Source organism: Diuraphis noxia, unplaced genomic scaffold, assembly GCF_037042655.1.
Source record: "Diuraphis noxia isolate RWA-SAM2 unplaced genomic scaffold, SU_Dnox_SAM2 contig0001, whole genome shotgun sequence".
Lineage (NCBI taxonomy): Eukaryota > Metazoa > Arthropoda > Insecta > Hemiptera > Aphididae > Diuraphis > Diuraphis noxia.
Genome location: NW_028301711.1, coordinates 106,132,546 through 106,276,724, shown reverse-complemented (window position 1 = coordinate 106,276,724; position 144,179 = coordinate 106,132,546). Strand labels below are relative to the sequence as shown.

The 144,179-nt window shown below is 30.5% G+C and overlaps 8 protein-coding genes and 1 long non-coding RNA gene across 9 annotated transcripts; 3 read left to right on the top strand and 6 right to left on the bottom strand.

Moving 5' to 3' along the window:
- Positions 1-14,008: 14,008 nt before the first annotated feature.
- On the bottom strand, positions 14,009-15,517 carry LOC149063173 (uncharacterized). Its single transcript, XM_089215551.1, has one exon. It carries the CDS (start codon positions 15,515-15,517, stop codon positions 14,009-14,011), a length of 1,509 nt encoding a protein of 502 aa, XP_089071677.1.
- Positions 15,518-39,148: 23,631 nt separating this feature from the next.
- Positions 39,149-40,389, top strand: LOC107171287 (zinc finger protein 862-like). The gene is made up of 3 exons (XM_089215550.1): positions 39,149-39,215; positions 39,290-39,475; positions 39,536-40,389. Exons 1-3 carry the CDS (start codon positions 39,149-39,151, stop codon positions 40,387-40,389), a joined length of 1,107 nt encoding a protein of 368 aa, XP_089071676.1.
- A 12,431-nt stretch (positions 40,390-52,820) lies between these two features.
- LOC149063172 (uncharacterized) lies at positions 52,821-56,046 on the bottom strand. The gene is made up of 3 exons (XM_089217876.1): positions 55,905-56,046; positions 53,611-54,201; positions 52,821-53,509 (listed from the first exon to the last, which is right to left on the bottom strand). Exons 1-3 carry the CDS (start codon positions 56,044-56,046, stop codon positions 52,821-52,823), a joined length of 1,422 nt encoding a protein of 473 aa, XP_089074002.1.
- Positions 56,047-61,795: 5,749 nt separating this feature from the next.
- Positions 61,796-62,698, bottom strand: LOC149063171 (THAP domain-containing protein 1-like). Its single transcript, XM_089215549.1, has 5 exons — positions 62,594-62,698; positions 62,312-62,507; positions 62,144-62,239; positions 61,939-62,025; positions 61,796-61,855 (listed from the first exon to the last, which is right to left on the bottom strand). The coding sequence occupies exons 1-5, from the start codon at positions 62,662-62,664 to the stop codon at positions 61,796-61,798; spliced, it is 510 nt and encodes a 169-aa protein (XP_089071675.1). The 5' UTR covers positions 62,665-62,698.
- Positions 62,699-81,450: 18,752 nt separating this feature from the next.
- Positions 81,451-86,666, bottom strand: LOC149063170 (uncharacterized). Its single transcript, XM_089216548.1, has 7 exons — positions 86,574-86,666; positions 83,266-83,504; positions 82,978-83,202; positions 82,464-82,880; positions 82,047-82,375; positions 81,724-81,883; positions 81,451-81,658 (listed from the first exon to the last, which is right to left on the bottom strand). Coding segments are annotated over exons 1-7 (1,479 nt in total). The 5' UTR covers positions 86,576-86,666; the 3' UTR covers positions 81,451-81,551.
- Positions 86,667-91,372: 4,706 nt separating this feature from the next.
- Positions 91,373-91,958, bottom strand: LOC149063169 (uncharacterized). Its single transcript, XR_016189969.1, has 3 exons — positions 91,860-91,958; positions 91,645-91,792; positions 91,373-91,578 (listed from the first exon to the last, which is right to left on the bottom strand). It is a non-coding gene; the product is annotated as an uncharacterized LOC149063169 (long non-coding RNA).
- Positions 91,959-94,618: 2,660 nt separating this feature from the next.
- On the bottom strand, positions 94,619-100,960 carry LOC107171754 (zinc finger MYM-type protein 1-like). The gene is made up of 6 exons (XM_089215547.1): positions 100,790-100,960; positions 97,744-97,939; positions 97,528-97,665; positions 96,706-96,858; positions 95,231-96,540; positions 94,619-95,041 (listed from the first exon to the last, which is right to left on the bottom strand). The coding sequence occupies exons 1-6, from the start codon at positions 100,958-100,960 to the stop codon at positions 94,619-94,621; spliced, it is 2,391 nt and encodes a 796-aa protein (XP_089071673.1).
- A 26,137-nt stretch (positions 100,961-127,097) lies between these two features.
- LOC149063168 (E3 SUMO-protein ligase ZBED1-like) lies at positions 127,098-128,423 on the top strand. The gene is made up of 2 exons (XM_089215546.1): positions 127,098-128,190; positions 128,332-128,423. Exons 1-2 carry the CDS (start codon positions 127,098-127,100, stop codon positions 128,421-128,423), a joined length of 1,185 nt encoding a protein of 394 aa, XP_089071672.1.
- An 86-nt stretch (positions 128,424-128,509) lies between these two features.
- On the top strand, positions 128,510-129,001 carry LOC149063167 (zinc finger BED domain-containing protein 4-like). Its single transcript, XM_089215544.1, has 2 exons — positions 128,510-128,731; positions 128,813-129,001. Exons 1-2 carry the CDS (start codon positions 128,510-128,512, stop codon positions 128,999-129,001), a joined length of 411 nt encoding a protein of 136 aa, XP_089071670.1.
- Positions 129,002-144,179: the final 15,178 nt, after the last annotated feature.

Sequence of the window (144,179 nt, the reverse complement as noted above, 5' to 3'; positions counted from 1 at the left end):
AACAAAATATTTACTTTCTTGACATGAAAGTTTTAAGAGTAATTTATTTGTGTAGTCAATAGCATTTAATATCGTATTATATTATATTTACAAACAATAAATTATTACATTTTCGTTAAAAATGCCTATGACGTGTAGTGTTAAAAACTGCTCTAGTCGTGGTAATCGAAAAGCCAATAGTCCAGGAAAATTGCATTTTTTTGGGTAATTAAAAAAAAAATATATATTATATATATCATTTATTAAATGAATGAAAATATAATTTAAGAAAATAATTTTTATAAAATAGATTTCCTTCTGATGAGACGAGAAAGCAAATGTGGGTTAAAGCTATACAAAGAGAAAACTTTGCTCCTACTCGATATAGCAAAATTTGCAGTAAAAACTTTACAAATAATGACTTTTATCATGGATACTTTAGAAAGTTATTGAAAGAAACGTCGGTACCAAGTATCTTCAATAGAGATCCTGTGAGTAAAAAAAAGTTGACATATGGTGATCACACTTATATTGGTACAAAATCACCTTCTCCAAAATTAATAGATCAGACCACTGAAAATAGTAAGTCATGTACTAAATTATTAGGTTGATAATAATAATAATAATTTTTTTTTACATATATTGCTGACATAGTGTCAACAATAAGTAGTTTACAATGTTCTAGTCCGATAAGTTCAGAAAACTATGATATTTTGGATTTGTCATTAAAAAATAAAAAATTCTTTGATCAGAAATCACCACCTCCAAATCGTATTATGGAAACGCTAGATACAAGTACAATTTATTTTTAATTTTTTCCTTTATTGCCATCTTGATTACTAATTAATACTCGTGTTCAATGATATTATGAACTTTGAAATTAGTGTGATTATTTTTAAAATTGATAATTTAGATTGTACACCAATAAAGAAATTTAAGAGGAAACGTCTACAAAAAAAAGTTGAAACTCCTATAAAATTTTAATCCATTTTTTAGATTTTTGAACTTCAAAATATATTCTCATTTTTCCGTTTAATGTTCTATTAAATCGTTCAATAATTGAAGATTTTTCTTCGTTTTGTGTATGATACATATGAATATTATATTTGTCCAAAGTTTGTTTAAAATGTTTATTTACAAACTCCAAACCTTTATCAACGTGTAGTAATTTTGGCGGTTGATGTTTTTGTGATTTAGCTTGTTTTATTATTTATTCAAATGTTTTTGAAACACTAATACCATCTTTATTTTTGAGTGGTAATGCCCATGCAAATTTTGAAAAAGTATCTATAACAGTAATTATATAACAATAACCTTCATTTTCATTTGAATAATTTCTCATTATAACTAAATCAGCGGCCCATAAATCATCAATACCTTTAGTGATAATCCTTCTTTTAGGAAATCTTAATCTGGCTGGTTTATGAAGTTCTTTAGCTAATAAAAATTTGTCTGTATTATTTGAAATATTTTGATTTATAGATTTATTGGTGACGGGTTGTTCAATTTCAGGTGATTTTGTAAATTTACTTTTATTTGTTTTACAATCCAAACATTTTGTTGAAATTCTCCATCGACCATTAACTGTTTGAATTTTAATAGGATTAAAATTTTTTGTTCTTTTTTTACATTTAACGCAATGTATAGTTTGTAATAATTCATCACTCATTTTATATTGCAAAATTTTTTTTTTTTGATTTTTCCAAAAATCTTTGGAAATGGTTTTAGACTATCAGACTATGAGGGGGACTTATAGAGAATTAAAATTAAAAATGTTTAATCAAAACATGAACATTCTAACATAAATAGCATCGGAGTTATACTTAAATCAAAAACATGAAGTGGAGGGTAAACTTTTAATATGTAGTGTAGATAAGTATATAAAACACGTATGTGCTGTTCCGACTTGATAATATCAAATATTAAATGAATTATCAGACTTTGAAAATATTTAATGATAATAATAATAATAATAATAACAAATATTTTCAATTGAAAAAAATCTGAAAAAAAATGCAAAAAATCTGCAAAATCATTCCCAGCTTTACAGATATCCGTTATGAAAAAAGGAGGCCGGAACTCTTTTACAGATATCTGTAAAGCTATCGTGGGAGGGTGAAATTATCCAAGTGTTGTTGATCACCAATTACAGTTTTTCAGTAGAACTAGATAGGTGGGCGCCTACACCTATCCAATTTACTGTAAACGTCTTCAAAGCATGATTAAATTAGCAGGAGAATATGCGGCGCCACACAATCCCCACTAATTACGATCTTACTAAGAACACATTTAAAACAAACGCATTAACTGACCAGGCTACAACACTTGGACATTTATAATGAGTATTTAAACACTATTTAAATAATTCGATAAAAAAAATATAAAATATATATGTATAATATATTATGTATGATAAGATATTCAATACCGGATGTTAAAAAACTAATCATTGCTACATGAATGTTGATATAATATATAATAATATATAATATATAATTATTATTATTATTAATATTATTTATAATATACATAAACATTAAACACAACGTAACAACGTAACAACGTAACAACGTCCAACGTATAACGTATAACGTATAACGTATTGAATAAATTTAATTTAAATACGCGATTAAAAAAAATTTTTTATTTTTTTATAATAAATAATAGAAATGGAAAATGGTAAATATAGATAGTAGATGATTTACGTAGTTATGTTGTTATGCTTAAATATATGTTTTAAATACGCGATTAAAAAAAATTTTTATTTTTTTTATAATAAATAATAGAAATGGAAAATTTTAAAGCATCTTTAAATAAATGCGGCAACACTCAATTTGATTTTGTAAAATTAGAGACATTAGAACAAGGAAAAAAATATGAGGTGACTTTCTTCGAATATTTTGATACAGAACATGGTAAAACAATAACTGTTGTATTAGATAATAAAATTAGAGTATTTTTACCAAAAAGATATTTGGATAATGATGAAATGACAGATGAAAATATATCGTTATATAAAAATTCGAAAACAAAATTTAATCTTATTTATAAAGGAATGAAAAAATTAAACAAAGGAAAATCAATGCATTTGATTGATTTTGAATAAATTAGGAAAAAAAAAAATATAAACTTTTATAAATGGTATTTATAAAAGTAAAAAAAAATGGTTATATTAATTTACCACAATCACAATTCAATGATAATAATAAATTTAAAATAGGTCTCGAATCAATGTATTTAAAAAGTTTAAATATGATTAATATTGAATCAGATTGTAAAATAGAAATTGAACATAGAGAAATACGTATAAAAAAAGGTATATATAGCATTTCATTTTTAAATTAATTAATTGAACCGGTATTTTTATCTTATATCAATAAAAAAATTCAAATTGAATCTCCTTGTTATTATAAATTAGATGAAAAATTAAAAAAAAATTTAGGATTTGAAAATACAGAATTTGATTTTTCATTAGTTGGTAATACTTTAATGTATTGTCCTACTTCCGAAGAAAAATATATAAATATAGATCAAGAATGTATAATTAGATTAGGTAGAAATGGTGAAATACCGAAGATTGAAATTCCAATAGGAATATACACAATAAATGAAATTGAAAATTTAATGAATTGTTATGATTTTCCTAAAATAAGTCTTGAATTAATTGATGATTTTTTAAATATTACAGCCTCAATCGGTCTAAGTTTTGATGAATATTTATCAAATTGTTTAGGTTTTGATTATATGGGATATTTAATCCCTATAAATAGGGTATGGCCTGATTCTTGGAAACTAGGTCCTGATATTGAATATACAATAACAGGATCAAACAAACCAATTTTTTATACACAATGTTTTTTAAAAAATATAAACGGTGTTATATTTAGCCAAACAAAAAAATCTGATAAAATATATAAAACTAAAATTGAAGGTAACTATTCAATTGATCAATTGAATAGTATATTACCTTCAAATATCAAATTACTAAATGATAATAATTTTATTAAATTAACTTCAAAAAATACTTGTTTGATAGACGAAAATTTAAAATTAAGTTTAGGGATTGATAATAATTTTTTATATAAACATGTAGGAGATTCTGAAAAATTAGATAATAATATAAATAAACAATTATTAGAAGTACATTGCAACATAATTGAAAAGTCTGTTTCATCTATTGATGAAAAAGTTATCGAAGAGGAACTTTTGTTTGTTTTTTATTATGATTCAAATAATCCTTTTATAAAATGTAATCCAATAATGTACAGACAAGTAAATGTAAGAACAATTCAAAAGATAAAAATATATATTCTTGATCAAAATGGTGATATTGTTAATTTTGGTGATGATTTTATTGTTTATCTTGATCTAATTGAAGAAAAACAAAATAAATATTAAAATTATTTTTCAATAGAAAGAAAGGGCTGGGTGTATTGGACCCACCCACCCCTCATTTCCTACTAAAAAAAACAAAATAAATATTAAAATTATTTTTCAATAGAAATATTTCTATTGAAAACACAAAAATTTATTCCAGAAAGAGGTGGAGTACTATTATTGTTGTCAGAAAGACATGAAAATAATTCTGTTAAAAGAAGTGTAAATCTATTATCTAATTTAATCAGTAAAAGATTCTTCAATTGTTCCTTTTTCAATATCAAATAAAAATTCATCATTTCTGATGAAAAATACATAACAAATTGTATTTTTAGGTAAATCTTCATTGAAATCCACATGTAAAATAATATTTTGTTTAGTTGCAGAAATATTTGTTGGTTGTCTAGTCATGTTTACAAGATAAATTGTTCTAAATGTTTTAAAATCGTTTGGATCATTATACATCAAAGGAAGTTCTTGATGAGTTTTATGAAAAGTTTTTTTATAATCCATCAAACTATCATAAGCTTCACAATATTTTTCATTCTTAAAATCTAGATCTTGAGTTTCTTCAGGATAACGTTTTCCATTTATTTCAAATCTAAAATTTTTCACATTACAATGATCAAATTCACAAGGATCATGTTCTTGAGTATTTAACTTGTTTGTTTGAAATACCACACCGGCAAACAAAGGACTATTAAGACTTCGATATTGAGTTGTTAAATCGATTTTTATAGTTTTTCCTGATATATTTCTTTCTTCGATACATTGCCATGATTTAAAATTAAAAATATATTTTTTTTCTTGAGAAATTGTTTTTAAATCATTTAACAATAAAACTTTATACATAGGATTGTATTCTAAAATTGGAATTTTAATTGTAAATTCATCAATAATAATTTTTCCATCTTCTGTACCTGTAACAACTTTTTTTATTAACGCATCATCATCTGTATTTCTCGTAAAACTTATTTCCATATCACCTTGGAAAACAGGATATATTTGGTCTTTAAACCATCCTAATCCGAATTGTGATAACTTACCCATTACATTAAAACGACCTCCACCTTTATAGTTGCTTGAAAATCCTGAGTTTATAATTGGTCCGTTTGGATCCACAGAAAAATCTAACACACCTTTAATTGTACTAGCAACTCCTGGATTTTCGATTTCATCCAAGACTTTACCATGTTTTTTAACTTCAATTCTAGTAAATAAAAATGCAGGAAAATTATCAATTAGTTGTATTTTTGAATCTTTAGGATAATCTTTTCCATCTTTTTGCAAATATCTACCATATATATAAAACTTTGTATCTTTAATGTTCAGAAAATCATCCATACTATCTATTCTAAAAGTTGTAGTTTTATTAGGTGTATTAAGTTGTGAATTATTCACAGGTAAAAAAGTTTTATATTGAGATCTTTCAATATATTGATCGTATTTTTTAAAAATATTATACATTATTATTATTTATAATAGTAAATATATATATTTTTTTTTTTTATATAAATGGATAAATTAATGGTAAAAAAATATATTGAAGATGATAGTAAAGAAAAATCTTTATTTGAAATACCTTCACGAGTTTTAGTGGTAGGAGCATCTGGCTGTGGTAAAACAACTTTGTTGTATAATATGATTATAAGTTACTGGATTCCATATAAAAATCTATATATTTTTACAAAAAATATTGATCAGCCAGTTTATAAAAAATTAAAAAAAACATTTAATGGAATATCTTCTATAAACATTCATTTTTCTGATGGTGATATAATATCTGTTGATGATTGTGAACCTAATAGTGTAGTGGTTATTGATGATTTTCTTTTAGAAGATCAAAAGTTGATAATGGAATATTTTATAAGATCGAGATCAAAGAATATTAGTGTTATTTATTTAACACAAAGTTATACTTCAGTAGATATAAAAACAATAAGAAATAATTTAACTGTTTTAATTGTTTTTAATCAATCAAATTATTATATTAAAAAAATATGGTCCGATTTTATTAGTAAAATTATACCATTAGACAAATTTAAAGACATTTTTAGAACTTATTGTAAAACATATGATAAAAAAAATAAAATAAAAACATATGGTTTCATAACAATAGACATAATAAAAAATGTTATCTATGACAATAAAGGTAATGATATTTTAAGTATTGATGAACGATGAAAATTTTTTTTTTTTATTTAATAAATGGATATCAAACAAATTCAAAATGAATTAAAAAATAAAATTAAAAAAAATGTAACATTTGAAGATCAAAACAATTCCAAGGTAGGAAATAACTTAGAAAACGAAACAGACAAAATGAAACAATTAATTCATCTTAGACAAAATTTACAAAAAACTTTTAAAAAATCAGATTTAGAACAATCCGAAAAAAATTTAAATTTTATAAAAAAAGATGAAGATGAAGGTGACCATAATAACGCGTCCCCTATTCAGGGACACGTTGAATATACACCAAAAAAAATACAAAAAATAATTAATCTTAAAAAAAATTTACAAAATAACTATAGAAAAACAGTTTTAAACGATAAATATACATCAGAAGAAAAAGTAAAACATTATGCACCAATATTAAAAGCTTTATCAAATGTTGAATCATCTGTTAATGATGTTAAAGAGGTTGCTGTTAAAACCGATAATGATATTCAAAAGATGATAATACCACCTTATAAACCTAAAAATCCAGAATTACAACGATTAATGAGTACAGAAGAGACTTTTGAAACTCCAAAAAATTCTCGTAAAAAATCAATAGCTAATTCTCCAATGCCTGCAAATATTATAAAATTAGGTCCTATTGCAACAAAATATCTACCAACAGTAGAACCCAATAATTGTTTTGGAATATATTATATAAAAGATTCTAAAAATGATTTTAAAGATCATATGATCGGGAAATGTATAGTAACATTTGAAAATGATGATATATTTTTAAATGGTAAAAAATATACAGGAACTATAGGTTTGTGGAGATTATTAACTCATTTAGATGTTACCAAACCTGAATATTATACAGATGATGACTTTAAAATATATAAAGAAATATTAATTGAAACTGATTCTATATATCAAAACAATGATAAATCAACAGGAAGAGCTAAATCAAGTGGTGGTGCAAAATATGTATCAATGATTAGCAATATTTGGAAAGAAATGAATGAAAATAAAAGGTTAATAACAAAACCAATAGGAGAGGGTTTAAGACAATACACAAATGATCGTATTGAATATCGTTATATTGATAATATGAAACAATTAACAGACAGATTACAACTTATTTCTGCAGAAGAAAGAGCTGGAAATAACAATTATCATAACGAAAAACTTGGTATTCTACATTTATGTAAAACAAGTATGGAAAAAATTATTGATACTCCTAAAGGTATTGAATATTTATTATTATATGTAACAAACTTACCAAAAGAAGTTGTAAAAATATCAAAAGATTCCATAATAAAAAATATATATTTTTTATCAAATGAAGAAAGAAAAGGAAATAATATTTATCATAATGAAAAACTTAATATACTTAATTTTTGTATTAGAGAAATGGAAAAATTAATTGATATTCCTAATAATGGTGCATATTATTTATATTCATATGTTTCATGTTTACCAAAGAAAATTATAAAAGGTTCAGGATTTATTAATAATTTTTTGAATTGTGAATTTTTACCTGAATTGCATTGGCCTGGTTATAATTATTTAGGACCGGGAACAAAATTAGAAAAAAATAAAAAACCTATAAACAAATTAGACGAAGCTGCAAGAGATCATGATTATTTTTATAAAGATCATAAAGATACTAAAACTAGACATGAAGCTGATAAAATTTTAGAACAAAAAGCAATGGAAAGATTTAATGCTCCTGATACGGATATGTATGAAAAAATTCCAGCTCTTCTAACTGCATATACAATGAAAACAAAAAGACATTTAGGAATGAACTTAGTATTTGAATAATTTTTTTAATATTTTGTATAATAAAATGCATTTTAAATTAACTGAAAACCAGAAAAAAAAGTTGGCTGATGCTTATAAAAATAATACAAATGCAATAATTCAAATTGCTAGTGATAAAATATATAAAGGAGAAAATAAATATTATTTAGATCAAAATCAAATAGATAAATTAAAGAACAGTAAGGAAAAAAAATCTGGTGTACGGTTAGAGATTACTCTGAAGCAGATTAAAAAAAAAGAAGGGGGATTTTTACCTTTAATTTTACCTTTTCTAGAAGGTGCAATAGCAGCTACTCCAGCTATAGTTGCATTGTATGATAGTTATAAAGATAATAAACATAAGAAAAAAATGGAAGAAGAAACAATTAGACATAATAAAGAAATGGAAAAAAATAAAGGTTCAGGATTGAAGAAAAATAAAAAATAAAAATCGAAGAAATGAATAGTTTTGATATAAAAAAATTTAGAAAAAATATTAAAGTTTTTAAAGGAGTTTACACACTTTTTTGGATCAAAAAAAAATATATAAATATTGAACCTTTAAGTAACTTTGATATAAATCAATTTGGAAATAATATAAACAATTTTAGAGGGTGTTTCATGCGAAATGAATTAACTATGAAACCATGGGTAAATGAATGTGGAATTTTTAATTTAAATGATTCTACTCAAAATGGATCTCATTGGGTTGCATGGAAAAAAATAAAAAATAAAAAAATATATTTTGATTCTTTTGGATTGCCTTCTCCTCCTAAGGAACTAGTAAGTTATTTAGGCAAACATAATCTATGGTATACTGATACAAAATTTCAAGATTATAATGATCCTCCTATATGTGGTCATTTGTGTTTAGAATTTATTGAAAATTATAAAAAATTTATTTAAATATTTTTAATAGAAATATTTCTATTAAAAATGACGATTATTTAGTTATATTCTAAGCATTTTGGTTTTAGTGTGTGTACCTCCCATGCCAAGGACACATATTTTAATATTTCCTAAATCTTGAACAACACAAATATCATGAAGATATTTGTAAAAAAAAGTACCTGTTGTAATTAATAAATCATTAGCAATCTTACAAATTTCTAACCATGTTGGTGATTCTAGTATTTTAGAAGCATAAGGCTTTCCATTTCCAGAAATATTGTTTCCATGATCGACAATTACAATATTTCCTTTAATAGGAATTGTATTTAGATTATATTTAATTAATCCACTATCCTCATAGTATTCGCGATTACAAAAGTTCACATAGATTTCATCATTTAATATAGAGTTTCTTATTTCATTTTGCATTTCATTTTCTTGTAGCTTATTAAATTTGTCTACACAGTTTCTCATTTCTTCTCGAAGTTTATTTAAATGTTTTATAGAATTTATGTTTGCCATTGTTTATTATAATTTTTATTTTTTTTTTTTAAATAAGATATTCAATTTCTTTTGAAAGATTTTGCATTTGAGGATTTTATTTCATTTTGTGATCTTTTTATGAATAAATTTATTTTACTGATCTTTTTATGTTTAATTACAGTTTACTGATCTTTTTATGTTTAATTACAGTTTACTGATCTTTTTATGATTTATTACAGTTTACTGATCTTTTTATGTTTAATTACAGTTTACTGATCTTTTTATGATTTATTACAGTTTACTGATCTTTTTATGAAAAAAGTTATTTTACTGATCTTTTTATGATTTATTTCATTTTGTGTTCTATTTCTGATAAAGCGAGCGTTTCTGATAAAGTTTACATTTTCTGATGATTTTCTGATTTATTTCATTTTGTGTTCTATTTCTGATAAAGCGAGCGTTTCTGATAAAGTTTACATTTTCTGATGAAAATCAATCTTGTGATCTTTTACTGATATTTTTAGGAAAAGTGTGCTCAAGTGCCCCACTTACTACTAACATGTACTAGAAAATGAGGAACAGGTACAATTAATATCTGACAACTGCAACGATCCAATGTTAAGTTCATAGACAGACAATGTGCTTTATTATATAGCAGGATATGTAATAAAAAAAATATTACCTGAACTCACTTGTGAAAAATGCATCAAAGCTGTGACAGATGATTCTCATGAGAAAGATCATACATACTGTACCACAGAGATTGAATCATTCAAAACTCTCACAAGAATGAAGAATAGAGGAGGCTTAGAATTAGCATCGGAAAGTGTTTTCAGAGTTATTAAAACCACTGAAACATATTTTAAATCTGTAGTTTCTGATAAACAGCAATTGTTGTCAAAGAATATAGATACTAAAATAATCCTCTGGGTTCAAAATACATTGGCATTATCTTCAACTCTTTTCCCTGAAATAATAGATTGTTGATATGAAACAGACATACATGTAAGACCTCACAAAATTAAATTAATCAACCTCATTACACACACATATTTAAATATAAGATTACACTCATATAGCAAGATATTAAATTCTTCAATAATGAAGGTGGCTAGTAAAAGACAAAAGCTTCATAAAACAATTTTATTTTACAACATGTAAAAGTATTTATTTTTTTATTTATTTAATATTGTTTTAATTTGACAAAATACTTATAGACCTTATACTTAGTTCAGAAACTGTTTTATTTAATAAACCTGAGTATTATTAACAAATAATAATATAACAATTTAATTTAATGGTAATAAAATAGTATCTACAGAATAGTATTATAACACACTTACCTAATTTATATGTTTATATCACGATTTAAGATAATCGTGGTTTATATGTTATTATAAATTATAAACATAACATGAAATTATTCAATAAATCATCATCAACATTTTAAATTAATTAGACAATAATAATTTATACATTTTTTAACAAAGGTCAAACAATAATATAATTTGTTACCTACATACCTAAAACATAAATAAAAGACATTTTTAAACTTTACATTTTAAAACAGTCCAATCGCAATCAGTGATAAATAGTGTTATCAAAATTATAATGTGATAAGATACAAATGACCTACTAGTAATGGCGGATGTGTGGCTTCAAACATTTATACGGTTGGTATAGGGAACCTAGCAATCTAGTTTATTATCTATATCTGTGCCGCCATGGGATCAGTTATCACCACGAACGAAGATTGTAAACACGATTAGTTATCTTTAATCGTGATTGTAAACAGCTTGTATTATCATTGATTACCAAACAATAATTATTAATTATCAATGCAAGTTTCAACACAGGTTTTACATTTTATAATTTAATCCTTTTTAGTTTTTATTAAATATTTAAATTGTCGACGCCATATAACACTATATAGCCACCGACCGGCTCACCACACACACACACCCACATCACATATCTGTTACCTGTTTGTACCTATATATTTATATTTTGTATTATTGTTTTTATTTCTGTTTTAATTGTCCGTATCAACTGTGAATTATTATATAATACGTAAATAGGTATCTCGCCGCCGATCGGCACGCACACACACAAGACATCTCAATTTATTTTTGTATTATTATTTCTGTTTTAATTATCGTATATTATATAATATGTAGATTACGTGCGATCGCCCGCCGCTGTTAAGCGAATATACTTAGCACGGCCGCCCAACCAAACCAGTCTAGTTTCGGAGTATAAACGACAAATACGCGAATATTACGTGCGCAAATCGCCGCTTTTTTATATTATTATATAGTTTTTGTTTATTGGCACGAATTGCCAAGTGCTATATTGTGTCTAGTTGGCGCGAATCGCCACAAGAATATTATACTATTATTGTATACTTATACTTCAAGTGAGCGCGAATCGCCACCTTTTTATTATATTTTGTGCGCGCGCGAATCGCCGTATCAATTATATCTTGTTAAGACGCTAATCGTCCCAATTATTTATTTGATTTTTATATTATTATTTTTTGTTGTGTGTGTTTGATTATATATAGCTGTATAGGTAGCGGCTGGCCAGCAGTGCTCCACAAATTGTGAGTTTTATTTATTGTTATTCAAAATATTATTTATCATAAATTTATTATACAATACTGCATATTATTTAGCTGTATAATATTATTATTATTTATTTGGTTGTGCCAACCGGCAATTTAATTTATTATATATTTATATTGTTGAGCCACAAGGGCTATATTATTATTATATTCTACATTTTTACCTGTTGGGCCAAAAGGGCCGTAGTATCATTATTACCGTTTAGTATATATTTATCAGCATTTAAATTGAGTTACCATTTTTACTTAGAGTTACCTATCTCCTTTATCAGTTAAGAACACACACACACAAATATACACATCTACACACACCACCACACACTAGCACTCTCTGGTCTTGCTCGGCGACCCCGTCCACTTCCCTTGAGTCGCTATGTACACGTATATACATTTACACAGGTCGGTCGGTGTGTGCGTGCGCTACGAAGTACTTGGGTAACCGGAGGCGCGTATTATTATCTTACGCTCCCGGCCCGTTCATTTTGGTGACCTCGACGTGATATTGTATTAGTTCACATTGATTATGGGTTTAGACGAGAGCGATCAAAGGATCTTAACTGACCTAAAGAGGAAAAGAGGTGTCATAAAGGCTTCGTTAACACGAGCTCGAAATTTTATGAATACATTTAATCCGAGAGAACAAGCTATTACGTTAGTGGAGTTCAGGCAGGAAGAACTGCCGCAGATCAGCAGGAAGTTCGATGAGATACAATGTCAAATCGAACTTCTTGATGTTGACAATTTTGAGGATAATGAGCAGGCTAGAGAAGCCTTTGAAAATGATTATTATGCGGTTCGCTCGGAGATGCAAGAGTTGATTAACCAGGAGAAGTCGCATAACTCGTCGATGAGTAATAATTCATTAATTGCTAGTGCTTCGCATTCTCAACAAGCGCGGCTTCCTCCTATTGAAATACCGAAATTTGATGGTAATATACAGGAGTGGAATTCCTTCTTTGACCTTTATAAGGCAATGGTTCACAATAATGAGCATTATTCGTTAGCTCAGAAATTCTCCTACCTTAGATTGGCACTAGGTGGTCCAGCATCGGATATTATCAAAGGGATACCGATCACAGAACTCAACTATGAAGTAGCTATGAGAAAATTACAACAGAGATACGAAAACAAAAGCTTGGTTATTCAGTCGCATATTCGTGCCATTCTTGACGCACCCCGAGTAGAGGTTGCTTCGGCGAACGAACTGCAGAAGCTGCATTCATGTGTCTCAACTCATATCGCCGCACTTGAGTCGTTGTGCCAACCGATTGAGCACTGGGACGCATGGCTCGTAACAATTATTTTGAGGAAATTAGACCAGACCACAAGTCATGAATGGCAGTTGCGTCGAACTAACACAGATTTACCAACATATATCGAGCTGGAAGAATTCATTGCAAGTCGTTGTATTGCATTTGAGAGCTCCGAAACACTAGATGCTAATGAAAAGGGTGAAAGGGCAAGATATCCGACGAATAGCGCAATTACGAAGAAGACGTCTAATCATACAGCTACAAGAAATGGACTCATAGCCTCAATCCCCAATGATATAAAATGCAGCTGCTGCTCTGAACCACACCAACAAATTAAAAAAAACTTTATAGTCTTAACAGTTAATATTGTATAAAACCAATAAATGGCATCAACATTAACATTCATTAATTGTACCAATAAAAATAATAGTTTAAATTAAAAATCAAATTGTGTGTTTAATAGTAAACCAACATCATCAGCACTATAATTGTCTTCATTAATTGCTTCTATGGTTCCCATAGTTCCTTCATTCGACGTTGAACAAGTATCTTTCACATTTTTATTATAATAAAACGACGTTCCTATTTGTTTCCAAACTTCTGAAGGCAACTGGTATTCTGAACAACATACTTTACTTCTCTTTAGACCTGCTCCTACTGTTAAGATACTATCTAATAGCTTAGGGCCCATTCTGTCTCTGAGTTTGGTTTTTACGATGTTCATTTGACTAAATAACCGTTCGACCTCAGCATTAGACCAAGGTAGTACAAGCAGTCTGATTGCAAGAGAAGAAAGTTCAGTAAATGGATTCAAACCACTTGCATCAGTGTAATTGAAGGCTTCACCCCAAAAACTAATAGTATTAGACTTCTCGATCCATTTTACACTAACAAGGTTAGCCCACTGTACATTAATTTTATCTATTGTACTTCCATCTAACATAAGTAATTCTGCTAAGGGAGTAAGCGGATCTTTTATACATTGCAATGCATTTTTAATTGAAATTACACTCACTTTTTCTAAAACATCAATGTTCTTTGGTATCCGTTGTTGCAACTGCTTTAATAGGACTTGTAAAAACTTGAAACACCTTTGTTTTAGTTGTTGTTTATTTTCTTCAGATGATTCACTTGATAGTAATATCTGTTCAAACTCATAACCAAAATAAACATTGTTCATTGTATAACTATCCACATTTACTGTCAATGGTTTGAGACGACATTGTGGGTTGAAAAATCGTTTAGCAATTGACCGCTCCATATTAGTTAAATCTGTGAGTAATTTGCTTGGATCAGCAGTATTTGACTCAAAAGATTTATTGACTTTTTGAATTTCTTCAAAAATAGGAAACAAAAATTTTAAATAAGCAAAGTTGTTAGTATCAGAGTACATTGCGTGAAGAGTATCAGCCATATAACATTTTTCACTGTTTTTGGCAATACCAAATACAGTTTTAAGTTCAACCCACTGCATTAAAATACGACTTACTGCTGTTTCTATTGATAACCATCTAGTAGCGCATGCCTTAACTATCTTCAACGGATCATGACCATAATTTATTGCTTTAAACAAATGTTTGTACTGTACTTGTCTCAATGTAGAATGTGAGAACCAATTATATGTCTCTCTAATTAAAAAATCAATATTTCGTGGTAAGGTTTCAGCTGCTGCAGCTGATACTGCTAATTGAAGCGAATGGCATATACATGGGATATGAATCAATGATGGTATTTCTTCTTTCAATTTAGCATAAACACCATTATTGATACCTACCATCACTGAAGCATTATCCGTACCAATCCCACACAAATTTTTTATATCTGGACCTTTACTATGTAGCGTCGTTTTTACAGCATTAGTCAAAGCTTCTGCATCGCAAGACTCCATTTCTACTAATGATAAATAAGTTGAAGTCACCTGTCTCATATCTGTATCAAAATACATAATTGTAATTCCCAAGAACTTAAGTACACTAATATCGGTTGATTCATCAATTAATATGCTAAATGGTCCATTATTAATTTTATTTTTTAATTAATTTTTAAAATAGGGAGATAATACATTGCAAATTATACCAGTGCATTTAGTTCTATGCAATTTCAACGAATCAGCGGCCTCAGATGATTTAAAATAATTTTTACATAATTCTCCTAAATGATCACATGATAATATTTAACTATGTGCTGCTATGAATAAGCATATTGCACCTTCTGCTTGAGAAGTCTTGGTGGTAATAGGTTTAATAAATTTTGTTAAAGCCCTCGATGCAGAAAAGTTTTTTGATGTTTCTATATGCTTTTTAGTTTTTAAATGTTGATTTAAATCATATTTTTTAGTTCTAATATCACACTTACAAAACCTGCACCGTACTTTAGTATTGTCATTCTCCAGTTCAACAATCCATTCTTTAAAATTTTTGTCTTTCAGCCATTCGTCACGGAACTTTTGTGTATACTGTGGTGCCATAATTTAAAATATATTACAATTAACAATTAAAAATATTAAGATAGTAGATGCAAGAAAAAATTCAAAAGAAGTCACTAGTCACTACCTACGCACCAACACGAATGTCTAAACTGTAAGAACAGTTGTCAGTATTAAACTATAGACTGTAATAAATAATAGCTATTTCTGTTTACAACTATTTTAATATTAGGTAAATGTTTTTAATAATAATTTTCAACTAAAATATAATACCTAATTATAGTCTACAGCATACACTATACACTATAATACTTATTTATAGTCTATACTATTGTATACACCAATAATATTCAGTGCAAATGTGCAATACAAATATACAATACAACGTCGATTGGTCTATCGTCTATGAAAATACATTACACATTTACACTATGTGGGTACTATTATAAAATAATCAACAATATTATGTTTTATGTATGTAAATATTGTAGCCAATATTTACATTATATCAATACCTACAATTTATTTTTAATAAAATTATTTATAGATTTTTTTTTTATAAATAATAATAAAATTAACAGGTTTTGTACAGAACTATAAATGGCCATAAATTGTAAATAAAAAAAATCTAAAAAGCTAGTAAAAAGGCCAAAGGCATTATGGCATTCTGGCCATCGAAATGGCTATATATTGCCATAAAATGGCCAATATAGCAACACTGATTGCGTATACGCGTTAGGTAGTTAGGTTCGATATCACAATCTTTAATCGTGAACCGTGGTAATAAGTTATTTATAGATATCGATAAGGAAAAATAAAACGATCGTAACAAAGAAATCTTTGTTTACGGCCTACCACCTATGGGACATTGTTTATCAGTTATTCGGTTTACGGTTTTCCACACAGGGCCTATGCACTCATATTTGTGAAAATTGGTATCATAATTTGTAGTATCGAAGAACGCCACCGGTAGCGTTTGAGAATTACTTTGAGGTTATGTTTTATTTATTTTAAAAATGCATACCTATTATCATAGAACAGTATAACCTATAGGCTATAATATTAGTATAGTATTCAAAATTCAAATGATAACTATTGTCTATTTCGCATGTCGAATTCCCACATACCCACATTTAGAAATTCTAATTTCAACTCGAGACATAAAGAAATTCAGTACTTTGCAATAAAATATTCGAATTCAGAAGTTTTACGTCCTCCAGGTAAATAAACTATAATGCTCAACACCTATTTCGTCGGTTTTATTTAAATTATTTAAGATTGATTTAATTCAGCATGGTTTCAAATAAATGCTGTGTGAGGTGTGACTGGGTGTATTGATTCGGCCAAAAGGAAATATGTTTTTCCCAACAACGTCAATGACTTTTTAGTCTGGGTGGAGAGAACAGGCAATCCTGCATTGAAAACGCAAATAGCCTCAATGTATGCATGTATGTACTTATATATGTCTTTTATTTATAAGATATAACTAATCTATAGGTAGGTATTGTAGTTATAACTTGTTTATGTGATATAAGATAATTAAATGTTATTTAGTTAAATAAAATTAGTAGTTAATTATTGTAAATCAAATTTACAGTGTTGGGTAAATTACTTTACTCCTTCTTATAGTTAAACGTAATTTATTTTATGTTTGTTATAAAAAACAAAATAATTGAAGTTAATGTTTTAAATATTAGCTAACTTATGTTCCTATGTACTGTGTCTGTGTTATTTATGTTTGTACCATCTAGGTAATAATAACTGGTCGAGCAAAAGGCTATCAACTCAAAATAATAGTAAGTACCTAAATATTTAATTATTAAATTGCAGTAGTACCTATGTGGCCCTACCAACATATCTATATTATAATATATTATATATAAAAGAAATTGTCCTGACTAGTTTTTTTACATTTTAAAATGATGATTATTTTCTTTCCATAGTAGTTGTATTCAATTTTGTAGGTTCTTTAACTTTTTTGCAATTTAAGTTTACAGTCATAAAATTAGTTGTAACATTTGTACAACACTTGCACTAGATATATTATATATTTTATTTTTCTGTTAACCATAACAAATATAATATTATTTTAATAAATGTTCCATACTATATGCTACCTAAGTTTTTTAATAAATTATTACAAAAATGTATTGTTTTATAATTACAGATATTAATGAAAATATAATACTGCAATAAAAAAAGACCACTTCTAGTGAGATGTCATTTTCTCCACCACCTACTGAATTAATTACATCTACAACTATAAAAAATAAAAGTAAGTTCCAGATTTTGTTTGTTATGATCAGGTTTCATTATTGTTCTTTGTTATTAAACTATAATAATTGTAAATCACTGTAGACTGTAGAGGTGAGCTTAAATCACCTATTAATACATGTTTTATTATTTTTAGTGAAACGACAATCATTTCTTCAGCAACAGACCATCAAACCAAACAAAATGACACCCAATTGTAAAAAATTATATAAAGCAAGCTTAAAAATCAAAAAATAAATTATCCAAAAATAAATCAAAAATAAATAGCTTCAAACACCGAATAAAATTAACAGATAAATTTTTAAAGGAGGATAATTTTAACCAGATGGTTAATAAAGTTAACTCTACAACCTACAACTTCATCTTATCCCAGGTCAAAAATCAAAAAAAAAAAATTCATGGTCAGCGATATTCCAATGATGACAAAATATTGGCTTTGTCCATTTACAAACGAAGTCCAAAAGGTTACAAATATTTGTCATCATTATTTGCGCTACCTTCTGTTAAAACAATTATGAGTTTATTACGTAAAGTACCTTTTGGACCAGGAATATATGTTCATATCATAGAACACCTAAAACAAATCGTTGATAATTTGAGCCCAATGGATCGATACTGTACTCTTATGTTTGATGAAATGGCTCTGGAAGCTGGTTTGCAATATGACAAACATAAAGATTATGATTTTGGATTGGAAGATTTTGGACTTGACAAGAATCCATCATCTTTTGCACACCACGTTCTAACGTTTATGATAAGAGGTATTCGGAAGAAATACAAGCAACCAATTTGTTTTTATTTTGTAAAAGGTGCTACTAAAACACACCAGCTTGTAAAATGTATAGAAGAAGTAGTTCAGAACATTTTAAGTACTGGTTTGAATATTGTAACCACGGTATCAGATCAGGGTTCGACCAACGTTGCTGCAATTAATGTGTTAATGGAAAAGACTCACCAATATTGTTTGGGAAAAGAAATTGAAAACCAGTACAATGGATGTTTTATTTATGATCATGATATTATACACATTTATGATCCACCGCATCTTTTAAAATCAATAAGAAACAATTTGTTAACTAAAAATGTTAAATTCAATTGGCGTGGAAAAGAACAAATAGGTTCGTGGGAACATTTAGTAAACTTGTATGATATAGACAAAACATATGAGAACCTATAAATGCGGAATCTACCAAAAATTACTGAGGCCCATGTTTACAACGACAAAATTAAGAAAATGAAAGTTTCTCCGGCGGCTCAAATATTTTCACATAACGTTGCTTCAACCATGAGACTGATGTGTGACATGGGTAAGTAATTTTGTGTAATGACAACTATATGTGCATTAGTGCATTTATTATATAATATAAATTGTTTGATTTAGCTCCAGATCATATTAAATTGGGGCAAAAAGCTGTTGGAACTGCAGACTTCTGTTTATTTATGGATATGCTCTTTGACTTTGTAAATGCTAGTTCAGTTCGTGCAATGAAAGGAAAGGATCTCCGCTCCGCTGTCACATCTAGTTCAAAACATATTTCATTTTGGAACGAGGCAATAGCAGTTTTTAATTCTATGACGTTTGTAGATAATAAAGGTAAAATATCTAAACCCCCTTGTATTAAGAACTGGATAATAACTTTAAAAGGATTGAAAAGTTTATGGTTTAAATTAAACAAGGAAGGCTTTAAATACCTTATAACCCGTAACATAAACCAAGATCCACTTGAGTGTTTATTTGGACAGTTTAGGCAACTTTCTGGTCGAAACATTAACCCTGATTGTTACCACTTTGTAAATTCATTTAAAACTCTACATCTAAATAATTTTTCATCGATAAAATCTAAAGAAACTAATTGTCAGCAAAATGAAATCGATACATTAAGTAATTTAAAATTATTTCTCTCAAGTCACAAAATTAATGAAGCAGAAGTTCCTATTAAAATAAATGTTCTGAACACGATTTTAATAACAAATGTTAATAAGACAAATTATGTTAATGACATGACAGTTAGTTATATTGCTGAATTTTTAATGAAGAAACCCTGTTGGGTACACAATCGGCGGTTCGTATTTCCGCGCGGTTGTATGCGATACGCCTAGGTTGCAATGTTGTCACCTTGCCGTCCAGCCGCCGAAAAGTGTGTGAGCGAACTTTGTACCTCCAGAGTGGGGACGGACGGTCTCGCCACAGTCGTGCCTCCGGCGATCCGCACCCGCCGCCATGAAAAAAGTCGTCGTTTTTGAGCCGTCTAGGCAACACGTTGTGTTTTCCGCCGTCTTGGCATGTTTTTTTTTTTGTTTGTAAACCACATGTTTAACCAACGCGACCCGGTGTGCCGTCGCTGTCAATCTCACTAACGCGTCGTGTACAACCGTTTACGCGTTCCGAGTTCCGGTCGTCTGTGCCGACACCACGGCTTGTTCTATTGTGTCTGTCGCCCGTCCGATCATCGCAGTGCGACCCCGAGCCGTGGTCACCCACGTACATTACGTATTGTTTTTTTTTGCCGTGCCCTTTACACGTGCTTTCGTCCGCCCGTTCGACGCCGCGCGAATCCGCCGACCTAGGCATCGCTAGTTTGTCGTCGTCCGTACGATTTTGTTTTGCCGTGCGCTTTACACGCGTTCACGTGCTTTCCGGCCATCGATCACCGGCCGTTCACACGCAGTGTTGTCGACCCATTCGTCATAGTCAACGGGAGTGCAAAGTGACGTCAACCCCGATTGCCGCCCGCAGCTGTTACAACGTCGCTTTGGATCAACCGCAGCGTCACCGTCACGATATCAGTCCGCGCTCGTATTAGGTCGTACACACGATTATTTGTTTATGTTTATGTACTTTTGTCATCGAATTATTATGTTGAGTTATATTGTCTCGCCGATCGTATTGTGATCGCGCGCAGTTATTATTATCTCGATTTTACTAACCTTAGCAATAAGATACTCAAATTGCAGAACACAACAATAAATTGTTCTGCATCACATATATAAACCCATTGTTGTTATTGTAATTAAGTACCTCTCATTCATCACCCTAACACTCATACCGTCGCCATCATGCCAAAACTGGCCAAGTGTTAAAAGTGACCAAGTGAAATAACATGTTTAAATGTCTTATTTTGTCCCTATTAATATACGAAAAAAGTGACCAAGTGATATAATAAATAGTTTGGGAGCCACTTAACACATCATTTTGACTAACTCGACATTTAGCATTATTTGAATAAGTTAAAACTGACTAAGTTACTTGGTCATTTTTTTTGCGGGTTTTAATAATAACATTTTTGTCCAAGTGTCGAGTTGATCACTTTTTGTAAAACAATAAACCTATAATTACCTATGTGGCCACACTGCTACACTATCAACAGAGCACTCTCTACTCCTTTATTTGAAAGTATACGTGTAAGTGGAAGAGGAAGACCAACAAAATATCCTGACAATATTAAACAATTATATGACAAGCCAAGACCAATTTCAACATTGAAAAAAAATTATCTCATGAAACTGTGTAAGACTGAAGCCATTCCTGTAGAATTTCATGAATGGTATCAAAGTATTCCATCATGTTCAAAACAGAAGGATACAATTTTAATTTCTGAATCTGAAAATGATTCTGATAATTAATAAGTTTACATTAAGACTGATTAAGGTAACTAAGGTACTATAGTTTTAAATTTAATATAAAGAATTTAACAATAAGTTTTGTTTTTTTTTTTTAAAGTATACATTTTATTTTTATGTTAATAACTATTTTAAAAGTATAATCTTTTTTTTTAATTAAACATGTTGTTCATTACTATAAATATTAAGTACTGTGATAAACAAACCTCTTGTTATTGATTTATATAAATAAATGTTAAGTTTATGTTTATTTATGCTTTAAAGTATTTAATTTTTTTTTTAAAAAAGGACTAGGTACAAATAACAGGTATACCTACAAATAATGTTATTTATTTTAATAGGTTTTAATATTATATACATTTTTTTTTTTAATGAGTACAAAAAATGTATAATAATACCTATATCTAATTATACTGTTGATATTATATTGATTGATCTTAATAAGATATTTTATTTATTTTAACTAAATATATTATAATGACCAAGTTCATCATTCTTTTTACTTGGTCACTTTTTACTGTGTTCAAGTGAAACATTGTCACATGATCACTTTTTACTAAAATTTTAAGTTGGTAAATTTACGATTTACTAATTTAACCAAACATTATGATTTAAAATTTAGTACAATAATGGTAAGTATATTATTCCGGTTTTATTGATATTAGGTTTGTAAACATTAATTAAGTTTTGGATTTTTAAATCGATATTAAACATTCAAATTACCTTTTCTCAAAACTACAATTAAACACTTGGCCAGTTTTGGCATGATGGCGACGATACCTCCTAAAGATTTGAACCTACCTTTTATACAGTCCACTTTCGCTCTCTCACTCTCCCCTCCTTACAGGGCTATCGACAGGTACGACACAAGTAACTACACGCCCGACGCGTATCGTGTTGGCCGCCGTCCGTGCGCGCACATATCCGTCACCGGCTTTACAGGTGCAGCCGTCAGTTCGCACAAACCCTATCATATATACTTCAATGTGATACATGTAAATTTGAGCTAAAGAGTGAAAAAATTACAAATCCATTGATAAAGATATAACAATATGATAACGTGAAATATGGATTATGTAATCCATCTACTAAATTATTTAATTTCATTAAAGAAATACTTATAATTTGTTCATATTGCATTAATGATATATATATCATGAACGTAATCTGTCCAAACAACTAATTTTAATTATTGAGATGAACTTAGAATTCACATCTACATGTCCAGATCATAAAATTAAGGATATACTTATTTAAAAAAACTGTACATATGTTTCTTTTCACGTATTTTAAAAACATCAACCGTATTTTAAGAGGTTTTGATACAAAACAAAAAAATAATAACGATAAAATTAAAAAAATGGAATTTGCATATTACAATACTCATTCCAAAAGATATAAATCCAAAACTAATAATCTTAATAAATTTTAATACATTAAATTACATCGCATTATTACATAAATACTTACTTATAAATACCAAATATTAATAAAAATGTTAGTTATGTACCTAAATTGTATTATAAAAATTAAATTCTATTTTGATTTGTAAAAGCTTTATTATTTATTGCTAATATTTTATTAATAATATTAATGTAATGTTAAAATTTTTTTATTATGTACCTAGTTTTGAAATAAAAACTATTTTAATTTCAAATTTGTAAAAGTTTTATTATTTGTTTAAAAAGTATTTTTAATAATTAATAATTTTTTATTGTTGAAAATGTTAATTATGTACCTAAATTGTATTTAAAAATTAAATTATATTTTAATTTGTAAAAGTTGTATTATTTATTATCAATTTATTTTTTATGATTTTTTTACTTCACTCTAATATCACATTAACAGTTCATACAAAAAAGTTAACCAATAAGTGATTGTTTTTATTTTATTATAATGATTAATGAATGAATATGAATATCTATAAAATAACTAGCCGACCCGGCCACGCGTTGCTGTGGCTAAAGTTTTTGTTATATTACATTATAGTAAACAATCTAAGAAGAACAATAAGAGAACATCAGTCACGGAGTCCACTATGCTTTTTCACACAGATGGCATTTGTAAAAAAATATGGTGATCTCCTTATTTGACTTTCTACTACTATAACCCTTTAGTAGGTACAATGAAATTATTTACTAACAAAGACGAAAATGTTGATGTTGGTATACAAATTCACTGGATTGAGATTTGAAGGGGAAGTACGTTGAACACAATTAATTAAAATGTTCTTACACTTGATGTTAAGCAGAAATCAATAGGTACAAAATAAAAATTTATCAGATTTATTATTTCCATTTAATTTTATAACAAATATAAGTATATTACAGTATAATACAGTAAATAACATGTGACGCTTAAACTCATGAATGAGATAGGCAAGGCAGACAGTCGTAAACTTTTAAACATTAATATCTATTTTTTTGAATTATAAATACTTTCAATTTCATATTAATTTAACACCAATCGGTGCACAATGTTTTTGGTTAACCTGTCTTTAGCTAACACAAATAGATTCGACGGTTTCCCAACACGTGAACACGCAACATATAGTTTTGATATATTTTAAATATATAAAAATTTTTTTTTTTTATATTTTTTTAACATATTTTTTCGGTGGCATTTGACTGAAAATAATAATTTAATCGTTTAAATATTAGATAGAGGAACTGAAAAACATGTTATCATAGCACATTGAAATAATAAGTGAAAAGTCAAAAATAATTTTCAATGGAGGTTAAATAAAAATAATATTATTAATATTTTTGTACAATTATTGAAAAAGTGTGGTAAGCTTTGTGCCATTTTCTCATTGATATATTAATTAACAAAAGTTTGTGATATTACTTACATGTATAAATTGAAATTATTGTTCCTGTGCTCCTACTGTGGCTATGTCTCATTCTCTTATTTATTAATAATAATAATTATTAATAGGTTATTACGTACCTATGAGAAAATATATTTATTTTTTTTGTAGTTTATTAGTGGTTTTGGAAATCATAGAGAATAGTAAACTATTGAGTATGTCAAATTAATATAAATATAATGTATTCATATAATAATTATTTTAATTTAACTTAAAACTAATTGGTGCACAATATTTTTGGTTGTTGGCTGTATTAACAATTCATATCTACACGCCACCGACGATAAAACACATACAATAGAAAAAAGGTCAGGTTACAGATAGATATTATCGCGGTCGGCCACGGAAAAACCCGAAATACACCATGCAATCATACAAATTTATTAAAAAGTTAATTCAAATATTTAATGTATTAAAAAATTTGAAATAAAAACTATCCTATCTTTTAAGTTGGACCAAATTACACGCGGTGTAAAAAATTTCATCAAAATCGGTTAAGTGGTTTAGGAGTCCATTGAGGACAAACATTGTGACACGAGATTTATATATATTAAGATTTTAAAAGAAATACTATTAGCGGTGCCATAGCCCATAGTAGCGACCGCGAATCGCCGCCCGGATATTAGGTCTGAAGAATGGCACCGGGAGCGCTATTTTACGTACCCGGTTTATTAGAGTAGTCGTCTATCTCACAGAGTAATACTATTCTTTAATCTATGTATCCACACCAGTCCAGTACCGATTTCTACCCGTGTGAAGTTAGCGTAACAAAGCCAGGGGACTAATATTCTCGGACGACTAGTGATAAGAATCATTGTATACACGGTTGCGTTTTATTATATTCAAGGCGCCCGCAATATAACATACCATTAGCCCAGAGATGGCGCCATGCAATCCCATTATGTGAATTGTAGTAATTCTAATATGTATTTTTATAAGTCCGCGGTACGTCGGCCGGTGAGCGGTTTTTAATTTTTCCGACCATGTTCCGGAAGGTGGCGCCGAATGAAACTAATATGTTCGGAAAGCCAGGAAAATTAAACAATTATATTTGACACCTACACAAACTAGATTTATAAAATGCAAAATAAATGTTACATATAATATATTAAGGCAATATAATTGATATTATCTTTTTAATGAATTTATATACGATTATTATCTGAGTTTGCCGACTAAATTTCGTATAGTGTACAAACAGTACTCGACTTGGAAAAAATAAAGTAGGGGGACTCCGTTTAAAAAAAAGAGCGTCCTCATCACCAGGCCCTGATTTACGCAAGTGCAGATGGAGCACTTGGCCCCCAATTTTGGGGGGTCCCGATCTCCGTGAATTGTAAAAAATTGTCTGTATTAAAATTTTTTTTAAAATTAATTATAATTCCCATAGACCTTATACTAGTACAAGTCATTCCACACCTCAATACAACATATTAAAATAATAATAATAGAAAGTTGTTTGAACATCGGAAATATTTGATACATAATAAGTAATAACTATTTATAGATTTCTTCCTGCCCACTATTTACTGATTAACCCGTCGTTGGTGACGCATTTCGCTCCCACAATTACGTTATTTCATATTTTCATACTGTATAATTGTCAGTACCGTGGTTTATAAATTTGTACGCTCGTCGCGCAACCGAGTTACACGTGTATTTGAATAGGTGAGCATTAATGTGATAATTTATAATATTCGAAACTTCTTTTTTTAAATTTTCATGAATATTATTTAGACTTTTAAATATAATTGTTTTGAAAGTTTAATAGGCAATAACTAATTTGTCGTGGCAGTATTTAAGCGGGGCGGCTAAACGAAAACTTAAATAAGGAAAATAAGATCAAAAAAAAGCTATCGGGGTCTATGGATTGATTCTTTAATAAAATACTAGTTTTGACTTCTGGTGGTGGGGATCGGGGGTAGGAGGCCTCCAAAAAAATTGTGCACTTGGCCCTAATTTTATTAAATCAGGGACTGCCCATCACGTATTAAACGTTACTAAGCCGTGGTGGCTATCCCCCACACCCCCTATTAAACATAAACCCTCTATAAAACATATAAAAAATATTTATAAATCAGCAACTTAAAAATAGTTTCTGTAAATATTATACTGTATATTTTTGTTAGAACTTATAAAATATAATAACAAACTCAAAAGTAATATACTGTTAATAATACATACATAATTATTAAATCTATGGTAAAAAATTATGATTTAATCACTTGTATTTTGATAAAAAATGCAGAATGATGTAGCGTCCCGTCTGTTCCCCTTAAAAATAAAAGTAGGGGTACGCTAAAATTTCTCAAAAACTAGTTATATTAATAATTACCTATTAAAATAATTTAAAAAAAATTAGTTATATTAATAGGTAATACAAATATTGAAATAATTTTGTCACGTTTATGAATAGTGACCGTCATTCACAACTGATGGGTAACATAAATAATATAAAGTTTATGGTTATATTATAACTTTTGTTTAGATGTCGACATTTATTTACCAATATTATGGTGTTGGAGATGGTGGTCACGGTGGTCGTGGTGGTCGTAGTGGTCGTGGTAAAGTGGAAGTGGATATAGTAAGTATATTTTGTACCTACTTACAAATTTGATTTTATATATGAGTAGTATATACGTAAATGTAATATTCAGGTGTATACGTTATTTTCTATACTTAAGTATTCAATATCTATTAATGCATCATTACACTATTCAGTGTAACCGGGTTTGGGGTTTTATATATCAGTGCATTGTCTATTTTTTAGTCTAACTAGTAACTATATAACTTGATCAAAATGTCCAATTACTTGTTTAAATGGTTTACACAAAAAAAGTATTGATTATGTACTTCATACTTATTATTATAAATTAAACAGTTAGTGATGTTATTTTACTGTCTACTTACATTGCTTTTCGTATACTAACATCTTGTTTAAAAATGCATCTTATTATGACTCAAAATCTGTTGAGAGAAATTATGCTTTCCCTTAACAGAAATGTGGCCTATCCAAAATTTTATCATGTATATGTTTTAATTTCAATTCTTTTGAATTTCTAGAATGTCCAAACTGTAAAAGAAGGGGGCACACTGCGGCTGACTGCTGGTTTAACCAGCCAGAAAAAGCTGCAGCTGCCATCAAAAATGATCTTGCTGCCAAAGCAGAAAAAGCAGCAGAGGCAGCAGTTGCTTATGCTGCTAAACTTCAGGATGAAGCTAATGCTGCAGCATTAGCAGCAGCAGCAACTAAAAAAAATTAAAATGTTATTAAAACAATAAAAAATGTTTTTTCTTATTTTCTGGTCATGATTATAGTATATTACTTGGTTACTACTTCTTAGGTGTCTTAAATATGAGTAAATATAATAGTACATAAATATTAAATAGTACAAAATAGTAATAAAATAGTAATCAAAATAGTACATACATTTATCAATATTGGATAGTAACTTAAACATTCTAATATTCAACATTACTACTTAGTAGAATACTTTTAAAATAGGTACTGTTAGGTATTGTTTGAAATTGTATTGGTTATTGGTGGTTGAAGACCTATTAAGAAAGTAGGTTTATAACATATAACTCGGCTTATAGGTCTATGTTTGGGGTTAACACTATAAATTTATCGTGAATTATTTAATGTTTTTAATAATTAATTTACTATAAATGAACATTGACGTCACTTTATTTTATTAAGGTTTCATGTTGGTAGTGGTTGATGTCACAATGTAGAGATGTAACAGGAAGACCTGACCGATGAAAACACTTTTGTTCTATATGTTCTATATGTTTTTATATAATTTATAATCACTTGCGCTGTCTATTATAAAAAAAAAAATTAATACAAAAATTGAAAAATACAATAAAATACCGAAAATATTTGGATAAATTCCAAATAGTCCATTTATGAATCTGATTAAAAAATGTAGAAAAATGTTGATGGTAAAAACATTTATCTAAGTCTAGTAGTTTATTTCTCAGTTTAAATATCAATATTTTTTTGGTTAAAACTTTGGAACATAACAACTTTTTTGAAAATTTGCTGACATGATTATGTTTCTTAAATTATTTACTAATCATAATTTTTTACATTTTTATGTGTAATCATACGTTAAAGTAGTATGGTTCTTTTTTTGTCAGGTAAATAGTTACAATAAAATTTATCATTTATCAATTAAAAACTGGGATCTGATCACGGCTGTAGATAGGATGGTTGCACACAAATTACATACAAATCAAAATATGGTGTTAGTGTTCATAATAAATAATAAATATAATTTTGAATTGTTTTAATACAATTTATTTTATTGGTATTATTACAAAATATTATAAAGCTATTATAGAATTTTATATTCATAATAAAATTAAAATTGTATTATTTAATTAATTATATTTACATATCCTTCTACTTAAACATAACATTTAATTTTTGAATCTTAAAACAATTTCATAAGGAAAAATTACAAACTAAATATTAATTAATATTAGGAGTATATTTACTCGCTTATAATATGTTTAAGAAGTCACTAATTTCGATAATTTCTTCTTGGTCCTATTTCATTTTTTACTTTCTATATTTTTTGTGTAAATATACTGTCGCATTCGCATAGTAATGAACATTACAAAGATGTTAGTAAATATATCTGTTTTATGCAAAGAACATTCCCATTTGAGATTACTAGTATTCCTACTATAGTTGTTGAAAAATTCTTCTTGGGTTTCTTCAAAAACATTTATATTATCAGCATATTTCTCAAAACACGATTCTAAGGATTTAATTAAAAGGTAAATTTGATTACAATTTATAGTTTTTCTATTGTAGATACTAGATAGCGCTGTAAAGGTACGGTTTGGCTAGAGCGACAGCGACCGCGACCGTACTACGACCGCGACCGCGATTTTACTGCATTAATGAAATTAAATGTACCCGGTTTACCTACGGCGACCGCGACCGGCGATTTTGGATCGGTCGCGGCGATTATAACTTCGGTCGCTACAAGAGCGGTCAAATCGCGGTCGCTCCACATATATTCGGATTGAAAACAGTACGGCGGCAAGGTGGGCCTAATAACCCCCACAGAAAAATTTCAGAAATTTTAGAATATAAGAACTTGTATACTTTATATAATATAATAATAGCTATATATAGCTATAATAGTTATATGATACGAAAATTATGAAAATATTTAAATTTTATTTAATTTTATAACCCTTAGTATTTGTTGAAAAAACTTTAGCACATGAAAAAAAATATTTACCTGCTGCCCCCCTCATTAAAAAAGACAAGCAAACGTACAATAGCTTAGCTCATTCATTGAAAAAAATACTTGCTAAACTTGAGACAAATGTTTAGAAAAATCACCTAAAACGAATCTCACTCACAAATATGGTAGTATCTGGAGAAAAAAAAAATAATTCGCTTTAAATGACCAAATCTTCCTATTAAAAATCTGTTGGTAGCAATGGTAAAAATTGTTAACAGGGTAGGATCTCGATGAGGTGATCTATTTGTCAGCATACTAATGACCTAATGGCAATTTGTACCATTATTATATAACATTAACATCCAATGGTTAAAAATAGATTTTTCGATTTTTCTCATTGTGCGTGTTGTAAACAAAATAATGCGTGATAAGTGATAACACAAACAGTCACTTGAATATTCATAATTTAAAATTGAAAAGTAGTAAGTACGTTTGTTATATAAGTAAGTAAACAACAAGTATGAACAAAACACTAAAATTTTCAAAAGAAGAAGACGAGGCATTGGCCGAAAATGTTTCAAAACATCCGGCATTATACAATCCTCAAAATCAAGACCACAAGGACTTGAATATTAAAGAAGCGATTTGGGCAGAAGTCAGTAAATCAGTAGGCAGAAGTGGTAAGTAGATTGATATTAATACTAGTTTATTATAACTAGGTAAATATTGTACAACAGAAACTCGCAAAATAAGTGGTGCAAATGCATAAATAACAATTAATGAATTGGACTTTTCAACATTCAAATAAATAATAAAATATTAACTTATAAAAGTAAATGTCCAACTAATTCACAGCTCTACTATAATTGGTTGTATAATTAACTATAAGGCGTACCAGTAATATAAGTAGGTAGGTCGTATCAATATTATTTTTTCATTATTATTTTATTCATAAATTGTTATTTATTATTAGGACATTGCCATACCCGCATTTGTTGTCTTCACTTCACAATTTACAAGTGCGTAACAAGTTTTAATAATACAATTAAGAGTGAATTTACGTATACATACCAAAACAAGTTATAGCTAAGTAGTAAGTGTACAACATTTTATACTTTAAAAATGCTCATAGATAAATTACTTCAAAATAAAAATATCCAGAATATACCTTCAACAACAACACAAATAATATTGTTAAATTTAAGTTTTATAGTGAAATGCCAAACTTAACTTTTAAGAATCTAACATTATAATATATTAATATATAGGGGGGAGGCATGTGTGATGTTATACCAAAAGTATGTTGCACCCAGTGAGCTGTTTTCTGCTGTAAAATAATGTTGATTCAATTAAAACTCAATTTATTATAATATAACTGCAGGTATCAGTATCTTTAATAAGCTGTAACAATGTAATAATAATATAATATTTATATTAATTATAACAATAATAATATAAGTACTAATATGTATAAATTTGTAAAAAAATAGGTATTATGTTGATGAAGTTCTTGAAATTTGATGATTTTGCCATGGTACTTGCCCTTCTTGAATAAAAAAATTCTTAAATTTGTCTCTTACATCAAATCCTTCAGCATTTGCAAAGCCTCCTGTTCTTGATAAGTCATTAAATAATGTTGGCTGTGTTGTATCATGTTCATAATAAGATTTTCCATTTTTTTCTAAAAATGCATCCCTTAGCAAATTATGCAAGCAACAAGCCACTATAATTAAATCGTCACAAACTTCTGCATCTACAGCTATTGGAGTGTAAAACACTCTAAATACTTGAGACAATAAACCAAAAGCATTTTCAGTTACCCTCCGACATCTGCTTAATCTATAATTAAAAATGGTCTTAGATCTGTCTCCTTGTATTGAACCTCTTGAATATGGTTTCATAATATTCTTATGAAGCCGAAATGCTTCATCTCCAACAATAACATGAGGAGTAACTATATTTGTACCAGGAAGAGCCTTATCTTCAGGAAAATTGATAACTCCTTGTAATATTTGTTGGCCTATTGTTGTTTTATTGAAAATTCCACTATCGCCTTCTTTTCCATAGGAACCAACATCAATTATTAGGAACTTACAATTAGCATCTACATAGGCCAAAAGAACTATAGAAAAATACTCTTTATAGTTAAAGAATAATGATCCTGTTTTTTTTGGACACTTCATGCGGATATGTTTACCATCAATTGCAGCTATTACATTAGGGAATTGCCATTTATTCCAAAACTCAAGTGCATTTTTTTTTTAAATTTCCTCAGTAGGACTTGGTATAAATATTGACAATAAATGTTTTTTCATAGCTTTGAGTGTATTTTTTATAATAATGCTTATATAACTATGAGAAATTCTAAATTGAAATGATAATGAGCGGTAGCTTTCTCCACTTGCAAGATATCTGTAAGCATAAAAGTAAGCAAATATTGTTGTGATGTATTTTTTCAAAAATAAATAATGACTTTACTACCAAATATAGTTTTGAACTTGGTGGATAAACATTATCTAGTATTTATTTATTTATTATTATTATTCATTAAGTACTAAAAAAAAATGTAATATTTATGATTTATGAGATAGGTATTCCAAATGTAATTGTATAATATATAGCAATATTCATAGACAAATATTAGAAAAATATTAGATTTATTGTAGCTCAAACTCAAACAATAAATGGCACTTAGAGATTTTCCTGAAAAATCTTAGTAAAATAAAATCTAAAATAAATTTTTAATTTTGGAATTCTTTACATATTTCTTACAAAAATTAAGATATTTTTTAACCAAAACCAATGCTAAAAGGAGCTATTAAGATTTTTATTTTTTCTTAGCCAAGTTATTGTACACATAGACCTTAGGGGTATCATTAGATATGGCTAATTACATTTTATAATTCAAATGTATTAAATATTAAAGGCTTATTATTTATTTACAGGGAATGAGTGTAAAAAAAGATTTAAAAATCTAAAAGACTCATATAGGAGAAACAAACAGGCGAGAAAGCAAGGAACTGGATCCAGTGCATCAGCCAAACCGACAAAATGGTCTCTGGCACCATACTTGAGTTTTTTAGATACTGTTCCTCAAGAAAGAGAGTAAGTTATAAGAAGTTTTATTTTCATTAAATGATTTTAATTGATATATTTTTTTTTAAATATTTTATGATACTGTATTTTATTAAGTTGAACTGATCTTAACTTGTATATTTTGTTATTTATATTTATTTTTTAGCTCAACCACAAACTACAATGATGAGAACCATGAAACTGAGTTCATTGAAAATGAAACTTGTGCTGAAGATCTTCAGAAAGAAGGTGACATCAGTATAGAAGTTCCCATTGATGCACAGAAATTACCTCAATATTCAGCTAATTCTAAAGAAAATAAAAGAAAATATATATCAGAAATGTTTGAAAAAAGATCTAAAGAGAGAATGGACATAATATCTAAACTATCTGCAGCAACCTCATCATCAAATGAGCAAGAGGACTCTGTTGATTATTTTTTTAAAAGTTTAGCTTTAACAGTGAAAAAGTTACCATCAAATTTGATTGTACAAGCAAAATTAAAATGTTTGACTGTAGTAACAGAATTGGAACAACAGAATTTGGAAACACCTGTTGATACTGTAAAAAACCATTCTCTGTCTATAAATTCAGCTTCAACATCTGCATCTTATTCTCATCAATCATCACACTTAACATTAGAACCACATTATTCATCTAACAGTATAAACCCAGATCTTCAACATTATAATGAGTATAACCAATACTACACAAAAGCACCGATCAGTACGTTAAGTCAATACCAAATTGAAAAAAGACATGGAGATGTAAGGGAAGAAGAAGACATTGTAAAATACCACAATCTGTAGTCATGAAGAATTTCCAAATTTTACTATTTTAATAATATGTTAATTTAAAAAAATAATATTATCAAGGAAAATGTTTTTTTTAATTTTATTTTATACTTTTAAATATCTATTGGCTATTTTTATTAAAGTTTAACTTACACTTTAATTTGTATAATAATAAACATACCTAAAATGTTAGAAGTGCTTCAACCTACATGTTTAATCGTATCTAAATTAAAACCGTAATTAAAAATAATTTGAAAACTATTGAGTATAGAATATTAGAAAATGATAAAAATATAAAGATTTGGGATATATTTCATGTACCTACAGTTATTCATTATTTAAAATATTAAATATTCATATCCTACAAATTTAATTCAACTTTCCGGTAGACATTGTATTTAAGGTAGGTATGTTTTAGACAAACTAATGGGAAATCTTGCATTTAACTTTAAAATCTTAGATATAGTAAGAAAATTGTTTATGAATTTTTAACTCAAAATAATTTGAAAATGTTAGTGATCTTGACTTGACTCTCATAAAAATTATTTAGGATTTACACCCACTTTTTTTTTAATTTCCACTGAAAGCAAATTATGAGAAACATTGAATAACATTTTTATCCACATACATGTAAAAAAAAAACCAATAAAAATCGAAAATTTCATTGCTAGGTAATTTTTAAAATAGATCATAGAACTGTTACCTTAGAGTTACTGCCAACTTTTCTTCAGGTGTTATAGGTTTTGGTACAAATGGTGTTGGAATAGTAGTCAGGTCTCCTTCAATTAGGCTCAAAATGTAGTCAAATTGATCACGGTTGAGACGAAAAAATTCTCTGAATTTTTTCTCATCTAGGCGGAGATGACCGTTGATCAGTATTTGATGATACCCTTCTTCTCTCCTGGTCTTAAATAATGGATTAGGTCTTGATTTTGGCTTTGGATTAACTAAATACTGTAAATAAATATCATCGTCGTCTGCTTCTTCGAGTAATAACCATTGAATTAATTGGTTATTATCCATGTTTGCGTTTGTGAAATTATAAGTTAGGTTTTCTTAGTATTATTTTATACTTCGATACAAAACTTAAATAGTCGAATTTATTAAGTCAAACATAAATTCTCATATAAGTATTCGGCTATGATTATTGATTAAATTATTTCTGTTATCAATTATCATCCCCTCTATGACAGAATTTTTCATTTAGAAGCGGTCGCTATCGCTGTAAATAAACCATGTTGGCGATTTGCGACCGCGACCGCGATCGCGATTATTATTCAGTCGCAGTCGCTGTCGCTCTAGCCAAACCGTACCTTAACTAATCGTAGGTTTTTCAATAATTTTGATAAGAGTATTTGTTTTACACATGTGGCGGACCCCACCACGCGTATCACGGTGATCCCCGCGGTCGTCGTGGCCCACCTCAACAGTGGTCGTTCGCCGACCGCCACCAGTCTCTGTTCCCGCGTCTACGCCGCTGCACGCTTGCGCATGTCCGCGTCCCAATTAATATATATTGTGCTATGTATCAAACCACGTGTATAACTTTCTTTGTATAATAAACTTAACTTACAAACGTTCATTCTCGCCTCGTAGTTTTATTACGCGATAACCTTTTTCCCTGTTGTGGCCTATCGTCATTGTTGATAGGGGGAAATTACGGCAGTGCAGTAACCAAAGCCACAAATTGGTGACCTCGTGTTTTCTATTCGACTTCTTACATTTTTATAAACACATTATGTATTCCGGCGATCCTACACGCGACCTTCTCTCACTCGAGAATGAGAGTCAACCGCTGGCTAACGAGAACGCGAACCCGCCGCCCGATAACGTGTCAGTCGCGAGTTTCGCGCAAGTGCGTCTACCTAATTTTTGGCGGCATTCCCCACGCGAATGGTTATACCACGCCGAGGCCGTTTTCGTGAACCACCGGTTACGTTCCGACACCTCGAAAGCGAATTTCGTGATCGCCGCGTTAGATGAGGAAGGTATCAGGTCAGTTTGCTACCTCATCGGGCCCGGAGTTTGTTACGAGAGCCTAAAACAGCGCCTCATCTCCGCATTCGCGATACCCCAAACTACGCGCTTCCGCAGCATCGTCCAGCCAGGCGGTTTAGGCGATAGACGCCCATCACAATTGTTGCGCGACATGCGCTACATTCTTCCGGACAGTATCGGCGAGGCAATTTTGGCTGCAGAAATTGCCATCAACAACCGCCGCGATCATCTCCGGACAAGATGGGTCTTTAGAGGAACTCGCAGCACGCGCTGATCGAGTCATGGAGGCGACGTCCACTTACGATGTTCACGCGGTGAACATTTCCGAATCGTCAACCGACCGATTCCGCTCAATCGAGAACGCGATAGCAGCACTCACGGCACAAGTCGCTAGTTTGGCCACACTGCAGGCTAACAATTCTAATCACAGCCGCGCGAGATCACGCTCCAAATCACGATCTAACAATAAAAAAACAACGGCATGTGTTTTTATCACGATCGTTTCGGTGCGTCCGCTAATAAATGCATAGCGCCTTGCACTTTCAAGTCTCCGGAAAACTAATAGGCGCGGCAGAGGCGAGTCAGCCCACCGCCGCACTACGCAACCACCGTGTTTTCGTTTCCGATGTGCGTTCCGGTCGACGTTTCCTTATCGACTCGGGAGCCGACATCTCCGTCCTCCCGCCGTCCGCCGCCCAACACCCTACGTCCGACATCACACTCACCACTGCTAACGGCACTCGCATTCAAACCTACGGACAAAAAACGCTCAATCTCGATTTAGGGCTCACTCGGCCGTTTACGTGGACTTTTGAAATCGCTGATGTTACCCGAGGAATTATCGGGGCAGATTTCTTACATTATTACGGTCTGTTAGTCGACGTTCGCCGTAACAGGTTAGTCGATTTGAACTCGGTTTTGGCATCCAAAATCGCTACCGCGAATACAGTTCCGCCGACCATTTGCGTGGTCTCCCAGCCACGTTTATGGACCAACTTGATCGCAGATTTTTCTAAGGTCACGCGGGAATCCACCGTACCAACCGTTTTCACACACAACGTCGAACATGTTCTTTCGATCACCGGACCCCCTTTATTTTCGCGACCACGTCGCCTCGCACCCGACCGTCTCGGTGCAGCTCGGACGGAGTTCGATTTTATGCTTCGCGCAGGTATTTGCCGTCCATCGGACAGCGCGTGGGCCAGCCCTTTGCTACTTGTCAGCAAGAAAGATGGATCGTTTCGTCCTTGTGGTGACTACCGAAGGTTGAATGCAATCACCAAGGCGGACTGGTACCCTTACCACACATTTATGACTTCACCACCAATCTTCACGGTAAAACTATTTTTTCGAAACTTGATCTGGTGCGCGCGTACCATCAGATTCCCGTCGCACGCGACGACGTCGCTAAAACCGCCGTAACAACACCTTTCGGGTTGTATGAATTTCCGGTGATGTGCTTCGGGTTAAAGAACGCCGCTCAAACCTTCCAGCGTTTTGTAAACGACATTCTCCGCGGTTTAGATTTCGTGTTCGCATACATAGACGATGTTTTAATCGCGTCACAGCAGTGCTACCAGATTGGGCGGTTTATCGCCAATTGGGCTATCTTTAGTGACCAAACACCGCCAAAAATAATAGATTGGCGGGTTACCGCCAATTGGGCGATTTGACAATTTCAAATTGGCGTGTTTGGGCTTTTAGATTTAAACAATTGTACAATGAATAATTTTGACTTTTGTTAATTTTTTTTTTTTTTATTATTAACAAAAGTCAAAAATATTGTATTTAAACCACGGTTATCATTCTGTAACCGTGTCTAAAACCAAGGTTTATAGATAATATTAACAGTCTAAGCAGCTGGTGTCTAAAACATCAGGAGCTGCGGCTGCTATCATGGACTTGTATACCATTGATAATAAATTTTAATTGACAACTGACAAGTCACAAGTGATATCAAACATAAAACATTCTAAAAATTTTGTACCTATTGTCCTATTATTATTGTCGACGCCATATAACACTATATAGCCACCGACCGGCTCACCACACACACACACCCACATCACATATCTGTTACCTGTTTGTACCTATATATTTATATTTTGTATTATTGTTTTTATTCCTGTTTTAATTGTCCGTATCAACTGTGAATTATTATATAATACGTAAATAGGTATCTCGCCGCCGATCGGCACGCACACACACAAGACATCTCAATTTATTTTTGCATTATTGTTTCTGTTTTAATTATCGTATATTATATAATATGTAGATTACGTGCGATCGCACGCCGCTGTTAAGCGAATATACTTAGCACGGCCGCCCAACCAAACCAGTCTAGTTTCGGAGTATAAACGACAAATACGCGAATATTACGTGCGCAAATCGCCGCTTTTTTATATTATTATATAGTTTTTGTTTATTGGCACGAATTGCCAAGTGCTATATTGTGTCTAGTTGGCGCGAATCGCCACAAGAATATTATACTATTATTGTATACTTATACTTCAAGTGAGCGCGAATCGCCACCTTTTTATTATATTTTGTGCGCGCGCGAATCGCCGTATCAATTATATCTTGTTAAGACGCTAATCGTCCCAATTATTTATTTGATTTTTATATTATTATTTTTTGTTGTGTGTGTTTGATTATATATAGCTGTATAGGTAGCGGCTGGCCAGGAGTGCTCCACAAATTGTGAGTTTTATTTATTGTTATTCAAAATATTATTTATCATAAATTTATTATACAATACTGCATATTATTTAGCTGTATAATATTATTATTATTTATTTGGTTGTGCCAACCGGCAATTTAATTTATTATATATTTATATTGTTGAGCCACAAGGGCTATATTATTATTATATTCTACATTTTTACCTGTTGGGCCAAAAGGGCCGTAGTATCATTATTACCGTTTATTATATATTTATCAGCATTTAAATTGAGTTACCATTTTTACTTAGAGTTACCTATCTCCTTTATCAGTTAAGAACACACACACACAAATATACACATCTACACACACCACCACACACTAGCACTCTCTGGTCTTGCTCGGCGACCCCGTCCACTTCCCTTGAGTCGCTATATACACGTATACACATTTACACAGGTCGGTCGGTGTGTGCGTGCGCTACGAAGTACTTGGGTAACCGGGCGCGCGTATTATTATCTTACGCTTCCGGCCCGTTCAATTATATTATATCAAATAATAAACTCTCAAGTCTCAACAATTATCTTGCGATTCGCACTTTGCACTCTGCAGTTGATTAATAATTAATTTTCGTCTGATCATATTTTAAATCATGCCTAAGTGGGCAAAGTACACCAGAAAGTTTGTCAAAGAGTGGGCAAATAAAGCAGAATTTAAAGGTACCTATAACTTAAGTAAAGTGTAGTATAGATTTTAATAACTAATAACTTAAATATTAATTAATTTAATTTAGGATGGCTCAAGAAGGCGACAGATGAACAATCAGCGAACAATGATTTTAAAGAAGCGTATTGTTCTGTTTGTAATACAGTGTTGAGAGCACACCATGGTGATTTAATTAGCCATAGTAAGACTTCAAAACATGTTTTTAAAATGAAATCTTTAGTTGTTAAAACACAACCAAAATTAATTACTTATGGTAAGAATTTTGTTTTTATATTTATTGCATGAATATTATGTAGGTACATATTTATTATAGGAGTAAGTAATGTCTCCAGAGAAAATAAACATATAGATATAATGCTTGCTGTTCACATTGCTACTCATTCATCAATTCGTAGTATTGATCATCTTGGTGAGATGTTGAAAGTATTTGGGAAAGGCTCGAAACTAGAAAATTTGAAAATGCATAGAACTAAATGTTCTAAGCTAATATTAAATGTATTATCGCCAGCTATAACTGAAGATCTAATAACAGACATTGGGGAAATTGGATACTCCTTGATAGTAGATGAATCAACTGATGTTTCTGTTATGAAGTACATGGCATATTGTATTAGGTATTTTAGTAAATCAACAAACCAAATACAAAATGAGTTTTTGGGCTTGGTTGTAGTTGAATGTGCTACTGCTGTAGCGTTATATGATGGAACAATTGAATTTTTGAAGCTCTTAAAGCTGAATCCCCTAAATTTAATTGGGTTAGGTGTTGATGGCGCTAGTAATCTGTGTGGTATGAATCATTCTCTATTTACACTTCTACGAGAAAAATCACCAAAACTTCAATTAATTAAATGTGTTTGTCATTCACTTAATACTTGTTCATCTAAGGCATCTGAAGGTCTACCTAGTCACATTGAATTTATGCTAAGAGAATCTGTTTCTTGGTTTTCGCACAGCCCTCTTCGTCAAATAGAATACAGTAGACTTTATGCGACAATAAACGGTGCAGAATGTAAACAAAGGCGTTTGGTCAAACTTTGTGCTACTCGATGGTTGGCTTTTTATAATTGTATAAAAGTTGTTCTTGACCAATCGCTTGAACTGAAAACCTGTTTTCAAATGGCAGCACAAAAAGAAAAATGTTATAGTGCAGGTCATAGCTTTTTGTGAAGCAATACTATAACTTTCTGTAAATAAATACAAATTTTAATAAAATGTGTCTTCTAGTGTATATATGTCTATATATGATATCATTTCAATATAATATTTACCAATATCTTTCCCCATTTTTCGCGCAGCAAAGAAATTAAAATCCAATACATTAGGATAAACTCTTTTTTGAATCATTTGTTTAGTGTTCTTTTTTGGCCAAGCACATTTATGGTTTTTAAACCAATAATTTGGTACAGCTTCGACAGTTTTATCATCCAAAAATTCTACTATTGACCACATATTGTAAAATAGTTACTGGAATAATAATAATGAAATAGTTAAAAATTGACTAGAAGAAGAATTAATTTTATATGTCCTAATTTTATTTAAGAATTGCAATTGACAATACATGACAATCAAGATTGATGCAAACTGATTATTTAACATTTATCTTTTTTATTTTTAAAATTAATAACACTGATGATTTGAAAGATAATTAATTGTTAGACTACATATTATTAGGTTAGGTATATTATTATTTAAAAATAACACATACTTTAAAACTTAAAAAATACTATTTAATTACAATAACTGTTTTATAATTCTACCCTAAAAACAATGTTAAGTACAAAAAAATATCAAATTACTTTTATACATACAATTTTAATAGTTATATAATATACTAATAACAAGAAGTATGTAGTAACGGCAAGGCTATAAATTGATCACCGGAAGGAAAAACTATCATTTTATTTTTAATCTCATTAATCGAGTAACAATAAAATTCATGGCTTAATGTATTAACAGTATAAATATCTAACTCGGAAGATACAATTGGTTTATCAAATAAAATATTATTGTTTTAAAAAATTTTACAAATTAAACACACTATGTCATTTTTTTCTTTTACAATATTTAAAACTTTAACTACTATTTTCTTATGTGTCAATAAGAAACAGTCGGCTTCTACATTTGTTTTAATTGTTAACTGTTTCATTTTTAATGTAGTGAACTGGGATCCTTGAATATTTTCGGTAAGTGGTCCATGTTTATGAAATCCAGAAAAATTAAAAGCTGCAGTTATTTCATTTTGATAATAAGGTTTTAACAAATTTATTTCATTACATTTCTTAACTACTTGGATAAGTGGCTTGTCTGGTTTTCTTATTAAGTTTTTTAAAGTACTCATGTAGCTTTCGAAAGGAAACGTAGAGCAATTATCCAGAGGGCCAAATTTAATATAATCACCGCAAATATGGTTTAACCCATGCACATTATGTGATATAAGATGACCTCCATACAAAATTTCAAATTGCTTAATAAAATTATCCAATATTTTCCTTGCGATATTAATATAATGTCCATAGTTAGGGCTTAGTAATATTATCATACATAAGCTTAAGTCAAAAAAGTTTTTCCAATGCTCCTTTGATATGATCGACTTAGTTGTAGAAGAACCCAAATACAATAAAAATGTCCTGAACTCAGTAGCTTTCCAATTTTTTAATAAAGCCAAACTCCGAGGTTTTCTGTTTATTTCACAAGGTATGTTTTTTCTTAAACCTACTAGAGTTTTTGATATTTCTTCTATTTTCCAAGATGGATAACGAACAGTCAATGGACCTTTAATCCACAAATAAATAATTTTTCGAACGACCCCTAAGCAAATTAAATGTTGATAATCCATAGAAAAATCAGCAACAACATCAAAATATGGCACAGTAACTAAAATGGAAATATTTCCAGTATGATATTCTTCGTCAGATCGAGAAATATAATTTTGATGTGTTCTCTTGGCTGGTTGATTACCTGATGTATGCGGAAAAGTTATTCGATTCAATAAATATTTTCCTTCATGTTCACACCTTGAGCAAGAAGAGAAACCGGAGTGGCCTTTAGTTTGCAGTATAAATGACTTAGCCGGGGCATCACAACATAGAACATCTATTATAACTTTAAATTGTTTTCCATTTATCTTAATACCACTGTTATGTAATTCATTTATGTCGTCTACAAAATATTTAAAAAAAGCATTGCTGTCATAAGGTTTTCTATTTCCACAATATATTCCTATTGGAAATACATTATTACTATTTGGTCGAATATAGGCGAGTATTGGCCAAAATTCTTCTGCCGTTGATTTAAATAACGGTAGGCCATCTATACCTGCCACTATTTTAATAACCAAAGTATTGTTTTGTAAACTAGATGGAAAATGTTGTTGAATAGCATTAGCTAAACCAAAATGATAGTAATTACCAGGTTCTACGGTATGAAAATTTGAGTTGTCTAATGCTTGAGTTTGTAAGATTATCCTAGAATCTTTAGGTAAATTTTCAAAACAGGTATGTTGTCTCAAGACAACAAGTAAACTATTAAGAGCACACTGTGTTATTTTAAAATTTATAGCCCATTCAGCTAATAACGATACAAAAATTGATGTCTTACCATATTTATAATTATTTGATTTACAGTCATTATTGTGTTCATCTGACGAAGACTCACTTTCACTATTACCACTAATACTAATTTCTGATAAAAATCTAAAGCTTCATTACTTGAATAATCTTGAAAAATTGATTCATTTGAACTTCTTTGTGGAGGTATAAAATTAGCATTTTCATAAGAAATAATAGAAGTAGATACACACACTTTCGAATTTCCTGCTGGGACAAAATTGATTTTTGATGAATTAGATCCTGGACTAACATTACGATCATTCACGGGGACTGAAATAAATGAAGCTATGTTTCTGAGTTCATCTTCAACTCTTCTTCTCTTAGATCGGCTACTTAAGTTCGACAGTTTTTTATATGACATAACTATAGGATTGGTATAAAATGTTACTTTATTAATTAGTTACCATTTCAATCAATAATAAAATAAAATAATTTAATTATTTAAGTGATATAAATCACTTAAGTAAAAACAATAAAACAATAAAAATGGTTAGGACGTTACATATTTTAATTTGTATTTTCACTAGTTAAAGTAGGCACCTAATGGAATTAAATAGAAAAGATAATAAACATGCTAAATCAACTTTTTTAAAGTTTCAAAATACAGAATAATTTATATTATATTTTTAAGAATGCTTGATGATACTTTAAATCCATTGCTTACATTTAATAAATATTATCTTAGCATTGGTTTATTATTTAAATGTTGTAATGGTAATGTTCATTATATTGTTAGATTATGTTACTTATGTCTATGTGTGTGTATGTCTCCAAACAAAAATTGTAACATGATGTTAGGTCTATAATTAATTTATCAAATAAACAAATAATTTTACAAATATAGTGGTAGGATTATTTAAAATTGTATAATAACAAGCAATTCACATTAAAAATAAACAATTGTAATAAAAACACAAATACAATAGGTATTATATATCTAGATAAGTAATTTAATATCTGCTTATAAATTATAATATAGTTCTAACTAAACTAAACAATGTATGCAGTTATTAAATATTAGCATTGAACTAAAATGTCTTAATCTAAAACTCTTATTATGTTAATGTTAATTTGTCTAAATTTATCAATATTGAATAGGAAGGTTAAAAATATTGATAATTTTAACGAATTACTATGAGCTATTATTTATTTTAACGATTTGTACATTTTATAGTATTAGTATACCTATCTGAGATCAATACTTAACAACCTTATTTAACTATTTAACAGTTAAATTATTACATTATGCAATCAATGTATTTATAGCAAACATTTTAAAAATTGTACCTAGGTAAATCAAAATATCTAAACATAGGTAACACAATTTGACGTTCTTGTACGATTTAAAACATTAATAGGCCTTAAAGGTGTTAATCTATAATTTATAATATAATAATAATATATACCTAGTTCAAAGGCCCCACACACTGCAGCGGTAGCGGTGGCGGTTACGGCAATATGAAGCAGGACACAATTTTATCGCCATCACGGCGGTATAGCCAAGACAAAAGAATTTTACCGCCACCGCTGCAGTGAGTGGTGACCTTTATTTGGGAAATACATTTTGGCAAGACGTAGGTATTAGGTAATAACTGTACTTATTTCAATAAGTCAGTAGGTACCTATTCTTAAATATGTAGGCGTATTTAAATAATCAGCTTGCTTTAATCGTAAATCACCTACTTGGTATTATTATATTATATATATCATAATAAATACTCTAGTTTAATTGATATTACCATAGTTTGAAATAAAAGTAATTAATATAGGTAGTAGTAAATATAATATGATCTTACCTGCTGTTGAACTCGTTGAAGTCAAAGTAAAAAGTCAAAGACCAAAGTAAAAGAAATCAAAACCAATAACAAATAACAATATGGTACTCCGGGTACTCAGAAGTAAGAATAGTCGGAACGTCGGAACGTGGACGCGAGTAAAGACTAATAATCCAGTCAATAGGGGGTTTTGCCTTGCAAAAAATACTAAAGTTTTGGTACTTGTGCGTTATCGCGACTACCTTGATTTCGAACGCAACATATTTTTAATGTGTTTATAATAATACAAAACTACCCAAAGCTATAATGTCAATGTCTTTATTGATAATACGAAAACAATTATAAAATATAATAATAAAGTCAAATTTATACGTCAACAATTACGAGTAAAATTGTTGATGTATTTTTGACATCAAAGTAGCAGAAGACCGATCAGGAACTTCTACTAAAAATACCTCTTTTGTTTCACGGCATATTCCGCCGAAAATACATTGCTGGGGAAGTATTCTTCCACAATTATTTTTACGTTTAGTGAACAAACTTTCGTCAATTTCCACTATTTTTCCTTTTCCTCCAATTTTTTTATTTTCTCATTCTCTCAAAGTTATAACACATACTTCCCGTAAATAATTATTCCAATCATTTACCGTATTATTGCTAAGTTGTAAGTGTTTTTCACAAAATTTCACTGAAGTCATTTCCTCTGTCCAACAAAACATGAAACGTAAAGCTTGCACAAATGATATGCGACTATTCACAAACCAATTGGCAACACGCATGTTAACTTTTTGCTGACAACTTTTCACATTGCACTTCCAAAATACTTGTTTCCCAAAATAGAGTTTCGCTTTGTGACCGTTCGAACAGATTCGTTGATGCGGTAAAATGCCTTTTTCTTGAAAAAAAGCTACAGCATCTTTTTCACTAGTTGGTAAGTTCCACAGATCCATTGCCAAATAATCGAAATGTACAACAAGTTATTACGTACTACCAGCGTGACAGCGTGGTTTTAACTAAATATACTAAGTGTCCTAAAAGTTACCCAGCTAGTAAAATTGCGATAAGTGCGATTGTAACGACACTGGAAAAAATAGAATCGCATATAAAACGGCCTCGCAATAACCCATAATATGAGGTAGTCGCGATAACGCATATTTGGCGCGCGGTAGGCGCGATAACGCACTAGTACCAAAGTTTTGAAACTTTGCAAAAAGTTTCGTCTTGGGGCCCTGATTGACCAAAAAAAATGCGCCATCCCTCCGAGGTCCGCAACCGTCCGCCATCTTAGATTTTAGGTGAAATTTTTCACTTTTTTATGGTTTTCTTACAATATTTCTAAATTTATTAATTCTATGATAAAAATAGCTTACACATAAATTAAAGATCGTAAAATTTTTGACAAGAAAGGACTTATACACTTTTAGCGTAAGTGTAATAGATAAACGACAAAGTCCATCCGCCCGTCATAGAATGTGGCGCCGCGCGCGCGCTATAATGAAGTATTATACGTATGCACGTAGTTTGCAAATGGATCAAAAACGTAGAATATATGCGTATATACAGGGTGTCCCACAGATATATGACATTCTGACAAATAAAATAATGTCAGATCTCCGTGGGACATCCTGTATATATACGTATATATGTTTAGTCTCGTGTGTTATTCCGGTGAGCAGCTGTTAACAATGAACTGCAAGGGACGCTATCCCCATCTGGCGCGAGGAATGTATAGCCTTGACAATAATGACCGGTTTTTACGGAGGGTAGGTACACCGTACATGTATGGTCACTACTCACTATACTGTTAAGTGTTTACTGTCTATGTAGACATTTTTACATTTAGTTAGTGACTGTCACACCGTCCGATACGTTGTCTGTGTTATTAGTACTATATACCGTAACCACGCATTTATTAAAAATTTAACAGTGTATGTTTCTTGTTTTTTGTGTTGTTCGTAATGTCGTTAAATACGTGTTTTATTTGTGACAAAGGGTTTACCGAGGGTAATGGCGTTATAGTAAAACGAAAAGGTATACTAACATTTTTAAAGTCGAGTTACATTCGTAAAGACGGTAAAGCCGATGTTATAGAAAATCTCGAGTCCGTTAAAGTGCACGAAGAATGTCGAAAACAATACGCGAGATTTGATCGAGTTAATCCACAAGACACTTTTAACCAGCCACCAGTTCGATCACCCGTTAAAGCGAAATTGCGGTCCACTAAACCAACATTTAATTTTAAAGAGTCGTGTTTTTTTTGTGAAAAAAAAATAAATGACGCATTTTTAATAAATGAACGGAAAAACCCGGCGAATAAACGTTCTAAAGTGTACAATGTCCGAAGTTTATCGTCACGTGAAAAAATAATAGAGAGGGCTGTAGAACGAGGTGATGATATTGGAAAAACGGTTTGGAAAAGAGTTATCAGTGAACCAGATCTAGTATCCGCTGAGGCCATTTATCATCACGATTGTTACGTAAGTTATTTTTTAATTACTGCTACTTCGGGACAAAAAAGGGGACGACCAAAACAGGAGAATATATCTGAAGCTATGGATACTATTTTTGATATTATTGAAAATAGTGAAGAATTTCAATTTTCAATTTCTGATTTAATCGACCAACTTAATGGATATAAACCAGACGTAAGGACTGTGAAATCGAGGTTAATCGAAAAATATGGCAATAACGTTATTATTTCTGAAAATTCGAACAAACAGCCTATATTATGTTTAAGATCATTTGGTGATAAACTGTTAAATGAAAATTGGTATTTCAATAGAAATACAGATGCTCAGGAAGAACGTTTGCGAATTATTAGTGCAGCTGCAGAAATAATTAGGGAAGATCTATGGTCACAGGTTCATGAATGTTCATCTTACGAATCACCTATTGATTTTCTAAAGAATGTCGATAGTGTTGTACCAGATTCCCTAAGAATATTTTTAGAGAGTATAATTTTGAAAAAAAAAGTCACAAAAAGAAAAGATCCAAAAAAAATGTACTGCAATTGCACATTCAATAATGTCTGCAACAAGGCCCAAGTCATTTATATCACCTCTACAACTCGGTCTTTCTGTATTTTTACACAGAAAATTTGAGTCAAAAAATATTATCAATATTTTGTCGAGTCTCGGATTTTGCTCAATATATTATGAAGCACTATTATTTGAAGCATCGTCTATATCTCACCCACAACCAGATATTTTACCAGATTCATTTACACAATTCGTTTTCGATAACGCCGATTTTAACGTTAATACTCTAGACGGTTTACACACGTTCCATAGCATGGGTGGTATACAGTGTGTTACACCTAGCTCTGCTGTTTGTCCTACAAGTAAGATAAATCGATTGAAAAATTTACCATCAGCAGAAAGTATGGGTAATTTCAGACAAATAACGTTTAAAACTTTCGAACCTACTAATAATGAAGGTCTTAAAAACGTAATTTTTGATGATATAATTAATTTTTCTACTGTACTTGAATACGTAATATCTCAACCTCATCTACTTTGGATATTGGGCAAATTTATGAACATTCCTGTTATTCCAGGATGGTCTGCATTTATGGCAGAAATTACAAAAAATGAACCATTTTCGCGAACAAGCATACTTCCACTCCAATTTGTAAACTCTCCGCCTAGTAATTACGATACTATGTATACAGTTTTAAATTTTGCATCAAAGAAATGCACATTGATGGATCAAAACACCTGCTTCGTCACGTTTGATCAACCACTTTATATCAAAGCTCGCGATGTAGTCGAAAAACTCCAATGTTGTCGAATGTGATAGTGAGGCTTGGAGGTTTTCATTTACTCATGTCATTTATGGGCGCAATCGGGTACATAATGACCGGTAGTGGTTTGAAAGAACTTTTTAGTATTATTTATGCACCAAACACCGTCGAAAAAATGTTTACTGGCCATGCATATGCAAGAGCTGTTAGAGGACATGGGTTGGTACATTTAGCTTTATCAAAAATTATTTTAAAATCAATTGAAATCAACGATACAGAGAAGGGACAAATTATTGATATACTAAAAAATTTTTCTTCGGAACCACCTCTACTTGACGAAATCTGCAATGAAAACAATATGTCACAGTTAAGTGAAAAATTGAAAGTACAACTATGTAATCTAGAAAAAAATGGCGCTACTTCTAAACTATGGGTACAATATTTTCACATGGTATGTTTAATGAAAGAATTTATAATGGCAGAAAGAATGGGTGACTGGAATTTACATATTCAATGTATACAAAAAATGTTACCTTTTTTCCACGCTAGTGGACATTTTCCCTACGCAAAAGCATGTCAATTGTATTTAAATGATATGGCAAATTTAAAAAATAAAATGACCAAAAACGAATATGTTAAGTTTGTTGACCAAAGCAATTTTACAATAAGGCGGACAAATAAATTTTGGTGTGGAAATTTTACGGATATGACCATTGAACAGACATTAATGCGATCAATGAAAACAATTGGAGGTTTGACGCATGGCCGAGGAATAACTGATAGCACCTTGACAAAATGGGTTCAAGGCTTACCATCGGCTCATGATGTATGTGAAACCTTGGAGAAATATTGTGGTGTTTATATGGCCAATTCCGAACAACATGTTGACGCGCGGCCCTCACGTATTTCAAGAGATGAAAGTGATTTGAAAAAGCTACTTGAATGGTTCTCGTCTCATCCACCTTTTCCGACAGTAAATAATATTATGTCAATAGCTACTGGTATTGTAGGAGACAAACGAGTAAATTGTTATAAAGCCAACGAAATAGGCTTAATCGAAATGAAAAAGATGATTGGACGCACCTATGGATCCGTGACGCTTAAGAGGAGCAGTAGAGTATTGCCTCTGGGGATTATGACATCTTCCGTGAAAATAAGGGATGAATTAACCAATTGACCCCCTGTTATTGTTTCAAAGAATTTCAATTATGAAACAAAATGATGAAGAATTTAAAACGTGTTTTAATTATGAATTATCTCCATACCCTCTTTCGTTGCTTTTTGAAGGTGGTATGCGAAAAACTAAAAAATCTGTGTTATACGATTACATATAACCAACAGAGAATACAAATGTTGAATTAAACTTCAAAACGTATGTTGTAGATGGAGGTTTTCTCTTACATCGAGTAATTTGGCAAATAAATCAAACTTTTGAAAAAATTTGCCAATTATATGTATTTTATATTGAAAAACATTTTGGAAAAAAAGTATCAATCGTATTTGATGGGTACAATGAAAGTTTACGAAGTACAAAAAATGCAGAATGTCATCGACGAATAAGAAATACTTCAGCAGACATTTTATTCGACGAAAATATGGTTTTGACAATTGCTCAAAGTTCATTTTTATCAAATCAACAAAATAAAAGTAGATTCATTAAAATGTTATCTAAATACTTGGAGAATAATGGTTACACCGTTTTACAAGCAGCTGATGATGCCGACACAATGATAGTAAATGAGGCGATTTTAAAAGCAAAAAATGAGCATGATGTCATTGTAGTTGGAGAAGACATAGACTTACTGGTTTTATTGATTGCTCTTACTCCTGAAGAAAAAATATCATATTTTTAAAACCTGGGAAAGGAAATAATGAAAAACATATTTACTTCACTCAAGAAGCTCAAAAAATAAATGGAATTAAACAATCTATTTTATTTTTACACGCGATAAGTGGTTGCGACACTGTTTCGTGTTTTTTTAATGTTGGAAAAATTAAACATTTTAAATTATTAGAAAAATATCCGGACCTTCAACAAGTCATATCCATTTTTAATAATCCATATTCATCACAAGACGAAATTTTAAAATCAGGTAAACATTATGTTTTAAAACTTTATGGAGCACCCGATGAAGAACATTCCATCAATAACTACCGTTATACTTCTTTCGTCCGAAATGCTTCAAAAACAAAATTTAATTTAGCTGCACTTCCTCCTACACAGGAAAGCTTAAAACAGCATTTATTCCGAACATTTCACCAGGTGCAGACATGGTACGGACGTGAAATTAATGCAGAACATTGGGGATGGAAATCAACAAGTGACGGATTACAACCAGTTTTTACAAATGATGAACCAGCGCCAAAAAGTATTTTGGAAAATATTTCTTGTGGTTGTTTGAAAAACTGTGGATCGGCGTGTGGCTGTCGGAAACAAGGGATGAAGTGCTCAGTTGCATGTAAAACATGCTACGGTGAATCATGCTCAAATTCTCGCATCTAAATTCAACCAGATGACCAGTTTAGCGATTCCGATTCAGATCAAGAAGACGTCACAACAACAAAGCGGATAAAAAGTAAATATAATTAAAATTAGAAAACTGTATATATAATACTGTATAGTAGGTATATAATAATTTATTTTTTTCAGTTTCAGTGGAATATTTATGATTACGAAGAGGAAACAACAGTGGAAAAAGAAGAAATACAATTTTAAAATATGTAAATATTTATCATGTAGCTATAATGTTTTTTTTTGTTTTACTCTATTGTTCCTAACCTAATGTTTTTTTAACAAAATAATACATTTAATAATATTTTAAAATCATGTCACTTTATTTATCCTATAATCTTAAAAAAAAAATGTAGTTTATGATACAAATGTATACTATTCAGTATTTACAAAAATTTATATAAGAACTGCAGACAATATCTACAAAGAAGAATGAATATAAAAAGTATAAAAGGTTATATCAATGTTATAAAAAATACCAAATGAGGTAATTTATTAATAATAATATATTTCAGCAATACTTCATACAATATAATAACACGAAACTAAACATATATATATATATATATAATATACATATATTCTACATTCGAACCGTTTGCAAAATACGTGTATACTATATAGGTACACGTCATTATAATAGCGCGCGGCGCCTCATTCTATGACGAGCGGATGGACTTTGTCGCTTATCTATTACACTTACGCTAAAAGTGTATAAGTCCTTTCTTGTCAAAAAATTTACGATCTTCAATTTATGTGAAAGCTATTTTTATCATAGAATTAATAAATTTAGAGATATTGTAAGAAAACCATAAAAAAGTGAAAAATTTCACCTAAAATCCAAGATGGCGGACGGTTGCGGACCTCGGAGGGATGGCGCATTTTTTTTGGTCAATCAGGGCTCCAAGACGAAACTTTTTGCAAAGTTTCAAAACTTTAGTATTTTTTGCAAGGCAACGCGTTTTTTGGAGCCCTATGACTGGACTAAAAGATCATAGAAAACTAATTAGGGCAATAGACAATAATAGCCAATAGCTAAATAAAATATACACGACCGTTACGACCACAAGTATAATATTTTGTATTATTATTTATTACTCTATGGCACAACTCCGCAAACCCCCACCCAGGGTACTATCACAGTCTAGTCGCTGTGACAGCCCGGCGCGAATAGTTAAGGTCTATTTACATATAACCGTTCCGTGTCCGTTCCGTATCCGCACCGTCCGTTCAGTATCAGTGCAAAAGTATTTACACATAACCGTTCCGTGTCCGATCAGTATCCGTTGTCCGTGCCCGTTCAGTGCAGTTAAAACCTAACTACTGAACACACGAACGTTTTTTACATTTCATTTTTCACTGTTGTTTTGGCTTTTGGGTATTTGAAAAAAATTATAATATGACTGGAAGTGTAGACGAATCGCTAGAAGATCTAGCAGTACTTGCCTTGCTGCTGGATGAAGAGGAAAAGAACAACAAACAAAAAAGGATTTGGGTTCATGATTTATGGAAAAAAAGAAAAATTGAAGGCGAATTTGCAACTTTGTATGGAGAGTTGGTAGATCACGAAACAAAATTTTTTGAATATTTTCGAATGTCACAGTACTGTTTTAATTTATTATTAAGTAAAATTGAACATGATATAAAAAAACAAGATACTTTTTGGAGACCAGCAATAACACCAAAAGAACGATTAGCTGTCTGCCTGAGGTATGTATACTGTATAGATAAATATGAACCTACTTACAACCAAACTGTATGCAATTACAATTTGACTTAACAATATTATATTTTAATTAATTAATTTGAGAATAATAAAATTAATCATACAATATATTTCTTAATTATATATCTAAAGTAGTGTATAAAATTTTAAGCAATTTAAAATTTAAAAAAAAAAAACTTAATAACAATCAATTCAACAAACATCATATTTAAAAGGTAGGTAATTTTATGTGATATTATTGTATATTATCTTTATTTGAAAAATGTGCAAAATATTTAGCAGCTGACTCATTTTCTTCTGGATTTTTGTATAGTTTTGTTTTTGGATGTTTAAATTTATTATTTGACTGTGGTACACACACATTTGCATGTAAATTTGAGAATATTTCTTGCTGCGGTTGTATACTGGTTTGATTTGAAATATTTCGATCAAACTGTGGACGTGAAGATGACAAAGTTGGTATTAACATATCTTGGGTCCTTTGTAAATGTCTCAGATTTTGAGTAATACTCATATATGAACCAATATTTTTGTTGAGAAATGGAGATGGTGGTGGAGATGAATACAGAGTTGAAGTTGGTGTTAAAGTATCGTTTAGTACAGGTACATTAGTAGAGTTTTGTGAATTATTTGACACAAATTGATGAACGAACTGTGGAGATGGTGTGGATGAATAATCAGATGTAGTTGGTGAGCTAATATCATGTGGTGTTTCTATAACATTTTTCGTATTACTAATTGAAGCAACGTGACTGACTTGTGGAGAAGGTGGTGAAGAATAATAATTTGATACACTTGGTGATGGCATCTCTTTCTGTAATTGAGTACTAGGATACGTATTGTGGTTAAGATGTTGTGCAGAACTTGATGGAAAGTTTTGATTAAACTCTCGACTAAGCTGTTGCTGAGGTGGCAGCGATTCTCAACCGGGGGGGTCGCCAACAATTTTTTTAGGGTCGCCAATTCATGTGGGAAAAAATTGTTTCACTTAGAATCTTATAATTAAATTTAAATTTAATATTATATCCGATATGGTGTCATAAAAGTTGTTTTTTTCTTTTCTTGGTCTACAATCATTTGCATTTCATATTCTTGAACTATAGAAAAAATTTTTGATTTCACTATGTTTAAATAGTATGGCGTAAATGATTTGAGTGTGGGTGAAAGGCCTGCTAAAAAAGCATCGACAGAATGGGTTTGTGTAGTATTAGCTATATCATTTTCTCTTTTTTGCATTATATACTTCATTAAAGTACTTGAAGCCGATTCCGGAGTTTTGGTTGTACGTTTTTTTGTACATTTGCGAACTGCAGATTGATATTCTGGAGTTTTTGGTAATTGATCTTCACCATTAATATTAATCTCAATATTTTGAACTGTGCTAACATTTTCCACATCGTCCTCACTGTCATTACTAGAATTCTCTAAATCATCGTTATTCACATCTTTTAAATTTCCTAAAGTATCCCTCTCTTGTAAATGGGGCTTTAAAAACTGAAGCTGATCATCATATTTATATTTTTTAATTTTTTTAAATGCTTGACCACTTGTTGTTTTTTTAATAGATTTTCGATAGTTATCCCTAATGCTATTCCAGCGAGTTTTGCATATTTTTCCTAAAAAAAGAGATTAAATATCAATATTTATATAAAATTTAAAAAAAATATATTTATTTTATAATTCACTGTTTAAAATTAATTTTTTTTTCATTAGATTTTAATTTGATAAATGTTGTCAAAGTCGAAAAAAAAATTGTACTTATTTATTTTTAAAATTTTTTTAACTGTTATTGTAAAAACATATCAGAAGCCTTGTATTAAAGTTTTAGGTTGAAGAAAATCGAAGTAGTTTTACTGCCCCAAACGGACGATGACATACAAAAATTAAAAAATTAAAATAAAAAAAAACATTATTGTAAATTGAATACATTCATCGCTTCCTCAGAATCTAATATAAGTATAATATATTTATAATTATAAAAAATGTTTGTTTTTTTATTTAGGTTTTTAGCGACAGGAGATTCGTTTAAGACAATTTCCTTCAGTTACCGCCTAGGTCACGTAACAGTTTATAAAATAGTAATTGACACTTGTCAAAGTATAGTAAAAAATTTGATGACTGAATTTATGCCTCAACCAACTGAAGAACGATGGAAACAAATCTCCAATGATTTTTGGAACGTTTGGAATTTTCCTAACTGTTTAGGAGCGCTAGACGGCAAACATGTCACTATCCAAGCTCCCGCAAATTCTGGATCTAATTTTTTTAACTACAAAAAAACGTTTTCAGTTGTTTTGCTAGCATTAGTGGATGCAAATTACAATTTTATAGCAGTAGATGTGGGTGCTTACGGTAAAAACATCGATGGTGGTATATTGGCACATTCTAGTTTAGGAAAATCATTAGAAAATGGTTCATTAAATATTCCTAATGATGAAATTCTAACAAATACCAATATTTCTGCACCGTACGTTATACTAGGCGACGAAGCGTTTCCACTGAAAACGTACTTAATGAGACCGTATCCTGGGAAGCAACTTGACGAATTGTCCAAACGAATTTATAACCATCGAGTTTGTAGAACACGGAGAGTAGTCGAAAATTGTTTTGGAATTCTAGTACAAAAATTTCGTATTTTTAACAGAAGGATACAGTCTAAACCAGAAAATGTGGACTATATTATTTTAGCAACTTGCGTTCTTCACAACTATATAAAAAAATACAGCAATTGTACCAATGAAGTTTTTCAAAATATAAATGAACCCGTTTCAAATATTACTCTAAATAATATACCTATGCAAGGCGGTGGAGCTGGACGGGCAGCGTTTGCAACACGAGAATTATATAAAGATTTTTTTAATTCTCCAGCAGGGTCTGTACCGTGGCAAAATGAAAAAATTTAACAACATAAAAACGCATCTATTATTAGGTACTTACTACTATTTAATTTTACTGTGTATTACGTCTTAATATAGGTACTTATTATTATATTAATTCAGCAAAAATAATAATTATAAGTTATTTTTTAACAGTTGTGTTTTTTAAAATTTAATAACTTAAAGTTTTTTATGTAAATGACATACCTACTATTGTCATTAGCGACTAGCAGTTGTTCATTTCAAATGTGTACCTATATCAATTATTAAAATATAATCTTGAATATGCTATAATATGCTTGTATTAAATTTATCATTTTTACAATTTATTAATTTTTTAAATTAAATAATAATTTAACTATAAATTCTTAATAGTTGTTTAGTAAAAACATGTTATCTATACTAAAAAAATACATAATCAAATACTAACAAATACCACTTACCTGTTAGATTTATTTCATTTCCAATAGAATTCCAAATTTTGTCTTTATGAGCAGTATCCATATATTTTGGGTGTGAAAGGTCGTATAATTCTATATGAGAACGAACCATTTCTATATTTTTTTCGTCGGCATTGGTACACATGATTTCAGATTTTGGTGTATAAGTTTTTGAAAAAACAACTTTTTAATAACTTTTTAAACTTTTTTAAATTTTACAAATACGTCTTGCGAGTAGGTAAGAACAAACCGATCAAGCTGTCAATTGGCACTGACGGTTGTTTACACTGTTCCGTATTTTTCATATCCGTATCAGTGAAATTCCCCAAAACATTGTCTCCGACAAATCTAAAATTACGGACACGGAACGGATACTGAACGGACATGTGTAAACATGCCCATTTCATAACAAGTAAACAAATTTAAAACGCCGGACACGGAACGGACGGCACAGACACGGAACGGTAATGTGTAAATAGACCTTTACAAATAAATTGTTTCTTGTTTATATCGCGACTTTGGAAAAACCAATATAAACCATTATCTTTATCTTTAGTTGTCGATTAGCTTAGCATGTCGGCCTGTTATCCTTACACCAAATTATAAAAATAATTTTTATTTTAAAAACATACAACTAGTCGCATACCTATTGCAATATTTATCAATTTTATCTGACGCTTGGAGACTGGAAACTGGAGTCACTGCCATAATTATTATTAATAATAATATTGTTATGCGACTATTATAAAGTTAAAAGTATTAATCATAGAACAAGTTATTCTGTGTATTAATGTACGTTATTGGATGGCTATGCAGCACTAACACTAGCTGGTAATTGGTATGCGAATATTGATAAAAATCTATTCATTACGACAATATTCACGCACCTTTGTACAGTGACACATCTAAATAATTATATTAAATTATCAAAAAGTTCTTCTCTGTTGTACATATTATGCGCATATATCAATTAGTACCACACAACTATATAATTTGACATCTGTTATTATAATTGTTATTCTGGTTATTCATCAGAATTCATAACTCATTTAAAAATTAAAATATCGTAAAAACCAACGAGAGAACACAGATAATGTTCTTACCTAAAAGTTTGGTGAATGGTGATTATTGGTCAATTCACTCTAAACTCAAAACTAACAGCATACTATTGAAACTAAAAAATTGTCCATGTAGTACCTATGTATGTAAGACGGAAACAACACGTCATGCTTGTGCGACATCCTCTTGATGCTATTATAATCAAAAAATAATTAAACTTATCATTTTTTTAAAACTTTTTTTAAGAGTTAGATTTATTATATTTTTATTTTATTTCTGATAATGTTAACTGAATTATTTGAATTTAATATTGAATTGATAAATGATAATAATAATAATAATAATATAAATACAAAATATTTTATTAGAATAAGGATTGAAATAATTTTATGATCAAATTTCCAAAATATTGTTTTATAATTTCATTAATGTTGTTATATTATTGGTATATTCAAAATGTAATTTAAAAAATTCATATTTAAAGACATAATGATAATATATTCAGAATATTATTTTATTATATAATTAATGATGTCATATTATAAATATATTCAAAATATCATTCGAACAATTCATATTTAATAGTAAAATGATAACACTTTATGAATATAATTTTATAATTTCATTTATGATATCATAATTATAATATATTCATAATTTTATTTTATGAAATATTTATTTGAAATTGTATTAATATTATTTTCATAATACCTAATATATAACCCTATATATTAATACCTAATATATATACCTATATTATAATTACAGAATTGCTATCTGGGTTACACAATACTTTAGATAATATTCTATAAACTGTGATGTAAACACACCATGGAAACATCATAATTTAATATAGTATTAGTGCCTACAACTACTCACGACTGTGTGGGTGGGCAAACAGAATATGACATATTATTATTTACATAACAAAACACTTACATTTCCAAACAATGGCTAAACTATACAGTATAGTTGTGGTGACCAGATATTTCAAAAAAAAAAGTACACAGCCTGTAGGTTTTACAGTATAACATATTATTATGTTATATATAAATATAAAATACAATACAAATTAAACAACCTTTATTCATTTTGAAACATAACTGACATAACATATCATAAATTTGTAATCTTACTATTAGTTAAAAAATGTAGACACATATTTATTATTCGACTTTAATTATATGACTTCACTTTTGTAACAAAACAATTTAAAAATTAATTAACATTTAATAAAGAAAACATTCAAAAACTTTTTTACATAATATAATCTATTTACCCAAACATTTGACTTACCTACTAAATAAAAAATACAATTTAATATAATTAACACCTAACTTATAAAAGGAACAAATATCAATATCAATATTTTTAAGAACCATGTGTTTCTATTTCTAATTTCCATTTGCAAGTTTTACATTATTTAAAATAAGTACTTTTTGGTGTACGTCAGCAATTTATTAAGGACAATAGGACATGTCTTCAAAAATAAGTACTGTTCTTATAAAATAAGTACATCGGGTCGCGTATTACCAGGGGTACGACACTCTGTGTATTGGCAAAATCGGGTGACTGTGGCCTTGAACACGGTCTCCGGGAGGGCGTGGCATACGTTATCAATTAAATATATCATATCAATATCACCGCTGAACATTGATTACCACAAAACGATATTTGTAGTTTGTATAGTACATAGAGTAATATAGAGAGGCCGTTTCCACTGAATAGTGATGCGGAAACTGTGGATAATTCACAGTGTCACCACCAATAAAATACAAAAAATTGTACTTGTCATTATGTATCATAATTCAAGCCATACCATAATTTTACTATGTGTTTACAATATTACAATAATTATGAATTTATATTCACAATATTAAGGTGAAACAAAATAGGTCAGGAATATTTTAAAATCCTATATGCTCTCAACTCATTAAAAAACACTTACTCCAACGGCCCAGATGACGTATCTGCTCAAAATTGTCGTTTTTCTATTGCATTTTCAATTTATTTACTATCCAGGCGTGTTAGTAATAAGTTTGTTCACCATGTAATAATTGTATTACATACTATTGTGTTTTTATAGAGATGTATTTTCTATATATTCTGTTTTACTGTGTGTTACTGTGTTATAAATATTTACTGCCTACTAATATATTAAATTTCAAATGTACCTAATCATAAAATAGCCGATTGTCGTTTATAAATAAATACAAATACAAAATATTTAAATTATAAAATATTTATTAACTTTTTTAACCATACTTATATAAATAATACAATGTGTTTATTACATTAAAAGAACATGTTACCATCACGTCCTCTTATTACAAAGAAGGTTATTGTCCTTTAAAAATCGTGAGTTTGTTATACCACATTCTAAGTGATGGTGTTTCATTATGGTTTTTTAAAGTGTAATCAATTTTTAAATTAATATAGGTTGATGAAATTGATTTTATTAATAAAGTTATGTGATCAGTTAATGGACTTTTTGTTTCATGACTATGAGTTTGTAATGATGAAAATAAGTTTGAGTTGTATAAAAAATTGGTTAAGACTTCTGACTAAATTTGTAATTTATTGACTGCTTTAATCCTATAGCTGTATTTCTTTAATACTTGTTCAGTTTTGAAACAAATATTTATGACACTGTCACTTGGGTAAATTAAACCACCTCTATCACCAACCTTATTTTTTAAATTAATAAAAGAGTTTAAAAAACATACTTTATCAGTAGCACACAATGCATATTTGCAGGTATTATATTTAAGTGTGTTGGTAAGTTTATGAACTACAAATCCAGCAACATAAATAATAACTTCTTTTGAAAAACAACTAAAAGAATAATCACTTTGAGTCACAATATAGTCATGATCCATTATAAATGAATTTATATTTTGTAAATTTTCTTCCTCCACAATTTTATCTGAATTTATATTTGTTGAATTATTATTTAATACTGCGACTGGATCCGAACTAGAATAGTGTAGAATATCAATGTCTTCTAAGGGAATGCAATTGCCAGTATTAAATTGTTTCATGTCAGTGGTTCGTATAACTAATTTTCTATAGGCAGAGCGAAACTGTCTTACCGTTGGGTTATTGTTGAACCCACCATGGGAACGAATACTACAGAAAAATAACTCTAAGTGATCCTGACTTAATTTATAAGCTTTAATATGTGATAGTGTATTAGATTCAATTAATGTTGAGTATAATTGGAATAAACTATTTAAAGAAACAATGAAACCAATAAAACCAGTTTTACGTTTAGATTGAAATACAGGTATAAAATTATTATCACTCTCTAGGATTTTAAGACCTTTGATATAAGTACAGAAATGATTTGTAAACAATTTAATTTCTTCAATATTTTCATTGCAAAGAGCTTTTTTGGATTCAATGCAATTGATAGATCTACTATTTAATATATCAAACGCCTTATTAAACAACTCAATAAATGAAATTGTCGCACCTGCATTTCTAAACTGATGGAGTTTAAGAGTATCTTTACAAAATTTAAGCGCGTCTGCCACTGATTGACTTAGTAGTTGAGTAGCAAGTTTTACTTTCATTTTCTGTTTAAAAAATAGTATATGGTTTTTTCTTAATTTGTTAGCTAGATGACATCCTTCCTGCTCCTGTAAAAAACATAAGCGTTGAACATATTCAAAATTAATTTCATTATTTTCATAATCCAATAATATTTTCTTTTCACCAAATGCGTTGCGGACCAAATTGACCATATGTGCTGGGTCAAATATTGCTACAATTTTCAAATCATCATATTCGGAAGCAAATGAAGTATTTAATGCATCAACTGTAAAGTTACAACCTAAAAGCTTAGCAGCAGTTATATTAGTGGAACAGCCATCAAATGTTAAACTAATAATGTTGACACCAGTGTTAGACAAGACATGCAGTGCATGACGAACAAGCTCTACTTTTTGTGCACTGTTCAAACTATGTGCTAAAAAGTAACCAATTGGCAATTTCCAATTTTCGTTAATAGAAACAACTAGAAAAACTAAACATTCTTTAGCTACTGCTAAACTGTCATTATCTATTCCACTTCCCATGTCTACTCGACCACAATATTTACCAGTACTTCTATCATATTCTAGATGTTGACGTATAGCCATTTCATCCATTATTAATGCGCAGAACACAGGATCTGATGAATTCCTCACTTTCAGTTCTAAAAGTTTCAACGATTCCATAGTGAACCCTGGCTCAGCATTGAAATGACTATACCATTTGCTAAGCGTGCGTGGATGTGGTAATATTGTATTAAATTGATCTCTGACATATTCATAAGCTTTTCCAGAAAAAAAGTGCAAAGACAAAGCAAATTGCCGAACAGCAGGACTATACTTTTTGGGAATTTTTTTTCCCAAATTTTTTTTTGTCCAATTAGTAACAAGATCTTTGTGCTTACCAAAAGATTCTAAAAGTGAAACACTTGTCTCTTCATCAACAAGATTTTGATTTTTGATGTCATTAATTATGGTCTGCATATTGGCAATTCTTTTATTTTTTCGTCGTATGGTTTGTTGTAAACCCTTTAATTTCTTGTTTTTTATAACTATCTCTTTGGAGAGTTGTCGAATGCTACGTTTCAAACATGTACGACGTGGTGTGTCCTCAATAGCGATCTCACTGGCAGCCATTAATGCAGCTTCAGATTTGTTCTAAATAAAATTAATAATAGTAATAACAGTAATAATAATAATTTAGACATATATCACCATAATATTTTCATCAAGTTTGTCAGAATCAAATTAAGATGTTGTTATTATGTTAATAATATAATATAATATTATTATATTATGTTATTATGTTGATGGCTCATTCATTGAAAGTATTTCTTCGACTTCTAAATTTTGTATAGGCAACTTAAAAAATTAAAATATATTTTAATATTATAAAATACATAGTAGGGAAATATATAAATATCAAATTTAAATATTATCATTACCGAAACATTTTTAATTTGCATATTAAATGAACTAGATGGTACATCCAAAGGGAACACACCTAATTCTACATCATTTATTGAAGATACCTAGAAAAGAAATAACAATTTTAAAGTTGAGGGTAGAATACATAAATGTTAAGTACAGTCATATTATTATTACAATAATTAACAATTCACATAAATTAATACTAAAATAATTATTTACCTTAACAAGAGTTTTATCAAAATGTAAAATATCATTTTTTTTTATTCTTTGAGGTACTGGTACAGTTTTAGTGCTTTCAGTAAACGATTGTTTTGCCTAAGAAAAATATTTTTATAATTATGTTAGCCATATAAAAAAATATTAATGCAATAGTTATTGTAAACTTACATATTTTATTCGATCAACAACAATTGATGGAAATACATGTTTGTATAGTAACTTTCTATGTTGTTTCATAAAAAAACATGATTTCTCAAAATGTAATGAACAAATTACGCTATATTTAGTCACGTCTTTTGGATTTAGATAGTTTTCTACTAAAAAATTATCCCATTTTACTCTAATATTATCTTTAGTAGGAAACCTGAAACAAACATTACACTAAATTTTCAAACGTCTAGATATATATATATATATATATATTATATACATTTAAAATCTTAATCATACCTGTGAAAAGATATATTAGCAGATTTAGAATTTTGATTCTCTGTTCTTCCACATACAAAACAACTAGGCATTATGAGAATTACTATTTACTACTATAAAACACGTTTAGGCAAACATTTAAAACGTAGTTTTTTATATTATTATTTATATAACGTAGTCATAAATCGTAATTCGTAATCTTTAACGGATGCAAAATGCAATATTGCATTGTCCCATAGAGTAATACTGTATGATAACATTACTGATAACATTTAACAAGCGGTACGTTTTACAATTTTTTTATCAATAACGAAGGCCCTGCTAAATATCCACGTATTGCGCATCAATTAGTTAACATCGGCAATATACCCAACGACCTCTCTATATTACTCTATGGTATAGTACACGAAGACTCCCGGGTTTTGGTGCCTTGCGGCTACAACCGCGGACCTCACATTAGCGCTGTGCGCTAGTCGAGAGCCGCGGAGGTTCACGGACGGCGCAAGGTGGTTTTACCCACGCAATACGTCGGCCGCGCGTCGTCTGTGGACCACGAGCACCGGGCGCACACCCGTTCCCACCGGAGTCGGGAGAGAGTGCGCCCGTACCGTCGGCTAAGGCGTGCACGTGCCCTTCGCCACCCTGGTCGGGTCGCAAGCTATCCTCATTGCTTCCCGTTTTTGGTCACGGGCAACCTCCGGTGCATATAGCCCCACCGGTAGGCTGGGTGGGCGCTAAGGAGATGCTCACTCGGCAGCCTTCCCCTAGACCGAGCTTGGTCTTTTAACCACATAGTTAGCTCCCGCTAACAGCCACTCCGAAACCAATCCGCCGTCGACCGCGCCACGGCCGAGGTCGGTGCGCGACCGCCGTGTGAGGGCGCGGCGTCGATTGCTCGGCGCCGCGGGGCTCCCCCACATCCCGAAGTACCATTCTCGCTCCCGTTAGGAAAGCACATCAATGGTGGGATGTTCGGGCCGAGCTTCGTTGGCTTGAGGCCTCAGCTGTGATCCTGCCAAGATTAATGATCGTGTATCACGGGCTCATGGTTGGCCCTCACCAGCGGCGGTCGCCGCCGGCACGGTGGCCGTGACCCCCGAGTTAGAGGCTCGGTAGCCTATACCACGCCTCCCCGAGGCATCACCGGGGTGATCGACTCGCTCTTCACGGGGTCGCAGTCAGAACCCCCAACACCCTAGTCCCCGAGGGTTTCGGTGTGTCCGCGTCCCAGACGCCGGCCCCGTCTGGCCAGTTCCCTTTTAGTCGCCTCTTACGACAAGCAGGGAATACTGATGCTGAATTCTGAACGGCCCCAGCAACAGGGCCGTACCTCGCGTCCCTGACGCATGTGCTAGGCCCTACCGGAGCGCACATGAGCGTGCTCCCCGTTTCTGCCGCTTTCTCCGTCCTTTGCACATTCGGAGCACCCCATGTCTTTAGCCTACCACTGATGGTGATGCCTCACGATCGTGGTGGCTGCACTCCGGTGCTGCGGTTGGTCCGCTGTCATCTATCTGTTCTGTCTTTAAGGCTGTTCTTTGCGAATTTTCTAAGTGCTTCGTATAGTCTACGTGATCGGAGGAAGACTCCGTCTTCGGGGGGCCATACTTCGCCATCCCTCGCCAGTGCGTCTTTGAGTACGTTCCTTTGCTCTTCCGTGCGCCTGCACCTCAAGAGCACATGGGCTACTGTCTCCGAACCCCCGAGGGCGCACTCGCATGTTGGAGAGTCGACCAATTTAAAACTGTGGAGTTTACCCCGGAAGTCGCCATGTCCCGTTAGCATCTGCGTGGTGTAGTAGTCCATCTCCATTGGGAGTTGGTACCTCACAGCGACCGACGGGATCATCCGTTTTGTCCATTCGCCTTTATCCACGGACATGTATCTTACTTGCCATTTTTCCAGCAGTTCGCTTTGTTTTTCCATGAGTGTATCGTGGGTAATGAGCCCAAGTTTCGCTCTTCTTTTGTATACGTGCTCGATAATCTTTAGATCTAGCGGCAGTTCGCCTGCTACCACCGCAAGGCAGTTTGTTGAGGCAGTATTGTACGCTCCTGTAATTGCTCTGAGTGGGTCCCGTTGCATCGAGCCCAGCTTCTTTTTGCATTTTTCGAGAGTGACGCCTTCCCACCAGACTTCCGCAGCGTACGTAATTCTGGGCAGGAAGACGCCCTCATATATAATCCTGGCCGTCCTTCGGCTCATGCCCCAATTTGCTGAGGTCATGCCTCTGAGCCTCTTGTAAAGGTTTTTGGATTTGTGCTCAAGATCAAAGATGTGGTCGACATATGCTTGTCTTGGGTCAAGGAGTATGCCCAGGTACTTTACTGTTCTCGTCGACTCGATTACGGCAGCTTCTTGGTCTGTGCCAAACGTAATGTGGTATGTTGGTTTTAGACCACCTTTTATAGACATGAGTTGTGTCTTTGTTGCTGAAAACTCGAGTGAGTATTTTACTGCCCAGGCCTTCATGGCATCGAGGTACTCGGTCATTCTCCTGAAAGCTGTCGGAGGTCTAGCGGCGCCTGTGAGGATAGCTATGTCGTCCGCGTATGTTACGACATGCTGAGTGTTCTGGTCGGGTGGTGGCCCAATGTCCGACATGGCAACCTTCCACAGGGTCGGTCCCAGTTGCGACCCTTGGGGACACCCTCTCGTCAGCTTTTTGACTTTGGTTATGTGCTCCATTTCTAACTTGGCGTGCCTGTTAGTAAGGTAGCTTTTAATCATCTTGACACTCCTGGTCGATGCGCCTAGGGCATGGAGTCTTTCTAGAATCGGAGACCACTTGACGTTGTCAAACGCCCCGGTGATATCTAGAAAGACGCCAAACACATGCCTGCAGTGTGACTCGTTTGCCCAGCTATACAAAGAGTTCAACGCTGTAATCGTGGAACGACCCTTTACAAATCCATGCTGGTTGCCAATCGTATTAAGCGAGGTCTCAGTCTCTAGCCTGCTTATTATCAATGATTCCAATACCTTGCCCATAGTTGGCAAGAGGCTGATCGGCCTATACGACTTTGGACTGGACTTGTCCTTTTTTCCAGACTTCGGAATTATGACCAGTCTGGACATCTTCCAACATTCCGGGAATTTAGCTTCATCCAGGCACCTGTTCATTAGGTGGGTGAAGGGGTCTCTTATAATTGGCCATGCTTTCCTAAGCATCCCAGCAGTTATTCCATCCAATCCAGGAGCTTTGGAGGGTTTCATGCGCCATATCGCGTTTTTTACTTCGAGCTCGAAGATAGGAACATGCTATTCCAGCGGGCCATGTCGTAGGGGCTCTTCCCGATCAGGGTCCGCAGGAGCGAAGGTCTCCAGGAATACTTCCATTGTCTCGTCTATTGTTACTGTGTGCGATCCGTCAGCTCTGGTCAATGAGCTGGTAACGCTTACTGTCCGGGGACCGTTTTTGGCATATTTAAACGCTTTTCCCCAAGTGTTCGCGTTTATGTCGTCTGACATATTTCTCCAGGCTGCCATTTTCGAGCTTCGTATCTCCCGAAGATAGTCGTTTCTAAGACGGTTGTACGCTTGCCTGTCGTTTAGCCTTAGCCCTTGTCTCTTTGCCAGGTTCAACGATCTCCTCATCGAGGTGAGCCTGTCCGACCACCAGGGTTGTCTCTTAATATTCCACCGTCTACCGGCCGTTGTCGGGATAGCTTTTTTGGCAGCGGTGACTACAGCGCCCGTCAGCGTTGCCGCGTGTACATCAACGCTAGACTCTATCTGGACAGTCGGTACACTTATTGCTAGTTCATGGGAGAAGCGGTCCCAGTTCGCTTTGCTGGTGTTGAAGCGTTTGCATTCATGAGGCCTGTTATTAGTTACGTCTACGGCGTAGCTGAGTAAGCGGTGGTCGCTATCAGTGACGTCGCTTACTAGCCAGCTCGTAATGTTGTTAGCTGTGCCTAGCGTGCTGAGCGTCACATCTATGTTGGAAGAGCCCATTCCATGGCGGGAGTAGGTTTCCATATGTCCAGGTGCGTTTATTATGCTGAGATTGAAATCGTCAATCAGGTCCTCAACTATTCGGCCTCTTTGGTTATGGTCGGCGCTGTGCCATCTTGGCGAGTGGCCATTGGTGTCGGCCCCGATTATAGTCTCCATGCCGCACTCGAGAATTGCCCTAAGTTTCTCGGTGAAGGCGAGAGTATGCACGTTGTATCTAAAGTATGCTGATACTAGGACTATCGGTCTCGGGCCCTGGCCCACCCTTATGGCGGCGATGTGTGTCGAGACATGTTTTGTCAGTTCGATGACCTGGAGATCGTTGTCCATGATTATGATTACGGCGCCTGGATCTTTGGCCGCCACTGTCCTACAGTCTTCGAACCCGTACACCTTCCCTGCATGGGAGACTGGTTCCTGTATAAGGGCTATGCTTATGTTATTTTTGGCACAGTAGTCTCGTAGCTGCATAGAGGCTACTCTCTGGCCGTTTACGTTTATTTGTGCAATTTTGATCGTCATTTTTGGCCGAAGTCCGTGCGCCTAAGTAGGCTTCGGGTTGCCTGACCTTTGGCCTTACAGGCCGCGCTTGACGCCTTATGAGGGCCTTTGCAGTTTACACACTTGATCGATTCTGTTTTGCATGTGCGAGAGTCGTGTGCCCCGGCACACTGCCTGCATGTCGGCGTCGTCTGCTCACATCTTTTGGCCGTATGGCCAAACTGCTGGCAGTTGTAGCACTGCGGCAACCTACTATGTAGTCTACACCTACATCTTGTCATGCCTATGTAAAGTGACTTATTCTCAATTTTTGCAAGGACGCTTGGTGGGACTTCCATGACCCAATGGACCACGTCACTATCCCGCGGGCCAAGCTTATGGAGCGGGGCTGAATTGCCCATATCCTCGGCTGTGATGCCGAGCTCCGCATTTTGCGCTAGGAGACACTCGGTTAGCTCATCCTTTTCGATGCCACCGTCGACGTCATAGATTATGACTCGGGGCTTTCTCGGGCCTAATTCTCTGAAGTCGCTAATGCCCCTCATCACCTCCAACGTGTTATTGTCGTCCGGGATGATCACCAGGGCCCTTCCGCTTACTAAAGTCTTAGCTTTAGGGTTAACGCACTTCCCCCTAACAGCCTGCCAGACATCGGCTTTCGCTTTCGCCACCGTCGTGTCTTGCGGTATCTCAATTATAAAGCGAGATGTCGCTTTGACCTTACGACTCTTGCTGATTAGGTCCTTCTCCGCCGTCTTCTTCGACTTGGCCGGAGGTGTGCTTACTTGCAATTGCACGGCTGCCCCTGGTGCCTTAGATGTAGTCTTCGTCGCAGCCTTAGCGGCGTACGACTTTTGCGCCGCTTCTGGGCAAGGCGCAACAGTGTTGGTCTTCAACGCCTCCAGCTCGGCTTTGAGGCCGCTGGTTTCGGCTGTTTTATCGTGCAGCTTGCTTATGAAAACTGAGAGGCTCTGAGCGTGGGCGTCCTCCTTACCCTTGAGCTCGCCGTTCAGTCTGCTGTTTTCGTGGGATATTTCCCGTACAAGTGTCCTTAGTCTGTTCAACTTATTCATCATATTTTCTGCGACTTGTACACCAAGTTTCTTTTTCACCCTTTCTTGTACCACCGTCTGCTCAAGCCAGCCGAGGAGATCGCTGACTTCTCCCGGCTGCTTGGTCGCAGTTTTCAGTACTTTAGTTGTTTGGCTAACGCTAGGCGAACCCGGGGAGGGTGGGCCGCGCTTTACGCCGCCTGGATTGCCCATGTCACCACTTGTACCTTCTTTTTCTGTCATATCAACGTCTTTATCATCGTCCTGATCCCCGCCTCCCCTTAGTCTAAGGGGGACTGAGTAGCAGTGTCCGTTATCATAATTCTCCAAGTTTTCCATTTCCGAGTTCGATTGCGCATGTTCAGAGCTATTGATGACGACCTGTGTGGCGAGCTCACCCACACCTGCCGGGCCTGAGGTTTCCGAAGCCTCTGTGCCGGTACCATCTGCTGTTTTGAGTTGTGTTCTCATTATGTTAGTATTTGAGGGGGCTGCCCTCGGTAGCCCTACACCCTCTGGCCGCCGGTCGGGCTAGGCCGGCGGTTGCATGTCCGTGTCAGGGGTTAGAAGTCCGGAGTCGGCCTGCTCCGGACAGTTTGAGAGTCGCTTAGCGCCGGACAAGCGTCCGGTCGGGCGGGGTCACCACGACAAGGTGGACTCTCGTCGACCCCGTATGGTATAGTACAGTACTTAGTAATTTTACCAAGTTTGAATGTTTTAGCATTAAAATGTAAAATAAATTATTTAATCAGGGCCGGCGTTAGGGGGAGGCAAAAACGGGGCATTTGTCCAGGACCTCGTGCTTAAATATATTTTGTATAAAAATCTTGCAATAAAATAAAACAAGAATATAAGTAATATTATATTAAATATGTATAATATTTTGAAAAGCAACGTGGTGCGGTAAAATTACAAAACCTTTGTATACCTTAATATATATTTTGGAAGTTAGCTGTTTACTCGTATGATATGATATGTAAGTTGACGTATTACACATACGTTTAAAAGTAATTATTGAACAGTTGAAAATTGATAATCGCTATTTCCCTAAAGTATTTTTTAATACCATTAAACATCATAGATGTAACTAGGGTCAACATTATGGAAGAGCTTAACTCTTTAATATATTAAATTTAATTTATTTAAAAAAAAATTATTTTATTTGGGACATGTATTTTTGATAATTTTTCGTTTTTAATTACACCTATAGTCTATAAATTATAGATAACTATAGTTATTGCCTTATTGGTTAAATAAATTAAATACGTTTTGCACAGGCCCTCGCAAAAGGTAGCGCTGGCCCTGTATTTAATTAATAACTAATGAAAAAAATATTAAAATACTTTAATTAATGGCTTATGTAATAACAGGATATTGAATTTAGAATAGAATACTAGGTTTAAAGAACTATCACATTATAAATTTAGTTTGGGATAAGCTGATTTGGGATAATGGCCCATATTTGTTAGGGCATACCAGACACTTTACAACCATAATGAAAATTATTAATTACAAAAAAAAATGAATAATAAATTAATAAGTAATAATACTAATAATATATGAAAACGCTACAACTACGGATTACGGGATACAGAATATACAGCCATACAGGACAGGTGGTTAATATCCGTTTTTAAAATTTCGTAACAAAGAGGGATACACGTTGCCAACATCCTATCAGATTACGGATACGGTACAATTTTTAGAGTCCAATACTTCATACCGTAGGGATACGTAAACCCGCACAGCTGATCGACTGTCTATTCTATATTGTTCTGTGGTATTACCAAACCGACTAGAGTCCCAGCGCCGTACACAAATAAGCTGTTTTCATTGGCTTATTTGAAAAAACCGCGCAAATATTTTTATCTTTTATCATATTAACGTTATATATTTAATATTATATTTTGTTATATTTTGTCTGATTTTTAATTGTTACTTCTTACTTTATTCATAAATTAGCCTAAAGTAACAATTAAAAATATTAAATATCAGACAAAATATTATTATCTTTAATCCTATTAACGTTGATTTAAATTGATTTTAAATTACACAATGTACCTAAACTTTATAACTGAATTGAGTAAATGCTTAATGGTATTAATTAATATTTAATTCATAATATGATATACTTATGATATACTATAATTGATTCATTAATTCGTTTTAAGTTCTTACTTTATTCATAATATCATATGTACATAGTATTGTTCTATTATTATTTATTTTACAAATTATGTAGTTAGTATATTAATATTACTATCTGACAATTAGTATATTAATTTATTAGTATTTATAATATTATCATAGTAAAATGTAAGTAATAAGTAGGTATTTAATACTACACAATACACATATAAAAAATAAAATAAAATACTAAGTAGGTAGATATAATCAATAACAAGTACATTTTTTAAAAACTTAATTTGATTTATAGGTACAGTTAACAATTAGCATAAAGTAACAATTAAAAATATTAAATATCAGATAAAATATTATTAATGATTTTTCCCATGACTCGTGGCGTTCAACTGGTTTTTAGCCATATTGTAGCTAAGTTAATGAGGTCTTTTTTGGTTTGTATTTAGGCTTTGATTATTTGGTCTTTTACCAGAATTAATTCTTCTAGAGCTTCTAGTTACTAAAGTTTAGTAAGTAGGTAAATATACAATGTACCTACACTTTACAACCAAATGTTTAGTGTAATTAATTAATATCTAATCTATAATATGATGATACTATCAGGTTAGTTACTATTTTTATTAGTTTTTATTTTTTTTAAGTTGAATATAAATAAATACTATACAAAATTGATAACGTTAATATTAATTGATAACATTAATATTACATAAGTTAAAAGTTTGAACTTTTCTACTATTAATTAAGAAAATGAATTTTGATTTATTAAATGAGTATCTATATAAAATCAAAGACAATTTTGTGTGTGTAATTGATGAAAAAAAAAGTGATATAGAAACTAATGTGTATATTGTTAGGGCAAATAATATTGACGATAATGAATCTGCAAAAAAGTTTATACATTTGTTCACAGCAGTCACTAATACATCATATATATTTAATTTTGAATTTCAAAATCCAACCAAGTAATATAATATTTAAACGCAATTATTTGTAAGATATTATATTTAAAAACAATACTTTTACATTGTGTAGGGTAATTTTTCATAAGTATTATATCTGTCACCATACTTCAAAAAAAAAAAGTACTAACCAAATTACTGAACGTAATACTGGTTGTTTATCTTCGATTGATATTTTGTTAAAAAAAAATAACAAAAACACTAGAAAAAATAATGATTATTTAAAATATTCGCCTCCACTAAATGCTTCGATCAAAATTGTATGGACTCATAATCATGCCATTGACTCATGTGATGCTTTAAAATTTTTAAGAACAAAAGGTGAAGTAAGAATATTTTATAATTTATAAATTACTTTTACCTGAGTCAGAAGTTGTTTTATTCAAAACATATTTTATACTGTTTAAGAAAATCAAATTAAATGTTTGATATCGGTTCTCATACTAACTACAGAATATGAAAAAGTATAACCTCCAAATATAATATATTTTCATGTTTATTAATTGCTTATGATAAATTAAACTAAGTTATTTTAAATGGGCTACTGTTTAAATTAATTAATAGTTAGAATTAAAAATAAACTCTATTCTTGGTTAAAAACAAACATACAATAAAGGTAAAATATGTATTTTCATTTAACATTTTAATATAAGTATTATATTTTTTAATTTTAAATGCAATTACCTACTTCAGCTCACATGTTAATTTACAATCATATTTTATACTTATACTAGCCCCCCGTGCTAGCTGGGGGAGACCCCCAGACCCCCTTGGTAGGTGAAAAGTGGGTACCGATGGTGGACGTAGAGTCGTTGGAATTATTAAAATCATTGCTGTACTCGCTGGTCAATCAATAATCAAAAGTCGTAGCAGGTGATAACGATTTATGATAAGGCGTGGAGGTATCGTTTCGAAAGCGGCAAATTTGAAATTCCAGTTTAACAGTCGATACGGTCCAGTCTTGTGCTGTTATGAATGTCGAAACGAAAAGCGTAAAGCCGAAAGCCGTATTTAAATGTCTAGCAAGTCAGTCACGTCAAGTGAATACCGATTTCGAAGACTATATGGTTAGAATTATGTACATAGCGCCTGTAACGTCGCACTACGTCCTACCATACTGCTAGACGATATGAGTAGGTAATACGATTGACGTCGCGATATGTGGATTAATGATAAAGGGTTTTTGATGAGGCCCACCGGTGAGGTGGTAATCCATCGAAAGCGACAATATTTGAAAACCGTGTTCGAGCATCTATCGATTCGTTAGGGAGTTGGTAATCAAAAGTAGACCTTTTAGTGGGCCCCGCATGAAACGTTCAAAACTGTAAGGTTTAATGCTATATCATATACAATATCTCAATACCATAATTAGTCAATTAATCAGCCACACCGTCACAATACAAATTAAAGGATAAATGTTAAAAAGTACCAATAAAAACGAAATGAAACCGACAGACGAATGCGAATACATTGCAATGTCTGATGTGTTTTGGCAGAGAATAAATTAAGAATAATTGTTATTGTCATTGCTCACCAAATGAGTGCACTATAAAATCCTGTACACATGCCATAGTAATATACCCCCAAACCCCCTTGGTCGGTGAAAAGTGGGTATCGATGGTGGAGACAGAGTCGTTGGAATTATTAAAATCTTTACTGTACTCGATGGTCAATACTCAAAAGTCGTAGCAGGTGATAACGATTTCTGATAAGGCGTAGAGGTATCGTTTCGAAAGCGGCAAATTTGAAATTCCAGTTTAACAGTCGATACGGTCCAGTCTTGTGCTGTTATGAATGTCGAAACGAAAAGCGTAAAGCCGAATGCCGTATTTAAATGTCTAGCAAGTCAGTCACGTCAAGTGAATGCCGATTTCGAAGACTATATGGTTAGAATTATGTACATAGCGCCTGTAATGTTGCACTACCATAATGGTAGACGATATGAGTAGGTAATACGATTGACGTCGCGATATGTGGATTTATAATAAAGGGTTTTTGTGGTGGTAATCCATCGAAGACGGCAATATTCGAAAACCGTGTTCGAGCGTCTATCAATTCGTATTAGAGAGTCGGTAATCAAAAGTCGACCTTTAGTGTGCCCCACATGAAACGTAAAATATAATATCATATACAATATCTCAATATCATAATTAATCAATTAATCAGCCACACTTTCATTTTTGTCGAGTGCACTAAAACAATACAAATTAAAGGATAAATGTTAAAAATTACTTATAACAATGAAATGAAACCGACGGACTACTTGTGTTGGTAAGGATGAACGTAAAAACGTCCGACGTGCCAATGACATTAAGTGAATTACACACATACCTAAACAATACCTACATCATCAAGAGTGTATAGTGTATAGGTACATGATAAATACCCACGCGTGGAAACGCCATCGACACCGTCAATGTTATGTGAGGGGCTGAAGGCCTCCCAATTTTTTTACTCTAATTGCGCCTATGGGGTATGTTTGTATGTGCAATACAATTGAAGTACGGTTAGGTTAAAATACAGATATAAGATGAGTTGATGAGTTTGTACATTCATATTTATAAAATATAAGCACTCTATAAAAGTAAGTGTCAGTTCGTGTTCTACAGCCGACAGTACAACACGTGTGCTCTGCGATAACGTTTTATAGCTCTCGATAGCACATACCTACTCCACATCGGGCGTTCCAGGTAATATGATTCTGTAACAATTTTATCACCACACATAACGCGCCTACTATTCATAGTTAACATGAATAGACGGACCTCGGGCCTTTCGCCCAAAACCAAAACAAATACCTCTGCACCATCTAAACTTTCCGCCGCTAACATATCAATTAAAAAAATTGCAATGCCTACACAAAAAAATGTCAATTCTTCATCCACAAAATCAGTCATGATATCGTACGACAAAAGTATGCAATTGTCTAACTCGTCTATCAACCATTCTCCACCCGACTCGCCGTCCAAGAATCAACACCCGACCACTCACGTCCGCTCCACAAATAACACACCAGTCTCCGCCGCTATCGCAAACCAATTATCCCACACTAATGACTCACAAACGGCAATCGCACACGCGATTAAATCTATACCTACACACACAAATACCAGCATGAACTTCGCATCTGTGACTGCTATGGAAAACACTCCGAGCAGAGAACAAGCGATAGTGTTCAATTCTATCGATGGAATACCGCAAATTGAGTACATAACCGCCATCGGAAAAATAGTCAAACCTATCAACATAATCTTCGTTTCGCGTATTTCAAACCAACGCTTCTGTATATTTTTATCTAGTAAACAAGTTCTCGACAGTCTAATGCAACAAACCCAGTCTATTATAATAAATGATCAATTAATTCAAATACGCAGACTGGTTAACCCGACCAAACGCGTTGTTATATCTAACGTATGCCCGTCAATCTCTAACCGAGCAATATTGGACGCATTAAAACAAATAAATATAAATCCCACATCGCAAATTAATCACCTAAAGCCGGTATCAACATGGAAGGATACGGGCATATCATGAGCTTTCGCAGGCAAATGTACATTAACCATGAAGACATCCCCAAACTTCCCAGCTCTATGCTAATCACCCAAAAAGATAATCAATTTAGAATTTTTTTCACGGACGACACTGATTAACATGTTTTCTATGCAAAGGGACTGGGCACACATCCAATAACTGTAAAAAAAATCCCGAAAAAAATCCTACAATTGAACCAATAATCAACACAAATGCAACCTACGATCTCAACAACACTTACGAAACACATACCGCACTTACAGAAGATGTTACACATTCCTCTCCCTCTAACTCCCAACTCGAGGGAAATCAGATACCCACAAATATGGATTGGTCCTTAGAAATCACTTCCGAGGCACCTCTTTTCTCCGATAATAATGATGAACTCTCTCCAATGTTAACACAAAAGGACATATACAAAAGACCAATCTCCGATGCATCATCATTAAAACCACCCGATTCTCCAAACGACCAAATACCCTCAAACATCACAGTTAAAAAAGAAAAAACAATAAAGAAAGCCAAAATTCGTTCCAGATCAAATTCAGCTAACAGACTAGACAGCACAACCAAAAATGAACATAAAAACCAATAGAAAAATACTTTACACTTAGTGACAATTTACCCATCTCATATCTTCAATTTCTATACATACTTGAAAATTTCACAAATAAATCTATTAATATACATTCACTCACTGAAGAGGTAAATATTGACATAATACAATTAATGGACATATTAGATCAAATCAGACCTCTGGTCACCGATCGAACATTAAAAAGCCGACTAACTAAACTGTCTAATCTCCTTTTCCAAGCCCAACCAGCTCAATCAATCTAAAACTCCACATAAAACTTTACCAATAATATATATTACACAAACTTATCAAAGTTGCACTCCAAACCTATGATAAATATTATTCAATGGAATTTGAATGGGTTCTATTCAAAACTTGAAGAACTCCAACTGCTTACTAAAGATTATACCCCGACCATAATATGTCTACAAGAGACATACTTCACAGACAGCAACAAACCTTCGTTATCCCAATACAATATTTATAAAAAAAACCGCAATTTATGTGACCGAGCTAGTGGTGGCGTAGCCATCTTTGTCAGCCAAGAATATCCCAGCGAAGAAATACAAATAACCACCGATCTAGAAGTTATTGCGGTATCAATAACCCTGCCTCATAATAAAATAACCATATGTAACCTATATTTACCTAATCAAAAATATTTCACACTCACCGACATAGAAAACATCACCAATCAACTCCCACAGTCTTTCATAATAGTAGGTGATTTTAACAGTCACAGCCTTAACTGGGGATCTTACAAAACTGATCCAAGAGGTAAAATAATTGAAGAGCTCCTCATGCAAGACAATCTAGTACTACTAAATACCGGTCAACCCACCAGAATAAATCCCTCAAATGGGCAATTTTCCGCTATCGACCTTTCTATCTCTAATACTGCTCTTGCACACAAACTCGAATGGAAAGTTCTACCAGATATCTACAGCAGCGACCACATTCCCATCCAAATAACCTTCACCGACCCGTCAAACAAAAACGACTTGTACTATCCCCCGAGGTGGAAAATTAAAAATGCCAATTGGAACCTCTTCAACTGTCTAATTGAAAACAATATATTAACACTCAAACCCCCATCCAAAGATAACATCGATGATGATGTTTACCAATTCTCAAATCTCATCAATAAAACTGCAAAAATGTCCATAGGAATAGCCAACAACAAAATTAAAAAACCCAGGGTCCCATGGTGGAACGATGAAATTAAAATATCTATTATAAATAAAAACAAATCCCTAAAAAAATATCAAAATACACACAACACAAACGATTTCATACAATTAAAACGCCATAGAGCGCGCACCAGATTTTTAGTTGAACGCAGTAAAACCGCATCCTAGAAAGCATACACATCCAGCTTGGACACCCAGACCGATCCCTCAGTAGTTTGGAGCAAAATTAAATCCCTCAAAGGAACCAATCGACAAAGCAACATACAGCTTTTATCTAACTCAGAACTCATAACGACACCAAAGGAAGTAGTCAACTCTATTGGAGAATTCTTTCAAAAAAACTCAAGTACCTCCAACTACGACGATGAATTTCTAACTAACTGTCATCGATATGACTCTCCCCTAAACACAATCGATCCAAACGATGCTACACAAATCCTAATCAACTACCCAATAACCATGGAAGAATTAGAAATGGTATTGAGAACCAATAAAAGCAAAAGTCCGGGACCAGATGGTATCCCTTATGTTTTTATCCAAAATTTACCACTAAACGGCATCAAACATCTACTAGACATTTTCAATACCATATGGAATAATAACGTATTCCCAAAATACTGGAGACATGGATTCGTTATCCCAATCCTTAAGCCCAATAAGAATAAACATCTCACTGAAAGCTATCGCCCCATCACTTTACTCTGCACATTATGTAAATTACTAGAAAAAATCATTAATCGCCGAATCATATGGTACCTAGAAAAAATAAAATACATCTCCACTGAACAAAATGGATTTCAACAAAATAGAAGCATACTTAACAATCTTCTAAGCATCAAAAATGAAATCGAAATAGCTACGAACAACAAGCAAAGTTTAGGATTGATCAGTTTCGATATCGCCAAGGCCTATGACACCACCTGGAGGCCCAGAATAATGCACATACTGAACAAAATAATATGCAAAGGGAACTTAATCAACTTCACCCAAAACCTATTACTCGAACGATCCTTCCAAGTAAAATCATCAAACTGCTTATCCGACACTTATATACAAGAAAATGGAGTCCCCCAAGGTTCTACAATATCAGTAACACTTTTCCTGCTAGCTATAAATTATATATCCAAACAAATACCAAAGCCTATCATACCCATGTTATACGCTGATGACTTCTCCATATTATGTCGTAGCAGCAGCCTTACAACAATAAAACAAATATTCCAAGACGCTACAACCGATCTAATAAAGTGGTCTAATATATCAGGGTTTAGATTTTCAGCCGAAAAAACCAAACTCATTATATTTAACAACAAAAACAAAAATAAAATGTCAATTAGTATGGGCAAACACAAAATCAAAAACGAAAAAAATATCAAAATCCTCGGTATTACATTTGATTCAAAGTGCTCTTGGACGCACCACATTCTACAACTTAAACAAACTTGTACCAATCGACTTAATATAATTAAAACATTATCACATACATCATGGAGAGCCCACTCCTCGGTACTTATCAAGATTCACAAAGCTCTCATCCTGGCCAAATTAGAATATGGATCATTCCTATTCTCTTCAGCGAAACACCAGCACCTAAAAAAACTTGAAACACTCCATAACTCAGGTATGCGACTGTCAATAGGGGCGTTCCGTTCAAGTCCTATTGACAGCATATCCAACATAGCAGGAATACCCTCCCTATCACTTATATGGGCAGAGCAGAAAACTTTACTTGCAGCCAGAGTATATAGATCCCCACAAGGAATATCCTCATCTTCTTCAAGGATATTTAAAAATCTTCAAGATAAATTTGACCTAGACCTGATCATACCATCAACTATCAGCCTTCAGCCACCTTGGTTAATTTCTCTAGACATCAATCTCGATCTCCATCACCTCCCTAAAAAAGACACAAACCCTTATATATATAAACACATCTTCAATGAAATCATAGCTAAAGCCGAGCCACACACACAGATATACACCGATGCATCTATAACAGCTGAACACAGAGTTGGAGCTGCAATCATATGTGGTGACATCGAAATTCAAATTAAACTATCCGACAAATGTTCAATATACACTGCCGAAGCCATAGCAATACTAGAAGCCATCAAATACTTTACACAATCAGTTGACGACAAACTATGTATGATACTTAGTGACTCACTCAGTGCATTAACAAGCCTTAAAAATATAACCAACCCTACTGACATAGCAAAAAACATCCAAAATTCCTGTCACATTGCACGATCTGCCGGAAAACACATATCCTTCATGTGGATCCCCGGACATTGCAATATAGCAGGCAACGAAAAAGCTGACGAGGCCGCCAAACTCTCACACATATCACCCAAAGCAATCACCATACCAAATTTCCCCTATTCCGACGCAAGAAAATATATAAAAAATAACACAATCGATAGGTGGCAACAATATTGGTCTAATCAAACAACTAAACTCAATGAAATCAAAAAATCAATTATCCCATGGCCTCCTCCTCCCGGATGTTCCAGAAGACAAGAAACAATAATAAACAGACTTAGAATTGGTCATACTTCATATACCCACCGACATCTTATGACTAAAGAGAACCCTCCCAACTGCACCACCTGTGGGGTCCAACTAACAGTTAAACATATACTTACTGAGTGCAGAAAATACCAGCAAGACCGAATACAAATCCTTGGCACCACCCATCTATTTGAAATACTCAGCCCGGAAGCAACCACAACACTCAAATTATTTATGTTTTTAAAAAAAACCAACTTATACAATGTAATATAACCTCTATGGCTTATGTATATATATTTATAAATGTTAATACTTATGTTTTATTTATAATATTAATAATGTTAATAATAATATTGTAATATTGTAATGCAATGTAGACCAATGGCCAGAGCCGCCGCGGTCTTTTGAGATTAATAAAAAAAAAAAAAAAAAAGTAAGTGTAGATAGTCTGAGCCATCGGAGGTGAATATTTGTATCAGATACTTGTGGTATAATGTGAGTACTATGTAATTGTGTTATTGTGAAAATGTATAAGTGTACCTTTTATTGAGTGCGTGTGTGAACTATGCAATAGAAACATAGTACAACACAGTTTTACCAAAAAAATATTAATACGGTCAAATTATTCAATTGTATTTTGTTTTGAGCAGTACAACAAAACAGAAGAACTACTTTTTTGACCACTGATAACTTACTTTATCTTACATATAAAATCAGCAATTTTCACGGTGTATATAGTAATAAACATTATATAACAACATTAAAAGATATTCGATTGCAAGTTATAAGTACATTATGTACATTTTTTAAATTCTATATCTTATAAATGGCGTGTTTAAGACAACAAAAAATACATTTATATGTTAATAGCAATTCATGGTGATACATAATAATAAGTTAACTTAAGCATATACGATGTACAGTTAGTTCTAAAGTATAGGGAGCATTGATATAAGTACAGCATGTGGAATGATGAAATCCGTAGTACACATTTTACAATTAATAAAGAATTCAGTAGAAAGCCATTTAGCAGAACTCAACTGTTTGTAGTTAAAATGGTACCTAGGTACTGATGTGTTATGTATGTAGGTACAGACAAACAACTGTTTAAGAAAACATATAAGTATAAGTTGATAATATGGTTGTGAGTTGTAACACATTTAGTGTAGGTGTAAGTGTGTGTGTCTGTCATAGGCGCTGTAATGGGGGAGAGGCTGTAGGGGCTAAGCCCCCTTAAAAAACATTCAAAGTCCCCCTAAAAACCACGCAAAGCTTTATATTATAATATTGATAAATTAAAAAAACAATAAGTGATTACTATTGAAAAAACGAATAATAGACAACTTGTTAAAATTAAACTTTGAAGGATCATCATTACTTATAAATATATATATATATATATAATATATATATTTGTTTGAAGTAATACCTTATGAATTGAAATGTGAGATGATTGTTTTGAAAAATTTGATGAAATGAGTTACTAACTAATATATCTAAAGATACAGTTCCAAATCTTTTTGAAATGATTCAATTGGCTTTCACTTTACAGGTCAATTCTGTCTACTTGTGTAAACATCCGTTAACTTGGGGATAATAGCGTCTTAGGTCTATGCGATCGGGTAGCTTAGTGGTAGAGCAATCGCCCGGCAAGCGAGAGACCTCCCGAGTAACAATGTTGGTGTACATTGGGTGCCCTACATCAATTTTTAGGTTTTTGTTACCATGCTATAACGGTTCACAGCACTGTGTTTTTGATCAAAATTAATACCAATTTATTACATGGGAAGCACCGTGCTGGTAAAACTCAATAGTCGGTTCAAGAACCGTTTTAGTGTGCAACTATAATTATTGTTCATTTGTTAGACTAGAGTCGGTGTTACAACCGTGCTAGAGTGAATAAAAGTACAGTGTCGTAGCCGTGTACAAGTGTTGAAAAATACCGTGCACATACAGTGATAAAAAAACAAAAAAAAAACGCAAACTCTTTTAGGGAGTGTGACGGTTTCGAACCTGAAACACCCTATCATCCTATGCTTTAAATCCTAATTCCTACCTATCGGGCCACTATCTTAGATAGAATTCTTAGGCGATTTTATAGTATTTAAATATTTTTGATTGTTGTTATTTAAATAACATTGTACAGTTTATACATAATATTTTGAATAAAAATAGAAAACCAACTTGTAATAAAAAATGTAAATATTAACATTAAACATAGGTATATTATTAAAGTTAATAAAAAAAACATACATAATATTATAAACTTGAAATATTTCATCATACATAGAAAATATTTTTGAATAAAAATAGAAAACCAACTTGTAATAAAAAATGTAAATATTTACATTAAACATAGGTATATTATTATATTTAATAAAAATAACATAATATTATAAACTAGATATATTTCATTGTATATAGAAAATATTTTTAAATAAAAATAGAAAAACCAACTTGTAATAAAAACAATAGGTACATTATTATAACAATATTAGCATTTTAATATATAACATAATATATTACCTATGTACCTATATGTAACAAATAGAAACTGGGCTATATTATTTTTTCAACACGTTTCAACGAATGGCGGAGATAATTGTCACACACTTTATGAAAAGTTGCTTCATCGTCCGAAGTTAAAATAAATCCAGACAATGTCTCTGCAACAAGTAAAATAATTAATTAATTTAAAATTTTATTTTATAATGTAGAATAATATATTTACCATAAATCAATGAAAAGAGATTCAGTTTCATGAAATTTTTTTTGGTTTTACCTTTGTAGCTATATTGCGATAGAACATTTGGTAGAAACAAAATATCTATGGCACCACGTATACTTCCACTAAGTGACAATTTTCCAACTTTCAAAAGAATGAATGATTTCTAATAAATGTAAATCATAAAATAAATATAAGTACCTAACTATACCTACATATTTTTTATTTAATTTATATTATAATACTATATACAATACTATATAATACAGATATTAATTATTTAAATTTATATACAATATTGATTTAAAAAACATAAAGATCATTGTTACCAATTCTTCTCTAGAAGTTAACATATCAGGTGAACTTTGACATATTAATGATTCTACTGTTTCAAGATTTTCAATAGTGTTTATTGGAAGGAGATCCATGAATGGTGATGGCAATTTTGGTGTAGGCATTGCCAACGCTCGTACTCTACTGTCTGCTGCTAATATTGCGTCCAACTTTTTGCAATTATTTTGAAGAGCAGAACTCAACCTAGCGTTTACTCCATTAATCATGAGCAGATGAGTCAAAATCTTTTCATCTCTTTTTTTTTGTTTATCCTCCTGCCTTTCAAAACACTTAAGTACTTCTTCTAATTTTGAGCAACAACAATCTAATATAAAATTAAAATAACATACCATAATAAATGTAAATATTATTAGAGTAATGATTACAAGTATAATTTTGGTTTTATTCATTACCTTTAGTTGACTGATATGTAAAACGATCACACACTTTTTTTGTTAAGTTACTCTCATTTGTATCACAATCTTCTATTTTATCATCATACGACATATCACTGTCATTAGGTGATTCTTCTGTTTGGATTCTAGGTGAAGGTGTAATATCAAATAAATTTCTCTTTTTAGATGTGGATGATGCAGGTATAGACATGTTCATGATGTTTTTTAATTCTTCATCGTCATCATCAATAGAAAATTCATAATTTCCATCAGTAGAATTTAAAAATGATGATAAGATGACAATATCATTCTCATTATTTGTCTTTTCATCACTGCAGATTTCATCAGATTCTGTATGAGTGGTTTTATTGGCTTTAAGATCATTGTCAGATAAAATCGTAGTAGTTTCAATGCTAACTGGTGTAGATGTAAACGCTTTTAAAATAACACAGTAAAACAAAATATGAATAGTAAAAATTGTAATAATGTTAATTTATAAATACCAATAAATAATCATACTATATATAGGTACCAATTTCAGAAATTTCATGATTCATTTTTTTCATTTTAATTAATGGTGGACTAGGCAATTTATGTGGAACTTTAACATTTGTTGACACTTGATCGACACTCATTTTTAGTTTCTTGATAAAATTTGAATTTGTATTTGGACTTTTTTCACTTTCTTTATCACTATCATCATTATCATCAGGGCCAGATAAAGCTTTAAGAACTCTTCTGGCTTGCATTTCATTATCTGTAAACATTTTAATTTTCCAGATACAAAAAAAAAATGTTACAAAAATAATTTATCACTTACCAAAAGGACCAGCAATTATTTTTATTTCATAGTACACACCATCACATTCATTTGGATCCATGCAGTTTATAATCATTTTTGAAATTTGGGTAGAGGTAAATTTTGGATTTATTTTACTACTTTTAGTATTAGGAAACCAACAAGTACCATAATTTAAATGCATTTTGTTGATATGTATCCAACTGCTTGGCACATGCTGAATTTCATTTGACTCAAGAAATTCAACAACAGACCAAGCCCTATACAAATATAATGATTAATGAATCTATATGCATGTACTTTTATAAAGATTAAAGATATAAATTTTCAATTTTAATTTATATAATTTAATATGGATTTAAAATATAAACCAATTTTACCAGTTTAACAGACTTTTTTATCGTTAAAGCATTTGTTTTATTTGAAAATAACAATAACAAAAACTATTTAAATGGTTTTAGTAAAAATATTGTGAGTGGTTAGATACTATAAATGGCATACAACACCAAAAGATATTATAAATAATGTCTAGGTAATAATATAATAATATTTAATTTATAAACTAAAATTCCCTTAATTACAAAAAAAAAAAAAGTATCAACATTTCTAGTTTCTACTAAGTATCATGGGCAAATGGAATAAGAACAAATTTATCACCATTTAAAGGTAATCTAACTAATTTATTTACAACATCTTCTAATGACCATGATTGTAAACTACCCAATTGGTGCACCTCGTGAATATCCAACAATTGTGATGAACATGGTGTGGTAAGAAAATCTTGTATCTTTTCATAGCATCGTCCTATAACTAATATTTTATTATTATCTGTTTTTGATGTTGCAATATTTTCTAGAAGTACTAAAGAACCATTTTTAATTTTCACACAATTATCAGAATTGTTAATCTTTATTGTAAACTTGTTGGTTTTCCATCCAGTATATTGTGGTAAACAGGAATTTGTGGTAAAAGATCTTTCCTTTAATTTACAATAAGCATTTATCGGACCATTTGATTGTGATGATTTATTTTTAAAATGTATATGATTAATACGGTTTTCAGCAAAACGGTTAGCCAATTGCTGCAAAGGTTTCATACCAGACCTAATTTTTTTTTTTAATGGTTGCATAAAACTCTCGAAAGGAAAAGCGGAAAAATTGTTCAATGATCCATATTTTTTTACATCTCCAACTAAGTGGAGAACCGAATGAACATTATGGGACATATACATTTCACCATATAAACAAGCGAATGTGCTAACAAAATGTTTAAGCAACTTTTCAGCATAAATTACATAAGTTTCGTTTATATTGGAAGCTAATAATATTCTTATAGCAAAAGATAATTCTAAAAAATGTTCATATACTTCTTTACTAAGAATTTCGCGAAAAATCACTATTCCTGTGTATAAAAGACATTCCCTTAACTCTGTGGCTTTCCATCTGTTTGCATCACGCAAAGGATGTCTACGACTATTTGAATTTGGTTTCCTTTGGAATTCTTGTGGTATATATGAACTCAATGAAGTTAATTTTTCATCCAACACTGAAATTAAATTTGATGGTAGTGACTGATGATGTTTGTGAATTCCAGTCCAAAACAATAATAATTTTTTCATCAACCCAATACATACAGAATGCATGTAGTCAAATGGAGTGGATAGAACTACATCAAAACTTGGAATTTCTGATAGTATGGTTACACCAGTATGAAAAAGTTGGTCAGAATATGTTATAAAGTCATCATGAGTTCTTAAAGTAGATTCTAATTCAGGAAAAAAAACTCTGTTATTTATCCAGTGACCTACATTTAAACATCTAAGGCATGAATGTTTGCCATTGTGGCCTTTTATGTTGAGTACAAATGATTTTGCAGGCGCATCACAGATAAGTCCTTTCAAAATAATTTTCACACACTTTCCATTATAAACAAAACCATTCACAGACAGATCTTTTAATTCATTGACAAAATCTGTAAGGAATTCATTTGAATCTAAAGGCTTTGTCTTTCCACAGTAAGCACCAATAATAAACACTTGTGGCCGTTTATATCCAATATTACTAAAATAACCTAAAATTGGCCATAATTGATTTACAGGATTATTTGTAATAGGCAATCCATCGATTCCAACCATCAAATATAATAAAGAAGGCAGATTATCATAAGTCCTTATTAAATCCTCCAATTCATTTTTGATATTAAAATGATGGTAAATACCACCTTTAATATGTTTGATGGAAACCATAGTGGGCGTATTTAATAATGTCCGTGCAGTTTTAGGTAATCCTTGAAATTCAGGAAAAATAGAAACACTCTGTAATAAATCGTTTAAAGTACTATGTTGAACGTTACATCGTAAAGCCCACTGTGCTAATACTAATCTAAGACTTGGAATATCCTTAACAGGATCAATAGATGAACTTAAAGATTCACCACTACTATCAGTATTCTGTGAATAATCATCAAAAATATTGTTAGTCTCAAAATCATCAGAGAAGAGTAGGTTTTCTCTGTTGATGTTTTCCGGTAAAGAACTATTATTAGTATTATTGCATTGATGTTCTTCTATTAATGGCGGAGTCTGAGTCTGAATAGTCACATTATCTTCATCTTCACTCGAGGACATCAACAAAGCTACTGCTTGAGTTGCTGCTCGTTTACGCTGTAGATAACGGCAGGACTTGCTTTGTTTCTTCAAGTATGACATTTTATAGTTACAACTTGATAGTTTTAATACTATTTAAAACAATGAACGATACAAAAATGTACATTAGTAATTTTATATTATAATTTGTACAATTTATATTTGATACATTTAGCCATTTAAGTACCTTATATACCTAAATATTTAACATAGGTAATATACATAAGCAGTTGTGTAGCAGTTGCAGTATATGTTTAGGTTACTTAACTGATATAATTCAATTTACCTAATCTTACTTAATAATATAGGTACTTAATATTTTAAAACAATATATCAAACAATTTGAATTGCAATAATTATAATAATATAATTTAATGAATATAATATACTATACCTCTAATAAAACTCAACATAACATAATAATCATATAATAACTATATACACACAATTTAACTATATGTCATACATTTATGGTTATTAATTTCTATTCTCATACTATTTGATAAATATACAATCTGTTATAGGTACTTATTATATAAATTATAAAGTGACACCACAAATTTATATTTGGAGCAATAAAATATAAGCACAGAATGGGTGAAATATATTATTATAATATCTTAATAAGATATATATATTTTACCTATTTAGTATTCTATTATAAATATAAATATAAGGAACTTACATGATAGGTACTATAGCCAGAAAACTCGTACGTGATCTTGATTATTTTGATGGTATAGACTGTAATAATATAATTTAGATTAATTAATCTTTATACTTCATCAATGAGTATTAATTGTGAAAACATATGTGTATAGCACTCACTATATATCGACGATCGAGAGCTAGGTACGCCGTGATGATTATCTTATTGAGTATCTTGGTACAACATGACTTTTCACGTCTCAATAATTATAGACAACTAGACAAGTCGCATACTCGCATAGTTTAAACTATTAAAGATTATAAGTGATAACAGCTATGATATTTATTGAAAAAAATTATATTATTATACTATATGATTATTGTATAACGCTATAAATACGGATACATTTATATATATATAACACCAAAAAGTCAACTTTTCAGGAGACACAAAAATATATTTAGGGCAATTATATTAGGGTATATTATACAGAATTAAATTAATTAATTAATTAACCAATGAATTCTATAGTTATTAAAGATCGCTTTGATTTCTTATTTCTTTTTTTTTCCTATACCGTGTTGTCTGTGTTTGATACACATATTTAATATAACGGATATACAGTGGAGTATTTTCATCAAAAAAAATGATAACGGATTTACGTGCTCTTACTTCACAGTTTATAACCTCTTTGGAAATTAAAGTTTTTACACGATATTTAGTATACCTTACAACAAAATACAGGTTATTTTTTTCTGAAAAGATTGATGTATATAACTCATTTTTGGTATTTTTGGAGTTGCGGAGTATTTGCATTATCACCGACGATATACATTAACAATATTTATAGACACTGCTGAACGGTGACAACACGGTAATTTTACACACCGTCACACTTTTGATGTACAGAGATTTTTGTGCACCGTAGCATCATAATGGCATGTACGCAAAATAAGAATGGTTTCAAACAGACACCAATACACATTAACTGCACCGTAGAGTTATGCATGGTTGTACCCTTGGTGCGCAGTACATGGTTTGCACGGCTGCGCATAGTAGACACGGTTTTTTTTTTAACCGTATATAAAATCCCTTGAGCACCGAATGTGCACCATAAACAATTTATCCTGCACTCTAGGACAGTGTGTGCACTGTGTTACATGCACGGTACTCCAGAACCGACACTAAACCTTAAAATTGTTACTCGGGCTGGGTTCGATTCCCGGTCCGGCGGCTAGATTTTTGACGTTATTTCCCCGGGAGAAGTTAACACTTGCGAACGGCCATTTTCTGCAATTTGAAGAAATAACAATTACCTCAAATCTACTATTATGTCAAAGGAACGGTTTTCGAAATAAGCAATACTTCATATCGATAGAGATATTATATTGTTGACAACGAAATTATTTTAAATAGAAAAATAAGAATATAAAATGTAAAAACTGTATTAAATCTGTTACCTATACTTATAAAGGTTCATTATTGTTTTATTTTTTATTTTTAAGTTTTACTTGCCTGGCAATTAGCACATTTTTATAAAGGATAAAGGATAACTTCTGATAGTCAGTGATTGTAAAATATATGTGAGGGGCTGTGGTGTGTGTGTGTGTGTTCGTATGTACACAGTTTTACCTAATTAACACTAATACAATCATAATGTTGGTTAATCTACTTGTGACACTAAATTTGAGACAAAAATTGTTGAATGTTCTCATGTGTTGTTAACTGTACAGTATAGTCTACAGGGTGATTTTTTTATCATGAACCAGTTAATATCTCGGTAAGTATTAGGAATTTTAAAATAATTTTTTTTTTAAACTTTCTAGGTTTTACTATTTTACACTGTGTTACAATTTTCATAATTTTAACTACCTCCCTTATTAGATAAAACACTATCAACTTTAGATTTTCAAATGGTAATACCTATTTTTAATAACGAAAATCTATAAACATACTGAAAAAAATAATTTTAACGTTTACAGAATTTTATTTGAGTAATTAGTTTGCGACTTATTAATGCTTAAATATTCGTTCAATTTGCTGCTACTGGGCAATTTTACAAACCCAACAGTAAAAACCAGAAGTCAAAATGAAATTTTATCTCAATTTAACAATACCCATAACGGTCATTATCGATAATAACAAGATAGATAAACAATACCAATAAAAAAAAAAAAAAAAAAAAAAAAAAAAAGGTGTCTTATCATCACTCCCACCCGAACGCCAAGTGTCGGTGAACGACTAGCCAGCAGAAGCGCAGCTGTATCAGCTATAAAGTATAAAAATAACATTTTAACATTTTACACTTTACCATCATGGTTACAAAATATATCACTGGTTACTGATTCCTGGTATACGATCTTATCACGTATTAGTAGATAGACGATAATAAATGTCGGTAAACCGTTTCTGAAAACATGTGGTTAATCGTTATTCGTTAATGTTAGTTTTCCATTATCAAGTATGGAATATTAATTATAAATTAATTACTATTCTTTGACTGTTTAACCAAAGAAAACGTTTTAAGTAAATACTATGTTATGTCGTTATGTGTATTATTTAAAATATAAATTTAAAGGTTAAGCCAATTATTCCAATGCATACCATACCACGAATAATAATACGTATCTTAATTCGTGATGCATACCTGTTATATTTTTTGATCGTGTTTTAATGTTGTATTTTGGTTAACAAATTTGAATTTAATTAAAAATATACCTCTTTCCAATCAGTAATATTATAAGGTATTTGGGAATCAGATTTCGTACTTTGCCGACACCTTATTTGTATAATTTATTGGTAAGTTCAATCCAAATTTAATATATTAGAATTTTATTTATTTTTTTATTAAATGATTTATACATATTATTGACAAATAATAACCATGGTTCAAATATTTTAATTTTATTTCAGTGGCAATTAGTAGAGTTTATATGATTAATCAAAAAATACAATGAACTATATGACTAGAAAGCTTAATTTGACCAGCAATTAATGCAAATTTACATTGCTTGCTACTGGTATCCGATGACTATAAATTAATATGGAATAAAAGAATAAAATATCCATATTTCTTTACATATTATATTTTAATCTTTAAACAATCTAAACAAATTATTATGTAAGTATGAATTTTTTTTATAAAATAAATAATTTGATATTTATCATAATTTTTGCTTATATTTTAGAAAATTAATTTTGTTTTCTTTCAAATTTCAATTGCAATTTGTAGTACTAACTTTTAATTCAAATATTTATAACAAGATTGGATGAACAAATACAATTTGTTATTGTGGTTAGTCACAGCATAGTACATCTCAACTGATAACTTAATAAGTATGGATAAACAATTTTTTTATACAATAAATCATTTCTATAAATAACTTAATGTTTTTTTTTCAGTTTCATTCAGATGAAAAAAGAAAACAGCGCAGCATCAAGACCGCAACTACTTCTATATTTGTAACATTTGTTGATTGTCACATTAATTGTTAATTTTATGTTTAAATAATTAAGTTAAGTTAAGTTATTGATTTACTATTTTCTATAATTAGGGCTATGGAGTTTTTATTAACCTAAATTGGTAAATTGAAAATTTTTTTTGAATACGGTAGTGCCAGTTTTACGTAATATTAAAAGATTTTTATATCATAAAATATTAATTAAAAATTAACATAATTTCAAAAATAAGTGTAAAATTGAATAATTTTTTAAAACATCCATAGCCCTAAAAATATGTTGCAATCTAGAGTAGATAATACATATAAAGTATGTTTAATGTTCATTTAATTTTTATTAATTTATCTAGGGTAGTGGACATGTTAAGTGTTAATATTTTTTATTAGTTATGACCTTACCCAAATCCTGCAATAACTTGCACTACGGAAATTTGTTCATACTCTAGTAAAATTATTGATAACTAATGTGTTTATTTCCTTAGATAATTTAGTAATGAATTAATGTCCATTATTTGTCTATTCACACACAACTACACAAGTTATTTTTAATATGAAATGCAAATTATACACTATATAAAAAAAATATCCCTGAATATTTAATATTTATAAATGGAAAGTCGGGTAGGCACTATGAACAACAGGCCCTGGGCCTATAGCCTTGCATCAGATTGACTCACTTCCTCAATGCACAAAACATGTAATCAAAATGACTTACCTATTCTATTTTTTTTTTTTTTAGTATACACAGATTGATTTGTAATTATTTATTTTTAATGAAATGAAAACCTTAAATGACAGGAGCTTTGTAAACATATTATATAACTTAAAAAAAAAAAAAAAAGGAATGTGTGAATAGACCTTTAACTACTTTAGTCTTGGCTCTAAATCTTGAATCCAAGTACATAAATAATACATTTTTATCTGCATATTTATAAATTATTTTTCTAAATACATAGAAATTGTTGATTTACTTTGTTTTAAAATGAATATATGTTATCTGTTTAGTATAATCATTTACTATAGAAATTAAGATACACCATACTGTTTTTAAAAAATATTTATTTTGTAATTTACTCGTCAATCTGATATAGAAATATAAATTATATTAAATAAACACATATGTATTATGTATAATTAACAAATAATAAACTTAAATAAATTAACAAAATATACAACATAATATCTTCTTAACATAAAGCATTGGGTTTTCCAAATTTATTTAATTTTAGTTATCTAAGTTACATACCTATATGTATACCTATATGGATGTTTTAAAAAATTATTCAATTTTACACTTATTTTTGAAATTATGTTAATTTTTAATTAATATTTTATGATATAAAAATCTTTTAATATTACGTAAAACTGGCACTACCGTATTCAAAAAAAATTTTCAATTTACCAATTTAGGTTAATAAAAACTCCATAGCCCTAATTATAGAAAATAGTAAATCAATAACTTAACTTAACTTAATTATTTAAACATAAAATTAACAATTAATGTGACAATCAACAAATGTTACAAATATAGAAGTAGTTGCGGTCTTGATGCTGCGCTGTTTTCTTTTTTCATCTGAATGAAACTGAAAAAAAAACATTAAGTTATTTATAGAAATGATTTATTGTATAAAAAAATTGTTTATCCATACTTATTAAGTTATCAGTTGAGATGTACTATGCTGTGACTAACCACAATAACAAATTGTATTTGTTCATCCAATCTTGTTATAAATATTTGAATTAAAAGTTAGTACTACAAATTGCAATTGAAATTTGAAAGAAAACAAAATTAATTTTCTAAAATATAAGCAAAAATTATGATAAATATCAAATTATTTATTTTATAAAAAAAATTCATACTTACATAATAATTTGTTTAGATTGTTTAAAGATTAAAATATAATATGTAAAGAAATATGGATATTTTATTCTTTTATTCCATATTAATTTATAGTCATCGGATACCAGTAGCAAGCAATGTAAATTTGCATTAATTGCTGGTCAAATTAAGCTTTCTAGTCATATAGTTCATTGTATTTTTTGATTAATCATATAAACTCTACTAATTGCCACTGAAATAAAATTAAAATATTTGAACCATGGTTATTATTTGTCAAAAATATGTATAAATCATTTAATAAAAAAATAAATAAAATTCTAATATATTAAATTTGGATTGAACTTACCAATAAATTATACAAATAAGGTGTCGGCAAAGTACGAAATCTGATTCCCAAATACCTTATAATATTACTGATTGGAAAGAGGTATATTTTTAATTAAATTCAAATTTGTTAACCAAAATACAACATTAAAACACGATCAAAAAATATAACAGGTATGCATCACGAATTAAGATACGTATTATTATTCGTGGTATGGTATGCATTGGAATAATTGGCTTAACCTTTAAATTTATATTTTAAATAATACACATAACGACATAACATAGTATTTACTTAAAACGTTTTCTTTGGTTAAACAGTCAAAGAATAGTAATTAATTTATAATTAATATTCCATACTTGATAATGGAAAACTAACATTAACGAATAACGATTAACCACATGTTTTCAGAAACGGTTTACCGACATTTATTATCGTCTATCTACTAATACGTGATAAGATCGTATACCAGGAATCAGTAACCAGTGATATATTTTGTAACCATGATGGTAAAGTGTAAAATGTTAAAATGTTATTTTTATACTTTATAGCTGATACAGCTGCGCTTCTGCTGGCTAGTCGTTCACCGACACTTGGCGTTCGGGTGGGAGTGATGATAAGACACCTTTTTTTTTTTTTTTTTTTTTTTTTTTTTTATTGGTATTGTTTATCTGTCTTGTTATTATCGATAATGACCGTTATGGGTATTGTTAAATTGAGATAAAATTTCATTTTGACTTCTGGTTTTTACTGTTGGGTTTGTAAAATTGCCCAGTAGCAGCAAATTGAACGAATATTTAAGCATTAATAAGTCGCAAACTAATTACTCAAATAAAATTCTGTAAACGTTAAAATTATTTTTTTCAGTATGTTTATAGATTTTCGTTATTAAAAATAGGTATTACCATTTGAAAATCTAAAGTTGATAGTGTTTTATCTAATAAGGGAGGTAGTTAAAATTATGAAAATTGTAACACAGTGTAAAATAGTAAAACCTAGAAAGTTTTAAAAAAAAATTATTTTAAAATTCCTAATACTTACCGAGATATTAACTGGTTCATGATAAAAAAATCACCCTGTATACTATATGCATTAAGTGGGTAAGATTTATGTTTTGCAGAATATTTATATCAGATACTTGTGTAGTATCATGTGAGTACCTACAGTGTACTTATATGAAAGAAAGTCCACTATAATATACTGTGAAATGTATAAGTGTTTTGTTCATTTGTTAAAGGTACATTTAAAATAAAAGTGAGCTATAACTTAAAAATAACTGTAACTCTACTTATGGTGTGTGTGTGTAAACTATGCAAAAGAAACATAGTTCTATACAGTTATACCTCAACAACATATTATTAGGTACTTTAACAACATAAAATTTTCAATTGTATTTTATACTGAGCAGTAGAACAAAACAGAAGAATGTTTAATTGGTGTGTTCATATAATCTTTATAATAATTTACTTATAAGTGTTTAATATGCCCATGAGTTTTGCAGAAACAAAATTTGTTGTTGACTCTACAACATTAAGTGTAGGCACCGATTACAGAATTTGGAACGATGAATCCCTGGTACACGTCTCACAAATAAAGAATTCAGTAGAAATCCATTTAGCAGAACTCAACTGGTGGTTTTAACTGTTTGTAGTCAAAGTACCTAGATACCAATGTGTTATGAGTAACATTAAAATTGTAACACTACTTAATGTAGATGTGTATGTGTGCGTTAGTATGTACAATACGATTAAAACACGGTTTTACCTAATTAACATTAATGCAATCCACAGCCAAAATCAATAACAGCAGTAATAACAAAACTGCTATAAGATATAAGAGTTATAAAATATTTAATAAGAAAGTCCATAATGTGTTTTGTTCGTCTGTTATTGGTATATTTTAAATAAAAGTGAGTTATAACTTATATAAATAAATGTAACTCTACTTATTGTGCGTGTGTGTGTGTGTGTGTGTGTGTGTGTGTGTGTGTGTGTGTGTGTGTGTGTGTGTGTGTGTGTGTGTGAACTATTTACCTAAACAACATTAAAATACGGAATATTCAATTGTATATTGTTTTGAGCAGTAGAACAAAACGGAAGAACGTTTAATTGGTGTATTCATACATATACATGTTTATAATCTTTATATTAATTCATCTATGTGTTCATTGGTCATATAATAAACGGTCAATTTGGAATTGTAAAGCAGTAAAACAACACATATAAGAGGATAGATGTTAAAAAGTCCCAGTAAAAACGAAATGAAACTGACAGGTATTGTTGCTGTACACTGAACAATAATTATTGCGAAACGGACAAATCATTACAGTCAGAGCCTGATTTACAAATTTTGGGGCCGGGGATTTAAATAAAAAGAGGCCTCATATAAATTTATTAATATTATCTTATTCAAAAATGTATAATTTATTTTATTTTATATAATAACATGTCACATTAGATTACATTGATTTTTTTTCAGGGTTCTTCGAAAACTCTTCAATGATGTCATCATATGATAATTGTTTTGTTATTTCGTGTTCTACTGTTAACAGAGTCAGATTATCAAGTCTATCTTGAGATAAACATGATCTCAATCGAGTTTTTACACGTTTTAACGCTGAGAATGATTGTTCGCTGCTACAATTATTACAAGGAATCGTCAAATAGATTTGTAACACAGTTTCAATATTGGGAAACGTATGCTTTATGTTCATCGATTTTAGGTATTTAAGTTGGTATTGAGGATTATCTATAGTCTTATCATCGCTAAACAATGACATTTTTAATTCTTGGAATTGTAGCATTTCATCTACAAAGGTTTCTTTATCCAAGTCATCAGGAAAATGGTCCAATAAATTTGATGTATTCTTGATAATATCTGACTTTTTCATATTATTTTTGAATAAAAAACTAAACTTTTTTTCTATTTCTAAATAAGCACTATTTTTTTTTTTAAGTTCAAAAATCAATTTATCACATATAACATAATATGTATTGATAATAAAATTTTCTCTGGACGTTAAGTCGGTACATGGACTGTATGTATCATCTAGATGTTTACTTTTAGGTACTTTCACTTTTCTTTTTAGTGAATAATCTGAAGTAATGTTTAAGCTGGATGCTTCCTCTTCATACATTGTAAAATTTTCCCGGACACTTTGAATAAAATCAATTAATGAAGTATAAAGGGGAACTATAGCTGAGACATTAATTTTAGATGATTGTAAGTCCTTGTTAACGCTATTAATTCTTTGTAAAATTGAGTTCCATACTGTGGTTAAGACACCAGTTTCTTTTTTTTTAAGCTTCGAAAGAAGTTGCCTGGCTTCATTTTGAATTGTTGGATTTTGATTTAGATCTTGACTGATATCTTCCAATGCTACCAATACTTCATTATATCCAAGCCTTAATGCTTTTATGGCGTTTGCATCAGCTGACCATCGTGTTTGTGATGTTGACTTTAACGTTAAACAACATTCGTTTGATTTTAATCTTTCACACAAAATTTCCCACCTACGAGGGGAAGAAGAAAAAAATACATATAATGCTTGGACAACACCAAAATAGTTTACTGTTGTAGTGCTTGATGAAACTGCATTAACTCCTACTAAATGTATTGAATGTGCAGCACATGGAACATAGGTTGCTACAGGAGATAACTCTTTAATGCGAGCTTGGAGTCCAGTATATTTACCGGAAATATTAGCAGCGTTGTCATAAGACTGACCAACACAGTTTTTTATGTCAAGTCCTACTTTATCAAACATAGCTTTTATAGTTGAAAATAAATATTCTGCTGAATGACCATGAATATTTTCAAGTTTAATAAAACGTTCAAACACTTCACCACTTTCATCAACATATCTCAACACGTATGCCATCTGATCATTATGAGTTATGTCGGGTGTAGAATCTACAATAATTCCAAAATATTTTGCAGATTTAACTTCCATTAATATGTGATCTAATACTTTATTAGCCATTAGATCAATCAGTTTTCTAACAGTATAAGATGAAATGTAATTTGTATTTCCGGATCCTTTATTTCCATATGTGGTTAGATGATTTGATAAAAATGGATCAAATTCACTAATCAACTCTAATATACCTAAAAATATTCCATTATGTGCTGAATTAAGCTTTTCATCATCTCCAAAAAATGGTAGTCCTCTTTGAGAAATAAACTTAATTGCTGCGACAGTTCTTTTAAGCACATTTCTCCAATACTCAACTTCTTTTTTATGCTGCAACACAATGTCTTGATCAATTCGACTATTTTTCATTGCACGGTTGGATAAAACACACACTGATTTTCTGTGATTTATCGAACGTTCATGTCCAGTAAGACGTCGTGAAACATGTCTCCAATCATCAAAACCATCTTTACATAACTTATCATCATCAGGGTAAAAAAGTTTACAAACATAGCAGTATAATTTTTTAGACTCTTCAGAATAGACAAGCCACTCTCTTTCAAATTTATTTTGATTTTTTTCAGTAAAAAAAAAATGAGAAATTCGCAAAGACAACCATTTTGGGTTTTTACCATTAAAAAACTGTCTTGAGTTTTTAATTTTATCCATATTTTGGTCAGGAGGATCCATCACAAAAAATTCTTGAAATTCATTTGAGATTTTTAATGGCCATAAAGCATCATTTTTCTTCAACTTGCTGTAATCTATTTCATCATTTCCACAACCTAATGATATTTTAATCATTAAAATACATAGGAAACCATAGGATTTAGATAAAAAAGGTATGTATATAAAATGTTATTACCACAAAAACATATTAATAACAACAGTTAAAATATAGTTAGTCTTTATTTTAATATTTTTAACAAATTTATTACTTACTATGATAATCTTTTTAATGTATATTATCTCACAAATTATAAAAATAATATATATATATATGATGATTGCATTTACATAATACAAAATATAGGTAGTTAATTACACTAAAATACATTATTATTTTTTTGTTAAATTCAAATTTGTTTTACCAATCACAATAAACAAATATACATGCAAACAATATAGTATAATATAAGAATTAAGAAAATATTTATAATCTGATATACCAACAAACATTGAAATCACAGTTAAATAAAACATTTTTCTAGTTTTAGACAATTTTGAGTATCTGAAACATGTATAGCAAAAACATTTAACACACGAACAAACATTATAAATTATTTGTTAAAACTATTAATGTTAGTGAACAAAGACATGCAACATATTTTCTTATTTGTTATAATTTATTTATAATTTTGTATTAAAGAATAAGGACCAAAACTATAAATAATAATATATAACTTGTACACACAGCAAATTGTTTTTTAATTAGTATCTATCCAATTATTTACCTTTTATGAATGAGTTTGAATCAACTTTACACTTTTCACCGCTAATAATATTGTCTTCTATTTGAACCCCTTGGTCGATTGAAACAGAGTCATTTTGAGTACTAGTACAACTAGTATCAGAGTTTTTAACAATTAAATCTACAAAATATAAAAATGTTCAATAACAATAATTAAAATTATTACAAGTTACTATTATTTACAAGATTAAATACTTACCAGAGGTGCAACATGCTTCACTATTACTATTTAAGCTACTTTCTATTGATTCATTTATAACGGTTTCTGGTGTTGTTAATTTTTTCGTCATGTAATTGTCAAGAGAACCTTTTAATTTTTCAATTTCTTTTTTTTTATTAGCTTTGATTCGAAGTTTTTCCGCCCCTCCCATATATTTTCTTTTTAATCCAGACATCTTGTACGTAATAAAAGCGTAAAACAAAATAACATTCACATTTACTGCAGAAATATTGACTATGATGACAATTGACAATAACGTTAATAACTGCATAGAATAAAGATGATTGATGAATAACCAGAATAACTGAACATGCACGATGCTAGTACGATCATTTATCGCATTTTATTTGAATGTTATGAATGTTATCATCATATTATCACATGTTATCACATTTTTAGTATTTATCACGGTTTAAGATATACTGGTTACACAACTCCTATATTAAATTGCTTATAACACATGGACATCGTTAATCTCTAATAGTAGAGAATGTCGAATGACGATAATTATTGTCTTTATTAGTTTTGTTATTTTTAAATTTTAATAATTATTATTGGTGAAGACCACTGATATAATATTTATAATTTATATGCTTATAGCGTTAATAATGTACGAAGTCAATATCATAGATAATATTTAATATTATATAATTTTATGACAATTTTTATTATTCTTTTTTTTAAATTTTATGATTCTACAATAAAAAAAAAAAACTAGCAAAACGTTTGGGGCCGCTCCAAATTGGGGCCGCTCCAAATTGGGGCCGGGTGACTAGTCACCCAGGTACCCCCCTAAATCAGGCACTGATTACAGTTATTATAAAAACTTGAATAAAATGCAAGAACTTTATGCTGCCGTGGTAATACGTCATATATAATTCTATAAACATATAACAATATGTCACCGTTACCGGGTGGGGCAAAGTATAAAATTAAAACAAAATTACGTAAAAAAAAATGCAAAATATGAACCGGACGCACGATCGTCGTTGCCGCCGTCAAACCGGCGCTCACGGATTCGATCTACACACCTACAGCTAACTACGCCTAACGCCTAAGGGGACCTACCTACTGTAACGTGGTCGGGGGAACGACCAGTTAAATATAAGATATCCAGTGAGAGTCGTAGGACTCTATAGATATAATTACCGTAGCCAGGGGTAGATATATATATATATATATATATAACAGGATCTTAAATATATTTAAATAACTAGGATTCCGTTTCAGTTATCATTAAGTTTTATTATAGATTAAACACTTACAAATAATAATACTCACAAGCTATATAAATTATATTCTATCCAACTATCTGACTGTATCGTAGTTATACGGAGTTCGATGTTTGTTGAGTGTTGAGGTCTAAGGTACACAGTGAACTAACTTACTTCATACATGGTGTGTATTGACCATAGGTCTTACAGTTATGAGTGTGTGTTAATATTATTGTATTGGTCAGCAGTTAATCGTACATAATGTTAAGTGTGTAAACGTGTAGTACATATATATATATATTTAGGTATCATGTAACATATTATAATTGTTACATTACTCCCTCCCTTAAAAAAAAATGAAAAAAAAATGACTGAACATGGTGATATTTTTCGTGATTTTCCATGTTTTTTTTTTTACATTTTTATACATATAAACCTAATCTACATATGTATACATTATCAAATTTAATTGGTTTTGTAATTTCTAATCTCTATAACTTTAATTAACTTTCTTATATTGTCAATTATGACCGTTAACAATTTATTTTAATTGGATGCTTTTCAAAACTTTCTAGAACCATATTTCTTTTTAACCATGTGTAGACTATTTGTGTATTATAAGTATTTGCTTGCGAGTATTTCTACCCCGCCAGAGGCAAATTATACTTTTTATTTATACAAATAGTGTTGGTTTTACGTATTATAAATATGATTATGTTTTATTGTTATTATTTTTTTATAATTTAATAATATTCCTATTTAATAGCAATAATCGACAATATAAGTATTTCTGATGATATAAAAATATAGTACTCAAAAATGAACATTAAAAAAAAAAAAAAAATTATAATTTAATACAATAACCTTAATCTATAAATAATTTGAATATTGTTGGTTCTTTTAGGTTGATTAACGCAACTAAATTGGTGTTTGACATCTGCTATATCTGAAACTCGACTTTTATGTTAACATTATTAAGAAAAAAAAAAATTAATATATATATATATAAATGTATAAGTATTACATAATTTAGTTAATTATAAACCGGTACCAAGTTGCACTGATTTTTACTATAATTTTTCGTCTATCAATTATCACGTAATATATTTAAGTTTCGACAATTTCTTCAACTGTTATATTGTTATCTTTTTGTATTTTATGCTTATCCACGTGATATAATACATTAACTTTATCCTTGGTTTTGCTATTAGTTTTTTTACCCTTATTTTTTACGTATCTAATTATTTTATATGTTATTACCACTATTGTTATTATTATTAATGCTGTAATTCCGGTAGAGTGAATATTTGTTGTTTTTTCTTTAGCATTATCTCTTAAAAGATTTTCTATTTCTCTATTTAAAACTGAAAGTGATTTAGCATGAAGTTTTAAGTCATTGAATTTTCTGGGTATTTCAATCGTATCTACGTTATCGTATGGTACATTTTGTTTCATGATTATCTTATTTAAGTTTTTGGTAAAGTTAGGTAGATGGAAAGGAGGTAAGTAGTCTTTTGAAAAATGACTTTGGTTTTTATATTTTGAAATTATGAGAGTGTTTTTTTTTGTTTATTTTTTTGTAAATATTGAGCCTACGTTTGTTAATTATTATTATTATTCTCATTCATTTACATATAACAGTTCATATTACTATATTAGTCATATTATTAAATATTAATTTGATATAAAATTACGTTTTTACGACAATTGGGTAACGCTATTAACTGTACCGTGTTCCCTTTAGACGTATGATTGTACATAAGAATATTTTCTTGATTTAAAAAGTAATTTTTCGATTTTCTTATCCATACTTGGTCCGATATATCCGGGTTGTCTAATGCTTGTATTATTTTATTAAGTATTGGGTCATTACGTTGTTCTATCGGTAAATTAATAACTTTAACGTGGCAAATGGTTAGGTCATTATCCTTTTGCAGTTCTTTTTCATACGTGGGTGGATCGAATACCGGGTTTCTTGACATTAAGTCAGATAATGTATTTAAAGAATTTGATTTATTTAATGTTAATAGTAATATTAATTTTGTACCTCCAGAAATTATAAAAGTTAAAGTTAATGGTATAGATATTGAAATGGAATTAGACTCAGGGGCAACCAGTTCTTTTTTCACTGAAGATATTTTTAGTAAAAAATTAGGACATCTTTCTTTAGAGTCATCCAATGTTAATTTAACCTTTTTTGACGGTTCAACATCTGAACCAACAGGCAAATTTAAGGCATTAGTTGAGTACAAGGACAAGGTTGTTGAAACAGAGTTTATAGTTATAAAAAGTGTTAGAAATGTTATGCCATTGTTTGGTAGAGATTTAATGAAAGCATTCAATATCACATGGTCACAGACAAATTTTGTTAAAGATGATTATGAGTTATCAAGTTTATTAAATGAATACAATGAGTTGTTTTATGGTGGCCTTGGTGAATATAAGGGTTATAGTGTTAGTTTGGAACTGAGTGAAGCAATTAAACCAATATTTTGTAAGCATCGCACCATTCCGTTTGCACATAAAATGGCAGTAGAGAAAGAATTAATAAAATTAGAGGAAGCAGGTGTTATTAAGAAAAATGATGATTGCCAGTGGGGCACACCTTTAGTCCCAGTTTTAAAACCAGATGGTTCCATTAGGCTGTGCGCTGATTACAAAACCACAATAAATAAATACATTAAAGATATTCACTACCCTTTTCCTAGGATTGAGGAACTATTTGCCATAATACAAGGTGGTGAGACATTTTCAAAGTTAGATTTCAGTAATGCTTACAATCAATTGAAATTAGATGACAACACTAGTAAACTTTTAGCATGGAGCACACACATGGGGACTTATGAAGTGTTACGTATGCCGTATGGCATAAAGCCAGCAACAGCAATATTCCAAAGAGAAGTTGAAAAAGTATTTAAAGATTGTCCCTATACTGCAAACCTATTAGATGATATAATTGTTACAGGAAAAAATCTCAGTGAACATTATCATAACTTAAAAAATGTGCTAGAACGTTGCAAAAAATCAGGGTTTAAATTAAACCGCAGTAAATGTTCTTTTTTCCAAAAACAAATTAAATATTTAGGGCACATAATTAATAAAGATGGGTTACAAACTGACCCAGATAAAGTAGAATGTATTCAACATACTAAAATTCCAACTAATGTTACAGAATTAAAATCGTTTTTAGGTATGATTAATTATTATGGTAATTTTATACAAAATTTATCAACTATAGCAGGTCCATTGCATAATCTTTTAAAAAAAGATGTTGTTTTTAAATGGAACAATTCATGCATGGAAGCATTTAATGAAATTAAAAGCATTCTAAGTTCAAACCAAGTCTTAACTCATTTTAACCCAGACCTTCCAATTGTTTTGTCTACTGATGCATCAAATATCGGCATAGGTGCAGTATTAGCTCACAGATTTGCAAATAATGTTGAAAAACCTATTTCATATGCGTCACGCTCTCTTACAACAACAGAGAAAAATTATTCATTTATACACAGAGAAGCACTTGCTATAGTATGGGCTGTTACTAAATTTCACCAATATCTGTTAGGGCGACAATTTATAATTAAATCAGACCACAAACCTTTATTAGCACTTTTCGGGCAAAATAAAACAATTCCAAAGATGGCAGCTGGTCGCATCCAAAGATGGGCATTTTTTTTGTCAGGTTTCAATTATACAATTGAATTTATTAAAGGGGTAGATAATCTTGTTGCAGACACGAAGACTCCCGGGTTTGATGCCTAGCGGCTACAACCGCGGACCTCACATTAGCGCTGTGCGCTAGTCGAGAGCCGCGGAGGTTCACGGTCGACGTACGGCGGTGTTACCCACCGGCCGCCGGCCGCGCGTCGTCTACGGACCACGAGCACCGGGCGCACGCCCGTTCCCACCGAAGTCGGGAGAGAGTGCGCCCGTACCGTTGGCTAAGGCGTACACGTGACCTTCGCCACCCTGGTCGGGTCGCGAGCTATCCTCATCGCTTCCCGTTTCTGGTCACGGGCAACCTCCGGTGCATATAGCCCCACCAGTAGGCTGGGTGTGCGCTAAGGAGTAGTCTCACTCGGCAGCCTTCCCCTAGACCCAGCTTGGTCTATTAACCACAAGGTTAGCTCCTGCTAACAGCCACTCCGAAACCAATCCGCCACCGACCGCCCACCGACCGAGGCCGATGCGCGACCGGCGTGTGAGGGCACGACGCCAATTCCCTCAGCGCCGCGGGGCTCCCCCACATCCCGAAGTACCATTCTCGCTCCCGTTGGGTCAGCACATCAATGGTTGGATGGTGGGACCGAGCCTCGTCGGCATGATGCCTCAGCTGTGATCCTACCGAGATTTGGGCCGTGTACCGCGGGATCACGGTGGGCCCTCACCGGGCAGCGCTTGCTGCCGGCGCGGTGGCCGCGACCCCCGAGTTAGAGGCTCGGTAGCCTAGTGGATTTCTACGCCTCCCTGAGGCCTCTCCTGAGAGAGCGACCCGCTCTTCTCAAGGTCGCGGTCAGAACCTCTCAACGCCCTAGTCCCCGAAGGTTTCGGTGCGTCCGCCTCCACGAGGCCTCTCCGTAGAGAGCGACCCGCTCTTCTCGGGGTCACGGTCAAAACCCCCGACAACGTCCTAGTCCCCGAAGGTTTCGGTATGTCCGCCTCCCCGAGGCCTCTCCGGAGAGAGCGACCCGCTCTTCACGAGGTCCCGGTCAGAACCTCCAACACCCTAGTCCCCGAGGGTTTCGGTGCGTCCGCCTCCCTGAGGCCTCTCCGAAGAGAGCGACCCGTTCTTCTCGAGGTCACGGTCAAAACCTCACAACTCCCTAGTCCCCGAAGGTTTCGGTGCGTCCGCCTCCCCGAGGCCTCTCCGAAGAAAGCGACCCGCTCTTCTCGAGGTCACGGTCAGAACCTCTCAACGCCCTAGTCCCCGAAGGTTTCGGTGCGTCCGCGCTCCAGGCGCCGGCCCCATCTGGCCAGTCCCTTTTAGTCGCCTTTTACGACAAGCAGGGAGTACTGATACGGAATTCTGTCTGGCCCCCGTAACAGGGCCGTTCGCCTCGTCCCTGACGCGTGAGCACGCCCCGGGTCAGGACGCGCTCGAGCGTGGCCCGCCACTTGTGCCGCTTTCGCCGTGCGTGCTCACCCAGGCCACCCCGAGTCTGTTGCACTTACACCGCCTGGTGTGGCTGCGTCCTGACCCATGGTAGGTCCTACCTATCATTCCTGCTGCGAAGGCTGTTATTGCTGAACGTTCGTAATGCCTCATACGTTCTCCTTGTGGAAAGGAATGCTCCGCTTCCTGGTGGCCATGCTACGCCTTCTTCCGTCATGACCCTCTTTAGGGTTTCTCGGTGGTCATTATTTCTTTTGCATGCCAGCAATACGTGTTGTACCGTTTCAGCACCGTTGCCGCATTCGCAGTTTGGGCTATCCACCAGTTTAAAGCTGAATAATTTACTCTTGAAGTCCCCATGGCCTGTCAGGAACTGAGTGGTGTAGTGGTCCAACTCCAATGGGAGGGCACATCTCTGGATCAAGTTCGGTATCATGTACTTCGTCCACACACCTTTGTCGGTGGCGTCGTACCGAGCTTGCCATTCGTCCATGAGTTCATTTATCTTATTGTCGTATTCGTGGGTTTGTATTTCTTTTGCCTTTAATCTACGGGTTAGCGCTACCCTTCTAACCTCGAGATCCAGCGGGAGAACGCCCGCCACGGCAGAAAGGCAATTGGTCGATGCCGTTTTGTATCCGCTCGTTATGGCCAGTAGTGGGTCTCTTTGAATGCTTCCCAGCGTTACAATCACCTTTTTCATAAGGCAAGCCTTTTCCCAGATCTCTGCCGCATATGTGATTCGTGGGAGGAAGACTGCCTCATAAATGATCTTGGCTGCTTGTCTGCCCATGCCCCAGTTGGCTGATGTCATTTTCCTTAGACGTTTATACATGTCAGTTGATTTTTCTCTAAGATGCGCTACGTGGTCCCAGTAGCTTCTCCTTGGGTCTAGGATAACACCTAGATACTTAGCCGTGCCGCTGGACGTAATCCTAGGGGCGTCGCGGCGAGACCCGAAGCTTACAGAGTAGCCCGGCTTTAGTCCTCCTTTCAACGATAATAGCTGACATTTGTTCGGTGAGAAAGTTGCAGACATGGACTATTTATAAGAGATTATACTAAACCTAACCAGAGAGGATGGAAAGTTTGTAGTATAGTTGAGAGTTTAGGTAGATCAGTTTATTTATGCAAAGATCAAACTAATGATAGTATACACAAAAGACATGTAGATCAGATTATTAAAAGTGGTAATTTTTATAAGGAAGTTTTGAATGAGAGTTTAAATAAAACATTTGACGACGGGGACTCTAATAATGTAAAAGATAAAGTAACTGATAGTAATAATGAAACAGACCATAGTGAAACTTCTGAGCCTAGTTCCACTCGCATAAAAAGGAAATGCATTGTACCTGAAAGGTACAGATCTAACTAATCTATATTATATATTATATATGTATATCACAAATGTATTTTAAATATTTATAAATTTTAAATTTTAATCAATTATGATTCACTTTATATTCATTTTGTTTTGTTATTATTTTATGTATAATAATTTTGTAATTTTCATTTATTTTTTTCATTATTCTTGTTATAAACTAAAAGGGAGGTAGTGTTATATATGTAAGAGACGCGCTCTGGCGGACTGTGCCAAATAGACGCGATAATAATTATTATATACGTTATGACTGCTCAGTTGAACCATGTTTCGTTTGTTGTGTGTAACATCGTGTGTGTCACATTAAAATGTTTGTACTTTTAATAAAGTTATTATAATCCATTATTATGCTTTGTCTGTTTATTATTTTATATTTATATGGTTAAGATACATAACAATATTAAAATTATATAATTAAATCACTATCAAGGTTTTGATCAGCACAGTTGTATATTACATGATATCATTAATCTAATTATTTATAATAACTCATTTTTAACTGATTAACGTGATTTAAATTAATTGCTCATTTTATTGTATTCATTATTTAAATCAGGTACATTTCAAAAATTTACTTTAAATAATTTATGTTGACTATGTAAAAATTAGGATAGTTGAGTATTACAATTTAATAGAAATTCAGGAAAATTTTAGATACTATATAGTTGTTTCCATTTTTAATAATTAATTACCATTAAATACTTTATGCATTTTCATTTTTTGATAAGATAGTAATCAAATTTTACAGACTAATAATATATTTTTGGAATACTTTGAAAATGGTTCATCTCCAAGCGAAGCCAAGCATTTGCATGAAAACAAACTGTTAGTGCAAGAAAATGCATGTACTTTGCTAGCTAATGCTAATATTAATCCCACAATGCGGCATGTGTATTATCTGCATGATGAGTGGAGAAAAAACAATTTTGGCCCAGTACATGAACCTCTTCCAAAGTTGCAAGAAAAAATTGTAGTTTACAATGAAAAAGGCAAGTAAATATATATAGGTATAAAAAAAAACCCCCAATACAAATAATTGATAAAAACCAAGAGCTATTTACATATTTCTAATAATTTTGGCAGTTTTTACTGAAGAAAAGTCATTTTTTAAGTTTTAAATCAACTATTTTTATTAGGAAATTCATATAATGATAAAAACAAATAACCCTTGGGCAGTCATTGTTGTAACTCCTATCATGAAAAGAGCCCAGGATATGAAATGCTCAAGAGAAATAATTTTTATTGATTCAAGTAGTAGTGTGGATACCACTAACACCACAGTTACTATTATATTAAGCCCATCAAAAGCTGGAGCAATTCCATTAGCTATTCTGATACATGAAGGACAAACTGAAGAGAGTTACATTGGAGCATTATCACTTCTTAAAAATAATTTTCCTAATTGTTTTCGTGGAATAGAGGTGACAATATATAATATTTAATTAATTATTTAAGTTTCTGTTAACATTTAAAAAAAATTATGTCATTAAAATAAAAACATTTTAGATTCTGAACGAAGTGATGAATGTATTGATTTTACAATGATGTGTGTGTGTTTTTTTTTTTTTTTTTTTTTGTGTGTCTGTGTACAGCATAACTAGTCGAAATAATGCTTTGATTTCAAACTTTAGGGGTGGTTTCCGATGTAAAATAGAAGATCCCTGGTGCATTATAGAGGTCAAAAGTAAACATTTTCCAATAGTTTTATCCTCAAACCAGGTATTCGTATATATAAGGTATTATGAATTATGATAACTACATGATAACTACACTAATTGATTAACTATGCCTTAAGCAAAATGCGTCTTAATTGAAAAATAAAATATTTGTTTCAAAATAGAATATATGACAATATTTTAATACAATATATCCTAGACTGACAAATCATCTCCGTTCAGAATCGTTTTTCGTATACAATGCATTCAAATTTAATTCCATCCATAACAGTAACCTACTGTACAGCAGAGCGACATCCACGACTTACCCGCTTTTTTATATTGAAATTAAAATATAATAATTTCCAAAAGTAATCTTTGGAAATTTTGAGTTATCTTGATAATAATATAACAAAATCTTTCCTTATTTTAAAAAAAATTCTAGTACAGAAATATAGATACATATTTTACAAAATATATGCTATTACTAGTCATTACCCTACACTGAGCTTGAACATGGTATCATAGGGTACTTATTTTCAAGGATGGGCAAGTTAATGATTTTTTTTAACTCAGTTAAGTTAATATGCACCAATAACAAAAAGTTAAAAGTTAAAAGTTAATTTAATTCTAGATTAACTCAGTTAAGTTAGAAGTTAATTCGATTTTTTTAGAACTTTTTATTAAGTTAAAAAAAAGTTAATTTTTTTTTACACAACATTTGAGTACTTTATTTCTTTCCAAACCATATCTGAATTATAGATCATGATGTTTATATTTTATACAGCATTTCCATATGGTATATTGTATTTTTAAAATTTTAAGAACAGTAGTTATCTATATTATTATATTATTATTATCTATATTAGTTATAAGTTATAATAAATAAATAATAATAACTTTTATAGTTTTGTATAACAATGTTTACAATTGAAAAACAATCCATTATATAAATCATAAACCTATATACTATATTACCTATATTATTATTTATTATTGTTATCTGATATAATAATTTAATAATATAAAACCTTTTATTAAAAATTAAAAATAAACAGGGTGTTCCATTAGAGTACAGAGTGATTGGAGAATTATAAAATTTTTAAGTTTAAACAATTCATGGCAAATATTATTTTGACATGACAAAAAATTGACTCAAAAAATGAAATGTAAAAAATATTAAAAACAAAAAAAATTAACTTAACTTATTTCTTAAAATGAAAAATTAATTTGTTAAGTTCACGTTTATTAAAAAAAATAATATTTAGTAAGTTAATAGTTAAGTTAATGAAAATCCAAAAGTAACTAGTTAAGTTAAAAAGTTAAAACAAAATTAACTTTTTAACTTTACTTTAACATTTTAACTCGTTAATGCCCAGCCTTGCTTATTTTATATTATTTTAATTTAATAACAATGAAGAAGAGAAACATAAAAATTATAATAATAATCTAATTAAAAATTACTCATTTGATTTTTAATCTTGATCAAACTTATTTTTTTTTTTTTTTTTAAAAGAAGGAAAAATAAATTGTATATATTAAGAAATTAAGAGTGTGTTGTAACATACATTTGGAATTTATTATTACTATAAATTTAGAGATTATTGTAAAACCAACTTTTGAATTTATATTTAAAATGAGAAGAATTTGAAAAATTTAGTGATTCTTTTGGAATCACAATTAAAAATCTTAAACCAATGTTTAAGAAAGACATATAAGCTTTTTTTTTAGTTTAGTGTGCTTTGTCTTTAGTATATTTAAATAGTTTTCCGTGTTATAAGAGGCGTCTATTATATTTATGTTTAAATCACCTACAATAATTATTTAATGTATTTTAATGTCTTCTATATTTCTTGTCTTATCAGTCATACTTTTAAAACTAATTTTCACAAATGGTTTTTAACTAAAAATTCAATTAATTTAAGAGTATTTATTTAATACCATTTAAATACCATTATATTTTAAGGAAAATTGATGCTAACGGCGATGATTTAACTTTAGAGCCTTTTGGTTTTTATGACGGATGATTCTGCAGCTGAAAAAAATGCTTTGAGTAAAATGTGGCCAAAGGCAAAGCAATTTCTTTGCCATTTTCATATGTGTCAAGCTGAGTGGCGATGGCTACACGATTCTAAAAATGGAATTAATCTTAATAATAGACTGCCATTAATGAAGTTATTTTAATTAGTATGTTATAGGCTATTAAAGATAAAATTAATAAACAATAATTATTATAATAACTGAATTTAATAAGAATGAAATTGCAGGCTATGTATTCTATGTCTGAAGAAGAGTTTAAAAACATTGAATCTCGAATTAAAAATGAAGCACCTACAAATTGTATTAAAAGATTTGAGAAAAATTGTAAAAGACAAGAACAGTGGGTACGTTTATACCGATCTAGAATTCTTTATCGTAATAATGATACTAATAATTATGCAGAAGCGTCCATTCGAATAATGAAAGACATTTTATTGAATAGAACAAAAGCATACAATGTTGTAGCATTAGTTGATTTTATTGTGTCAGTAGGCGAAGAGTATTTCACTTTGAGGATATTAAATCATGCACATGGCAGACATTCACAAACTAAAAGATTGTATGATAAACTATGTTCAAAAATGATTGATTTTAATATATCTGCATTAAAAAAAATTAATGAATCGACTTATGCCATCCCAAGTATGACTACTAAAAATTTAACATACTTTATTGATACCGAAAATGGTGCTTGTACTTGCAAAATGGGACATGCAGGATCATTTTGCAAACATCAAGCTTGGATCCATAAAAACATTAAAGCACAACTCCCAAATTCACCTGCTGTCACATTGGAAGAACGACATGAACTTGCTGTGTTAGCTTTAGGAATTGACAAATGCCCTAAGCCAATTTTTTTTTGGGTTTAAAGGAAAGTTTACCTAGCAATTCAGAAATTAACAGTAATACTGTTAATAATTTGGAATATTTTGAAAATAATGAATGTATAATAAATGAAACAACAACCTCAAATGAAATATCAAGTGAACTACGGAATATAGACACTTATACTCAAATTAGACATACTGATGATACTATAAATTCAAATATCTCGGTTGTTAAATCAGAATGGACAAGATTGCAAAATATGATTCCTACACTACCAGAACCAATATTGGACAAATTAGGTTACAGATTGAAAAACATAAAAAATCCTTCTCAATTTGCTTGCTTTATGTCTTCATTGAGCATTAAATCATCAATTATCTAATATCAACAAAAGAAGAGGTCAAATCAAAGTGCAGCCTACATTTATAAGTCGCCGAAAGACAGGTATTACTAGAGGCTCTAGAAGAATTAATTCTGGTAAAAGATCAAATAATCAAAGCCTAAATACAAACCAAAAAAGACCTCATAAACTTAGCTACAATGTGGCTAAAAACTAGTTGAACGCCAAGAGTCATTGGAAAAATCATTAATAATATTTTATCAGATATTTAATATTTTTAATTGTTACTTTATGGTAATTGTTAACTGTACCTATAAATCAAATTAAGTTTTTAAAAAATGTACTTAGCTTATCACTAGAAGTAGTCCCCTGGCTTTGTTACCCCAACTTCACACACATCGATTTCTGATTGCTGTTACGTACATTTTTATTCCTTATTCATTTATCGATTGACAATTGGACTTGGACAAGTGACTAGTGACTAGTGACTGAGTAGAATAACCACGATCATCGCCTCAGCCCACTGACCACAGTCACTCACGTTAAAGTTATAGGTACGTACTACATATTATTTAATTATATTTTTATATTTTATTATATCCGTAGTAATATGCATGTATTACCTTTGTGGTAGTGGTACAGTTTAATGGAGGATGCTAAGTACATCTTCATTCGTTGTATGTATACAATACGTACGTATTACAAATGTATAACATGGTAACACAAACTTTAACATGAAGCTAATATAGGTATTAACTTAATAAAAAATTGACAAGACAGTAATTATTTACATCTAAATCTTACTATATCTAACTTAATAGATTTTAAAATAATTAAGAATAACAGTTATTTTAATTTTTATAAATTAATATTTATAAATACTGTCTCATGTAATAGTGAAAGAAATAATTGCATCTAACCTTTAATTAATAAAACACACAATCAAATATTTAGGTATACATTTTGACCAATTATTGAAATTGAATGTCCACATAGATAAATTAACAATGTCAATTTGAAATTTTTTTTATGACTTTATTGTTTGAAAAATATCTTAACTGTTAACGCTACAACATGTCAGTGAAGTTGGCCCCCCAACTTTGTCCAATTCATTTCAAACCTGCACAAATATTTTGCAAATACTTTGCAATAATTTGCAAATCTATTTTTAGAATTTGCAAACTTCAACTGTGGCTGTGGGAATCATTTCAAAATTGGGGGGGCCAACTACACGTAGCCCCCCCCCCCCACATCGTCGGATCTATCTCGGACCGGTGCCAATATTTTGCAAATAGTTTGCAATAATTTGCAAACTCATTTTCAGAATTTGCAAATCACTCGCTCCCCCGCAATATCCGTTTTTGTGTGGATGGGCCAACTTCACGTAGCCCCCCCACATCGTTCGATCGATCTCGGACCGGTGGCAATATTTTGCAAATAGTTTGCAATAATTTGCAAACTCATTTTCAAAATTTGCAAATCACTCGCTCCCCCGCAATTTCCGTTTTTGTGTGGGGGGGGCCAACTTCACGTAGCCCCCCCCCCCCCACATCGTCCGATCCATCTCGGACCGGTGCCAATATTTTGCAAATAGTTTGCAATAATTTGCAAACTCATTTTCAACATTTGCAAATCACTCGCTCCCCCGCAATTTCCGTTTTAGAGTTAGGGGACAACCCTACCTGCGCATCGTTAGGTGACATATAGAGAACGAAATTTATGATTGAATTTGTTTGAACGATTTATCTACCTATTTGTACATAAGGTAGGTTCCAAAAAAAACTTTTATTAAATAGGTGCAAAAATAATTAGCCTATTTTTAAGTTTTTTAATTATCATGAATTGAACCTAAAATTATGATATTTCACTTCATAATAATTAAAATACTTGAAAATAGGTAACCAATTTCACTGTTTAGCAATCGATATAACACGGCTATTTTTATTTCTATTCAAATCAAAACATTAATTAGGAATGTAAAATTATTGTCGTGTGCTGAAATTAGATATTTCATTATTGAAATGTGAAACAATTGATTTTTTTACTACAATTACTCAAAAACATAACTTGCTCTAACTTGGTCAATTTTTATTTAATTTTTTTTTAACTGTTTCAAAAAATATGTTCAACAAAATTGCCATTTTAAAAATTATAAATTCTTAAATGCGTAAAAATTTTTTTGAAAATTTTTTAATTTTTAAAAGAACAAAAATGAATTTTATATTTTTATGCAATTCAATCAAAATTTTTATACTTAGTACTGTAAAAAAAACCGCGTTTAAATATAATGATTTTACATGGAGATATTAAGTGTGATACGGGACTTTTGGGACATAGTGTAATTACCTATATTTTGTTATTTATTATTTTAATGTGATAGGTTTACATTTTTTTTCTGACAAAACTCTGGGGTAGCAAAAATAAATAACTGACAAAAAATTGCCTTCTGTTTATTAAAAAAAAATTGTATCAGTATCATATAATCAATGGCATTATTTATTTTGTGGTAGCAAAATTGTACCCTTGCGCCATAAAGGCATAAAACAATGTAGAAGTCCCCTACAATGTGACGCCTATGCAATATACTCAGACACTCAGTTCAATTTAACAAAAGTATAGTCGGGCAACAGTCAGAAACGCTGGGCAGTGGGCATATTCGTAATTCGCATATTACAGCAATAATTAACAGTGTGGTAGCTGCGGCCGTAGCAATGACTACTAGCGATTTCAACGGTTATGTCCATAATTAAAAACACATACGCAGCGCTGTATAACGGTGCTGTCCAAATAGTAAGCCGCCGAAAAACCGCTCAGTGAGCTATCTATAATATGTATAATCAATGGTAATACAAAGCTCCTAACATATTTTTATAATAGCAGTTGCAAAATAAAGGAAATGCATTGTCACAATTTTTTTTTATAAACATTCAAAGTTTGAATTTTGACAACATACATAAAAATTACGAAAATTCGTAAATTATTTTATGCTTGAAATTACACAATAGGTTAGGACAGTGGCGTATTTATGGGAAGGGGGGGGGGGGGGGTGCTGGGGAAAGAATTATTGAATGCGTCTGGAGACCTTAAATTTTAAATATTTAAATATTATAATAATAATTATATTTATAAATTATTGTATTATGATATGACACCCCCCCCCCCCTAATCAAAAATTGTAAATACGCCACTGGGTTAGGACTAGAAGAAGGTATAGAATAGGTATCGACGTGGAAAAACTCATTTTGATTACGAATCTCGTGATACTCCTATAACAGATCCTAAACAGAATTTCAAAATAAATTTTTTTCATCAAATATTAGACAATATGCTCCAATCAATAAATTACCGATTTATTCAACTTGAAGACCATAGTAAATTATTTTCATTTCTTTATAATATTTCTAATGTCAATAATTATGAACATTTAATGAAGTGCTGTAAATATCTTCAGCTAGCACTTTCTTCAAATGACGGTTTAAATTCTGATATAAATTCTGTTGAACTTTGTGAAGAAATAAATGCATTACAAAAACATTTGAAAAATGAAAATGATCCAAAAGCAATTTTACAATTTATATGTGAAAACAAATTAATAGAATTATTTCTTAATGTATACGTAGCTCTAAGAATTTTATTAACATTACCAGTAACTGCAGCTTGAAAAAAACTTGAAAATTTAATACAAGGTTCCTTATGAGTTTTTCTTATTGTAGCTAAAAAAAATTAAAAATCGTAAGTCACAATTTTTTTAATAAGCTTTTATAGTTCAAAATTTTACGAAATCTGTCGAAAACGCGAAAATTTGCAAGTAATTTTGAAGTTGAAAAATCATAAAATTTTTGCGTTTATAACTAAGGATTAAAAATACAACACTAAGTTCTCCATAAGTTTTCCTTCAAGTAGCTATAGAGAAAACTCGAAGTATCATTATAGAAAAAATTTTAAGTGCGTTTGAATTTTAAATTTTTACGAAATAGCGTAACGATAACGATTTATCCTGAAACGATTTTAAATATTTGTTATTATTCAAAAAGTATAAGTCCTAGATGCTTGAAAATTTTACCAGTTATTAGGATTGGTATTTTCTTTACATGATAAAATTTTCAAAATATTTTGACTTTTTTTGAGATATTTATAGACGACTGAAATTTTCAATATTTCTGAAAATTTTTTTGGAAGGGTCGATAAAATGTTTTTGGTCCTATCAAAATACTTGAAAATTGAATACAAAGTTCCTCATAAGTTATTCTTATAGTAATCAAAAAATTATAAAACTACATAGGCACAATTTTTTTTATAAGCATTTAAAATTCAAATTTTGACTAAATACATAAAAATTACGGCAATGTTCAAATCATCTTAGATCGAAATTCATAAAAAATTTTCCTTTTATACCTAAGATTTAAAAATTTAATACAAGGCTCCTAAAATATTTTTACAATAGCAGTTGAAAAATACAAGAAATGTATAGTCACATTTTTTTTTACAAGCATTTAAATTTTAATTTTGACAACATATACGTAAAAATCACGTAAATTCGCAAATTATTATAAGCTAGAAATCCATAAAAAATTTTCTTTTTAAATGTAAGATTTGAAAATTTAATGAAAGATTCCTTACAAATTTTTCAATCTTTATCACAAAAAAAATGTCCACCGGAATTTCAAATTAAATTTTTATTAGCATTTGAATTTCAAATATTGACAAAAATTCGTCAAAACCATGAATATTTGCAAATTATTTTGTAGTTCAAAATTCATATAATATTATTTGTATTTATATCTAAGGTTATAAAATTTAACACCAAGTTTTCCACAAGTTTTGCTTCAAATAGCTATAGAGAAAATTTGAAGCGTCATTATAGGAAAAATGTTTTAGCGTTCAAGTTTTAAATTTTTATGAAATCGCGTAATGATAACGATTTATCTTCAAACCAGGTATTCGTATATATAAGGTATTATGAATTATGATAACTACATTAATTGATTAACCATGTCTTATGCAAAATGCGTCTTAATTGAAAAATAAAATATTTGTTTCAAAATAGAATATATGACAATATTTAAATATAATATATCCTAGACTGACAAATCATCTCCGTTCAGAATCGTTTTTCGTATACAATGATACCTATCATTGCACTCAAATTTAATCCCATCCATTACAGTAACCTACTGTACAGCAGAGCGACATCCACGACTTACCCGCTTTTTTATATATTAAATACAGATTTTTCATCAAATAAAAGTTTTTATATTACACACAGTTTATTTTATCAAATATACATTTTACGAATATAGATTTAAAATGTATTTTATTTAAAAATATAGATATTGATAATTGAGTATAAAAAATCTTATATGAATAAAAAGCCTAGTAGCTGATTACAATCTAAATAGAACTAAAATTGTATGATAACAAATCTATATACAATAAAAATTATATAATTGATTAAAAAATCTGAATTTAATTAAAAATCTATATTTTACAAAAAAAACTGTATAAAGTCCTTATATGATAAAAAAATCTATACTCGATAAAAAAAAATCTTTATTTGATAAATAACCTTTATTCTATAAAATCTTTGTTATAAAAAAATAATTAAAAATTAAAAACATAGTTTAGCAAATGACAATTTTTAATAACCCGTGGAGTGAAGGATTGCAATTGTTTTTTTGAAGTCTACTATTTTGACATAATGGAGGGAGGCAATTTAAGAGACGTTTGGTGGGTTAAGTGAGGCCCCCCTAAAACATTGTATAGTGCCCAATGTAAGAAGTTACAATTTCAGAACATTTTGTTACAAATAGTTACAATGAGTTAGGAAAAATTGGCTTTGGTCCGGAGTCGATCAGATAATTTTTTTTTTCTTTTGGGGGGGGGGGCAACTGCACACACGTTATTTTTATTTTATTTTTTATGATTTTTTTATTCTATTAAGATTTTAAATTTTTTAAATTTTTATTCTCATTGTTTTTTTCAAGAACATTTTGTTTTATTCTATTTATGTTTTTTATTATTTTTATTCAAAATGATTTTTTATTTAGAATTTGATTTAAATTCTGTATCCAAAATCCACTATAAAAATACTATTGGTATAAAAAAATACCTACTGATTTCACCCAGCCCACCCCCTTTTGAGCTACGAAAATTTGAATAGAAAAGAATGAAAAAAATGATTTTGAAAAAATAATTTAAAACAATTAAAAAATCAAAAATCAAAACCTAAATAGAATAAAAAAAATTCAAATCTAAATAAATAAAAACATAAAAGTAAATTGAATAGTAACCTAAAGAAAATAAAACAAAATGTTCTTGAAAAAACAATAAGAATAAAAATAAAAAAATAAAAAAAAAAATAGGTAGGTAGAATAAAAAAAAAATCTTATTATCCCCCATCTTATTTTTTTTATTCCAGGCGGGGAATTTATTTGCAAATTCAGAAAACCAATTTGCAAATATTTGCAAATAATTGGTAGTGTCTTGGATCCACTATCTACATATAGGGGGGGGGGGTTGCCCTCTCGCCCTATCTTATTTTTTTTTGGGGTAGGGAATTTATTTTAATTTGATTTTTATAATTTGAATTACATTAAATTAATCCAAATTATTGGAGACGATTTCGCACGGAAGTAACGATCGTGTGAATTTCGGCGATAGTCATGCAAATTCATGCTAATTGCGTGCTAATTATTGATGAAATAAAAATTTTAATGGGCGGTGCTGGTGCAACGTACGTGATTTGTATTGTAATAAGCTTTTTTTTGTAAAAATATAGATTTTTTATTCAAGAAGGTTTCTTTAATTCTAAATGTTTAAATAGATCAATTCTATATTAAATTTAAAAAATTTTATTTAAATCAATAATCTAATTCTAAGAAAAAGAGAAGTAGAAAAAAAATTGTGGTTAAATAAGGAAATCTATATTTAATCTTTGAAATTAAAAAATCTTATATGAAAAAACAATCCTATTTACAAAAAAGTCTAATTCTTAGAAAAAAAGAATCAAAATAAAAAGCTGGTCGATTAAAAAAATCTATAATTTAAAAACTACATAAAAAGTATATAAAAAGGAATGACAATAAAAAACATAGTTGACCAAAAAAATCTATATTTTAATAACAAAAATCTATATATAATAACAACAATTTAATTAAAATTTAAAAAAGCCTATTTTATTAAAAAATTTATATTTAATAAAAAAATCTTAGTTTTAATGAAAACCTAAATAAAACCTGGTAGAAAAAAATTCTATAGGTATGGAACAAAAAATCAAATTTGAATAAAAATAATCGTTTTTTTTTTTAAATTTTAATTATATATTTTTTCAACCTTCCTATTTTTATTAAAATAAGATTTTTTATTAAAAATAGAATTGATCAATTTGTATAGTTAGAAAAAAATCTAAGTTGAATAAAATATCTACATTTTATAAAAATCGGGAATAAAATTAAAAGCAGGGTTAAATAAAAAATTGATATTTTAATAAAAAAAGTGCTAATTATTTTAATAACAAAAACTTGGTTGAATAAACCAATAAAAAAAAAACTGAATAAATTATTTAGTTCATATTTTTAGTTTTAATTTAATGTATTATTTTTAATATTAATATTAGCATCATATTTTTTATTATTTAGTGTTTCATGTTCTCGCAGCTATGAAATTATTGTGCTGGAAATAGATGTTTTATATCTATACTACCCGTGTATATCAGAGCGGTACCAATTTTCCAACATTTTTTCATGACAATGATTTAGCACTAAAATACTTTTTTAATCCATTTTAAATGTTGATCATATTTGGTTAGGTCAGGTTAGTTGTAACAGGTTTATGATATTTTATAATGCACTGGTGTAATCCGTTTTTTTTTTAAAAATTAAGTCTGATTACATAAAATGAATACAATATTTTTAACTGCGTTGAGTTGACGCGTACCTCTGGAGAGATTAGGTTAGGTTAGGACCTGTTGATTTTGCGGAGGTTGAATTATTGAAACACATCTTAATTCAATCTAATTATCTTATATTTTATACAATTATACTTTATCTACTTCTATGATATTTAAAATCATTTTTATTGAATTCGTTTTAGGTTAAAAAAAACTGGTAGGCCTGCTGCATTAAGCCAAGATATCGTGTTCACTGCTCTTCGAGAAAAAATGCATTTATTGTTTAATGACGATCACATTTTAAGACCAATATCTGATCAAGTTTGGGTTGATTTGTCGGTTGCACTTCAATATAAAATGTCAGCGAAGACAATATATATAGCAGTTTATCAAAATAGGCATGATTGGCAAAATAAAATAAAACATCTGTTAGGCATTCAGAATCAATCAAATGTAAGTGCAATGGAAACCGAATCTACGCCTTCATCTTCATCTACAGAAGAAGAAAATAATAAAAAGTTATTTAATCTAACTATACCGTATACTGATTTTTCTAACATTTTGCTAACATCTGTACCATATAAGAGTAAAGGAAATATAAGATATTATGATATATTGAAGCCAGGGACATGGACCGATATAATAAATGATGCATTTTTGGCAATTTATAAATTGCCATGTTGTTTCATTTATAAACGCGGTAAAGTTAATAAGGACATATCAAAAAGCAAACATTATTTAACATTCGAAGCAACTTGTAAAGAGTGTAAAAATGATCTTTTTGGTTGGAGTGATGCTAAACCGAAACCAGGTGAACCATTAAATTTATGCATACTAACAAAAAATACTGTCGGAGATGAAATCAATCATACGACCAAAAGACCATTGAAAGGTACTAAACGTAAAATGGTTGGATGTGAATTATCAACAGATGTACCTTCAAATTGGAGACGTAAACAGGTAAAAGATTTAGACTTTGGAAGAATTTCACCACCGAATCTGTACAAAAATAATGTGTTGAGTAAGACTAAACAAGATTATATAGATAAATCATTAGGAGTCATTAATAGAAATCCAATTGATTCCTTGATTGAATTAAAGCATACTTCTCAGGCTGGAAATATTCATCATATTGGCGGTGATCCAGCTATTATCCATTATTGGACAAATCATCAACTTGTCATATATAAAGATATTACATATTACTAAAAAATATAGTAGGCTTTTTATTGATGCTACCGGTAGTTTGGTAAAAAAAATCAAACGTACGTCTCTTAAGTTACTATCAGGTGATATATTTTTGTACGAGGCTGTTATTAATACAGGTTTCGGCCAAATTCCTGTTACTCAAATGATAAGTGAAAAGCACGATTCCGTAACTATTTCATATTGGCTGGATATGTGGTTAAGATGTGGACTAAGTGCACCTAGTGAAGCCGTATCCGATTACTCCAGAGCACTTCTTATGGCAATGTGTAAAAGTTTTTGTAATTTAAGTTTTCAATCATACCTTGATGAATGTTTTTCTGTAATTACCGGTGAAAAAACTAAACTGCCGTCATGTTTTATTAGAATCGACGTCTCTCATATGATCAAAACCTTTTGTAGACTTAAGTGTTTGTGTGGTATAAAGAAAAAGTGTTTAAAAGAATTTTATGTTCGTTGTTTTAGACTTCTATTAACTTCAACTGACCTTGACACTTTTAAAAATATATTAACAGCTTTCATGACAGTGATGTTCAGTGAAACAGATGGTTGGATAGATGAAACAGAGAATCAAGAAAATCCATCAGAGAAGTATCGAGTTTATTTGACAAATCTTATGAAAGCCATACCTGCTGATAAAACTTGTAATAATGACATAGAATGCGATACCCAAGACTATGAAGATATAGAACTTGAAAATTCAGATGATATAGATGATATAGATGATATAGATGATATAGATGAATCTTCAACTTCAATAACCCAATTTTTACAGGATATTGAAATTTGTAGCCAATTAAATGCCAGTGTTAAAGGTAACAGGATGTCTGCGTACTTTTTGCCAGAATTAGCAAAAGACGTTAAGCGAATTTGTAAGCATTTTCCATTGTGGACTGCAGTTATGCAGCCTATATTTAATTCACCATTTAAAATTGCAACATCAGCTCCAGTTGAAAGCGATTTTAATGAGCTACAAAATCTAATTTTAAGACATGCTAGCCGCCCGATGACCGCTGACCGTTTCATACTTCGTCACATCCAAAGCATTGATAGTAATTCAAAACTATTTCGCAGTTCTCAACTAAGAAATAATGCTTTTGATAAGAGTCCAACAACTACTACATCGTCAGTTGAAAATGATTGTGTGTCGAATGATCCTTTTTTGTCATCCGATGATGATATAGAAAATTGGCGTGGTAAAGGCGAGGAACCAATTACAAGCTTAACATTGAAAGAGAATAACAAAAAACAAAAAATATTACACACTTCTAAGAATACTGCTAACAAAACTAAGTCTGAAGCAATCATAAAAATAACAAAACAATTATTTGATAATTTAAGTTCATCTTCAATTTCAGACGATAATGAAGAAAAAGCATTCACTGATATATTGCCCAATTCCCAAATCATGCATGAAAATAAAACCAGTGAAATCCCTAACAACGACATACAAGGTGTTCTTAAAAAAAAATGTCTAAAATCAAAAAACAGACCCACAAAATATATGCAACCAACACCTGAGATTGAACGAGTTTTATGTGATCGAAACATAAGGTCTAAACATGAAAGTTTATTATTAAATGGTAATTTAAAGACCCCTTTGCGGATGAACAAAAAACGATATTTAATTAGCAACACATGTCCGTTCGATTCAGTCGCTTTTATTATAACTATAGCATACATAGACAGCGATTCATACAAGAAATTTGTCGAAGAACAAACAAATACTGTTTTACGTTTTTGCAAGGATTTGGCTTCAGGTGTTCCACGTCTTGATATATATAAAGACAGAATAAATATTCTTAAGAAATTGTTTACAGAAGACCAAGGTGTTACCGATGTTGCTTTCATAAATACAGAGTGTAATGTTCTTTTTATTTGTACATCCTTACTGAAAGACGTCCCATCGGCAATTGAATTTATTAATTGTCCTAATCTTAAATGTAATTCAACAAAATATGCATGCCCAACAATCATTATAAAGTTCAGTAACAGATTTAAAGATTTAGAAAATGATTTGAAAGGGTATACAAAAGAAAAAGCTAAAGAGTGCTCAAATTGCAATGATGTTATGGCAATAAGTAAGCGAGAACTAGGACAACATTTAATAATTGAGACTGATTGCTACTCAGAAACCAAACATTTATTTTGACTGAGTTTCCCACTGAAGTCAACGTTGAAGGAAACCTGTAAGTATAGTTTAATACTTAATAAACTTTTATAAAACTGTTTTATCGTGATGGCCATAAAATTTAAAAAATTTTATTTTTTAATCATAATTAAAAGCATATATTTGTTACATTGATAGGATAGAAAACACCGATTTTAGTAACTTTAAATTTCTAACAATTTTAAAGATAAAATAAAATTAATAGTTAGCCATAGCAATATAAATGTATAATTTTAAAAATATTTTGATTGTTCACAGATATAAGCTATTTGGAGCCGTCGGTTATAGCGCTGGACACTATATATCTTACATACGAAGGTTCAGTGGAAAATGGGAAATACACAACAATTTGGAAAAGAAATTTAAAAATTGTGTAAATCCAGAAACAACAAAAATCAACCCACACTTAATATTTTACGCTGTTTAAAAAAAACATAAACATAAATATGTAATCACTTAGTATTTTTTATATTAATTTTATTATACTTAACACAAAACAAAATAAACATAAAAGGAATAGATGATATTATATTTTGTTCTTAAATATATTATAATAAAACAGTTATATTCAAGTATTTCGCGCAGGTAGGGTTGTCCCCTAACTCTAAAACGGAAATTGCGAGGGAGCGAGTGATTTGCAAATGTTGAAAATGAGTTTGCAAATTATTACAAAATATTTGCAAAATATTGGCACCGGTCCGAGATGGATAATAATCATTAATAAACAAAATAACAAAGACAATCTTTAGGTAGGTATATATATTTTAATATTAAATTACAATTTACTTACTTATAAATCATACCTAATTTATAAAAGTTTTTTTCGGAGCCAAAGTTTTGTAATATCGTTACATTTATTTGAAAATTGTAAGACGTTTATTGAATGTTATCTGTAAGCTTTAAAAAAAGGTAACTTAGTATAATAATTAATTATTATATGAACAAAGTAACTGATTTTTAGGTAAGTTAAGTTAGTTTTAAACTTACCTTAAATGTTTTCTACATTAACTAAACTTAACGAGTTTAAAAAAGTAGTTAACTTGCCCAGCCTTATACATTTAATGCAAATTACAATGTAATAGCCAATAGGTAAAAATTTACCTAGGTACTATAAATTACTGCACCTATTTAATAAAAGTTTTTTTTGGAACCTACCTTATGTACAAATAGGTAGATAAATCGTTACAAATGTTCAAACAAATTCAATCATAAATTTCGTTCTCTATATGTCACCTAACGATGCGCAGGTAGGGTTGTCCCCTAACTCTAAAACGGAAATTGCGGGGGAGCGAGTGATTTGCAAATGTTGAAAATGAGTTTGCAAATTATTGCAAACTATTTGCAAAATATTGGCACCGGTCCGAGATGGATCGGACGATGTGGGGGGGGGGGGGGGGGGGTACGTGAAGTTGGCCCCCCCACACAAAAACGGAAATTGCGGGGGAGCGAGTGATTTGCAAATTTTGAAAATGAGTTTGCAAATTATTGCAAACTATTTGCAAAATATTGCCACCGGTCCGAGATCGATCGAACGATGTGGGGGGGGGTACGTGAAGTTGGCCCCCCCACACAAAAACGGAAATTGCGGGGGAGCGAGTGATTTGCAAATTTTGAAAATGAGTTTGCAAATTATTGCAAACTATTTGCAAAATATTGCCACCGGTCCGAGATCGATCGAACGATGTGGGGGGGGCTACGTGAAGTTGGCCCCTCCACACAAAAACGGATATTGCGGGGGAGCGAGTGATTTGCAAATTCTGAAAATGAGTTTGCAAATTATTGCAAACTATTTGCAAAATTTTGGCACCGGTCCGAGATAGATCGGACGATGTGGGGGGGCTACGTGTAGTTGGCCCTCCCAATTTTGAAATGATTCCCACAGCCACAGTTGAAGTTTGCAAATTCTAAAAATAGATTTGCAAATTATTGCAAAGTATTTGCAAAATATTTGTGCAGGTTTGAAATGAATTGGACAAAGTTGGGGGGCCAACTTCACTGACATTGCTACAACTTCGAGTCAAGAATTTCACGGAGGCAATTTGACAGAATCACCGTTGGGGAACTGATCACTTTCTAACAACTCCGAGGGTCAAAAGAATCTACGTAGAGGTCAACAGTCGATAGCGCAGGAAAATCAGCTTCAGTCAAGATGAACCAAAATACGAAGACGACAGTATTGTGAGTTATAATTTTTGTGTAGTATTTAAGAAAATGTTTTTGTAAGCTTTGTAGGGTCGCGTCTCCTTTAGATTTTTTAGGATCTATCGTATAAAACATTTTTGGTGTGTGCACCTACACCACCATTAGAACATTAAATTCATAAATATATTATTTTTATATATAAATATAAATTAAATGATAAACTCAGATAATATATATACGTTTAATGAATATTATTGATTAATAATATAATAAAATAAACAGGCACAAATAAAACCTAGGTAAAATAAAATAAAAAGATAACGTTATAACGAGAAATAATTTAATGAGAAATAAATGAGTATTGATAAATGAAAATAAGTGAATTGATAATTTTGAAGAATATTAAAGGATATATACATAAATAATTGAGAATAATTGAGATTTTTAGTAAGGCAAGAAATAAGACCTTAGATTATAAAGTAATTGGGATATTGATAATTGTGATTTTTTGAGAAGGCAAGAGGTATGACCTTATGATATATAGTAATTGAAATAAATAATAATGATTTTTTTGGATGGCAAGAGGTAAGACCTTATATGTTGATAATTGGGAATTAATTTGGAATTTTAGAAAAGGCGAGCAATAAGTCCATAGTTTTATGAATAAATATTGAGAATAATTATGAGATTTTGTTGAAAAAGATATATATAATGTGTGCGCGCACAGTTTATTGAGAATAGATATTGAATATATAGTAAAAAGGAAATTATAGAAAAATGATGAATAAATGATAGATGGTAAATGAGTAATTGAAGTATAGAGAAAATATTTGAGAATAATAAGAAATAAAATTTTGAAGTGAAAGAAAGTAATTTTAGAACCGGTTCGAATTAGATTTAAATAGTACATAACATTAGATAAATATAATAGCATAAATATAGTCCACATTAAGTAAAAATAGTATAATAAATAAATTAAAGTAGTCTAGAATAAGTTATAATAGTTTAAATAAATTTGAATTTGAATTATTAATTAAGATTTTTTATTTTTAGTATTAAAAAATCAAAAATGTATTCTAAAAATGTAGCGCAAGTGTCTATCAATTATATTTAAAAGAATTTTTTTTTTAAATATTGATTAGAACAAAAGTTATTTCATTTGTCAGATCTCTGTGGGACACCCTACATATCAGGGGATACCCTGTATATGTTATGTTAGGGATCAACGACGAGTTAGTGCAATGCTTATGCATTATAATTACTACAACTATAATACACGTTAAGTTGATTACACAAGTTTAAACAGCACAATCCAGGAAATATTTATATATCTTTTCAGTTTGATCTTAAAAGACAACAATTGATCAACTCTTCTCACTTAAAAAAAAAAAAAGTTAATTGATTGAATCTCTAATATTTTAGTATTTGATATTCATTATTTTAGGTATTGACTTATGATGTTCTCTGTAAATAGATGAAGGTTTAGGTGTTATCCATAAACTTTTTCTTCTAAAAATTGGGGATTCCACCAATATTACTTTTCCACATATTTGTATTTTAGGCGATTTAGGGTTTTCCGCGGATTTATTTGGTAGAATTTCATCCTCCATACCTTGAAAAATGTGTGTTGCAATTGCAAAAGATGGGTTATTCTCTGAAATTATTTTTACAGGAGAATTTACAATATCTTCAGATGGTTCGACTTTAGTAGATTGACAATTTTTGATCTTAACATCTTGATACATTGGTCTTGAATTTACTGGACAAAATTGGACCTCCAAGGAATCTTGATATGTAGGTTTTTTGATTAATAGAGAATAAACTGAATTTATATATTTTTGACAACTTATCGGTATTGTAAAAATAGTTACCATTCTCAAAAGTGTAATAGCTTAAAATTATAAGATGCATAATATAATGAATATTTTCTTTTCACAAAATTATGTATAACATCATCTGATTTAATTCAATTCGTTTCTGTGTGTCTGTAATTTAGTATATATGGTATTAATAGCCAACATTAAATAAATAACCTTATACTATGTAGGTTTCAATGCGTGTTGTTGTACGGGCCGGGTACGTAATATAATAATACGTGCGCCCGGTTACCTAATGCTTCGTGCGCTATATATACTCCCACACCGACCGACTTGTGTAAAGGTGTGTATGTGTGTATAGCGACTCAAAGGAAGTGGACGGGGTCGCCGAGCAAAACCAGAGAGTGCTAGTGTGTGGTGGTGTGTGTAGGTGTGTATATGTGTGGTGTGTTGACTTTAAAATTATTGGACAAGGGTAACTATAAAATGGTAACACGGTTGCTGGTAAAAAATGAGTTGCTGTATTGTACACAAATAAATAACTATTACGAATACAAGAATATAAAAATCACAGCAACACCTATAAAAAGAATATAGTAATATGGCTCTCCTGGCCCAACAAGATATAATATAAAATCTACGGCCCTACTGGCCCAACAGGTAAAAATATAATATTATGCTGCTATGTTGAGCTTGTATAATTGACAAATATAAATCTATAAATTACGGCCCCTCTGGCCGGTAAAAATAATAATATTATAATAGTGTAAATAAATAACAATATAAGTAAAAACTCACAATTTGTGGAGCGCAGTCTGGCCAGCTGGTCCTAGCTATACGGAAAAGTTCACACTCACACACACAAATAGAAAAAGATAATAACGATAATAATATTAATTAATAGCATTTGACACACACACTATGTCGTAACAATACAATAATAAAAATATAATAATATAATAAATGTGGCGATTCGCACCCACACAAAATATATAAATTTGGCGATCCGTGCCCACACAAAATATATTAATGTGGCGATTTGCGCTCACACAAAGGTAATATAACAAAAAAAATAAATGTGGCGATTTGCGCCCACACAAATATATCAATGTGGCGATTTGCGCTCACACAAAATATAAAAAGATGGCGATTAGCGCCTTGCATAAAATATAAAAATATATAAAAAATAAATGTGAATCGCCACAAGCACCGACACGAAAAATATAATATTTTTACGGCGATTTGCGCGCGTAGCATAGAAAAACTGTTGTGTTTATCGTTTACACACTGGAACTGGACTGTCGGCTAGTGGTGGAGAACTATCGATAGTGATATCGATAGTTATCGATAGTCACTACTATCGTACAACATCGATAGTTTGAAGGCTCCTATCGATAGTTTTCGATAGTCGTTATGACTATCAATAATTTGAAATTTCAATTTATATTGTGATTATAAATTTATAATAGTATTTATTAGTTTTATCTTGTTAAGTTTTTAACTTTGTTAATAAGTATTCGTTCCTCTTTCTAACTTAAAATGGGTAAAAGGAAAATTTCTAATGTTTGGACTTTTTTTACCAGAAGTACAGATAGAAAACTTGCAAAATGTTGCAAATGTAAAAAAGAGTACAAAACCAGTGGCAATACCAGTAATCTCAAAGACCATCTAAAGAGAATACAATCTACTATAGTTGAGTCAGATGATGAAGATACTCAAAATAGTCATTCAATATCCACATATTTTAAAAAACAAAATGTTTATGACCGTGACAGCAACCGTAAAAAAGAAATAGATAAGGCGTTGATTTTAATGGTTTGTAAAGACTTCCAACCTTTTTCTATTGTTGAAGACACAGGATTCCAAAATCTAGTTAAAATACTTGATCCAAGGTATGTATTACCAAGTAGGCCAACGTTAAGAGACTCTCTATTAAAGCAAAGTTATGAAATATGTAAAGAAAAATTATTTGCTCTACTTCAAAATGTTTGTCATGTAAGTTTGACATGTGATTTATGGTCTTCCAGAGCAAATGAAAGTTTTTTAACGATTACTTGTCATTTTATTGATAAAGACTATAAAATGCATTGTACAGTTTTGTCCACTAACAAAACGGACATTAATCATACTAGTGAGAATATTGCAACAGAAATAAACCTAATAATAAAAGATTGGGATATTGTTAATAAAGTTGTTACAATAGTAACAGACAACGCATCTTCAATGATTAAAGCTTGTCAAATACTAAAAATACGTCACCTTCCTTGTTTTGCTCACACACTTAATTTGGTCGTCCAAGATTCATTAAAACTAAAAGAAGTTGATTGTGTTATAAAAAAATGTAAAAGTTTGGTGACTTATTTTAAAAGCAGTAACATAGCAACACATAAGCTAATAACTGAGCAAGAAAATCAAAACAAAAAGCCTCTAAAAGTTATTCAGGAAGTTCCTACAAGGTGGAACAGCATGTATCATATGATAAAAAGAATTCTAGAACTGAAGAATGATATAACAATTGTATTATTAAGAATGCCTAATGCACCTACAGTTTTAAATTTAGAAGACAGTTTGGTTCTACAAGATTTAATCGAAATATTGAGTTATTTTGATGATGCAACCAAAAAAGTATCAGGTAATTTTTAATATAGAGTATAATGTTTAAAATATTTTTATTTTATATGATAATTTTCTGTTTAGGTAATTATGTTACCATTTCATTGATTATACCTATAGTGTATGGTATTTATAATCATCTTATTAATCTAAATTTAAGAACTTCAGAAGGAAAGAGTATACTACAAAAGACAGTTGAAAGTGTTAAAACAAGATTATTTCATTATGAGGAACGTACTTTACCTCGTTTAGCTACAATATTAGATCCAAGACTCAAAAAAGAGGCTTTTAGGTCTTCTGATAATGCTAAATGTGCAGTTTCTTTACTTCAGAGCGAAATGTCTTTGCAAGAATCATTATTACCACAAAATCCAGAGGAAAGCCATGATACTACAGAATCGGCATCTAACTCTGGTAAATCATTATTTGATTTTCTAGAGACAAGAATAGCTGAAAAAAGTAAAAACAGGACGGTGACTGCCAATTCAATCATTTATTTAAAAGAATACATGGAACGTCCTAATGCAAATAATGATATGGATCCTTTAATATTCTGGAATGTAAGTACCTACCTAAAAATTAAAATCTAAATAGTTACAAACTCATTTTAAATCAATAAAATTATAATTTTTATATTTCAGATTAATAATGATAGTCTTGGGACTATTCCTACTTGTGCTAAAAAAATCTTATGTGTTCCTGCCACTTCAGTCCCATCTGAAAGGATATTCAGTAAGGCTGGTATAGTTGTTCCAGACAGGCGGTCTAGATTAAAAGCTAAAAATGTAAATATGTTGATATTTATAAATCAAAATGATTGGTTATTATAATTGCTCATAATTGTTGAATCATTTTATTACAACATTATTATTTTTATTTATTATTTGGTTAATAAAGATATTAACTTATTTACATTATATGATGTTAAAAACAGAGAACTTTTTATTTTAAACTTACTTAATTTGTTAAATGATGTTAACCAGTTATCACTTATTTTCTTTTTATATGATTACAAAATAGTGAAATATTTATTTTGTGTTTATTTAAGTTGTTAAAGCTCCTTTAATCATATTTGTTAAATAATTTTATTTTTATGTTGTTACAAAACAGTGGACTATTTATTTTATGCTTACTAAGCTTGTTAAAGTCCCTTTTATCATTTGTTAAATTACTTATTTCATCTTAAACATTTTATTTTGTTGAATTATATAAGTAAAAACTAGTTATTACTTATTTTCATTTTATGTTATTAGAGAACTGGACTATTTATATTATATTTACTAAAGTTATTAAAGTTCCTTTAATCATATGTGTTAAATGGACTAATTATTTTATACTTCCTAAGTTTGTTGAAGTTCCTTTTATTATGTTCATTATTAAATATTTATTTTACAATGTTATAATTTGAACGCAATAAAATAAATCATTTATTTTGACATAATGACATACTGTCTTTATTTATTATCACTATTAATATTGTGTTTAGGTAAGTTTTTCGACAAGAAGTCTATTGTGAAAGCAGTTTCCGCCGCGTCGTCGATTCAAAATTGAAAAAAAAGTTTGTTTTTTATCATCAGCACTTAGACAAAAATACTATCGTAAACTATCGATAGTTATCGATAGTATAACTACAAACAATCGGAAGCTATCGATGGTTATGACTATCGATTTTTCTCCACCCCTATTCCCAACTACTACTTTATACAGTGAATGTAAAATTTTAAATATTAAGTCTTCATATAATTTATGTTTTAGATTCTGAACGAAGTGATGAATGTATTGATTTTACAATGATGTGTGTTTTTTTTTTTTTTTTTTGTGTCTGTGTACAGCATAACTAGTCGAAATAATGCTTCGATTTCAAACTTTGGGGGTGGTTTCCGATGTAAAATTGAAGATCCTTGGTGTATTATAGAGGTCAAAAGTAAACATTTTCCAATAGTTTTCAAAAAAATCAAGAAAAACAAAATAAAAATGACAGAAAAACGGGAATTTTACGCAAAATCAGTTTTCGACCAAATCGATTTTTTTATATGGTTGTAATTCAAAAAATAATCACTTTAAATACTTGAAATTTTCACCAAATGTTTATGTTAGTGTTCTCTATATACAGTTTAATTTTCAAAAATTTTTGACTTTTTTTGAGTTATTTATAGACCACTGAAATTTACACTTTTTTTGAGAATTTTTTTTTGAAGTGTCGGTAAAAAAATGTTGGACGACCAAAAAAACCTGAAAATGTAATCCAAGGTTCCTTATGAGTTTTTCTTATTGTAGCTAAAAAAAATTAAAAATCGTAAGTCACAATTTTTTTTAATAAGCTTTTATAGTTCAAAATTTTACGAAATCTGTCGAAAACGCGAAAATTTGCAAGTAATTTTGAAGTTGAAAAATCATAACATTTTTTTCGTTTATAACTAAGGATTAAAAATACAACACTAAGTTCTCCATAAGTTTTCCTTCAAGTAGCTATAGAGAAAACTCGAAGTATCATTATAGAAAAAATTTTAAGTGCGTTTGAATTTTAAATTTTTACGAAATAGCGTAACGATAACGATTTATCCTGAAACGATTTTAAATATTTGTGATTATTCAAAAAGTATAAGTCCTAGATACATGAAAATTTTACCAGTTATTAGGATTGGTATTTTCTTTACATGATTAAATTTTCAAAATATTTTGACTTTTTTTGAGATATTTATAGACGACTGAAATTTTCAATTTGTCTGAAAATTTTTTTTTGAAGTGTCGATAAAATTTTTTTGGCCCTATCAAAATACTTGAAAATTTAATACAAAGTTCCTCATAAGTTATAATTAATGTGATTAAAAAATTATAAGAATACATAGGCACAATTTTTTTTTATAAGCGTTTATAGTTCAAATTTTTACGAAATCTGTCGAAAATGTGAAAATTTGCAAGTAATTTTGAAGCTGAAAAATCATAAAAATTTTTGTGTTTATAACTAAAGATTAAGAATACATCACTAAGTTTTCCATAAGTTTTACTTCAAGTAGCTATAGAGAAAACTCGAAGCGTCATTATAGGAAAAATTTTAATTGCGTTTGAATTTTAAATTTTTACGAAATAGCGTAACGATAACGATTTATCCTGAAACGATTTTAAATATTTGTTATTATTCAAAAAGTATGAGTCCTAGATACTTGAAAATTTTACCAGTTATTAAGATTGGCATTTTCTTTACATGATTAAATTTTCAAAATATTTTGACTTTTTTTGAGATATTTATAGACAACTGAAATTTTCAATATTTCTGAAAATTTTTTTGGAAGGGTCGATAAATTTTTTTTGGCCCTATCAAAATACTTGAAAATTGAATACAAAGTTCCTCATAAGTTATTCTTATAGTAATCAAAAAATTATAAAAATACATAGGCACAATTTTTTTTATAAGCATTTAAAATTCAAATTTTGACTAAATACATAAAAATTACGGCAATGTTCAAATCATCTTAGATAGAAATTCATAAAAGTTTTTCTTTTTAAATCTAAGATTTGTGCATTTAATACAAGGCTCCTATCATATTTTTACAATAGCAGTTGAAAACTAAAAGAAATATATTGTCACAAATTTTTTTTATAAGATTTTACAATTCAAATTTTGACTAAATACATAAAAATTACAGCAATGTTCAAATTATCTTAGATAGAAATTCATAAAAGTTTTTCTTTTTAATTCTAAGATTTGAGAATTTAATACAAGGCTCATAATATACTTTTGCAATATCAGTTGAAAAATAAAAGAAATATATAGCTACATTTTTTTTTACATGCATTCAAATTTTAATTTTGACAACATACGTAAAAATCACGAAAATTCGTAAATTATCTAAAAAATTTTCCTTTTATACCTAAGATTTGAAAATTTAATTCAAGGCTTCTTACAAGTTTTTCAATCTTTATCACAAAAAAAATGTCCATCGGAAATTCAAATTAAATTTTTATTAGCATTTGAATTTCAAATATTGACAAAAATTCGTCAAAACCATGAATATTTGCAAATTATTTTGTAGTTAAAAATTCATAATATTGTTTGTATTTATATCTAAGGTTATACAATTTAACACCAAGTTTTCCATAAGTTTTGCTTCAAATAGCTATAGAGAAAATTTGAAGTGTCATTATAGGAAAAATGTTTTGAGCGTTTGAGTTTTAAATTTTTATGAAATCGCGTAATGATAACGATTTATCCTCAAACCAGGTATTCGTTTATCTATGATAATATAAGGTATTATGAATTATGATAACTACACTAATTAATTAACCGTGCCTTATGCAAAATGCGTCTTAATTGAAAAATAAAATATTTGTTTCAAAATAGAATATATGACAATATTTAAATATAATATATCCTAGACTGACAAATCATCTCCGTTCAGAATCGTTTTTCGTATACAATGATACCTATCATTGCATTCAAATTTAATCCCATCCATTACAGTAACCTACTGTACAGCAGAGCGACATCCACGACTTACCCCCTTTTTTCTGTTGTTTTTAAATATATTAAGTAATACAATTATTAATCTGCCTTATAATAATTAAAACACACACACCCGTATGCACAGTCATTTAAGTATTACTTAAAATCATTTTAAGTGTCACCTAAGCACAGTTCCTTAAAATTGCGTTGCACAGTTATACTTATGGGATAGCTGTCACTTAAGATTTCTCTTAAAGTTAAGTGGTGGATAGACCACCCTTAAGAGGCCCGTAAACTAAAATTTTTTTTAACAGCTGATAACATAAAAATAATAATGGAATCAATTTGTTAAAATTGTTCACAGAATTATCGTTCTACCTTTTGCAGTGCATTGATTTATGTTATTTTTTTTATTAAATTGTCCAATCTAAAGTATACTTAATATGGATGATATATTCGAACTAATTGAATTTGTGCAGTTTGCCAATGAAGATAACGCACCTAAAAGGTACATCAGAGATCAAGAGAACCCTGTCGAATTTTTTTCTGATCTACAATTTTACAAAAGATACAGGTAGGTATCTGTTATAAGAACTAATTACTGAAATTCTGTAAATATTTTACATTACCTACCTATAATAATTATAAGGTGAAATAAATACTTTTTAATTGATTCAACTGTACAAATGTAGGTAAGTACATAAAACACAGATTGAATGTATTTTAGATTCTGAGCGGAGCGATGAATGTATTGATTTTACCATGTGTGTTTTTTTTTTTTTTTTGTGTCTGTCATCACGTTTTGGGGCAGTAAAAATGCTTCGATTTTTGACTTCAGTACCTCTTTCGATCAGAAAGTGAATCTAGTTGGTACTTTGGGGCGTCAAAAGTAAAAAATTCTTAATACTTTTCTAAATAATTGAGAAAAACAAACTAAAAATTAAGGGGAAAACGGGAAATTTTAAGCACACTCATTTTTCGACAAAATCGATTTTGGTTTTTGATGTAACTTTAAAACAAATGACCATAGATACATGAAATTTTCACCTAATGTTTATATAAGTATATTCTATCCACCATGCAATTTTCAAAAATGTTCGACTTAAGTTGAACTATTCATAGGCATTTCAAATTTTCGATCATTATTAGTTTTTTTAAAATTAATATCGATAAACATTTATTTGTTAGGCAGAAGAGCTTGAAAATTTAAAACAAGGCATGAAGAAATTCATAGTCACAATTTTTTTTTATAAGCATTCAAAGTTTGAATTTTGACAAAATACGTAAAAATCACGAAAATTCACAAATTTATTTTAAGCTAGAAATTCATAAAAAATTTTCTTTTTAAATCTAAGATTTAAAAATTTAATACAAGATTCCTTACAAGTTTATCAATCTTTATCACAAATAAAAATTCCACTGGAAATTCAAATTAAATTTTTATGAGCATTTGAAATTTAAAGTTTTACAACATTGGATTTTCACTTTTAGCGATTTCCTTATTTTGGTGTAACTCTAAAACAAATTACCGCAGATACTTGAAATTTTGACTGAATGTTTATATAGGCGTTTTATATATTTGATAAAATTTTCAAAATATTTAGATTTGTTTTGAGCTGTTTATTGACATTTTAATTTTTCAACTTTTTTAGTTTTATTTTCTATAAATATCGATAAAAATTTATTTGTTCGGTAGAAAAGCTTGAAAATTTAATACAAGGCTTCTAACACATTGTAACAATTGAAGTTAAAAAATAATAAAAATTCGTAGGCACGATTTTTTTTTTATAAGCATTTAAAGTTCAAATTTTGACTAAATACGTAAAAATTACGGCAATGTTCAAATTATCTTAGATAGAAATTCATAAAAGTTTTTCTTTTTAATTCTAAGATTTGAAAATTTAATACAAGGCTCCTAACATATTTTTACAATAGAAGTTGAAAAATAAAAGAAATACATAGTCACAATTTTTTTTTACAAGCATTCAAAGTTTGAATTTTTACAACATATTATGTAAAAATCACGAAAATTCGTAAATTATTTTATGCTAGAAATTCATAAAAAATTTTCCTTTTTTGTCTAAGATTTGAAAATTTAATACAATGCTCATTATATATTTTTACAATAGCAATTGAAAAATAAAAGAAATATATAGTCACAATTATTTTTGGAAAATAACCTTAATAGTTGTCACTTATAAAATATATTTATTTAATTTACCTTCCTAACAATACATTTATAATATAATATGTATCCGTTTACAAGACTTAAAATGCATTTTAATAGTTAAAAACATAGACACCTTCATCTATTATATTTAAATATAGTATATATCATATTATATAATATTATATACCTAGTATATCTATTTTAATAATTTATTCGAGTAGCTAACTATCATGTTCATATTAATTATAAACTTTGAATATAATTTTAAGGGGACAATAGATGTGTATGCCTACATTTTACTAAGCCTTAAATTTTTTTTAGGAAAACAATTTTTTTCATTTATGCACTTGACAATATATTATTTCATATAAAATGATAAAAAGTGAGCGAACCAAAAAAAGAAAAATTCAAAATGATCTCAGTATTATTGAGCTTATAGAAACTAATCAGATAACTTCAGACCAACTTCATTGTTCCGAAAAACATTGTAATAGTGATGAAAATAGCTCTTCATATGATAAACCTTCAAATATTTCTACAGATGTTAATTTACAATACAACGCACCCAGTGTACTTAATGTTATACCCAAATATTCTGAAAATTTAACTGTTAATCAACTTCCTGAATCTTTTTTACAAGAAGACGAGTCAATAAAAAGCTTTATTGCTAATTGGTCAATTACATTTAATATACCTCATAATGCAATTAACGACTTTCTCAAAGGTTTAAAAAAACACAAATGTTTCAAAGATTTTCCAGTGGATTCTAGAACATTGTTGGCTACTCCCAAACAAACTTTTACAAAATTAAGAAATGTTGATCCCGGCTCATATTTTCATTTTGGTTTAACAACTGGTATAATGAAATATACTCCAAATAATATGCTGAATGTGGAAATTGTGATAGGTATTGATGGACTTCCACTATTTAAGAGTAGTGGTGCACAATTTTGGCCAATCATGGGGTATGTAGTAGTTCCACCACCATTATTAAAAAAAGTATTTCCTATTGGAATTTATTTTGGATATGAAAAGCCCAAAGATAGCAATACTTTTTTATCTGATTTTATTACTGAAGCTAAAGATTTAATTATGAATGGTTTAATTGTAAATCATGTAAAAAGAAAAATCTCAATTAATGCCTATTGCTGTGATGCTCCTGCCAAGGCATTTATTCTGAAAATTAAGAACCATACTGGTTTTTCTTCATGCACCCGCTGCACAATTGATGGAAAATACTTAAACAACCGAGTATGTTTTCCGTATTCAAAGGAAAAGTTTACAGAGAGAACTCATCAGGCTTACATTAATTGTGTAGATTATGATTTTCAAACAATCTCAGACCCTTTCAGTTCTTAATCAATTACCTGGATTTGATTTTCATTAAGTTGAGAATAAAGGTATTTAGAAAATAAAAGATATAGTTGAATAAATAAATAAGAATAAATATTAGAAAGTTATTGAGGGAAGAATAAATGTTATTTTTATGAAATAAATAAAATTATTTTTCAAAGTTTAAATGAATAAAAAATATATTGATGAATAAAAATTCAGGGGAAATACAAGATATTTTGACAGGAAGCATATTAGTAACATCTGACGACGAAACTAGAGACCCCACATAGCACTGTACATCCAGTGGATATACATTGGTTATGTCAAATAACCATATAATGTCTTATCCAAAAATTACTTCAGATGGATATCCACTAGATATATTAAAAAACCATGCAATATTTTATCCAATTACGGGTTTCTGCTGGATATTTCAAATTCCCATACAATATCTTATCCAAAATTGATGCTCATATGGACATCATCAAATATTATATAATATGATATAATATATAATTAATTATAATATTATATATTATTTATGCGTTTTTAACGTATGAATGTGGGTTGGAGGGGCTTAATATATTTATATTACCATAAGAAAATAAGAAAACAGATCCTGCGCAGCGCGTCGTCATCGGTTCAAAACTGAAAAAGGGTATATACATATATATATATATATATATATATAATACTTATATATATATTCTATTAAACCTCCCTTATTAACGAACACCTTTAAATAGCGGACAAAATAATGTTGGTACTCGAGATAGTGCATGAATAGACACAATACATTTTCAAAAACGAGAATTTGATAAACGGCTACCTATGCGTCCGATACGCGTATCACTCTCGTATTATCATATTATGATCATAAGTGATAATATACCGCATGATAGATACATTCGACTGTCGTACCTCGTCATGATATAACAACATGGTATGATCGCAAAAAACCATTTTTGGTTCTAGTCTGCGCAATACGTCACTTGCTTACCCATGTTATCACAAACATAATATCGACTTGTTATCAATTTCAATTTTCAATTTGTTAATTATTGTTATTCAACTGAAAGTAAAACAATATTATATTAAAATTAGCTGTTCAATCGTTCAATGTTCATCGAATTATTCTAATATTCATAACTCGCTTTAAAATTAAAATATAATAAAAATCCTGTGAGAAGCATAGGTAATATTACCATTATTACCTTTAAATTTTATTAGAAGTCAATTCACTCTAAATTTTAAACTAACAGAGCTAAACGTGTAGTTCTGCTGAGCGTAAAATTTGCTTTGTTACCTACGCACTTGTAATACGGAGACAACACATGCGAATATCACGTCTTCTTAAATAATAGGACATAGGTAGGCCATTTTATATAAATTATTAGTTTCCTGGTAAATTAATAGTTGTACTAGCCATTAGGTAATAATCAAAATTCGAGTTGACCGTGTTCACTAAAACTACTCCAGTAAATTAATAACCTAATAGCTAATACATACGTATAATATAATATAGGAATAATGAATTATAATATATGCATATTTTTTTTCAAGTGCTTCAAATCTACTGCTTTAATCACCTGCTTCCTCTGCCTGTAAGTTAACACAATGCTAAGTACCTATAATATAAAATATTTAGTATGTAAAAAATAAAGGTATAATATGGTACAGAAATCCCATTCTGTTTTAATTACAACTAATTCAAATTTCGCGGGTTTATGACGTCATCTGCTTACCGAAAATATTTACAGAGTCCTTGATATCTGACCGTCAAAAAGTTACGATCATACCATGTTGTTATATCATGGTACCTCGTATTACACGTATTAATAAAATTTATTTTATTGTTCGTCATGAAAATTGAAATATATTTTTTGATTAGACTAGTGTTTAGGTGTATATAGTCGTGTTGCCATCGTTGTTTCCGTTGTCACAGTTCGATATTATTTTGTATACATAACCTAAAAAACCGTAACTGGTCAATCGTCATCGTCGTGAACTCGTGACTTATTGCCGTTTTCTAAGTTTTCTTTATTAATTACGCAGTGGCGAGGAATAACGAACGTCGTGTAAGCACTGTGCTTTATTTGTTTAGTCCGTGACACTATATAATATATAAGCATTATGAATATTAATATTGTGATCCAGTAATAAATATATATAACTTTGTATTTATAAAACTATTCCATTACGCCGCCACGCTGAGTCACTCAAAGGAACGGCGTATCACTACTATAGTATTATATGTAAGTACCCATATTTAACTACCTATATAATATTTTCAGTGAACCTCAAATAAAATGTCAAGCAAACGAAAAACTAAAAGTCTTTGTGCTTTAACACCTAGGTCTTTTAGGCGTAGAGTAGCTTTAGATATTATTGAAGATGACTTATTAGTATCGTTAAATTCTTCTGTTGTAATAGTAACAAATAATGATACCCTGAATGATGTAGCTGTCAGTGATTTAAATGTTAATAATAAGATTCTAGTGTCTGAGTCTACTGAATTAAATTCGTCAACATTGACTTTAAATAATTCAAGTTTAAATGAACACTGCAGTGATGATTCTACACAATTTGAACTGAATAACAGTGATGATAATTCTTCGCATGATTTGTATACCAGTTTTAGTGATGAGGAAAGTTATATTGAAGATTCTCCTTCACAGATTAAAGATGAAATTGCTTATTGGGCTTTACAGTATAAAGTAAAACATAATGCTTTAGACGCATTACTTGTTATTCTAAAAAAATATGTCGATCAAACTTTACCAAAATGTGCTAGGACATTGCTTAAAATCCCAAGGAATACCAAAGTAAGAACTGTTAATCCTGGAAGTTAATATATTTAAAACCCTAAATTATTTGGTTTGATCGGTAATATTTTAGATGTATAGACATTATATCATAAAGCTACAACTTCTGATATTCAAAAGCCTCAAGAAAAAACCTTATTCAACGCTGGTCAACATATTAATAAGCAATTGGTCAATTCTTACCATCAACCTGAGACAATTGGTTTTAGAGGTTCCCCAATCAATCAGTCAAAATATCAATATATAAATGATCAGAACAATTATTCTGAAATGATATCTAACAGAGGTATATGGATTCTTACTGTATTTAATATTAAATTAATTGTATACAGAAAAATATTGTATAATATATTATTTTGAAAAATATACTTATACTATTATCAGTTAGATGTGTTGATTTTAAACGTTTTAACTTTTTTAATTGTCAGTTTTTACGACCATTTGAGTTCTGTGTTTTGCGCCCTCGTGATTAAATTATAAACAGATATTAGGTACCAGCCATCGATCTCAATATTAATTTCATCAAGCGTGGACGAAAACCTAGTGTACCTCATCAGGTGATAATTGATGCAGTTATTTTATTTAAAGGCCGAGTTGTAGCCACTGACAATGATGGCGTTAAACGTAAATTTACCTACCTATTATAATAACATACTAACATAAAAACATTTATAATTGCTTGGATCAATTTTAAAAACATGATTTTTTTCTCCACTTAAATCAGAGAAACACAATCTTGGCAGATAGTACCTGCTAAGTCCCTACTTATATACATTTTATTCGACAAATACTATTATCATTGTTTATTGTTGTAATAAATGAAACAGATGGAAAACAGTTAGCGACAGAAGACGACACGCCGTGTGAACAACATAAGAGAATAATTATTCAAGCTGTAACAACTGATTTCGTTGAAATAGAAGATTTGTTAGGATTTATTGAAATGGAAAGAGACGGACCTATTGATGAAGAATATGAATACCAATATAATGAGTTTGAATATAATGATAACCCATTTCAACTGTGTGCTGAAGACATACATAAACAAAGTAAATGTTATATTCGTGAAGGTAGAGGTTTAAATGCGATGTATTTACCTAGTGTGGTAACTTGTGTAATAAAATGTATGAAACTTTTACCATTGTGGTCATCTATAATGGTTCCATTTTTCGGGTATGGTGAAACAACGACCAGTTCAGCTGCTGTTGAATCAAGTTTCAAGAAACTCAAAAATATTACATTTAAACATATGACATTACCTGTGGACATCGAAGAATTTTTAGAGCACCATATATCTTCACTACAAGGAGCATCACTTATTCGATCAACAAGCTATAACAACCAATCTTTAGCTGTATCAAAAATTTCAGATATAATAGAAAATAATCAAAGTGAAGATCTTGAAAGTGAAGATGCTATTATTGTAACCTCTCAAAATCTAGCACTACTTATTGACAACTGTCCACAATGTGAGACTGGTAATTTATCACTGGAAAATGGGGGTCATAAACTCATAAATGTGTGATATGTGATACACCATTACACGCCCTTCCTTCCTGTTCTAGTCATCAATTGGGAAAAGAAGATAGTAGAATATGTAGAAAATGTTCCACGAAAACTACAAATACAAATTTGATTGACGAAGATGTAGTTTCTGAAAGCTGGAACAGGAAGAGCAAAAAACAAAAAACTAACAAATCATATTTGATGCCAAACCCTCTATTACGTCATCTGAACTTGAATAAACCAAAAAATATAAAATCATTTTTGCTGAAAAATGGATCCAGAGCAGATGAATTAAAAAGTTGTGCTATACCGGAAATAGGAAATGTAATACTTACCAATACATGTGCATTTGATACGCTAGTCTCATTGTTTATGGCAGCTTATTGTGATAGTGTAAACTATAAAAGATACATTGATGAGAATATAAAAGACAACAATATTTTTTTAAATTTCATATTAAATACAATTACTAAAGGAATAACAGCAACAACATATTCGAGTCGAGCAAAAATAATTATAAATAATCTTCATCCAGTACTAAAAACTTTGGAGTATAGTACAACGCTTGTTGAATGTGAAACTACAATGGAATCAGTCATCAAATCTATGTTACAGGAAACCCCAACAGTATTTGAATTCAGTCCTTGTTCAAACTCTGAATGCAAAAGACCAACACGACAACCAGTAACCTATACAACATATCAAACCTCAAATGAAAGTATACACGATTTACAGTTGTTTTTAGATGAACGCATGACAACAGAAAGTGATATGTTTTGTTGTTATGAAGATTGTACTGGAATTAAAACTTTAACACCAACTATTTCAACTCCTCATATCGTTATAGAAATCCTATACTGGAATAGTAAGTGACAAAATTCAATTTTAATTTTTAAACAAAAAATAATTAATTATTTTGTACGTTTCAGATGATGAATCAACATGTAGTTCTGAAATAGGTCACTTAATTGAGATACAGTTAGGTGATGTTCCTAAACTTTTAACACATAAAGGAATAACATATGAGTTAAGAGGAGTGGTAAACTATCGTCGTGGAAATAGTAAACTTAGGACATCAGTAGGCCATTATAATGCTTACTGCAAACGAGATGGAAAATGTTGGGAATTAATAGATGATCTAAAAACGAAAGCTGTGCCGTCGAAGGAGAGCACAAAAGTAGTTTGCGAATATCTCATATATAGTATTTAAATTGTTCATTCATAAAAGGTATATTGTTAATAAAATTATGTAGGTATCAAAAGAAAATAAAGAATTTTTTCACGTAAATTAATCTATTTTTTTTTTATTATTATTATTTTATTATTATTATATTATTTTTTATTATTTTATTTCTTAAAACAAATCATAATTAAAAAATTTGTGAGGTACATAAATGTGTGAAAAGTGTGATTATTACACTAAAGTCTAAAGATAGAAATGTTTAAAATCACTATGATTTTATTTCAAGACTAATGTTGATTACCTAGAAAATGAAAAACTTGAGAGTATTCATGATGTTTTAAATTATTTGTGTGCATGAAAAATGTATGTGTAGTTAACTGTTAAGTCCATATTAACCAAACTGGAATGGAATTAAAAAAAAAAAAATTACATGATTGGTTAACCAAAACCAAAACCTAAGACTTTTATTATGGTTATTCAAAACAATGAGAAAATCCGTCAATAAAAACCATATATGAAAAATTGGTTTTGGTCAAAGTCAACAATACATATAAAAATATCTAGGTGATATAATCAATAAAACAAAATATTATGTTTGAAATAAAAATATTATAGGTATCTATATATAATAGGCACGGACGTATATACAGGACTGGTCACGAGTCGTTATCAGTGGGAAATTAGTGTCACGTTCGGGACTACAGAAATACACATTGCGCCATCTATTAGTGTTATGTTTAAGTGCGAAATTATTTTATTTTCATTTCTATTTTTAACATGAGCAATCGAAGTATATCACGGACGTATATACGTCCGTGAAGTATATTAATATTTTAAAATATTATGAGCTTTCTTTAATACAATTTTTAGTATTTATAAACTATGATTTTACCCACAAGGCCACAAATTAAGATATATTTATATTAATTGGAGTTTCTACCGAGTACTAACGTCATTTATGGTCTTTGCTTCTGTTAATTACTAAGTTCTAAGTACTAGTATTAATTTGTGATTAATAAAATGGACTTGATATTCAAAAATATGAAGAAAAAAATGTATAATCAAACGTCCAAAGAAAAGGATAAATATTTATTAAGTATATGTAGCCATTTTTTTCTTTGTCTTATTATGTTTAGTTGTATTTAAATTTATCATTTTAGTATATTGTTTGATTCTTATGGACAAATAATAGCTGATGATAATGCTAGTCATTTGTTCTTGATGTTCTGTACAAGGAAACTTATATTGAATGTTGGAACATATATCAGTTGTCACTAGTTCAATGACATCAGGGCATGTTGCATATTTTTGAAAACTATCCTCAATTATAATCAACATCTTAAATACTCCACTATTTGGATGAATCAATCTTCCATGTGACTTCATTGTTGTTAAGAGAGCAATTTCTTCATTAGAAGTATGATTAAATTTAAATGATTCGATACATTGCTGACACTTCAAACGTTTTGAAACCTTGATATTGGAAGGAAACAAACAGTATAATAAAAAATGGTAAATATATATTTTATTTTAAACCTTTCAAAACTGATAATATTAAGCCTACTTAGTACTTAAAATCCTGTAATTCTTACATCAGCCAATTGATTATTAAAACAGTTAAAAATTAGTGAAATAATAATTTACCCTGCATGACTGAAGATGGTTTTTTTTTGTTGATGAATTTTAGATTTAAGATTAAATTTAATGATGGGTACTTACTTGTTTTGTAAAGTATCCAGCAATATAATAAATAATACAGTCAACAACATCTGTAGAGTTAAATGGACTAGAAGATTCCGACATTATATCAAAAACCTATGATTAAAAACAGATTTCCAAGTTAGAAGGTAAGGTTCCTACTGCATATATTTTCATTGTCAAACTTGAAATTTTCTTACTTCTATTTCATGAATGTCATCTATATTTTGAAGACATTCATTGAGTTTTTCTTTTATTAGATCAATTGCTGTTACCTTTGGCTTATTAAATATATTTTTTAACTCTTCTAAACTGATGAGATTTTTACTATGTTCGATAACAGTACAGTTTCCTGATTTTGGCGATTTCAAAATGCTATAAACTGACAACATTTTATAAATATGTTGAAAATTTGGCATTGCTGGATGGTCATTTTGTCCACCTGTAGCTTGAATAGTGCCAAAAAATTTCTGAAATTTAAATAATGTAATATTATTGATTTTAGTTATTAAACGATTAAACAGAATTATTAAACCTCAAGATGATCTTGGTTAATACGGCCACTTAGAATATATTTAAAATCAAATTTATCTATTAGATATAATGACATGTCAAGCATAGAACTCATAGTTATTCTAAGGCCCTGTGATGTATTGAGTGGCAGAAATTCTTCTTCAGTTATTTCTCCTTCTATCAGTGCCATCTCCCAATCATCAAGCCATTTTATACTTGACCTGATAGTCTAAAATATGAAAAGTAATTTTTCTAGTTATAAATCAATATAATATAGGACATAGGTAAATAGTTTACTTTCCATCCTTCAGTGTCAACACTCAAACCATGGTAT

Coding starts and splice junctions, on each gene's coding strand:
- LOC149063173 (XM_089215551.1), bottom strand. CDS start 15,517: ATGTATTTTGATACAGATATGAGACAGGTGACTTCAACTTATTTATCA.
- LOC107171287 (XM_089215550.1), top strand. CDS start 39,149: ATGCCTAAGTGGGCAAAGTACACCAGAAAGTTTGTCAAAGAGTGGGCA. Junction 39,216..39,289: donor AAATAAAGCAGAATTTAAAG/GTACCTATAACT, acceptor AATTTAATTTAG/GATGGCTCAAGAAGGCGACA. Junction 39,476..39,535: donor ACCAAAATTAATTACTTATG/GTAAGAATTTTG, acceptor TATTTATTATAG/GAGTAAGTAATGTCTCCAGA.
- LOC149063172 (XM_089217876.1), bottom strand. CDS start 56,046: ATGTGTACCAATGCCGACGAAAAAAATATAGAAATGGTTCGTTCTCAT. Junction 54,202..55,904: donor AAATGAAATAAATCTAACAG/GTAAGTGGTATT, acceptor CTCTTTTTTTAG/GAAAAATATGCAAAACTCGC. Junction 53,510..53,610: donor TTTTATGACACCATATCGGA/TATAATATTAAA, acceptor ACCCCCCCGGTT/GAGAATCGCTGCCACCTCAG.
- LOC149063171 (XM_089215549.1), bottom strand. CDS start 62,664: ATGCCTAGTTGTTTTGTATGTGGAAGAACAGAGAATCAAAATTCTAAA. Junction 62,240..62,311: donor TTGTTGATCGAATAAAATAT/GTAAGTTTACAA, acceptor TATTTTTCTTAG/GCAAAACAATCGTTTACTGA. Junction 62,026..62,143: donor TTGATAAAACTCTTGTTAAG/GTAAATAATTAT, acceptor TTTCTTTTCTAG/GTATCTTCAATAAATGATGT.
- LOC149063170 (XM_089216548.1), bottom strand. Junction 82,376..82,463: donor TACATATCAGTCAACTAAAG/GTAATGAATAAA, acceptor ATTTTATATTAG/ATTGTTGTTGCTCAAAATTA. Junction 81,884..82,046: donor TAACTTCTAGAGAAGAATTG/GTAACAATGATC, acceptor TACATTTATTAG/AAATCATTCATTCTTTTGAA.
- LOC107171754 (XM_089215547.1), bottom strand. CDS start 100,960: ATGTCAAGAAACCCGGTATTCGATCCACCCACGTATGAAAAAGAACTG. Junction 96,859..97,527: donor TTCAAACTCATTCATAAAAG/GTAAATAATTGG, acceptor AAATATCATTAG/GTTGTGGAAATGATGAAATA. Junction 96,541..96,705: donor CTCAAGACAGTTTTTTAATG/GTAAAAACCCAA, acceptor AGTTATGTAAAG/ATGGTTTTGATGATTGGAGA.
- LOC149063168 (XM_089215546.1), top strand. CDS start 127,098: ATGGGTAAAAGGAAAATTTCTAATGTTTGGACTTTTTTTACCAGAAGT. Junction 128,191..128,331: donor TGCAACCAAAAAAGTATCAG/GTAATTTTTAAT, acceptor TCTAAATTTAAG/AACTTCAGAAGGAAAGAGTA.
- LOC149063167 (XM_089215544.1), top strand. CDS start 128,510: ATGTCTTTGCAAGAATCATTATTACCACAAAATCCAGAGGAAAGCCAT. Junction 128,732..128,812: donor ATCCTTTAATATTCTGGAAT/GTAAGTACCTAC, acceptor TTTATATTTCAG/ATTAATAATGATAGTCTTGG.